General features: G+C 32.9%; 3 protein-coding genes, 1 long non-coding RNA gene and 1 other non-coding gene across 5 annotated transcripts; 2 read left to right on the forward strand and 3 right to left on the reverse strand.

Moving 5' to 3' along the window:
* Positions 1 to 31,249: 31,249 nt before the first annotated feature.
* On the forward strand, positions 31,250 to 31,944 carry LOC107955032 (uncharacterized). Its single transcript, XM_016890740.2, has one exon. The coding sequence runs from the start codon at positions 31,357 to 31,359 to the stop codon at positions 31,681 to 31,683; it is 327 nt and encodes a 108-aa protein (XP_016746229.1). The 5' UTR covers positions 31,250 to 31,356; the 3' UTR covers positions 31,684 to 31,944.
* Positions 31,945 to 38,855: 6,911 nt separating this feature from the next.
* LOC121219528 (uncharacterized) lies at positions 38,856 to 42,624 on the reverse strand. Its single transcript, XR_005916342.1, has 3 exons — positions 42,434 to 42,624; positions 41,828 to 41,906; positions 38,856 to 41,141 (listed from the first exon to the last, which is right to left on the reverse strand). It is a non-coding gene; the product is annotated as an uncharacterized lncRNA (long non-coding RNA).
* A 25,471-nt stretch (positions 42,625 to 68,095) lies between these two features.
* LOC107918989 (microtubule-associated protein TORTIFOLIA1-like) lies at positions 68,096 to 70,466 on the forward strand. Its single transcript, XM_041096877.1, has 6 exons — positions 68,096 to 68,296; positions 68,592 to 68,783; positions 69,281 to 69,386; positions 69,474 to 69,692; positions 69,725 to 69,951; positions 70,054 to 70,466. The coding sequence occupies exons 1-6, from the start codon at positions 68,111 to 68,113 to the stop codon at positions 70,249 to 70,251; spliced, it is 1,128 nt and encodes a 375-aa protein (XP_040952811.1). The 5' UTR covers positions 68,096 to 68,110; the 3' UTR covers positions 70,252 to 70,466.
* Positions 70,467 to 91,337: 20,871 nt separating this feature from the next.
* LOC107955031 (ruBisCO large subunit-binding protein subunit beta, chloroplastic) lies at positions 91,338 to 92,920 on the reverse strand. Its single transcript, XM_016890738.2, has 5 exons — positions 92,354 to 92,920; positions 92,157 to 92,228; positions 91,957 to 92,061; positions 91,652 to 91,775; positions 91,338 to 91,556 (listed from the first exon to the last, which is right to left on the reverse strand). The coding sequence occupies exons 1-5, from the start codon at positions 92,429 to 92,431 to the stop codon at positions 91,543 to 91,545; spliced, it is 393 nt and encodes a 130-aa protein (XP_016746227.1). The 5' UTR covers positions 92,432 to 92,920; the 3' UTR covers positions 91,338 to 91,542.
* A 12,740-nt stretch (positions 92,921 to 105,660) lies between these two features.
* On the reverse strand, positions 105,661 to 108,076 carry LOC107955029 (uncharacterized). The gene is made up of 3 exons (XR_005916343.1): positions 107,727 to 108,076; positions 106,037 to 106,771; positions 105,661 to 105,923 (listed from the first exon to the last, which is right to left on the reverse strand). It is a non-coding gene; the product is annotated as an uncharacterized protein (transcript).
* Positions 108,077 to 144,179: the final 36,103 nt, after the last annotated feature.

Here is a 144,179-nt window from a genome sequence, read left to right on the forward strand (position 1 = left end):
TCTTATGCAACAACTTAGTTAAAGGAGCTGCAATAAGTGAGAACCCTTCAACAAACCTCTGATAATAACCCATTAAACCAAGATTTTCTTAAGACCCCTAGGCTACTTCCACCTGAGCACACCCTCGATTTTCTTAGGATCAACTCAAATCCCCTCAACAGATACCACATGCCCTAGAAAAGTTTCCCTTTTAACCAGAACTTGTATTTTCTTAACTTAGCGTAAAGCTTTTTCTCACAAAGTATCTAAAGAACTACTCTAAGATGTTCATCATGATCATTCTTAGTCTTAGAGTATACCAGAATGACATCAATGGAGACCACGATGAACTGATCCAAATATGACTGAAAAACCTGACTCTTAAGGTCCATGGATGCAGTCAGAGCATTCGTCAAACCAAAGGGCGTAACTAAAAACTCGTAGTGCCTATAACGAGTCCTTAAAGTAGTTTTATGAACATAAATCATCTTAACCTTAAGTTAATGGTACCCAAAGCGGAGATTGATCTTAGAAAACATAAAGGCCCCACGAAATTGATCGAATAAGTCATCGATCCTCAGAACTGAGTACTTATTCTTTACCGTCAACTTATTCAGCTAACGATAATCCATAGACGTCCTCATTATATCATTCTTATTCTTTACAAATAGAATTGGAGCTTGCCAACACACTAGGTCGAATGAACCCTCAATTGAAAAGTTTCTGAAGTTGAGCCTTCAATTCTATAAGCTCCTTCGATGCCATGCAGTAGGGAACGATGGACACTTGAGCTGTACCCCGTGGGATCTTGATACCAAATTCGATGTCCCTATCCAAAGGCAACCTCAGTAATTCCTTGGGAAAGACATCTAAAAATTCCTTTACGATCTGAATATCCCCAATAGATAAATCCATAGAAGTTGAATCCTACACAAAGGCCAGAAATGCCTTACATCATTTTCGAACCAAATTTTCAACTACAAGAGCAGAGATCACATTAGAGAGGTAATCTTGACGCTCACTGATCATAACAACCTCCAAACCATCCTCAAATCTAAAGATCACCCTTTTAGTAGTATAATCCAAGTTGACTCTATGCTCTACAAGCTAGTCCATTCTTAGAATTAGATAAAATTCCTCGAACGAAAATTGCATCAGATTAACCAGAAACACCGCACCTTGTATCTCCAGCTGTACTCTCCTATAAATCCTATAAACCCGAACTGAATGACTTGGTGGACTGATCACAGTAACCTCACCAAAAGTGCTCTCAATAGAAATACTCAAGTTCACAAAAACGAAGCTAGCTATATAGGAGTGTGTTGAACCTATATCTATCAATGCAAAATACAGTACAGAATCAATGAAAAATGTATCAGCGATAACATCTGCGGTGTCTTTGTCCTTACAGTGCCTAGCAGCAAAAACTAATGTAGGCTGTCTAACTTCAGTCTGATTAGAACCTCTGCCCAGTACTCTCTGATACCTACCCATACATTTACCACCATTGGCCAGACCACGGCCTCTAGGTGGTTGTTGTACTACCTTTTAAAGCTGAACCAAACCTAGAGTTGGAGCTTGTGCCTAATCAGAGTGTTGTAGATAATTCCTAATACCGTGCTCCATCAACCTGTAACATAGACAAACTCCTAACCTCTTCCAACATTCATCTGTATGGTGTCTACCATAATCTCCACATGTTTGAACCATAGTAGGAGTAACAGGAGCCTCAACCTTCGGAGGCCTATCAAATCTGACACGTTTCTTAGGCTTCTGAATAGAACTAAAGGGCTTTGAATCCCTCTTAGTCCTACCTCTCTCACGATCCCTATTTTCGCACTCAGTACACTTAACTTCCTTAGAAATATTTCCCTTGTCCACCAAGACGACAAAAATTCGCTCCCTCTATGGAGATATCAGAACCTTGAGGTCATACTTCAACCTTTCCTCAAAATGGATACACTTGTTATAATCAGTCGACACAAGCCTATGAACATATCTGCTCATTCTCAAAAATTTGGCCTTATACTTGGCTATGACCCTATCTCCTTGAGTAAGGCCCATAAACTCGTGTCTATGAGCTTTCACATAACTCACTCCTACAAACTTGCTTTGGAAGGTATTCTTAAAAGACTTCCAAGAAATCTGATCAGGCTTAGTACCCTCCTAAATGTCAACCACTATTAGTAGGTCTCGTCATAAAGCAAAGAACTGTGCCCTTCAATTTTTGCTCGGGAGGTGCAGTAAATATCATTCATAATTCTTTCTGTGGCCTCCAACCAATATTTGACCACATTCAGGGCGACTTCAGTGACACCCCTAAATAATTCAGCAACATTAGACTTGAGTCGTTTAGTTACTAACCCACGACTCCCAGATCTAGAATGGGGCTCAACAACATTCTCCAAAACCCTCAATATGGCTTGGGACAATGCGTCGTCCCTAACCGTTTGAGTCTGTGAGCCAATCTCAATAGTAGGTGTACCTAGCATTTTACTTGTATCTAAATTGGGCATGTTGTCCATCAAGGATGGTTCACCTCGAGCTCTTCTTCAGTCTCCACCGTGCCCACGGGTACCACGGCCACGAGTTTCATGTGCACTCATTGTATGTTTATCTATATTACATAGTTTTATGTATCAGTTCTGATATTTATTAACATATATTTTATGCTCAGAAAGCTATCAAAAGAATTTACAGAGTTTCCTACATTCTAGCTATCGCGGAGTAGTTCTAATGGTTTCAGAATTTTCTAAACTATAAGTTTAACTAAGTTAGAAGTACTTACATGATCGGCATCAGAGACTTGGTTTTTCATAAACTTATTTTTTTTAGATTAAAATAGAAATAGGTTTTGTTCGAAAAATAGTTTTCACAAAATTTTAAACCCAAAATTTCACAGCTCAAGTTTTGCAACCTGACTTTAATACCACAAAATGTAACAACCCAAACTCGACCTAAACGTTATGGCCATATCTGGATATGTTATTGCAAGTACATTCGAAAACCCAAAATTTTTTTGTTTTGAAAAGGCGTCGTTAGTTTTTCTTATGTGAAAATCCGATTTATTCGATAACATATCTTTCTTAACTTATTTGTGAAATGGTTGTTTGTTTACATTTTCTAAAACGTATAAGTTTGCAGCAAAAATTTTTAGTGCGTTAAGTTTTGGAAGACATCATGTTTTGCTGTAAACTCTACTGTTTTGTAGGAAAATTGAGCGTCGTCAATAAAAATAATTAATCAATTTTGAGCGAAAAAAATGATATTAAAGTCCAAAACCAAAATAGTCTCAAGTGTCCAAATAGTCCAAAATTTACAAAACACCTTAATTTCAATTTTAAATAAATCAAATGAACCAAATTATTATAACTGAGCTCCCGTCGCACTGATTTGCCTAGGTCTGAAGGTTACCTAAAAGTGACAGACAAACAGAGAGTGAGTTTTTGAAACTCAGTGTGTAACTAATTAAATCAGTATCACAGATTAAATTTTAGACATAACTCATAACAGAGCAGATACAGAACATATATCACATACCGAAACAGAAACAGAATCAGATGCAAATTTACAATCCAACCTCCATCCCTACACACCATATAGGGTATTAAATACTCAATACAATAAATGTTTACGGCCTTGGGGAAAAATTAATAATTTTAAACCCACAAACTCGTGTGACCCACACGGCTTAAATGGCCAGCCCGTGTGGTCCACACGGCCAAAATGACCTAGACCGTGTGTCTCACATAGTCCAGCACATGGCCCGTCACACGGTCGTGTGTCACACATGGCCTACCACACGGTTGTGTGGCATCGAGAATCCACTCTTTTGGCTTTCTTTGTTCACTATTTTTTGGGTTTTTCATTACACTTCTGATTCAATTTAGATGTAAATGGAACCACAGACTTCCAAAACCTAAAAATGTCATTTAAAATGCTCAATCAATAACGACTATACGAAAACTAAATCAAATGATCCAACAAAAACACCTACAATTGGCTTCCAAGAATCGCTAGAAACTTACGTTACGAAACAACGGACACCTAATGTTTAAGTGGCTGGAGTAGAATCAATAGCCTCACAATCCTCTACTGACAACACGCAAAAGAAAACAATCATAACCGTTAGTAACACTTGACTCCCCATCAAGATTCAATAATACTCCCGAACCCGAACTACTAAAACAAAATCACGATGTTACCTAACGAAATAGCTACGAAAAACCACAACACCGAAAATCAAGCGAACAACAAGAGAACGAGAAGCAAAGTCGTGAATAAAGAATCAATTTAAGAGCAGAATGACAGCCAAAATAAAATAAAGAAAAAAACATAAAAGATTAAGAATCAAAAGAAGAATAGAAAGCAACAAAACAGAACCGGTTGCAAAGCATGGTGGTGAAAATAGGAAATTGGGGAACAAATGTGGGGAAAAAAAGAAAATGGGAGCAAATTTATTTGAAAAATTAAAAATAAAATTAAAATAATAAAAACAAAAGAAGTGAAAACGTGACAGGAGGCTGGAAAGAGATAAAAATAAATTAATAAATTAATTTTTTTAAAAAAAATTCAAATCTTATCCCACTTTCAACTAAACAGATTTTTAGGAGTTTAATAAAATCCAACTCATCCACAAAAACAGGAACGAAACTGGCATGAAAAATATAATTTCAGTTTGCTCCTGCAGGGATTCGAACACAAGACAAAAAAAAACTAACACCTTACTATCGAACTAGCAGGCTCATTCTAACATAAATTGAACAAAAATAATATTTAAGTCACAAAGACCAAGACAAGATTAGGGCTAAAAAATAACAAAAAATCTAAAAGTGAGATTTGAACACAAGACCTAAAACACATACCCAAAGCACGTAACCACAAAAACAAATGCTTAGTTATGATGAATTTTATCAAATCAAAGATTAGATTTTTGGGGCATTACAACCTTTACCCAATTATCACTTTGATACTTAAAGAACTTCTTATATCAGTTTAGTACCTGAAGTTTCAAACAGTGATGTAGTTCATCCAACCATTAACAACATTAAAAAAGATTTACTTTTGAAATAAATTCAAAAAAATCATAAAAAAGGAAAAAAAATTTTAAAAAATAGCAAAAAATCTAAAAAAAATTAGAAAATTTGGCAAGGACTAAGGAATTCATAAAAAGTAATTTGATAAACTTACACTACATACAAACACAATCCAAAAGCAAGTATCCTGAACGATCACCAAAAGAAGAATGGACTACAATAAGTAACAATTAACATCAAAAGAAAAAGAAAGAAATTCAAAGAAGAGAAACAAAAGGAGAAAAAAAGAGAATAGAGAAAAAAAAGAAAAAAAAGAAACGTGAAGGGAATAGGGATTAGACGGTTGAAAGTGGGAGCAAACTTAGGGATTTTTTTTGATAATTCAAAAATAAAATAAAATATTTTGTTAAAATCCTATCGCATTTATTTAGAATTTGAATGTAACTCAACTTCTAACACATTGTAAGAAACAAAAAGAATTCCCACTTTGCATACACAAGGATTCAAACACAAAACTCGCGAAATAAGATTTAAGTCAAATATCAAGGATAGGAATAGAGCCAAAAGTTAACAAAATTTTCAAAAAAAGAATTTGAACCTAGAACCTTACACAACAATTACAACCCTCAGCCATTGAACCAAATTAAATTACTTAACACAACCATTGAACCAAATTAAATTACTTAACATACTTTAACATTCCTAACTTAAGAAAATTGGGGCATTATAAGTAATTTGATACAAACTTTAATTTTAAATGGGCACTAACATATATGTTTATAAGTAAAGGTTTTAGAGATTTATACAAAATAATCTATTAAATTGATGAATTATTGAATTGAGTTTAGGTTCGAAAGTACGAGCATCACCGAGGAGAATACTGACGTACCAAAGTGTATGGAGTTGGCAACAATTAAAAAAGTATCATTGAAATTTCAAGTTTTGTCATTAATTGAAAAAAAATGAGGGTAATAACTTTTCTTAAGACTTTGAATTAAGTGAGATTAAACCATGGCCTGGGAAAAGAAATTGATTATATAGAGTTGAATTATGAAAAGAAAGTTAGTAAACCAATTCATTTATGAAATTGAAAGAAATATTAAGGAATGAATTCAATTGAAATAAGAGTCATCATACATTTAACAATTCACTAAATATTAAAACTTTAAATGATGTTAGATACAATGGACTCAAAAGAAGAAATTAGTTTCAAGATTGAATTATTACATGGGATCATGGAAAATATCTAGATTAAAAGAAAGTGTCACTATTGGCAAAATTCGTGTACAAAAATAGTCTTAGAACAAGTCTACCAATGGTATTGTACAAAGCATGATAGGAAGTAGAAGCTGGAAACCAATGTATTAAATTGAGATGTGAAATGAGAATTGGCCGGTTAACTGATAGCACCAATTATGTCGAAAGAAAAACTTGATGTTCATCCATTGTCGATCATGTTGCAAAGTAATTAACAAGCTTTTTCTTTAAATTTCTTATAAATTTGTCAAGTAGAAAACATGATGAAGCTAACCCATTAGTTAGATTTTATTATTGATAATGTTATTACAAATTACCATTAAAGGAATCATAAGGTAGTTGAGCTAGAAATCATGAAATGCTTGATAATTTAAGCTTAGCTATGTAGAGATCTTAACAAAAAAATAAAGTGGCTTAGCTTGGATATAGTTAGATTAAGCTTAAAGCTTTAAAATCAATTTTGAGTCATTAGAGAATAAATATGAAGTCAAATTTTGATTCAATCGGGTAAATAACGAGATACGCACATTTTAGATATTAAGGCTAAAAACGGATTTAAGTGTGAAAAAGTGCAATTATGCTTGGTTTTTTTACTATTCTTTGTTGAATGTGAACTAATTCTACTTTTGTAAATGAATTATCAAGCGTAGTTGAGACAAGGTTGGAATGTTGAGGGACAAAGGCAAAATGGACAATGGATAATGGTTTTAGCTTGTGCTTTCTTAACTTGACTTTAATTTGCACTTTATTAGATAGTCTAATATAATCAAATAACATTGATGTCACACATGATTCGAGGTACATTTAAACTAGATCATTTGAGTCTATTGGACAACGTTGGAAATTTGTATGTGTATATTTTAGATATTGCGGTGTTACATGTTTGAGGATTTGATATTGATTACTATAAGATGAATCTTACTTAGTTGAACATGAATGGTAAGTTACCAAGTATGTGTACATGAATTAGATGAATTTATAATCGTGTTAGTGATCCTAAGAATTATGCTTAGGTATAATTAATTTGACAATATGTACGGGATATTAAAGTAATAATGTTGTGATTTGATTGAGTATATATGATAAAAATTATAAAGGATATGTGCTATAATTTTATTCAACTTTGAATGTCACTAGACATTATTAATTTTAGTACGATTTATATGTCATAACTAAATGAAATGATTATAGGTAAATATTGTAATATTATATGATTGTGATGTTAATTTTCTTTGTAAATACAATTTAATTGTATTTGATAAAGGAATCATGTAAACTTAAGGTACATATATACTTGACTACATGATTTTGATTGAGATATGTCAGAATGTGTATACATTGGTGACTAGAAAACCATATTATGATAATGTTATGTTTCTTGTTATAATATGTTTCAATGATCATTGGTAATAATTAATGCCTTATTATCATTATCAGATAGAGTCACAGGTATAATTGGCATGCTATAGGGTTCATTTGATAGGTGGGAGATTCAACATTTTATGTGTTACATTGAATCTAGTGCTTAATGCATGTTATATTACAATAGTTCTCTAATTCCTTTAAGGTCAATAATGTATCTCCAGCTCAATTCCCTGAAGGTATGAGCGTATTCGGGTGTGATTAGTGGGAACAGTACATTTATGCCCGATTAGCACTTTGGTGTGTATACTGGTGTGTTGGTGGGTTGATCTATGTTTCCATCCTCAAATTTGACATGATTATATTATAGACATGAATGGTGTTAAAAGAAATGAGACACTAATTCCTTAAGGGTGAATCGATATTATTGATAATTAAAAGTGTATAACAAATGCTTCAAGAGTGTTTTAAGAGTTGCATAACTTGTAATATTATGTGGCTTGTATTATTAAAATGAGGCTTGTTAATATGTGATCTAACGGTTTCAATTTATATTGTTAATTTAGTTTCAGTTTATTTATATATATTGATTTCAAATTATGTTAGTGCCACTAAGTATACAATGCTCAATGTATGGTTATGTTTGTTTTCCGTGCGCAGGTCTCAAACAGGTTTTTAGTAGATCAGAATCATAAAACATCCAAGGGTAGTAGCTTAGCTTAGCTCGAGTCAAGTTTGTGTGCCTTTGTATGTATGTTTATAGGTAATGGCATGTATCTAGTTTGAATCTTGTGACTTAATGCCTATTTTATTATGGTTATGGTATATTTTGGTAGTTTGACTTGTAATGCCTATTTGATAAATTTCAATGCTTGGTAAGTGAAGAAGATTGCATATTTATAAGTATTAGTTTATTTATTTAACTTGGTTAGTTGGTGATGCATTGAACCCTAAAATTATAGGAATGTATGGTCATGATTATTATGTTAAATTGATGCATATGAATTTGTTTATAAGTTTATATAAGTTAGGTATGAGATTGGTTGCAAATTGCATGCATTAAAATGTATGTTTTAAGCATTTCTACGCTAGCGTCTTGAGATGGCATGAACGCATCTTGAGACATCAAGAAAAAAATTGACCAAATTGTACATTTCTAGGTATAGGTCTCGAGGCATACCAAGAAAGTCTTGAGACATCATGATTCAAGTCTCGAGACATAGTGACCTATGTCTTAAGACAACAAAACATCAAAGCTAAAGGTTTGCAACAGAGGACTTGTGTCTCGAGACATGTCCGGAGACATTATGGTCCAAGTCTTGATACATGTATTCTTTTATCTCAATACCTTCGAACATCAAATCAAAAATAAAATTCACCACGTCTCAAGACATGAAAGCCATGTCTCGAAACCCCTATTTGAATTTGGATAAGTGAGTTTGGATTCGAATCCTAACTTCATTTTAAACCTCGTATAATCCTTAATTGTTTTAAATGAGTTCAATTAACATTCATTGAATGTATTTTTGTGATTAACTAAAATGAAATGTCATTTATTTGATTGAAAGTCACATTACTTGTTAAATAAGATTGAGCTAGTCTGAGTTGCTCTGGATTCGACGATTGAGTCGAGTTTGGGGTGTCACAGGTAGTTTCTACATGCATATTTGTGTGATAGAATTTCTTATTGATTGAGTTAATGTCACAAGTCAATTAGATGCCAACTCAAGAAAACTAACAATACTATAATAAACAATTAGAGTGCATTTAATATTTTTAATATGATGTATTTACCTTTTTAAATATTATTTTACTCACAATTTAAACTAAATATTTTTTAATTTTCGTACATATTGCATATGTGTTATTATTATTTTCAAATTTACATTTCATTATTTATTGTATGAATTTTTTTTACTCACAAGTGTTCTAAATACGTGGTTTCTACACATACACATATGACCTAATTTCTAGTGTGTTCTAAATACGTAGTTGTCACATGCATATGCATGTGACAATTTATGGTATTAGTAATATTCTTGGTTGAGTTAATGTCACAAGTTAACTTGACTCTAACTTAAGATAGATGACAACAATATGATAAACAATTGTAAACTTTATTATTTATTGTATAGAATTTTTATGCTCACCATGTGTTCTAAATACGTACTTTCTACATGAGTACGTGTGTGATAAAATTCCCTCTTGATAATATTGTTGATTGAGTTGGTGTCACAAGTCAACTCAATGCCAACTCAAGAAAACTAATAATACTATGATAAAAGAAAATTGGGATGCATTTAATATTTTTAAAATGATAAATTTTTAAATTTCATTTTACTCACAATTTAAACTAATTTTTTTATTTTAATTTTGTACATATTGCATGTATTATTTTTATTTTTAAATTTTAAATTTTACATTTTATTATTCATTATATGTTATTTCCAAAAATATAAATATGTTCTAAATACATAATTTTTAGTGACAAAATTTTTAGTATTGATAACTATCCTAATATGATATGAATCCTAATTTGATTTTAATGTGTAAAAACTGCTTCCAACCCTTGTTAAAAGAAAACTATGAAAACCTAACTTGTCAATGATCGGGCCTAAAATTGGCCTCTAACATAAGGCCTCGATTGGGCTTTGAAATGGCCCAAAATTGCTTTTGTTGGACTATACTGATATCCGATATATCATACTATCCTTGGACCTGTATTTGGACTTTCACAGGCTAAATTTGGACTTGTATTGAATGTGGATCGGCTTCCTAATTGGGCCAAAATAAATAATAATTAAAAACAAATTTATAACAAAACCAAATTTAAATCTAAAAAATACAATTTTATTTTAAAAATCAATTTCTAATTATGTTCTTTCTTTTTTAGGCTGAAGGCCTATTCCCTAAAAGTATGTAGTTAAATTTAGAATTGTTTTAAAAATCAAATCTAAAATTAACTGAGATCCGAGTAAAAATAAACTTTGATTTAAACCAGACTATTTAACCCCAATATCAAAATTTGATTAAAATTCAATTTGGTCCTTCAAATTAAGCATGAAAATATCATTTAAACCCCAAAAATAAGTCAAAATTTAACATAGTCATAGGATTAAGTCAGTTTTAGCGAACCAAAGCTCAATCATTCTTATTTCGGATCAAGTGCCTACACTAAACTTGTTTCTTTCGACTATTCTTAATTGGTGTTGCTTTGGTGTGCTGGTTTCAATGATGTAATGAGTTTTATTGAATTGTGGTTTGTTTGGACTTATGGTTGTTGGTTGTATTATCTAGTTTCCTTTACAATCATTTCTTATAGAGGCTTTGTCAAAAATGCCAAAGGAAGAATTTGTACAACCATGCAAGTGGCATGGTAAATGTGATAAATTACAAGTTACATCATGTGTGACTTTTTTAATTGGTAATTTTTGAATTGTATCAGTTGATAATTTTTAGTAGTTTATCTGTAAGAGAAGTATATGAAATATCTTAAGCTCTTTTGGAAACTAGATTATATAAACTGCTAAAAGATAATCTTTCCTTATTAGGCTAAAGATTCGATATATAGTTCACAGCAACTTCTATTATTGATGCGTTTTGAAGATTAATTGGCACTTTAAGAGAGAGGAGTATTATAGCTTTAGGAGGAAGGTATGTGGTAAGGTAAGATGATCTTGTTCGAAGGTGTACACACATTTTAGATTGCCCTGAGTTCTTGAAGACGGTTGTATTGTTGATTTGATTAGTGGATTTTATCGCTAGGCATGGCCTTGCACAAAGGCCACGTTGGGCAGTCCCTCATTTTAATCTTTTCTCATAAAGAAAAAAAAATTGGTTAAAGTGTTTTAACATTTTCTATCTTTTCAATAGATATTTCTCCATGAAAATTGATATTTTAATGTAGTACAAGATAATCACATTTGAACAAATAAAATTTTGATAACCTACTTAACCCATCTCATCCATTATAAGTCGATAATAGAGCTGGAGAAAGATATTTTTATCCATTCTCAAATCATCCAAAATAGTGGGTTTTAGCAATCATTCAACAATATCCTCAATATTTTTTAATTAAACTAATTTCTAGAATATTGTGGTAAAAAGAAAAGTTTCTAGAATGCAAGCACTCATTTAAAATTGTTTTCCATATTTATCACAATCATTTATTATTAGAATTCCATCTAAGTTTGCTTTAGATGTGTGGTAGCAGTTTGTGCTTCATATTTATCGTATATTAAGAGTTTTCTTATAAATTATTAAATGGGTTTTTTTTTCTTTCCATAAATCTAAGAGCAAAGCTCGTGATTCACGAACTGCCATGAATACAGGTATTAATTAATAAGTTAAAAGAATAAAAGAAAAAAAAATCAAATTGCTTTTAGGTCAATCACTTTCCCATATTATATATTCCCCATGTACTAAAAGGAAAAGTAAAATACGTTACAAGGAATAAAAAGTCACCCGTAGTTTTTTTTTTTTTTAATTCAACTATACGGGAGAAACTGTAGTCAACAACCTGGTGACGCCACGAAAATGACAAAAATATATGATGACAAAATGATGTCATTCAATAAATTGATTTACTTATTTCGTTTTTCTATATAAATATATAAAATATATTACTAATTAAATACGAATTTAATATCTATTTGTGTTATATATATATTTGTTATAAAATAATCAAATAAAAGAACACTAAAAAGTAAACAATAGATCAAATCAACAAAAAGTTTTATAGTATCTTATTTTCACTCATGTAAGAATTCTATTTGTGAGTAATTGACATTCAATGCAATACAATAAATGAAGCTTACTTAAGTTTTTATTAACACATACATTAAACAACTTGCATAATGAATGAGAGGTTTTACCTCATAAATGAGGGAGGTTAGAATATGGACATTCATATTTATATATTTGTAATTCTCCCCCTCGGATGTCCATTAGAGAAAACTATGCCTCGTTAAAACCTTTATTAGGAAAAACTCTGTGGGATAAAAACCCAATGAAGGAAAAAGAGTATACAATCTCCTGTTACAAGTTGCCTTGTTAAAAACCTTTGCCAAAAAAATTCAGTGAGACAAAACATTGGTTAAAGGAAAAGAGTGCAACGTGTTTTGGACTCCCCTAATGGTAATATCACATTACATCTTTCAGTTGACGCATTCCAATCTTGTGTAGTAGTCTTTTAGACGTTGAAGTTGGCAATGCCTTGGTAAAAAGATCTATTAAATTATCACTACAACGAATTTGTTGAACTTCTATGTCACCTTTCTTCTTAAGATCATGGGTGAAGAATAATTTTGGTGAAATATGTTTCATTTTGTTACCTTTGATGTAATCACCCTTCAATTGAGCTATGCAAGTTGCATTATCTTTGTATAAGATAGTTAGCATCTTTTCTTATAAAGATAAATTACATATCTTCTGGATATGCTGGGTTAATAACCTTAGCTAAACACACTTTTGGCTTGCCTCATGCATTGCAATTATTTCAGCATGATTTGAAGAGGTAACAACTAATGTCTGTTTTATTGAATGTCATGATATGACAGTACCTCTACATGTAAATAAATACCCCGTTTGAGATCGACCTTTATGTGGATCCGATAAATATTCAGCATCACATAGCCAACTAATAGAGATTTTGAATCATTTGAATAAAATAACCCCCTATCAATGGTCCCTCTGAGATATCTAAATACATGTTTAATTTCATTCCAATGTCTACGTGTTGGAGAAGAACTAAATCTTTCTAATAAGTTTACAACGAAAGCTATATCAAGTCTTGTGTTGCTTGCAAGATACATTAATGCCCTTATGATACTTAGATATGGTACTTTAGGATCGAGAAACTCTTCATCATTCTCTCAAGGATGAAATTGATCTTTATTCACATCTAACAATCATACAACCATCGGGGTATTCAATGGATGTGCTTTATCAATGTAAAATTTCTTTAAGATCTTTTCCGTATAAGATGACTGATGGACATAAATTCCATATTTTAAATGCTTGATCTGCAGGTCAAGACAAAACTTTGCTTTTCCAAAATCTTTCATCTCAAAATCTTTCTTTAAATAATTTATTGCATTTTGAAGCTTTTTAGAAGTTCCAATAATATTTAGATCATCAACATAAATAACAAATTATCATAAAGTTTGATCTAGACATTTTTATAAAAACACATTGACAAATTGGATCGTTTTTATAACCTTCTTTTAACAAATATTAACTTAGATGATTGTACCACATACATCCAGATTGTTTTAATCCATATAAACTTTTATTTAATCTGATTGAGTAATTTTCCTGAGAAACTCTATATCCTTTAAGGACTTTAAATCCTTTAGGGATTTTCATATAAATTTCACTATCAAGTGTACCATACAAATAGGCTGTAACAACATCCATTAGGCACATGTCAAGTTTTTCACGTACTGCCTGACTAATAAGGTATCTAAATGTGATTGCATCCACCACAGGAGAAATGTCTCTTCATAATCAATGTCGGGCATTTGCGAAAATCCTTGTGTTACAAGTTGTGCTTTATATGTTACAACTTCATTTTTCTCATTTCGTTTTTGCACAAATATCCATTTATATCCTACCGGCTTTACATATTTAGGTGTTTGGACTATAGGTCTAAAAACCTTACGTTTAGAAAGTGAATTTAAATTTGCTTGAATTGCGTCTTTCCATTTTGGCCAATCCTTTCTATTTCTACATTTCTCAATAGATTTAGGCTCAGGATCCTCATTTTCTTTTGTTATTTCAATAGCAACATTATAAGCAAAATTGTTGTTGACAACTATATTTTTTCCAATTCTATCTTTTTCTTGAAATAACATGATTTATTGAGGTCTCGTTGTTATCACCATTTTTAGATACCTGAACCTCTTTTAGGGTTTTTGTATTACTTATATCTTTAGTCTCTTCTTGGGCACTTGCCTCCACAATATAACCATCTTGAATATTTGTTCCTTTCATTTTACAGGGATTTTTATCTTTGGAACCGACTGGTCTTCCACGCTCTAGGCGTAGATTACTTTCTTTTGCACTAATAGTTTTCCCTATTAGGACATCAATTTATATTGGAGCATTTTCAGCTGGTATGTGAGATTTTGTAATTCTCTTTAAGTCAATAAATGAATTTGGCAGTTGATTTGCAATGTTTTGCAAATGTATGATCCTTTGAACTTCTTGTTCACATTGACTTGTATGAGGATCTAATTGAGATAATGATGATCCATTCTATGTAATTTCTTTTACCAATTGTATTTTCTCTCCCCTAATGCTGGGAATGTTGTTTCATCAAAATGAAAATCAATAAATCGTGCAGTAAATAAATCTCCAGTTAATGGCTCAACATACTTAATTATAGAAGGAGATTCATAAGCAACATAAATTCCCAACCTTCTTTGAGAACCCATCTTTATACACTGTAGTGGAGTAATTGGAACATATACTGCACATCCAAAAAATTCTAAGATGGGAAATATTTGGCTCTTACCGAAAAGTCAATTGTAATGGGGAGCATTTATTATAACTTGTTGGTTTGAAGCGCACAAGTGCTTTTGTATACAAAATAGCATATCCCCAAGCTGTAATAGGGAGTTTTATTCTCATAAGCAATGGCCTAGCTATTAGTTGGAGGAGTTTGATAAACGATTCAGCTAAACTATTTTGTGTGTGAACATGAGCTACAAGATGTTTAACTTTTATCCAATTGACATACAATAATCATTAAAAGCTTGGGACATAAACTCACCAACATTATCAAGATGAATAGTTTTCATTGCAGAATCTAGAAATTGTGCTCTTAATCGAATTATTTGAGCAAGTGGTCTCGCAAATGCCAAGTTACGAGTCGATAATAAACACACATGTTATACCAGTCTGATTTTTAGTGGTGACAGAACAATGGTTTGAAGACCACAAATTTCCATCGTGTCGACTCGCAAATATTATTTATAGAATATTTATGGAGTCATTAGTGTTTTATTAAAATTTGGTCAAGAAATTTTAACGTTTTGATAGTTAATTAAAAAAAATGACTAAATTAAAAAAGGTGCAAAACTTGGAATTATAGCATTTAGATGATTTAATAGCCTAATTAATAAATGAGGAAGGATTTAAGTAGTGATCATACCCTAGTCATTATGGTGGGACGACAACTTAGTTGAAATTAATTAAACAATAATATGATCAATGGCAATTTTGTAATTTAAACAAAATTAAATGAAAATTAAAAAAATAAATAAAACAATTTTTACTTTCATTTCTTCTTCAAGTGATCGAAAGCCATAGCTAAGGAGAAGAAGAGTTTTGGTTTGCTTAATTCCTTTGCATGTAAGTATTTTTTGTCCATTTCTTGTAATTTTTTATATTTTTGAGATCGTTGCAACTAGGTTCAATTAGCCCGAACCTTCGTTTTCGAATGAATCTTGAATATTTTTTATGATAACTATGCATTTGAAGCTTTGATTGTGTTGTTTAGTGATTTTGTGAAGTTATTTTTGTTAGATTTTGATTTAAGGATTAAATTGTGAAAATGTCAAAATTCCAGGATTTGATAGTGAATTTGATGTTTATTAGGGATTGTCTAAGGGCCTAGTATATTCGACTGAAATGTTGACTTGTGAAAAATGGTTAATTTGATGATTTTCGGGTTAAGGGACTAAATTGCAAAAGTTGTAAAAGTTAGGGGTAATTGTGTAAATTCAAAAAATAAAAGGGTATAAAATGTAAATTGAATTGGAACATGAAATGTAAGCTAATAATAGAGAAATTTTACATTTCAGATCAAAACTCAGTTGATACTCGTGGAAAAAGAAAAATTACGGAATAATCCTTGAACTTCTACAACTACTACAATTCAGTCCAGGTAAGTTCGTACGGTTTAAAATTCAGCATCTATATATAATTGATTATAGTTGATGTAAGGTTATTTGAGAAATTTTATTGAATTTCAATATTTGGATTGGATTGAAAGCAGGATAGAGTACAATCGAGATATGGTCTGTTATGTGGGATTGGAGTGCAGATTATTGTGGAGTGATATGTATATATGTTTCCCGAGTAGGCTGGGGTTCAGCATTTGTTCGAATTCTCGTGTTATACTCCCTAATCTGGTGTGTTTTGGATGGATTAGCTTTTATGAGCATCTGGTGTGTTTCGGTTGGAATATCGATGTACTAATATCTGTAAGTTGTTCATCAAATTGTGAGTGCAAGTAAGGAAGATGTTTTAATACAAATATATGGTATGTGTTAATAGAATGTTGTGATTGAGGTGCCTAGGTTTGACAAATTGGTTGAATGTTGATGGTGTTATTTAACATACATTGAATGATAGTTTTTTTTGTTGTAAAATTGTATATACTTTTGGTATCAATGAAGATACATTTGGTTAGGCTTATAGAATTATTGATTTAGCATGTTTTTACCTAGTTAATGACATTTTGAATAGGTCTTTTGGCTAGTAAATGGATTACTTAGAGTCCAAGTAAGCCTAAAATGGTAAACTTGTTGTTTAAGGTGTATTTTGGGTTCACATGGCCTAAGATACGGGCGTGTGACTTAGCCGTGTGAGGCACACGACCTGGCGACACAGCCGTGTGTCATCTGATCAATTCTTTAGGGTGCAAGTCAGAGAGTTACATGGCCTAACACATGGCCTGGCACACAGGCCTGTGGGGCAAGTTACACCGCCTGGTACACTGTGACACAGCCGTGTGACCTTACTCAAAGAGTTACACAGGTGAGGACATGAGCTAAGACATGACCATGTGTGTAGCACTCCTAACACATATCCGCCGCCAGAACAGTGTTACAGAGCATTACCGAAACAAATATAGTTAATTCATGTCATTTACTATTCATAATTGATATCAATCATATTGTCCCTTAAATGGACCCTCGAGGCCCAAAATACGCATTAGAAGCAAGTTGGGACTAAACTGAAAACTCAGAGAACTTTTCGTAAAATTTCAAAATTTTTCCTAAGTGCAGGGGACACACGCCCGTGTGGCTAGCCACATGGCCAAGTGACATGCCCGTATCTCAGGCCGTATGGGCATTCGATGTCAGACACACGACCATGTCCCAGCCCGTATCCATACCCATGTAACTCTTTGACGTGGTCACACGGCCAACCACATGCCCGTGTGCTAGGCCATGTGAACAATTAAAATTTCAAAAATTAGGTGCAGTGGACTCATGGACAAACTACACGCCTGTGCGCATGGCTGTGTGTCACACACGGCTGAGACACATGCCCGTGTCTCTGCCCATTTGGACGAAAAATAGGCCATTTTCAAGGCCACTTTTCTCACCCAATTTGCATTCCACCTATAACATCATCCAAGCACATTCAAAAGCCAATTCACAACCCTCAATTCAAACCAAAACTTAACTTCCTTTATATACCGAGAAGTCTGAGGGATAGTGTAATGTGACTCTGACCAAGTTCCAACCTTCACGAGCTTCTAAGTACTATAAAACAGGGGAAAGAAAACTGAGCAAGCATTTAATGCTTGATAAGTTCGCATAAGAGAAATTAACTTACCATGCATATTCATTTAAAATTAACATATATAGTACTTCCAAGTCAACGTAATTAATACCCTATACACACATACATCCTCATCAAACATGTTAGTTACATAATCCATATAAATACCGAAAGATATAGATGAGCTGATCAATATATCATTTCCACATACATGATTTTATCTCTCCAAGTGTTCAATAAACATCTACATATCATATTTTTGTAGTATTTCTTATAGTAATTCATTTTAAATTTATATCATTTCATATCGAAACTTTACCCGTTGAATCATTTTAAAATATCGATGGATACATGGGCAATACACATGAAGTGTAAATTAGAGTAAATCTGTCAATTCATATTCAGGAGTGCTTACAAACGCACATAAACAGGAAGCTCATTCGGGCTAAAATAGGAAGCTCATAAGAGTCATATTCAAGAAGCTCATATGAGCCAATAACGGGTAGCTCCGAAGAGCTATTAATCAGGAAGTTCCTGATAGTCATATATCGGGAAGTTCAAGCAAGCCGTATCTGGAAGCTCACAAAGAGCCAATAAATAGGAAGCTCACGAATAGCCTATAATCGGGAAGTTCATAAGAGCTAAGGTGTGTCCACAACACATGTAGGATCACAACCTATCGAGATCCTCTGAAGAGCTATAATGGGAAGCTCGCAAGAACCATATAACGGGAAGCTCATGAGAGCTATTAATGGGATTCTCTTTTGAGCTATAGTGTGTCTGCAACATATACAAGACCACAACCAATACGAGAGCCCTGTATCCAATCGATTTTCATGTATTTAGATGGGATTTAATATTTATCGAGCATTTTTTTGGATATATAATTATTTTCATAAATAGATCAATTTCACAATTCAACATGCACATATACAACATTCCATTCAAGTATATAATTATACACAATTTAGTTACATGAACTTACCTCGTCACTTATTCGTATTCGAGAATCTTCTAATTCGATAATTTTTTGTTTTCCTCGATTCAATTCCGTACTAGGTCTATCCGGATATATACGGGTAAATTTAACTCAATTTAATATAATTCATATTCAATTCAATCCAATTCACATTTTAGGTAAAAAGTACCACTTTTCTCCTATACTTTTAATTAATTCCAATCTTGTCCATAGGCTTGGACAAATGAAATTCATGCAATTTAATCCGTATTCCAAGCCTAGCTAAATTTGTCATATAACAATAACAGTCTGTGTATTCCATAAAATTTAGAATTTTCCATGAATTCAACATCTTTCCAATTTAATCCCTATATCATGTTTTCTTCGAAATTCTTTAATAAAACACTTTAAAATACCCATCAACACTTCAATTTCACCATCAAATAACTTAGATCATATGAAATCATCAATGGTAACTTCCAAAATTTTCAATAAAATAAAAAACCAAGGTAAAGGTTACTTGGACCTAATTGTAACAAACACAAAAACATAAAATTTTTAAGAAACGAGTGAGGATTTAACTTACATGAAGCAAGAATTGAAAAACCAAATTAAACCCTCTTCAATGTCTATTTTTAGAGCTGAAAATGATGAAGAAATGTCTAGAATTTCTTTAATTTCATTTGTTTATTTTTATTTGGAAATTTTGTCTTTATTTCACACCATTTTTTGTCCTATTTTTAAGCCTATGCCACCCAGCCAATTACTTTAGGCATATTTATGCCTAAAGTCCTTCCTCATTTACCTTTTAAGCTATTTAATCATTATTTCTTTTAATTAACAAATTGTGCACCTTTTTCAATTTAGTCCTTTTTAACATATTAGACATGTAATCGGTAAAATTTCTCAACAAAATTTTCATACAACATTCCTATCATACCATAGACTATAAAATAACATTAAAATAAATTTTCTTCCGACCTCAGATTTGTGGTTCGTAAACCACTGTTCCGATTTCACTAAAAATATGTTGTTATAACTCTCTCCTTTTAAGAATTTTAGTCCTCAAAAATCTTACCAGTGAATAGATTCGGGTATTGCTTTCTCATTTTTTCTTTCAATTCCTAGGTAGCTTCTTCAATCTCGTGTCGTTGCCAAAGAACTTTTACTAAAGCTACCTTTTTATTTCTTAACTCTTTCGTCTCACGTGCCAAAATTTTGATCAGTTCCTCACTGTAAGTCATGTCAAGCTGAATCTCAACTTCTGTCGGAGAAATAACATGTGAAGGATCTGACCGATACCATTGCAACATAGACATGTGGAAAACATTATGAATTCTATCAAGCTTAGGTGGTAATGCTAATCGGTACGCAATAGGTCCGATTCTTTCGGTGATCTCATATGGTTCAATGAACCGTGGGCTCAGTTGTCATTTATGGCCAAACCAAAGAACTTTCTTCCAAGGTGATACTTTCAAGAATACCTTGTTGCCAACTTGAAATTCTATCTCTTTTTGTTTAAGATCAGTATAAGACTTTTGACCATCAGAGGCTACTTTCAGACTATCTCGAATCACTTTCACCTTTTCTTCAGTCTTACGGATTAAATCAACTCTGTGTATCTTTTTCTCATTGAGCTTTGTCCAATACAATAGAGAACCACATTTATAGCCATACAAAGCCTCGTACAGTGTCATTTTAATGCTTGACTGATAGCTATTATTGTATGCAAATTAATTTAAAGGCAGATACTTTTCCCAATTACCTTCAAATTCCAAAATACAACATCGAAGCATATCCTCTAAAATTTTTATCACACGTTCGGATTGTCCATCAGTCTGAGGATGAAATGTGGTACTAAAATGTAATTGTGAACCCAGAGCTTCTTGCAACTTATTCTAGAATCGAGATGTAAACCTAGGATCCCTGTCTGAAATAATGGAAACCGCCACTCCATGTAGTCTAACAATTTCAGAAACATATAACTCTGCTAATCTATCCAGGGAGAAATCCATACGTACTGGGATAAAGTGTGCAGACTTCGTCAATCGATCAATAATTATCCAAATGGTATCTTTCTTTTTCGAATATAAGAGTAATCCTGCTACAAAGTCCATAGTAACTCTTTCCCATTTCCATTTCGGTATCGTCACTGGCTGTAATAATCCAGATGGCACCTGATGTTCAACTTTAACTTGCTAACATACCAAACATCTTGAGAAAAATTCAAAAATATCCTGTTTCATTCCTGGCCAACAGTATATCTTTTTCAAAGCATTATACATTTTATTACTCACCGGATGAACAAACATAGTACCATTATGAGCTTCATTTAAAATCTTCTGTACAATATCTGAATTCTTTGGTAAATATATTCCTCCTCTGAATAGCAAATAACCATCAGACCCAATTTGAAATTCTGAATCAGATTTTAACTCACATTGTATTCGTTTAGCTTGTAATTCATCACCATTTTTCTAAGCTTCGCAAATCTACTGTAGAAATGTCGGTTTGACTTTTAACTCAGCTAAGATTGAACCATCATCAGATAATGACAACCGGGTATTCATTGCTCACAAAGAAAATATTGACTTTCTGCTTAAAGCATCTGCAACCACATTGGCTTTTCCTGGATGATAGTCGATAACCAAATCATAGTGTTTTAATAATTCAAGCCACCTGCGTTGTCTCAAGTTCAAATCTTTTTGCGACATCAAATAAGTTAAACTCTTGTGATCAGTGAATATATAACACTTTTCACCGAATAAGTAATGTCACCAAATTTTTCGGGCAAAAACAATGGGTGCCAATTCTAAATCATGTATCGGATAATTCTTTTCATGTGGTTTTAGCTGTCTAGAAACATAGGCTATCACTTTACCTTCTTACATCAAAACACAGCCTAAACCATTCAACGATGCATCACTATAAATCACAAATTCTTTACTCGATTCAGGCTGAACTAGAATCGGTGCTTTAGTCAACAAAGCTTTCAATCTGTCAAAACTTTGCTGACATTTATCAGTCCATTCAAACTTCACATCTTTCTGTAAGAATCGTGTCATCGAAGAAGCTATTATCAAAAATCCTTTTACAAACCTCTGATAATATCCAGCTAGTCCCAGAAAACTTCTTACTTCAAACACATTTTTCGGTGGTTTCTAGTCAACAATTGCTGAAATTTTACTAGGGTTAACTCTGATACCTTCAGCAGATACTATGTGTCTAAGAAAACCAATTTCCTGAAGCCAAAATTCACATTTACTAAATTTGGCATACAACTGTTTCTCACATAGAGTTTGCAGCACAATTCTCAGATGATTAGCATGTTCATCTTCATCGCGGGAATATACTAGAATATCATCAATAAATACCACCACAAATCTATCTAAATATGGTCTGAAAATTCTGTTCATCAAATCTATAAACACTGCAGGTGCATTTGTTAAACCAAATGGCATCACAAGTAATTCATCATGCCCATACCTGGCCTTTAAGGCTATCTTTGGCATATCTGAGTCTTTCACTCGTAACGGATAGTAACCGAAACGGAGATCTATCTTCTAAAATACAGTGGCACCTTTCAATTGATCGAACAGGTCATCAATACACAGTGGATAATTATTCTTAATAGCGACTTTGTTGAGCTGTCTATAAGCAATACATAATCTCAACGACCCATTTTTCTTCTTAACAAATAAAACCGGTGCACCCCACGGTAAAGAACTAGGTTGAGCAAAACCTCTGTCAGTCAATTCTTGCAACTGTGCTTTCAACTCCTTTAATTCAGTAGGAGCCATTTTGTAAGGTGTTATAGATATTGGTGTTGTCCCCGGAACAAGATCTATAGAAAATTCAACCTCTCTATCCGGTGGTAACCTGGGTAACTCCTCCAGAAACACATTAGGATATTCACAGATAGCTGACACTGATTTAATTTTTGATTCAGACACTTTAGTATCCAACATATAAGCAAGATAAGCATCATACCCTTTTCTGATATATTTCTGTGCTGATATAGCTGAAATCACATTAGACAGCCCATCCAGTTTATCAGATTCGACACGGAGCAATTAACGATTCAGACATTTTAACACAATATATTTCTATTTACAATTTACCATTGCATCATCCTGAGTTAGCCAGTCCATACCCAAAATTACATCAAATTTATCAAATGGCAACAACATCAAATCAGCCGAGAAACAGTAACTTCGTACCATTAACGGACAATTTTTATAAATTTTATCTACCATCACATATCGATCTAGGGGGTTTGAAACTTTAACCACGAATTTAGTGGACTTGACAGGTAAATTTTTAACAAACACTAAATTCGTGCAAATGTATGAATGTGTTGAACCAGGATCAATCAAAGCAGTAATATCAGTATCAAGAAGAGAAAAAGTACTAGTAATGACGTTTGGTGTAGAGGCATCCTCTCTTGCACGAATAGCATATGTCCTTACTGGTGCTCGTGCTTTAGATTTGACTGTTGAATCTATTGTCACACCTCCGCTACCACTGACATTGCTGGGGTGACTGGGTGGTCTACCTTTGGAGGCGGGGTTGTTTGGCTTTGAAGTTTGAACAATTTCCTTTTCAGGCTTTTCCAGCCAGTCTCTAAGATAATGGTCAAGAGAACCACATCTAAAACATACCCCACTTCTCATGCGACACTCCCCAAAATACAATTTATTACAATGTTTGCATCTGAGTTTGAGACTTTTAACACTTCCAGCACTTGCTTCTGGTGGGGATGAAGATCTCAGATTAAAGCGTTGAGTGCCTCGATCTCTCCTAGAATACATTGTAGATGTGACAAAACGATCATGATACTTCTTCAACTTCTTTGAAGCTGATGATTGTGACTTTCCCATAAATCTTTTACTAGAAATCCGGGCTTCCATCTTTGTCTGTCTATTTTCTTTACTTAACTCTTCGGCTTTATGTGTCTGATCAACCAGTACCACAAGTTCCTTTAGTTCCAAAATCCCAACTAATAGCTTGATGTATTCATTTAATCCCTCTTCAAACCGTTTGCACATGGCAAATTCAGTCGGGATACACTCTCTGGCATATTTGCTTAATCTGACAAATTCTCGTTCATACTCAGATACTGTCATGTTCCCCTGTTTAAGCTCTAAAAATTCTTTCCATTTTTTATCCAGGAATCTCTGACTAATATACTTCTTATGAATTCTGTTTGGAAAAATTCCCATGTAACACTCTCCCTCGGTACAACAGAAACCAGTGTATTCCACCATTGATAAGTCAAATCTTTTAGCAGGGATACATCATACTTCAAACATTCGGCAGATGTGCAGATAATTCATCCAAAACTCTGAGGGTATTTTCTAACCAAAAGTCAGCCCTTTCTGGATCATCTTCAGCAGTAGCTCTAAATTTTTGTGCCCAATATTTACGGATTTTATCTACCGGAGGCTTACCAGATCTAATAGGCTTTGTACCTTGTGACATACCAGAAACTGTTTGAGGAACAGGAGGGGGAGGTTGTTGTATAACGTGATTTGTTCTCAAGTATTTAGTGAACCATTCATTCATCATTTGAAAGAAGGCTTCTTTAGCCTCCTCACCTCGACCCTCAGTTACGGGCCTTCTACTACTTGAAGTAGCTCTTTGTACTGAAGCTTGACATTGCTCTCAGCTTCCTTGAAGTCAGCTCGATTGGACGACATTACTATATAAAAACATGTTTAAAATAGTCAAGAGATATCACACTATCACAATTTATATAATTAAATGTATAGCTAAACTCATACTTTCTATGTTAGTTTTGAGAATCGACTAAACCGTAGCTTTAATACCAATAAATGTAACACCCCAAACCCATATCCGTTGCTAGAACAGGGTTACAGAGCATTATCGAAACAAATACAGTTAATCTATGTCATTTACTATTCATAACTGACATCAAACATATTCAATCATATTGTCCCTTAAATGGACCCTCAAGGCCCAAAATACGTGTTAGAAACAAGTCAAGACTAAACAGAAAACTTAGAGGATTTTTTGCGAAATTTCAAAATTTTTCCTAGGTGCAGGGGACATACGCACGTGTGACCAAGCCGTGTGGCTCACACGGCCAAGTGACACACCCGTATCTCAGGCCGTGTGGGCATTCAATGTGAGGCACACGGACTTGTCCCAGCCCATGTCCATACCTATGTAACTCTTTGACTTGGGTCACACGGCCAACCACACACTCGTGTACTAGGCCGTGTGAACAATTAAATTTTTAAAAATTAGGTGCAAGGGATACACGGCCAAACCACATGCCAGTGCGCATGGCTGTGTGTCACACACGGCTTAGACACAAGCCCGTGTCTCTGCCCGTATGGATGAAAAATAAGCCACTTTCGAGGCCACTTTTCTCACCCGATTTGCATTCCACCTATAACATCATCCAAGCACATTCAAAAGCCAATTCACAACCCTTAATTCAAACCAAAACCAAGCCTTATTGCATAACATATAATCTTATATGTTCAAGTGTTTAAACTTACCAAATTCATACTTATGTATATAGGCAAGATTTTATTGATTATGCTAATTCAAACCTATTCATCAATAGATTTATATATTTCCCATAATATAACCATTTCAACACATATCGAGCATGATAAGGCATTATATAATTACATCAAAAATATGAAAAACACTAGCCATTCCAAAGGCAAGTTACAACCCAAAATATTTCATCACTTGGCCTAGAATATCCTATACATGCCATTATACCAAAAGTTAACTTGCTTTATATACCGAAAAGTCCAAGGGATAGTATGATGTGACTCCGACCAAGTTTCAACCTTCACGAGCTTTTGAGTACTATAAAATAGAGGAAAGAAAACCGAGTAAGCATTTAATGCTTAGTAAGTTCGCATAACGGAAATTAACTTACCATGCATATTCATTTAAAATTAACATATATAGTACTTCCAAATCAATGTAATCAATACCCTATACAGACATACATCTGCATCAAACATGTTAGTTACATAATCCATATAAATACCAAGAGATATAGATGAGCTCATCAATATACCATTTCCACATACATGATTTTATCTCTCCAAGTGTTCAATAAACATGTACATATCATATTTTTGTACTTCAAGTATTTCTTATAGTAATTCATCTTGAATTTATATCATTTCATATCGAAACTTTACCCGTTGAATCATTTTAAAATATCGATGGATACATGGGCAGTACACATGAAGTGTACAGTACAGTAAATCCATCAATTCATATTCAGGAGTGCTTATAAAAGCACATAAACGAGAAGCTTATCCGGGCTAAAACAGGAAGCTCATAAGAGCCATATTCAGGAAGCTCATGCGAGCCAATAACGGGTAGCTCCGAAGAGCCATTAATCAATAAGCTCTAGATAGCCATATATTGGAAAGTTGAAACGAAACAAATTGGGAAGCTCACAAAGAGCCAATTAACAGGAAGCTCACGAAGAGCCTATAATCGAGAAGTTTATAAGAGCTAAGGTGTGTCTACAACACATGTAGGATCACATTTATCGGGATGCTCCGAAGAACTATAGCGGGAAGCTCGCAAGAACCATATAACGAGAAACTCATGAGAGCTATTAACGGGATGCTCTTTTGAGCTATGGTGTGTCTGCAACATATACAAGACCACAACCAATACGGGAGCCTTGTATCCAATCAATTTTCATGTATTCAAACGGGATTTAATATTTATCAGCCATTTTTTTGGATGTATAATTAATTTCATAAATATATCAATTTCACAATTCAACATGCATATATACAACATTCAATTCAAGTATATAATTATACACAATTTAGTTACACGAACTTATCTCATCACTTGTTCCTATTCGAGAATCTACTAATCCGATACTTTTTGTTTTCCTCGATCCAATTCTGTACTAGGTCTATCCGGATCTATACGAGTAAATTTAACTCAATTTAATACAATTCATATTCAATTCAATCCAATTCACATTTTAGGTAAAAGTACCATTTTTCCCCTATACTTTTAATTAATTCCAATCTTGTCCTTAGGCTCGGAAAATGAAATTCATGCAATTTAATCATTATTCCAAGCCTAGCCAAATTTCTCATATAAAAATAACAGTCCATGTATTCCATAAAATTCAAAATTTTCCATGAAGTCAACATCTTTCCAATTTAATCCCTAAATCATGTTTTCTTCAAAATTCTTTAATAAAACACTTTAAAATACCCATCAATACCTCAATTTCATCCTCAAAATAACTTAGATCATATGAAATCATCAATGATAACTTCCAAAATTTTCAATGAAATCAAAAACCAAGGTAAAGGTTACTTGGACCTAATTGTAACAAACATAAAAACATAAAATTTTCAAGAAACGGCTGAGAATTTAACTTACATGAAGAAATAGTTGAAAAACTAGCTTAAACCTTCTTCAATGTCTATTTTTAGAGTTGGAAATGATGAAGAAATGTCTAGAATTTCTTTAATTTCATTTGTTTCTTTTTATTTGGCAAAATTTCCAATTTTACCCTTATTTCACACCATTTTGTCCTATTTTTAAGCCTACGCCGCCCAACCAATTACTTTAGGCATAATTATGCCTAAAGTCCTTCCTCATTTACCTTTTGAGCTATTTAATCACTATTTCTTTTAATTAACAAGTTTTGCACCTTTTTTAAATTAGTCATTTTAAACAAATTAGACATGTAATCGGTAAAATTTCTTAACAAAATTTTCATACAACATTTCTATCATACCATAGACTATAAAATAATATTAAAATAAATTTTCTTTAGACCTCGAATTTGTGGTCTCGAAACCACTATTTCGATTTCACTGAAAATGGGATGTTACAATTGTGTCCCTAGTTCGATTGTTACACGGCTTGAGACACGGGCATGTGTCTCAGTCATGTGAGGCAGACGGCCTGGCCACACAACTATGTGACTCCTTTTTTGCAAATTTTGCATATTTTTACTAAACTTTCCACACTGTTTCAAATTGGTCCCAAATTGTTTCTAGGTTATTTTTAGAGCCTGAAGGACTCGATTTAGGGACATTGTGTATGAGTATAAATGGTTTGTGATATGATTATTATATTGATTGATTAAATGTTCCAATATTTTTTTATTGTTTTGTAATACTCCGTGACCCTAATTTGGTGACGGAGACGGGTTAGGGATGTTACACATGTGACCACCTATTAGATGCATCTATCAATACCATAAAATATCTTAATGGTCCAAATGGTGGATGAATGGGCCCCTATATATCACCTTAAATACGTTCCAAAAATTGCAGGAGATTCAATCCCAACTTTAGCTGGTGATGGTCTAATAATCAATTTTCCTTGAGAACAAGTAACACAAGATAAATCCTTGAATTCAAGAATCTTCTGGTTCTTTAATGGGTGTCCAATTGAATTCTCGAATATTCTTCACATCATAATAGATCCTGGATGGCCTAATCAGTCATGCCAAATAGTAAAAGTATGTGGTTCTATAAACTTCAGGTTTATAGTAACATGTGTCTCAATTACATTAATATGTATATAATATAAACCTAATGAAAAAGCAAGTAGCCTTTCGAAAACAAAATCTTTCCACATTCAACATTTGTAATATATAGATATTCAATATTTTTCTCATTCATAGTCTCAATATGATATCTAGTAAGACGAATATCTTTAAAACTTAATAAATTTCTTTGAGACTTAATGAAATATAAAGCATCATCAATGGCAAATTTTGTACCTCTAGGTAATAATAAAATAGCTCTTTCGGAGCCTTCAATAAGTTTTTAACTACCCTGTATTGTTTTACATGGGTATCACTTATTGTCAAATGAGAAAAATATTTTTTATTTTTGAGTAACATATGTGTTGTAGCACTATCTGCAAGACACATGTCTCCATTGATTTTGGGTGCAATGAAATTTTATTGAATATTCATATTCTTCATAAAAACAAAAAAAATATAATATGAGAAACGTTGCAAATATTTATTAAATGTATAAATTATTCTTTATGCAAGAAAATAAATCATACTTAAAACAACATAAAAATGTCAAAATAACATCAACTTTTCTAATGATTTTCAAAGAAATCCGCCACATCTAGGTGAATATCTTCATCATTTGCCTATATTTCATCATTTTGGGATATAAAATTTGTCTCCATATTCTTTCCCTTCTTTTTAATAGATGCTTGATAAAATTTTACTAAATGCTCAAACGTACTGCAGGTACGTGACCAATGCCCCTTCATACCACATCGATAGTATATATTCTCAACAATCTTTGAAGGATTATTTTGCCCACCTCTTTCTTGTCTTTCATTTTTATTCTTTTTTTTGTGGTTAAAAGTATTGTTGTTATGACCACCATGATAACGATTACTAGTACGTCCTCGACCATGTCCCCCACTACGTCCACGACCACGGCTGTGACCGCGACCTCTATATTTTCCATTTTCATAGTTATTCTGTACTGCTACATTCACTTTAGGGAATTGTGCAAAACTAATTGGACGAATTCCATGATTTTTCATCAACAACTCATTATTTTGTTCTGCCACAAAATGACATGAAATCAATTCAGAATATCTTTTAAAACTTTTTTCACAGTATTACTGGTGTAGGAGCACATTAGTAGCATAAAAAATACTTAAAAAAACTTATAATCTAATACATCCAAAATTTTCATCATTATAAAAAGATACTACATGAAAAATACACTTTATATTAATTAATCTTGTAAAACTTAATAAATAATAAAACACAATGTGTCCCGTTAATTTTAATCATAATCATATATCATATAAACATTATGAAAACAAAATTGAGCAATTCATATAAAAAGTAATCACTAAATCCCAAAAACTTGTGCAAAACAATTGAAACAAAATTATGAGATTTTTTTTTAAATCATGCACTTCATTAATAATCCAATATCAATCTAATGTTCAAAATTTTAAAACAAAACATTTATCTAATAATCAAATTTCATTAAAATTTTTTTTGGAGAAAATAAATAAAATAACAAACAATCAATTATCATAATAGATCATATGAAATTTATATATTCTTTATCCACATGCTTAATATTACGCAAATGAAAATCTAATTTTACATATACAATAATTCCACAATCTTTAGAATAATATGATTTTTATAAATATATAAAATTATTTAAGTGATTTGTCCCTCTTGATCTTTTTCCTTTTGTTACGTAACTTCTAAGTGATGAATGCTATAATTTTCTATTAATTTTTGTATGTGTAATCCTTTTAGATAGAGTGATCAATTTATAATGATAAACTCTTAATCTGTTATGTCTCTCAAATACTCAAATAACAAATATAATTTAATTTACATTAAAATAAACAACTTAATCTAAATTAACCACTTGATTTTAGAGTTGATTGGGTGGATGATATATATAGGCTAACATTTTACAAAAATTCCTCGTGAGCCTAAAAAATTTCCCTTGAACATCATCGTTGTCTTCTTGAAACTATATTGGTAAATGTAAATTTTGAGTTTAAATTTCAATATTATTGGTATTTTTTAATAGAAAAACATAAAATGTATCTAAGAGAAATAGGATTCGATCCAAACTGTCAAAGGGTTATGATTCTATTGATCAGATATATCTAGTCCAATAATTGGGACACCTCAACCTCGAATATTGAATGTAGGATCTTCTTCGACTCAACTTTTTGTCTCTAAAGCTTTAAATTTGGCAGCTCTAGTTCTCCGAGTTCGTACGTACTCCAATCAACTGTGAAGGAACCTTGAAGAAAAACAAAAAAGAAAAAAAATCTTCATTGTATTTGCTACAAATTTTCCATCATTTTCAAAAACAAAAGGGAAAATTAAGAAAAAAAAAAAAGCGAAAAAAATTCCTCCATTAAAAAGCTTTGTATATAAGCAGGCAACTTTGTCGGCATGTTGGCCTTAACCATACCCCACAATCATAGAAAAAAAGAAAGGCAAAAAAGAAAACGTAGGTGAAAAAATGGCCTTAAAAAAGGAACCCAATGAGGCTTTGTGATAAACATTAGCACTAACAACACTTCCATCAACTTGTCATTATCAAAAACCCATCTACAAAAGGTGGTTGGCCCCTTCATTCCATTTCAAGCTCTCACGCTCAACACAAATTCTCTTATTAAACAAATCTCTCATTACTTACCTCTTTACCCATTGCCAGAAACACCGAGAAAAAAATGTGGCGTATGCTGGTGGTTTTGCGACGGAATCTTCAAAACATCAAGAAAACTCACCGGGTAGCCGATGAGAACATGGTTAATAACAATAATAACGGAGGCGAGATGCCGATTTTCATTAACAGAAGGAGATCTCATGGATCGTGGAATGGTTTTTCTGTGATTTGCAGCGTTGTTAGAGCTCCTCTTTCCTTAGTTTCTTGCTTGTCTCAACCCCATGTTAATGGAACTGATGGTGTGTGGGTGTCGAGTCATGAGTTTGCTCAAATTTCAGAGATGAATCATTTGATGGTAAGTGACAGCATGCGTTATGCAATCTTGATGTAAAAGAGAACAAGATTTGAAGTACTAAATTATAGAATTGTTTTCTTTCTTTCTTTTTAGATCTCTTGGGATTTTTATTTTTTGTTTTTATTAAACATCAGTCTTTTATATAGTATTTGTATGAATGCTAAATACATATATATATATGAAGAAATACATATTACAATAGCTGTAAATTTCAGGTTTTAATCATAGGGAACAAAATCATGAGTTTGTCTTTGTATTGGGTGTTTGCTTGATATATTTATTTACTCTGGTTTTCAAGATTTCTTAGTCTGTTCCTTCAAACTATAAATCAAATCAATCTAAACTATAATTTTATTATGCTGAAATAGAAAAATCTCCCAAAAACCCTAACCTGATGCTTTTGCCACTGCCGGGTATCAATGCTACATGTACTTAATTAATAATAAAAAAAGAGAAAAAGATAAGTTGGAAGCATTATTTCCCATAAATGAGAACATTGTTTATTTACTTTTAATTTAATTATATATTTTTAATATTCTTTTATTAAAAAAGATAAGGTATGAAACAGGTATCATTTGTTTTTATCAAATCATTTTGCATCTTAAAATATTTAATAATTAATTATGAAATTTAACTTTTTTGGGGTGGAAAAAAATGTAATCTTTTACAAATAAGAGAGTTGGGAGATTAATTTAATTGGGGTGCTTATATTTTTTATTTATAAATTATCGTCACTTGGTAATAAAATAAGAAATCAAATCCATAAAAATTTTTCAATGAGAATAGCATCTCTTTAAATTAATTTTAAAAAGTCTATAACTTAGCTAGGATCACTAGCCTTAGCTCCCCGCTCACGCAGAGGATTTACAATATTTTCAATAATTTATTTGATTAAATAGTAATTAAATTTAAGTTGCAAAATTCATTAGTTAACTATTTACTTAATTATTTTAATGATAATGATATTAGTAATAAATTTTAATATTTTTGTTAAAATTAAATTTAGTTACAATAACAGTTTAGAATTTATTAAGTATATCAAATTTTAATACTTGATATAATTTTTTTATTTAATAATTTTATCATTTATCAATCTTAAATCAATTTATGAGTTAATATCCAAACTAATAATTTTAAATACATTATTTAACAATAAAATAATAATTTTATCTTCATATAAATCTATAACAATAAATAAATAATATTTTAAAAAAATAACCATCAACACAAATATACTAAATTTCAAAATTAAAAAAAAAAGTACAGGGATTGATGTAGACAATTTTCTCTCTTTTCCCCACTCAAACGGAAAATAACCTTGCAAATGTAGGGAGAAAAATACCATGGAAACGTCAATTTTTGGAAGCGAATCTTCTTCAGTGTTCTATGTATGTTGTTTTAATATATAGTTATAGATGTTAATTTTATACATTATTACAAAACATAAATTGATTATAGGATTATATATAAAAGAAAAGCTCTTAAAAATGTAAAAAAAATCAATCAATTTTAATATTTTTAATATCTATTTAAATTTATAATATTTTTTTCTTATTTTTTAATCATTTTGTGGAAAAAATATTAGATTAAACTAGAAGCTACCATGTATCACCATTTAATTGGTCCGTCAATTTATTTTAACAGTCAACATGGTCAATGAGGGAAATTTATTTTAATTAACAATAGAGACTTAATTGGATATGAAATTAATATTGATATAAACTTATTAAAATTATAAAAAATTGGAAAATTATTTAAAATATTTAAAATTAAAAAATATATTAGAATTTTTAAGAAATAATAAAACATTGTAAAAATTATAAAAAAACTATTAAAAATATTAAAATTGATATAAACTTATAAATATTATAAAAAAAGAGTCATAAAAACTTGAACTGGACCAGTTAACTTGAAGTCAATAAGGGAATTGGTCCGGGGAAAGCTATTAGACCGGTTGATCCGAGAACTAGATGGTTGAACTAAATTTTTTTTTATTTTTTTAATATTTTTATCAAACCAAAATTTCATTATCCAACTATTAGCTTAAGTCAGAATGAAATATTCTAACCAAGATTTCTAAAACTGGATCGGTGGTTGAACCGATCAGGCCACCAATTTGTTAGTTCAATTGATCCATCCAGTTCAAGTAAATAAAACATTAAAAATAAAAATAAAAATAAAAAATTCAGTTTAACCATCCCAAGTCAATTGATCTATTGCCTTTCTTTGAACCGATACCCTTGTCGATTTTGATCTAATCAGTCCAACCGACTAATCCAATCCAGTTCAAATTTTTATGATTTTTTAAATAATTTTTTATAACTTTATATAATTTTAATACTTCTAATAATTTTTATGATTTTTATAGAATTTTAATATGTTTTTATAAAATTTTAAATATGTTTGATTAATTTTATAGATTCATTTATAAATTATTAGAATTTATTAATTTTTTTTATATTTTTCTAATATTTTTATTATTTTTATATTTTTACAAGTTATTATCAATTTTTATATTCTTTTAATATTTAACATTTTTATACATTTTTATAAGTTTTCTAATTTTTTATTTTTTATAAAATTTTCTAATTTTTATGATTTTTAATTATTTTTATGGAAAATATTAGATTAAACTAGAAGTTGTCACATGTTACTGTCTAATTGATCTTTCAATTTATTTTAATGGTCAACATACCCTCAATGACGAAAATCGTTAACGAATGGGCTTAATTAATTATTTTAGTTAAGAACAGGGTTTAATTGGGTGTCAATTTAATACAATGACTTAATTGTTTTTTTTTTACATTTTCTAGAGGGCATTTTTGACATATAAGCCTACATTAAAATATACTAGCAATCATATCACATACCTATGCATGTGGAAACCACATATTTAGTACACATGTGAGTTTAAAAATAACATACAATAATTAATGAAATGTATAGTTTGAAACTAATTAATTATAATAACACATGAAATATGTACGATCTTAAAATTAAAAAATTAAATTATGAGTAAAACGAAATTTAAGCACATAAATACATCAGATAAATAATACTAAATGCACTACAATTATTTATCATGATTTTTCTACAATTGTGAGTTAGTGTCGAGTTGACTTGTGACACCAACTCAATTAACAACATTATTAATATTCTAAATCTTATCACAAGCGTACGCATACGGAGACTATGTATTTAGAACACATGTGTGTTTTAAAATGACATACAATAAATAATGAAACGTATGACTTGAAATTAATTAGTCATAATAACACATGAAATATGTACGATATTAAAATAAAAAATAGATTAAATTGTGAGTAAAACGAAATTTAAACACATAAATACATAAGATAAACAATACTAAATGCACTACAATTATTTATCATGATTTTGTCAACAATTGTGAGTTAGTATTGAATTGATTTGTGACACCAACTCAATTAACAACATTATTAATATATACAATTAATGAAGATAATAACTTGTGTATATTAAAATAAAAATGTATAAAATGCATTAAAATAAAGCTTTAGTTGAAAAACAAATTTAAGGTTTTACTAATCCAATTGGTGTGGGTGCAAATCCCATTATATGCATATTTTAATTGGTTTTTGTTAAAATGAAAATGCTAAAATACCCTCAAACAGTACAACTTATTTTAGTTATGGAAAGACATTTCTATAACTTTCTAACATAGTTGGTGACCCGATTGAGGAAGACTCTCAGTAAAATACTTAATAAGTAGTACGTATAAATATACAACTAATGGAGATAATAACTTATGCATATTAAAATAAAAATGTATTAAATATACCAATATGAAGCTTTGATTGAGTGGTAAATTTAAGATTTTACTAATCCAATTAGCACAAGCTTAAATATTATTTTATGCATATTTTAATTGGTTTTTGTTAAAATGAAAAGATTAAAATGTCATCAAATAATATAACTTATTTTACTTATGGAAAGACATTTTCGTAATTTCCTAACCGGATTGGTGACCCAATTGAGGGTGAACAAACTTAGTAAAACATTTAATAAATATTATAGATAAACAATTAATAGAGATAATAACTTGTGCATATTAAAATAAAAATGTATAAAATACACCAAATGAAGCTTTAGTTGAGTGGTAAAATTAAGTGATTATTAATCTAATTGGTTGGGTTTAAATTTTATTATATGAATATTTTAATTGATTTTCATTAAAATGAAAAGACTAAAACACCATCAAATAGTATAACTTATTTTAATAATGAAAGGACATTTTCGTAATTTCTTAATTCAATTGGTGACCCAATTGATGGTGACACCAACTCAATAAAATACTTAATAAATAGTATAGATATAACATAATTTCTTTCTTGGTATTCAAACAAAGTTGAATTAGCGTAATGATTTATTAAGCCCTCCAACTTTACATAAAAAGTTATTTTAGCCCTATATTAAAAATTTTACCTCCCTTTAACTAGCAAGGGAGAGAGATGGAGGATTCTTATTTTATTTAATATTAATATAAAATTTAAATTTATTATTATATTTTTAAAAATATCTTTTTATTTTTATATATATTTTTAATTTTTTTAGAATTAGGATTAAATTGAGAATATTTGTAATTTTGAGGATTAATTTTTTAAAATTATAACTAAATCAATATAATATATAAAAGTTGATGGCTAAATTTGTTATTATATTACTCTTTTTAACTGTCATGTTAGCTTGCCGTTTATAATTTTAACGGAAGTGACCAAAATGATTGAACTATGTATCATAGGTGCTTAAAGTACACATTTTTATTTTGGGTGCCTAAAATTAATTATTATTATTATTATTATTATTAGGTGAATATTTATATAATTTACTCTAATTTTTATGCTCTATTATTTTCGAACTTATTTGTTTTTTGTATTAGCATGCATTGAGACCATGTTTCCTTTATATTTGTAGTCAATTACTTTTAAAATAAAAATTGAAATTGAAAAAAATTTCAGTAAGTCAATTTCAAAATCGACTAGGTAATCAATCTAAGATTTGCTTAAATTAGGATTATATTTGGTGTCTTTTAATTATAGAATGATTTATACATACACATTCTTATTGGTTAAATTGGAGATCAATACAAATTTTCTTTAAATAAATAGTTTTACTAAAATTATTGAAAAAGTGATTAAACTAACTATCATTAAAAAAAAAACAAAGACAATTTTCATAACCACAATAAAAAGAAAATCAATACAAATTTTATTGACAACAATTACAATAACCATTTTCCTGAAATTTGGATTTTAAAAATGAATTATTATTGCTCAAAATTCAAAGATTCTTTTAAGTCAAAGTTTGACAAAATTGTTAGGATTTGAGGATATTTTCAATTGGAAGTTCACTCAATTAACTTAATAAATTAAGCATACGTATCAACATTAGAGAGTGTCAAATGTCACAAAAATAATTTGTACATCAAGGATTGTTGTCTCATTAGCTTATGCACCTTTGTAATATAATATATATTATTATATAGAAAAGTTATAATTAATTTTAAATTATAACCTTCTCTCATATTTTTATTTTTTAAAGAAATTTTATAGAGTCTATGTAGATAGTAAAGAAATTGACATTTATCTATAATATAAGTGTGAGCTATATAGGTGTTCTTTAGAGATTTATAGTATCAGTGTTTAAAATTGAGACAAACACATCTCAGAAAATTGTAATGCGAACATAATATTTATTTTCTTATTTAACCAAAACCTTGTAATATATATGATATATAAATAATATATAAATAACTTTAAACTAAAAGTCACCTCTAATGAATTTCTTTAGATGGGGAAGCTTTAAATAGCTTATACAAATAGTGAAGAAATTGATATTTATTTATAGTATAAGTATGAGCTATGAAAGCGTTTTCAAGCAAAAGTAAGATTTATAATATAACTGTTTGAAATAGAGATTAAAATGTGTAAAAAATTATAATGTGAGCATTGTAACACTCCAAAAATTAGGGGGTTAGAATTTATAAAATCATTATGAATTGAGCTTTACTATTAGTGGTTAAGAACTTAGTAAAACCCCCAGAGAACCAAGATTTAAGCTCCACTCTTTGCATTTTTTCGTCTTTATTTTTTAGCAACTAAAGATGAAAGCTAAGCTGGTATAATAAATAAATGTGGTAGAAAATAAATAAGAAATGATTAGCAGCCCAGTGGTCAAGCATCACTCCATTCTCCTTCGTGTCCTAATTTCTATTCACATAAATTTCCTTTTATTTAACTCTAAAGTTTGCCTAATTTGCCATTTGGTCCTTTCTCTATTTATAATAGAATTTTGATTATCCTTTTCAACCCTATTTAGAATTTCTTTTCTCTCTTCTTTAAATACATATTTTTCTTTTATTTTTTATTTTTATTTTAAATAAATTTTCATATTCTTTTGCTGGAAATCTATTGTTGAAATCTCGAACTCGAATTCAATCCCGTTCAATCTGTTCTTTGTATCAATTTAGCAAAACGACGTCAATTTCCGTTCTAACGAGCCAAGATCGTGTTATGGAAGAAAAATCTAGCAGCAATCGAGCACCAGCTGAGCATTACAAGTGTCTTTATAATTATGTTATTTTTAGTTACTTTAATTGTTGTAAAATCGTTAAGTTTTGGGTCTTTTCATTATATGAATACGGTGCATGTTTGTTTAGAGTGGGTCGATATAAAACAATTCGTTTTGATGGACAGTAACTGTTTAAGTGAAACGGTGCAGTTTGGAGAACACCTGGACTCATAAGTGCCAGGTTATTTTGAAGATGTTATTGTAACACCGCAAACCCGACCTAGACGTTATGGCTGAATCTGGAGGAGCTACATTGACTCGTTTTAAAAACTAATTAAAAATCAAGCTTAGAAACCGTGTGACCTGAAATCTTAATTTGTCTAAGCTCATACGAGTTTTAAGAAATCTCAAATTTGAAAACACCTATTTCATAGCATGACCTCTTAAACATTTATTCATAAAACCGATGAAAGCTTTCAGAAATCACAATCTAACTTTAGTAATCATGTGATTTGAAACTAGTAATTTTTGGCAAAACTCTTACATTGTTATTTAGAAAAACTCATGTGCGGAACTTATTCATTTTACAAAAAAACATTTAGTTTGATTCTTAATTTTGTAGCAGATATTTTCAAAGTTTTTAAGTTTAGAAAACTCAATTCCAATTTGTCAAATTTGTATGATTTTGCAATTTTACGTTTAAAAACACCCAAAAACCGACGAACAGATAAAAAACCCAAAAACAAAACCAAATCTGAAAACTTAACCCAAAAATAAAAAGTCCAAAAATCTTAATTAAAAATAATTCAAACCATCTTATGTGGGAAACCAATCCGAGCTCCCGTACGCCGTCCGGTCCTAAACTTACTAGTTACCTGAGAGGAAAACGTACAAAGAGTGAGGTTTACAAGCTCAGTGTGTAACACACCCCAAGCAACAAATCAGATACACATAAATCAAGAAATATATTTTTAGATACATATTCAAACATATTCTCATATACATAATCAGATTTATTTTCATAATCAGATACAGATGCATATCTAGATTTAGATACAAATGCAGACACACATGCAATCACATATTCTACCCCCATCCGCTACACACCAACTCTGTCCAACCAATCACACCAATTAGGGCTACAAGAGTCTATCCATCCAATCACATCGATCGTGGTGGTATGCCACTCCTAAAGGTGCAACTAAGCTACCAGACAGATATTGCGGTTTAATTGCTAAAATTATGGTAATACTGCTAGAATACACTTCCTCCAGCACATATCAAACCCACCCCGATGCACATGCATAAATAAACTAACACATAGATTCCATAAACAGATGTCACGCATGCTTTTCATACGTAATCATACTTTTAGAATTAACAAAACACAAATTGTACATGTATTTTTCTCATACCTTACTTATTTCACGTATAGACACATATAAACAGATGTCACGCTTCAAGTCTTATTTAAGCAAAGCGAACCCCATGGAAGGTCTAATTATGAATTCCAGAGTCAAACGGGCCTAGATGGAAGTTTTTAAAAAATGGGCCCACATGCTCGTGCGGCTCACACGGCTTGACACACCTAGCCCATGTGGCCCATATGGCCTACCACACGCTTGTGTGACCCACACGGCCAACCACAAGACCGTGTAACCCACATGGTCTGGCACATGGCCGTGTGACCCACATGGTTTGCCACACGACCGTGTGATGTCGACAGAATACTTTTTGGCTTTACGCCATTCGCTATTTTTTGGGTTTTTGTTACACACTTGGTCAATTTTTGAAGCTAACACCATAACGAAGATTCGAGCACTTAAAACGTCATCATTCAAACTGAGTTTAATTAACAATGATTCACTAAAATCCCAATCACAAATTCGGCCACTATAGTTAAATTTTAGGCCTTAACCCAAAACTTACTAGCCATTAATCGAAGGTTTAAACACACACCTAACAGAACAATGATCCTAAAATTCACTAGTACGCCAGAGAATTACGTGTCTCCTGCCTCAAAATTTTCTCCTAAACGGATTCAAAAATAGTTAAACCGAAAATCCATAATAAATCCACTAACTACACTTAACAAGAATTATGAAAAATAACCAAAGAGTACTTACCAACCAAATGCTTAAACCACACGAAGGGAAAACTGACTGGGTCGACGTCAAAAATGAATCAAAACCAAAATAATAGAAACATAGATAAGCAAGAATAAGTAAAGTTTTTGCAACAAATGAATAGAATATTGTGGTGCCCCAAACCTTTGTTAGAACAGATCGACCCGAATTTGGAACGTCACGTTAGCCACTTACGTGACTCTCTTTACCAGTTGACCAACACACCACAAACTAACTATCACACCCATAAAAAAATTCTTAAATTGATTATTTTTTTAACAAACAAACCTAAATCATGCTTCGTTCGTCATAATATAACAAAAAGGACCAAGGGTAAAATTTTAATTTTAAACAACATTAATGATAAACACTTAAATCGTAAAATTAATCCCATGAGTTTCCTGGGCAATTTATTTTAAGCTATTAAAGAAAATTGTAACTAAAAACGACATTTAAAACTCATTTAGTTTCAAAACAAATTTTAAAGACTAAATAAAAATTTTATTGAAAATATCCAGTAAAAACATTTTAAGAAATTGAAGTTGCCATATTAAAATTCAATATACAAAACCAAGTCATGTAAATTTTCAAAGCGTTTCGTTGTAAACATTTGTCCGAACCAATTTTAAAAGTTCTAAAAACCATTTAGATCGTCCATACTATCCATTTACAAACCATTAACAGTTCAAGTCTAAAACCCTTTAGATTAGTCTCAAATTGCCTTCCTTAATGAGTTGGAAACACATCAAACATACTGAAGGTAAATTGTTTTGCTTTGGATCATTTAGTAGCTCATTTCTCCTCGATTCAGCTATATCTCTGCATTATTAAACATAAAAGAGTGTGAGCTTTTTCAGGCTCAGTGAGTGCTCAAAGATTGCCACAAGTAATCACAGTATACAAGGTTAAAAGAAAGCATACAATCACAATTAATCATGGTAAGCAATCAAGCATAATTCATAACATTCGCATTGATATGTTGGCACAATGTGATCATGAAGCATATATACAAAATATATTACATTGGATAACCGAATTCCCAAATACGACCAATATAATGTGTAGAATAAATCTATCATCCACCAAACACAGCCTCTAAGCACAACCAATTTACCCTCCAAATACAACCATATGTACCTTCCAAACACAACCAAATATGCCCTTCAACAACCAAATATACCCTCCAAACACAACCAAATATACCCTCCAAACACATCCACTTAAACATGTATACTTACTACTTTATGCACATTTTCACATACCACACAACTCATGTTCATATCACATTTTCAAGTCTCATATCATATTCAATCATAAACACATAACATTTTTACTGTCACCTCAATATACATCACATAGCATATCACATTTAAACATCATTTGCAAATCATTATTAATTTAGGTAGAAACACTTACTCATGGAACTTAGTATAGATGATTAGGGCACTTAAGATCCCCTTTAATACTTTTATTTGTGCATAATTGTAGCACATAAAACCATTCACCTTGTCAATACCTCTTGCACAACAATGTCAACCAAGCTTTCTTTCCCTATCGCCTTGCTCGTGGAAGCTCTCGACGAGTCTGAAACTTTGAATTCACATTAAATACATTACAAACACATTATAAACAGCCTCAAACACGTTTAAATCATATAAAAAACACAAACCAAAACTCATCTATCATACTTACTGAAAACTAGCTAGATTTGTTGAAAATACGATTTCACCACTCAAATCTAGTTTCTAAACCTTAATTTTGATTCCAAACATCCTTAATATTATCTAATTACATATTTAAACCTTCAATTTAGGCCAATTACATGGATCTCATTTTTCAGAAAAATCAAGCTAAACATTTTCATTAAAAGGGGGAAAACGTCCAAATCCTTTGAATTCATTAAAATTGACTTTAAAAACCTTTTAATAAGATCAAAATAAGTTGAAAATAGCTTTGAAACTGAAACTTACCTTAGTAAAATGAGATCCACCATTTTCAAGCTTAAAATTAACTTAAAATCAAATGATTTATTGATATTTTGATTTAATCGATTAAAACTCAATTTGAAAAGCTAACACACTTAGTTTGATAATGAAAAGTTAGAATGTTACCTCAATTTTTCAAAATCGACGAGCTACGAAGCTAATTCGAGTTTTGAACTTGTGAAGAACTTTAGAGAAATTGAGGTTGAAATCATGAGTATTATTCAAAATTGAAGAGAGATTTTATGTTTGGAGAGCTTAAAAATCAAAGAGAATGTACTAATTTCGGGAGAAAAGTTTTGATTTGGTGTTTGAAAATTTTTTTTGAAGAAGATGAAGAATGGGAGGGAAGGAGACGGTGGGGGTTGTTATAGAAGGAAGATAAACAAAATTTTTAAGGGAAAATTGCATTTCAAAAACTTCCAATTTTCCCTTATTTTTCAATTCAATCTTTAGTTTAATTAAAACAGATTTTTCTTGATTATTTTCAAACCTGTTTTAAAAAAAATCCATTTTAACCAAATTAATTTTCGAACACTTAATTTTAATTTCTTACCTAAAACTATTAATTCTATTTATTTTAATATTTTATTTAATTAATTCATAATTATTTAAATAATCTAACTTTATTATGGTTTTCAATTCCCTAACCCCCGATTTACTAGCCCAATTTTTAGGATGTGGCAAAGATTTTCAAAAATAACCACGGGGAAATCTTACGCAAAAACAGAGGGACTAAAGGGAAAGAAAATGAGGGAGAGGGAGAGTAAGGAGAAGTGGACATACTTTTGGCAAGAGATTTTAGGGAAATCAATTTTTTTTTAAAATAATAAAATAACACAAATAAAATCATATCTTATTAGATTTTGCCTTAGAGTTCAAAACAGAAAATAATTTCCATTAAGCAGACATAGGGATTCGAACACAAGACCAAAGGGTAAGCTGAAGCCTTACCATTGAAGCAATAGGCTAATTTTTGTCATCAATTGATCGAATATATTATTTATGACAGATGATCAAGGATAAGAGTTAAGACAAAAATAACAAAAATTCAAGGGAAATATTCGAACCTAGAACCTCTCACACACAATCACAACACCTATGCACCAGACCAAATTAACTCACTTGACATAATTTCACAATCTTAACTCAAGAATCAGAACGTGACCACTCTAGGTTTCAATAACCCAATTTCTTCTAACTTGATTTTTGGGATGTGACAGTTATTCTGACACCAAGGAAAGAAGGGTGTTTAAGAAATTTCATTGATAGAATTCTCAGTCTCTTTCTTTCTAATTCTCTCAACTCTCTCTTTCCCTCTCTCCCCCTATGTTTCTTCTGGAAATTTTATGTTCTTTTCATTACAAGGTATTAGAGCCACTCTTTTCTCATGGCCAAAGAAGGCATCACCACCAGACTTCAGAAGGAAATGAGACAAATGCAACAAGAGCTATCTCAGTTACAGCTGAAGGTTTCTCAGATTGTCACCAAGATCGACTTGCATTTGAAGGACTTTCATGAAAATATCAAAGGTGAGATTTATTTAGAACTTCATTCACTCTTTGAACAGTATTTTGGTTAGTCACCATTGGCTAATGTTGTGGGAGCTAGGGTAGACAAGGGAAAAGACATTTTGGGAGGCCATCTGTTAGGGGCATCTAACTATATCTCCTATGACGGATCTCGAACATATGAATACATCTCCTCAAGTAGTTCAAACTGAGCCGGCAAATAAACTTTTGAGGTTGGATTGTCCACGTTTCAAATGAGGTAAACTTTATGGGTTGGTGGGCTAAGCTTGAGCAGTTGTTTAAAGCTAAATGTGTGGGAGACCTAGCTAAGGTGAGAATGGTGATGCTTCAATTATATGGGAAGGCTTTGGATTGGCCCCAATTCTTTGTGTAGAGAAAAAATGGTTTGTATCAACTAACTTGGGAGACTTATGCTCAAGGATTACAGGAAAGATTTGGATTTGACACCTTCCTAGATCTTATGTTTGAGTTGGTTGCCTTCAAACAATAAGGCTCTGTGGATCTTTTACATGATCGCTTTGTAAGGTTACTAAATCAGCTATAACTATCAGAGATCTACGCTTTGAGTATTTTTATCAATAACCTAAAACCCGAGGTTGGTCAGTATTTAAGGTTATTTAAACATCAGAACTTGGTAAAAGGGTACTTACTAGCTACACAAGTGGAGGGCATATTGATGGGACCATAAAAAAAGGGTGTTACTGTAGATAGTAGTATAGAACAGTTTAAACCATTGTTGCCTAGTACCAAGGTGCATCAGTATTCAAGTGGGGCAGTAGAAGCTAGAGGAAAATCTACTCATCCTGTGAGTCAAAGAGCCCCTATCAAATCTCTATCCCAGGCTGAACTGAATGAGAGGAGGAAAAAGAGACTTTGTTTTTAGTGTGCTTCCAAATACACATGATAGTACTAGAAAGAACATATGTTTTCTCCCTACTTATTGGTTAATTTTTCCCCATTTAGTTATCTTTAGCTCATATTTTAGCACTTTCAGTTTAATAAATTGCATTTTATAACTCAATGGATCTTAACCTATTTATCCTTAATTTTGTCATGTTTCGGTACTGATGTCGTTGTATGAGTATTTCCATATTGCACCCAGAATTGTCGCCATACCTGACAGCTGTCCGGATAATAACAAAAGGGTGTGAGCTGTTCAGTTTGGTACAACCAACTTGTACGTATAGAGGCAACATGATTCTGATGAAAGGACACTTGTGTTGTTTGGATAAATATTAATATTGACTTGAAAAGGAGAAAAAAAGGGATTATCTTCTTCAACCTATCTTTTGAAACTTTTCGACTATGGCGACTTAAGCCTCATTCGGATGAATCGACATGAAAATGATACAGATTAGCTCTTGACGAGGAGCCCTGAGTGAAACAGAAGAATGAGTTAAGAGATCAAGTCGAGATTTTCTAGGAATAGTACTCTCCACTTGTTCCTTTTATATTTCTTTCCTAAACAATGGTGATTACTTTCTATTTCATGTTTGTACGGAAGTATACATGATTTCTGGGTTAAATGTTATTTTATTCAATCTTGCTTCTACTGTTTAATCTTTGGGTTTGAATATTTTTAGCATGGAAGTGTTATTGCGGTCACTGACACTGGAAAGTGCAGCGATAGTTCAAGCTAACAAGCATGACAACGGAAGTTGCTTAAGCATGACAACGGAAGTTGCTTGAGGATTAAAGGAATTTAATTCACTTGTTCTTAATAGTGTTTCATTTCCATCAACGGAAGGTGTGGTTAATGTGCATGTTTAAGTCTTAGATTAAATATAAAAGTTAAGCTTGGTAAGATATTCATTGCAATTTAATGCATTGACAATCACCTATCCTTTTATACCTTGTGAGCACTTAGTATTTTGTTGAATATTCACGTTGGGGATCCTAGCTTATCATTATCATATTTTATCTTATTGTTTTCAAGTTATTGCTTCGACAACTACTCTCACAATTTATCTCGTTTCTATATATTTATTGATTAACATTGATAGACAAAAGAGAACCATCCTCGTGGGATCGATATTCGACAGACTCATATCTGTCTACTATACTTGCATTGATAGTGTACATTTACACATTATTGCTGTGACGTTAAACAGTCGATCAACACACCAGGCTACAAATATGCCAAGTCACAATTATTCCAACTAGTAATCAAGGCTCCACAAGATAGTGAGGGTGATGCCAAGAGTCCAATTGCTTAAGAGTTCTAGGATTGCAAGGAGTAGTTGGAACCAAGTAATAAAGACACAGAACCTACTTTACCGATTTTGTCCTTACATGCTTTCCAAGGGTCTCAAGGGCACAACACGATGAGATTCTCAGCTCATATTGGCTGAGTTCAAGTGATTGTTTTGGTGGAATTTGGAAGTACACACAACTTCCTAGACTTTAAGGTGGCTAGGAGGTTGAATATTCTAGTAGAACAATCTACTCCACTGGCTGCTATGGCAGCTAATGGGGTTAGACTATCTACACAAGGAATTTTTTGAGATGTCCAAAGGGAAGCATAGGGCTCTAGTTTCATCACTGATGTTTTGATAATTCTAGTGAATGCGACCTTGTGTTAGGTATCTAATGGCTCTTATCCCTAGTTTCTATCATTGGGAATTTTGCTTTACTAAGGATGTAGTTTAATTATGGTGCCAGACTCATGTTCTTCGAGAAATTGTTCCTAGAAGCTTACAAGTGATATCGAGGGGGTCAATTATCCAAGTGCTTTAGTTTGGCAGGTTTGAGTCCCTAGCCTATGCTGCTTTCTTCCTGCCAGCAAACATCCTTAACCTTGCCTCATTCACAACTAACGCCAGACTTGCAAACACTCATTACTAAGTTTGGTAGTGTGTTCTAATTACCCTTAGGCCTACCTCCTGTTAGACTACACGATCATTGAATTCCCTTAGTTGATGAGAGCCAAGTGGTGAATGTTAGGCCCTACAAGTATCCAGCAATCCAGAAAGCTAAGATAGAAAAACTTGTCCAAGAAATGCTACAGAATGGAGTGATTAGGGATAGTAATAGTCCATTTGTTTCACCTATTGTGATGGTGGAAAAGAAGGATGGAAATTGGCAGTTGTGAATTGTTTACAGACAGCTCAACCAACTGACCATCAATGACAAGTTCCCTATACTTGTTATTGAGGAGCTACTTGATGAGTTGGGTCAGGCTTCCTTCTTCTCAAAGTTAGATCTAAGATCAAGCTATCACCAAATCAGAATGTGTGAGGAAGACATATGCATGACTGCCTCTAGAACATATGAGGGGCACTACGAGTTCATAGTGATGCCATTTGGCTTAACCAATGCACCCTCAAGTTTTTAGTCATTAATGACTTTTGTTTTTAAGAACTATTGAGAAGATTTTTTCTACTATTTTTTTGATGATATACTACTGTACTCAAGGGATTAGTCAAAGCATCTTAGGCATCTAAAAGAGGTTTTGCAACTTTTAAGGGTGAACCAGTTGTATGCAAAGAAAAGAAACTACATTTTTCGCACCACACGAATTGTATATTTGGGACATGTTATTGCTACAGACACAATTAGCATGGATTAATCAAAAGTAGAAGGGGTTTTAAATTGGCCTACTCTTACATCTATTAAGGAGTTAAGAGGATTTTTAGGTTTGTCAGGCTACTACAATAGATTTATCAAGGGTTATGGTGTATTGGCTAGACCCCTTACTGCACTCTTGAAGAAAGAGGTGATCTGGCAGTGGGATGATTAGCTACAAGGAGCCTTCCAACAACTAAAGGAGGTTACCTGCCAAGCACTAGTGTTGACATTACCTAATTTTCAAGAAGATTTTTTGTGTTAAAATCGACTCATGCGGTCTTTCAACAAAAGGGGAGACCAATGACCTTCTTCAGTAAGGCTTTAGGGGCTAAAGATCATACCTTGTCAATATATGACAAAAAGATGCTAGCAGTGTTGTTGGCTATAAAAACGGGCATCCTTACCTAGTTGGCAGACATTTCTTCATGAAGACAGATCAACAAAGCTTGAAATTTTTGTCTAAAGAACAAGCCGTCACCCGATATCAACAGAAATGAGTGGCTAAAATGCTTGGCTATGATTACTCCATTTCCTATAGGAGGGGAACTCAAAATACAGTTGTTGATGCCTTGTTGAGAAAACCTAATGAGCAAGAAGGTCAGTTGTTCCAATGTTCTGGTAAAATGATACTGATTTGGTCTGAAATGTGGGATAAAATTTTGGGTGTTACTTCAATTGATCCTAGGCTACTATAGTTGCGTAAGGAACTAGAGCAACAACCTCATCTACATTCTAAATACTCCTGGGATGGTAAGGCTCTAAGAAGAAAAGGAAAAGTGGTAGTAATGCATAATCTCAAGCTAAGGAAGTCCATCTTTGAACTCTTTCACGGGGAAGCTATAAGGGGTTATTCTGGAGTACACACTCTTCCTTTATTGGAAGGGACTCTCTAAGGCTGTCAGAGGTGGGTGAGAGAATGTGTTACATGTTAGACATGCAAGAGCGATAATGCAACATACTCGAGGTTGTTACAACCCTTGCCTAACCTGGTCGATCTTGGGCAATTGTTAGCATGGACTTTGTGGAAGGCTTACCCTTGTCTAAAGGCAAGAGCGCCATTCTAGTGGTAGTAGATAAACTGACCAAATATAGTCACTTCTTGACCCTGGCACATCCCTACATTGCTGCAACAGTGGTCCAAACCTATTTGGAACACGTATATAAGTTACATGGAGCACCTGCCACAAATGTGTCTGATCGTGATAAATTGTTCATTAGTCAATTTTGGCAGGAACTATTCAAATGTTTGGGCACCAAGCTACACCTATCAACTGCCTACCACCCCTAAACAGGAATTTTAAATAAATGCTTGGAAGGGTATATAAGGTGCATGACAAGGGAAAAAACTTTTGAACAGGTAAACTGGATTCCTCTTTCAGAATGGTGGTACAACACAATTTATCATTCACCCATTTCCACCATCCCTTATGAAGCTTTGTACGGCTAGGAACCACCCATTCACCTGCCTTATTTAGTTGGTTTCTCAAACAGAACTCTCTAAGACAGGGAAATAATGAAGAAGTTGCTCCAATTTCATCTAAATATGGCTCAGGAGGGAATGAAACAAATGACAGATAAGAAGAATTCAGACAGGGAATTTGAGATTGGGGACTTAGTATATTTGAGGTTCCAACCCTACAAGAAGCATTCCATGAGAAAGTTGAGGAATAAAAAAATATCTCTAAGGTACTTTGGAGCTTATCCTGTAGCAACTAAAATGGGGAAGGTTGCCAAAAAATTGAAGCTACCAAAGGGTGCTAGGATCCACTCCACTTTCTATGTTTCTCAATTGAAGAAACATGTTGGAATAGAGATTAGCTCACCTGCATTACCCTTGTAGGTCCAGATGGGGCCCTTACTAAAGTGTTAGTTCAATAAGGTATAAGTTTCCAGATGATGCAACTTGGGAGAATTGTAATGAACTGCATCAGAAATATCCTTCTTTTGATCCTTGAGGGCAAGGATAAGCTCTACGAGAGGAGTATTTGTTATCGAAGAAAAGTTTAGCAGTAGTCGAGCACCAGCTGAGCATCAAAAGTGTTTTTATAATTATGTTATTTTTAATTATTTTAATTTTTGTAAAAACGTTTCATTTTGGGTCTTTTCATTTTAAGAATACGGTGCATTTTTGTTTAGAATGGGTCGGTATAAAATGATCCATTTTGATGGTCAGTAATTGTGTAAGTGAAATAGTGCGGTTTGGAGGATACTTGAAAGAATGAGTGCTAGGTTGTTTTGAAGCTGTTATTCTGACACCTTTAAGGCACCAATCAAGGAAAGGAGGATGGTTAAGCATTTTGATTGACAAAATTCTTAGTCTCTTTCTCTTTAATTCTTTCAACTCTCTTTCTCTCATTCTCTCTCTCTCTCTCTATTTCTTTTGCAAATTTTTTGTTCTTTTCGTTACAAATCGACCCATTGTAGGTGACCAAATCAGATTTGGATGTAAGGACCGTCATACAAGACCCCCAAAACTTAGGTGTGTGTTTTTTATGAGAAAATTGAGGCAAAATTGAACCCAGCCCAGACCACACGGCCTGACACACGAGCATGTAGGTTTCCGTATGGACCACACAACCTAGACCCTTCCACATGGCCATGTGACTGACACGGTCTGAGCCATTCCACACAACCATGTGCCTCTATTTATTAAATTTTACAATTTTGACCAAAAATTTTATGTTTTGCTCAGTTTAGTCCCTGCACACTATTTTTAGGGAATTAAATTATGCAATTAGATCCTTGATTATATATGACATGCTAGAATCCATGAATAATAAAATTAATATGGTATTTATTTGTATCTATGAATATTTGCATGAACTATAAATCATATATGTGTTACTCTATATATTTGTTTAACCGTATGAATAATATGCCTTAAATTATTTTCGAATTGAATGTTTGAGTATTCTTGAATTTGTTATTGATTTTCCATGTGTTAGAACATTAAATGTTACAATATATGAATGCATTAAATTGATTGTATTGCATTGCATGAGATGTGACATTATGATTGGAAGAAGTATACGGAAGTATAATTGCATTTAATTATGCACTTTGCATCCACAAAAAAACAGATTCCAACTCCGTCCATTTTACCATGAAATTACAACCCTCTGGCAGCTTTTATCTGTGAGTATGTTGTGCTTCCACAGATATTGGTAGGTTTTATCTACATTATTTTGATGTGTACCCACAGGTAGAGTAGATTCTAACTGCGTCAGTTTGCTGGGTGTCCATAGCCATTGGCAGTAGAAACTGTAAATTAACAATGGTTTATCTACGTCCTAAAGTGATTGAAGAAGAGAGTTCTATGGAACTCCCATTATGGAGTGTAGCGATGAGGTAGGATATGTTCTGTATGAAACCAAAATTGAATGACATCTTTGATATTATGAGCATACATGTCAAAAGTTATGTTACGAGATTTATGTGTATATGAATCATATATATTTATATAAATAAATGTGTGAATATCCTATGGGAAAATCTAAGAAATTGATTATTATGATATCTGAAATTGTGAGTTCTAATGCTTAACTGATTGTTGCATAGAAAAATTGTACTATCGAATTGAATTGTTATCTATGATAAATATGTGCACTAACATTTATTATACCTTAATATCTGTCTATATTGGTTTTATTGTAAATGAACTCACACTGAGCTTTCATAGCTAAACCCCTTTAGTTTCCTTCTTTTCAAATAACCCATAAGTAGGAGGGCTCAACTCGAAAAATTGATTTCTATATAAAAGCATTTTAGACTGACTATTTTATAATTCAAATTATTTGAAACTATATTTTTATTGTGACATGGGTCTAAGGTTACGGTTTTTACTTAGGTATGCATGACATTTAAATCATTTAGGCTATTAGAATATGAACTTTTATTTATTTATGCATGAAACATGGTCTTTATTAAAATCACGTTAATAACACTTTTTCGCTGCTAAATTGTAAATGTGTTTTGTTAAGAAAGTAATTCAGATTTTCAACTAAATTTTCAATAGTAAACACCGGTATAATGAAGATGTTAAACTAATCTTTTTTTAACTCTTGAGTTTTTCTAAAAATAGACTAAGCTTTCTTCTAAGAATATTTGTTTTAATTAAATGTTTTAAAACTTTGATAATTCTGCTAGACCATTTCAGTGGTTGATGTAATCTCCCGAATTCGGGACCAACATCTAGGCCTGTTTAGGGAGGTTACAAGCTTGATGTTTATTTCCATACTTAGCCAAAACCGTGTTTTATATATATATGATTTATATACATATTTGACCATTAAATATAATTTGTAACATGAAAAGTAATGATTATTACTTGGTAATTTGACAATAGAGTCTTTTTAATTTCATAAAAAGAGTTAATTGTAACACCTCGATACCCAACCCAATTGTCGGGTTCGAGCTACAAGGTACCACATTTGTTGCCGGAGCAACTACGATCAAATTTACATTCAATCACAAACCTGTTAAACATTCAAATATAACTAAAACATGTGTATAAAATGATACATAATCATTTTAAGGTATTATTCAAGCTTATGAAAGCTCTTTTAGTAACACGAGATCGAAATTGGATTGAATTGTAAAGAATGCAAGGTTTTTAGTTGACGTCGCGACTTTGGGATTTCCTTGTCTCGACATGACTCTCTGGAATGGCTCACCGTGATCTCGTAGCAACGACGTCACCACTAGAATCCTACTGTATTCCTTGTCGTGACGTTGAGAGTACGTCGTTGTGACGAGACTCACTGTTTTCACAAGAACCAACTTGGTAAAAGTTTAGGAGACTAGAAATCATATATAAACACATTCCATACAACCATATCAAGCACATACCAAAACAGTCAAGCCAAATTATGCATAATTGGTACTTTCAAATACCATTAAACTACCAATTTCTAACATTAACTAATAACTTATACCACTCATATATCCAAAAACTAACCAAAATTCATTAAAGATCATAACAAAAAATATTAAGGTTTAATACTAACCAGATGAACACACTCAAACACAAATTCAAAGAATTAGCATAAGATTATATCATATACAACTTAACCATTTGAGACAATTAGCCAAAAGTCCCTAGGTACATGCCAAAAGACCAAAATGAACCATTTTATACAAACTAGTTGGGTCGAAAACAATAGTCTGGATGTTGACTTCAAGTCTCAAGGCTTCGAGAAATGCCTGAACCTGCGCATGGAGAAAACAAATTGTACGCTGAGCAATAGAGATTTAAATAAACATTAATAAGACATAAATAATAAGCATCATAATAAACCAATTCGTGTTTACAAGGTGACAAGAAATTTCCAACCATCACTTGCATATGGAAAATACTTATTATATCAAGCTCAAAACAACCTTACCAATATTTCATTTTATTTATAACTACCTTAAACTCATTCAAGCATTAGCAATCATTTAATTCATACTAATTTCATACCATTCCATTATCAAGCATTCATTTATACAACATACAATATGCCATTAGAATCATATCATTTGTGTACCAAGACATTCATCTCTTATGCTTTGGTCTTTATATCATTCGAATCGGCTCTAAAGTCTGATGACTCATTTGTATTCACAGCGGCCTCAAGGGCTTGTTTACAACTAAATCACATTTTGATAATGTATCATCCTTATTTCAGTCCACTACCATATCCAGATTATTTATTATCTTATGGTTCATAATCCCCATTGACCTGACTCGAACTTGAACGGATACTTGGATCGTCCAACCAAAACACCACACTGGCACTGAAGTGCATCATCAGATAAATTGAAGTAGAGTTAATTGGCACGTAAGTGCATACTGGCGCTCGAAGTGCGTATTGGCACACATAGTGCATTCTGGCACACGAAGTGAATCTTGGCACGTAAGTACATAGTCCCGTACACAATCCAATCCTATGGCATGCCAACTATATTCGACTCAGCCCAACTAGTTAATAGGGTATAGTATTCAATTACATTTATAATTTAGTACACATAATTTTCAATCATATCCACCATCGTTATTCAATTCGTTATCAACCATCGTAATTCAATTCGTTATCAAGTCATATATAATTCATATAATTCAATACATATTTTCACTCAATTCCATAATACATATAATATTTCAAACAATTCATTTTGTTTTACATTTTATTCACTTTAGTCCTTTAATTCAATAATTCAAACTCAAACCAATAGTTCAATTTATCTTCACATACTTATCTAGACAGTCTTATATATAGATAACATGAAAATGCATAGTTTAAAACAACCTAAAATCATAAATGTACAAACCAAGATTTTTGTACGTTACTCGTCGACGATTTTCGCTTTTCTTTTCCCTCTTGATGATTCAATGTTGTTGTTAGCTACGAATAATCATAAAACACATCACATTATCAAATTCCAACCGAACCAGAATTAAATACAAGTTTTTACAAATTTTGCAAATTAGGGCCTCAGATTAAAATTTGATTTCTCCAAAACTCATTAGAGACCCTTTATTTTCTATCCCTACCAACAATTCATAATAAATTTTCATTTTATTCAATTTGGTCCCTATGGTACGAAACTAATGATTAAGCTTTACAATTTAGTCCTTTTTCATAAACTAAGCTTAATTTATAACATTTTCACACTAATTTCATTTAATTCTCAACAATGTGAACTTTCAAAAATTTAAAAGTTTTACAAATTAGTACATGGGTTGGCTAATTCAAGATCCCACGACCTCAAATCTATAAAAATTAAATAAAAATGGCTAAGGACTTACTTGAAATTAAGGGCCAAAAGTTAAAAACCAAGCTTCCCACCCTTCAATGAAGAAGAAGAAGAAGAAGAAGAAGAAGAAGAAGAAGAAGAAGAAGAAGAAGAAGAAGAAGAAGAAGAAGAAGAAGAAGTTTCCATCTTTTTCCATATTAGCTTAATCATGCTTAATTAAGCTTTAATCCTTAATTAACTTAAACTAATGACATCTAACATCAAATCTCGCTATCATCTATTTAAAATAGGTTTAATTTCCATTTTAGTCCTTTGGATAATTGCTATTTAAGTCCCCAAGCCTTAATCTAATTAAAAATCTATAGCGATTAAACTTTTGCAAGTTATTCCTTGAGCCATTAATACTCACAATTTCGGTTAAATCACTTAACCAAATTTCAATTCATCATTACTTTAGCTTTTTAAATATCCTTATTAAATATTTACAGATTCGGTTTATGAAAACGAGATCCCAAAACTGTCTTTTCTAGCATCACTAGAAATCGGGTCGTTACATTAACAAACCTTTATATGTCTTATTTGTATTTTTAGGCGTAAGGGTGTAAAAAGCCCTTGAGCTTTAAAAACAAATTAGGTCCCTCTTTTTCCACTTAATTGGGTACTTAAACTAAAAAAATGCATTAAAAAAAAGGCTCTTTAACTTGTACTTTAATGGTCAATGACTCCTAGCTTTTAATTTTCTTTTCTTTTTTTCAGTTAACTATGTCATGTGTCAGCCAAGGTTGTGACACGCAGTATAAAAATGATAAAAATAAATAAAAAATTAAAATATTGAAAATACAAAATTTTTATAAAAATATAGAAAATATTTAAAATTTACTAAAAATTTAGAAAAAAATATAAAAATTGTTACACAACATAAAAATTATAGAAGAATTTTATAAAAAATATAATTTTCCTTAAAAATGCTCTTTACTACATTTTATAATATTTAAAGTTATTATCCCCGCCACGTGTCACGTTATGATTACGGCACGTGGTGAAAAAATCAAAAATTAAAATCAATAAAAATGATAAAAATATAAAATAATTAAAATAATTATAAAAATATGTAAAAGTTATTGAAAAAAATATATAATTATTGAAAATTTATAAAAATATAAAAAAATATGTATTTATGTTTGAATAACTACTATCAATCCTGCCCGTCATTGAATAACAACTTAAAAAATGGTCATGGTGGGGGACTATTCACGGGCCATTTACATGACGTCGTTGTTCTTTTTAATGTTTGAGATGATTAAATTATATATTTTATATGTCTTACACTATTTTTAATTTTTTTAATTTTTTTAAAAAATTTCTACAGTTTTTTATAATATTTTTATAAATTTTCTAATTTTTATATTTATCATAAGTTCATAATGTATTTTTTAATAATTTTCTATAATTTCATTTTCTAATATATTTTATATTTTTTTTCTAAATTTTCAATAAAATTTAAATACTTTTCTATATTTTATAATTTTATAATTTTTATTGATTTAATTTTTTTATCATTTTTTTCACCACGCGTCACAACCACGGCATGACAAGTGACGGGGATAATAACTTTAAAATTGTTAAAATGTAGTAAAGTACATTTATAAGGAAAATATTTTATGATTTTTTATAAATATTTTCTATATATTTTTAATAAAATATGTTTTTTATTTGTTTCAATATTGATTAAATATATTTTAATTTTATAAATTCTTTTTAAATTTTAATATAAATTCAAACCATACATAATTAACAATATGATTTTTTAAAAATTAAAATTATTTTTAAATATATATCTAAAATGTAGCTGAATTTGACATGGTTTAAGTAAAAGAAAAATTTAATGTTTGCTTAAAAAATAAAAAGAATGTTTGTTATAAAATAAGGAGAGATAAAGAGAATAAAGAACAAAGAAAATATGAAAGTAATAGAGAATGTACTTTATTGATCAAAAGGGATGATTACAATGCTTCATCAAAGTCTCTATTTATAGGCATAAAAAGTATAAAAAAAAAGTAGAGATCTAATTCTAATAACTATTAGAATTTAAAGTACATCAAAACTTTATCTTGATCATGATGAACATCCACTTAATAAGGTATTCGTAACATTCCCCCTTGGATGTCCATTAATAAATAATGTGTCTCATTAAAACCTTATTAGGAAAAACCTTGTGGGATAAAAACCTAATGAAGGAAAAATAGTACACAATCTTCTATTACAAGCTGTATCATTAAAAACCTTTACCAGGAAAACCCAATGGGACAAAACCTTGGTTAAAGGAAAAGAATGCAACTTGTTTTTAGACTCCCCCTGATGGCAACATTATATTACATCTTTGAATTGAAGCATTCCAATCTTGTGTAGTAGTCTTTCAAATGTTGAAGTTGGCAATGCTTTAGTAAAAAAATCTATTAAATTCTCACTAGAACGAATTTGTTGAACATTTATATCAACTTTTTTCACAAGATCATGGGTGAAGAATAATTTTGGTGAAATATGTTTCGTTTTGTCACATTTGAGCTGTACATGTTGCATTATCTTCGTATAAGATAGTTGACATCTTTTCCAAAAAGGAAAATTACATATCTTCTAGATATGTTGGGTCAATAACCTTAGCTAAACACATTCTTGACTTGCCTCATGCATTGCAATTAATTCTGCATGATTTGAAGAAGTAACAACTAATGTTTGCTTTGTTAAACGTCATGATATGATAGTACCCACACATGCAAATAAATATCCTGTTTAAGATCAACATTTATGTGGATCTAATAAGTATCCAACATCAGTATAGTCAAATAATAGGGATTTTGAATCATTTGAATAAAATAACCCTATATCAATAGTCCCTTTGAGATATCTAAATACATGTTTAATTCCATTCTAATATTTACGTGTTGGAGAAGAACTAAATCTTGCAAACAATTTTACAGTGAAAGCTATATCAAGTCTTGTGTTGTTTGCAAGCTACATCAATGCCCCTATGGCACTTAAATATGGTACTTCAAGACCGAAAAACTCTTCACCATCCTCGCAAGGACGAAATTGATCTTTATTCATATCTAATGATTGTACAACCATCGGAGTACTTAATGGGTGTGCTTTATCCATGTAAAATTTCTTTAATATCTTTTCCATATAAGTTGATTAATGAACATGAATTTTATCTTTTAAATGCTCGATTTGTAAGCCAAGATAAAAATTTGTTTTTCCAAGATCTTTCATATCAAATTCTTTCTTTAAACAATTTACTGTATTTTGAAGCTCTTCAGGAGTTCCAATAATATTTAGATCATCAAAATAAACAGCAATTATCACAAAATTCAAACCTTTTTTTAAACACACATGGACAAATTGGATCATTTTTGTAACTTTTTTTAACAAATATTCACTAAGACGATTGTACCACATACGTCCAGATTATTTTAATTCATATAAGCTTTTCTTTAATCTAATCGAGCAATTTTATTAAGAAACATCTTTTTGGGATTTTAAATCCTTCAGGGATTTTCATATAAATTTCACTATCAAGTGTACCATATAAATAGGATGTAACAACATCCATTAGATGCATGTCAAGTTTTTCACGTACTACCAGACTAATAAGAAATCTAAATGTGATTGCATCCACCACAAGAGAATATGTCTCTTCATAATCAATGTTGGTCCTTTGCAAAAATCATTGTGCTACAAGTCAAACTTTATATCTTACGATTTCAACAATTTCATTTTGTTTTCGCACAAATACCCATTTATATCCTACCGGCTTTACACCTTTAGGTGTTTGGGCTACAGGTCCAAAAACTTTTTAGAATGTGAATTCAATTATGCTTGAATTGCATCTTTCGATTTTGGCCAAACTTTTCTATTTTTACATTCCTCAATAGATTTAGGCTCAAGATCCTCATTTTCTTTTATTATTTTAATAGCAATATTATAAGCAAAATTGTTATCGACAACTACATTTTTTTTGGTTCCATCTTTTTCTTGTATTGACATAACTTATTGAGATCTCTTTATTTTCATCATTTTCATTTTCACTTTTAGGTACCTAAATCTCTTCTTGAGTTTTATAATTAATTATGTCATAGGTCTCTTCAGGAACCCCTGCCTCAATTATATGACCATCTTGAATGTCTTCTCTTTTACTTTTACGAGGATTTTTATCTTTGGAACCGACTGGTCTTCTAATCTTCAGGCATGGATTACTTTATTTGCACTAACAGTTTGCCCTATTAGGACATCAATTCATATTAGAGCATTTTCAGCTACTATGTGAGATTTAATGAATTTGGTAGTTGATTTGTAAAATGAATCATCTATTGAACTTCTGGTTCACATTGCTTTGTACGAGTATCGTAGATATTGATAATTCATTTCAAGTATTTTATTAATCCAGCTTTTTATCCTCTCCCCCTAATGTTGGGAAAACTGACAACTCATGTCATAATTAAATCTCGAATTAATAGCTCAAAAGGAGACTCATATAAATATACATTCCCAATCTCTTATTATGACCCATCTTCGTTTATTGTAGTGGAGCAGTAGGAACATATACCACACATAAAAAAAATTGTAATATGGGAAATATTTGGCTCTTGACAAAAAATCAATTGTAATGGGGAGTATTTATAATTTATTGGCTTGATGCGTACAACATGTAAATCAATACAATCTAATGTTGAAATAGAAAGTTTTGTTCTCATAAGTAATGATTTAACTATTAGTTGGAGGCATTTGATAAACAATTCAGCTAAATTGTCACACCCCAAACCCAGCCTAGACGTTATGAATGAATTTGGCGATGTCACATGGAAAGGGATTTGAAGACAAGATTGTCGAGTTTAAAAACCATTACAATAAGTTAGCTTTTATTTAATTCGAAAAAAACTAGTTGATTTGCTTTAAAACTTGTCTCTTAGCGGAAGATTTTGTAACTAATTAATTTAGAGAAAATCGTTTCTATTTATGAAAAACCTTAGTTTTTTAAAAAACATTGTGTTTTGTAAACTGTGTTTTGTGGACTTGCAGTTTTAAAAAAATCCATAAAAAATAGTATAAAGTCCCAAATTTAAAGCCAACTAGTCTATAGTCCAGAAGATACATCAAAAACCCCAATTAAGTAATAAATTCTAGGCATTAACGAAAAACTGTCTAAACTTTACGTGTGGCCACTGTTAAGTATGGGGATTACCTGTACAGATTAAACAGAGAAAGGGTGAGTTTTCGCAAACTCAGTGTATAATCCCCACAGAACAGATGCGTACAGATAATCAAGAGAATTCAGTTAGATACAGTCTGGGGCCTGTCCATCACAGAATCAGTTTGGGCCTTAGCCCATTCAGATACAGTCTCAGAAATACATTACGGCCTTGGCCGTTATCAGATACAGACTGTAGATACAGTAAATCAGAATCCTACCCACCAGCCTCTACACACCATCTCCGTCGAACCCTACACACCATGTGGGAATTAAATCAACCCACCCATCCCTACACACCATGCTGTACTGAAATGCGGCACATAATCAGAAGGTTGCAGCTGAGCTGCCAGATAACAGGCCTAATAGCCTTTCAGACACTTCCTCCAAATATCATCAACTCACCCCGATGCCATGCAACATACAAAATATGTCATGCCATTATGCAATTAATAGTACATACATTCAGATATCATAAGTCATGCTCGGTATAGAAATCAGACAGACAGATCACACATACAGAGATCTAAGTAAAGCTTACCGACCCTACAATAGGTCCATGGTCGACTTGAGCGACCCGTGCAACCTTACAGAACTTTTCAAAAAAACGGGCTCCCATGCCCATGTGGCCCACTCGGCCCAAATTGGCCTCGGCCACGTGATCCATTTTTAATGTAACCCGTGCTAGTTAATTATTCATATATGTTTTCACTATTTACTTATATGTTTCTTCAAAGTTGTCTACTTGAGTCACTGTTACTAAATTATTTATATCTTGAGCTACAGAATTCCGAATTAAGATCCGCTTGATGTCTTTGAAACTAGACTAAAATACCTTTCTACCACAAAATTTATAGAATTTTTGGTTCATCCAATAGGTACAGTAACATCTTAAAACTTACTCTTGTTCTGTTGTCTGACAGCTTCGTCCCTTCTTTTCTAAAAATTAATTATCTTTTAGTACAAAATTTGAATGATGTTTCCATTTGTTTTTATTGAGAATATACTCATTAATAATTTAAACATGTAAATTTTAACCCCTAATTATTTTTCTCCAATTTTTGATGATTTTCCAAATTCAGAACAGGGGAACCCGAATTCAATCTGACCTTGTCTCACGAAGTTTATTATACCTCACGATTTACGATTCCATTACTTACACCATTTCTTCTATGAGAAACTAGACTCAATAAGCTTTAATTTCATGTTTTGTGCATCCACTAATTCGATTTCCACAATTATGGCGATTTTTCAAAGTTAGCCTACTGCTGCTGTCTAAACAACAAGCAATTTCGGCTTTACGCCGAATCCCTTTTTTTTGTGTTTCTGGTACACACCTAGTTTTGTTTGATGCTAAAACAGTCCCTAAGCACTCCAAAGCCTATAATCAAGATAATCAACATCAATTTAAGGGATTTACAAGCGAATTGACAACTAAGAACAACATAAACACAACTTACCATCAACGATAACCCTCCGTTTAACTATTGTTAAGACGAGAACACTGAATTCACCAGTCCGAGCCTCTCCCTACGCCCAAATCGCAGAGAAAAAATAGTACCACTTTTGTCGCTAAGAGATTCATGACAGAAACGAAGAGAAACACTTATCGAAACTAAGCAAGCACTAACCACGTGCGAAAACGAAGGAAAATAAATGGATTAGGGAAAATCAAGAAGAAGAAAAAGAAGAGAAAGATGGAAAAACTCAAAGAATTTCGGCAAGGGGAGAGGGAGAAGAATAGACGGCAAAATTTATTTGGAAAAGAGATTCAAAATTTTATTATGGGAAAAAATAAAATAAAATCCCGATAACCCCCAAAATCCTTTAATCTTCTCCCCTAATTCCCACTACACATCCACTACTCAGAATCCCCTTATTACACAACTCTATCTCGAAATCTGAGCCAAAAAAATACCCTCACCTGCATAGGGATTCAAACACAAGACCTCCACCATAATAACACACCATTTAACCACCAGACTAGTAGACCCATTCTGATGTAATTTACCCAACAATCAAATAAAAGCCTACTAAACAAGAGTAAAGCCTAATTCATTCACAAGACCAAAATTTGCCCAAGCGAAAGCTCAAACTTGGGACCTCCCAAACATTCCCAGAACATATAACCACTAAAGCTGGCAGATATTTATGTCATATTTTCACAATAACGAAATTAGAAATTTTGGGGCATTACAACTCTACCCCCTAAAAGAAAATTTTCGTCCTCGAAATTTTACCTAATCAGAACAGATAAGGATATTGCTGACGCATCACATCCTCAGGCTCCCACGTGGCCTCCTCAGCGCTATGATTACACCACAAAACTTCACTAAGGGAATAGACTTTTTTTGAAGGACATTCACATCACGCTCCAGAATCTAAACCGGCTCCTCCTCGAAGGTCAAGTCTGGTCTAACCTCAATCTCCTCAATAGAAACAACATGCGTGGGATCAGAGCGGTAGCGCCTCAACATCGAGACGTGAAAAACATCATGAATGCGGTCCAACTCCGGAGGTAACTCCAACTGATAAGCGACAGGTCCCGCACATTTCAGAATGCGGTAAGGTCCAATAAACTGATGGCTCAGCTTGCCCTTGCGACCGAACCTCAGATCCATTTTCCATGGCGAGACCTTGAGAAAAACTAGGTCCTCCACAGAATATTTGATCTCACGCCTCTTGAAATATGCGTATGATTTCTGCCTATCAGAAGCCACTTTTAAACGATCCCGAATCAATCTAACCTTATCCTCTATCTTAGAGACCAACTCAAGACCCAGAACACGTCGCTCGCCCAACTAAGTCCAACATAAAGGAGTACGACACTTACAACCATATAGTGCCTCGTAAGGTGCCATATGGATGCTAGACTGGTAACTATTATTGTAGGAAAACTCTGTTAATGGAAAGTACTTCTCCCAACTGCCTCAGAAATCAATAACACAGCTCCTCAACATGTCCTCCAATATCTAAATCACCCTTTCCGACTGACCATCTGTCTGAGGATAGAAAGCAGTTTTAAAGTCTAATCTTGAACATAGAGCCTCATGAAGCTTCTTCCAGAATTGAGACGTGAAACGAGGATCCCGATCAAAAATGATCGAGACAGGTACCTCATGCAATCTCAATATTCTTGATATGTAGAGCTTAGCTAATTTCTGAAGAGAAAAGTCTGTCCTTACCGGGATGAAATGAGCAGACTTGGTCAATCGATCCATGATGACCTAGACAGAATCCTTCTTAGTGGGTGTTAGAGGCAACCCACTAACGAAGTCCATCGTTACTCGCTCCCATTTCCATAACGATATATTAACCAGCTGCAGCAAAGCTGAAGGTAACTGATACTTAGACTTAACCTGCTAACAAGTCAAACAATGAGCAATAAGGTTGGTAACCTCACGCTTTAACCCTGGCCACCAGTACAATTCCCGAAGATCTCGATACATCTTGTTCTCGCTGAGATTCATAGTATAGGTACTACTATGCGCCTCTCTCAGAATCGACTGCCTTAAATCCTCATCATTCGGTACACAAATCTGATCGTGGAAACAAAGTACCCCATCACTGTTTATCCCAAAATCAGTAGTACCACCATTCTCAACCTGACGAAAAACACAACCTGAGATTCTTATCCCCCAACTGTTTACCTAGAATTTGTTCAATCCATATCAGTTTGACCTGAAGTTCTTCCAACAGACTTCCATCGTCAAATAGGCTAAGTCGAGCAAACATTGTTCTTAGATCGGTCATAGCCCTACAGCTCAACGCATCGGCCACCACATTGGCCTTGCCGAGATGGTACTAAATGGTACAATCATAATCCTTAAGCAGCTCAACCCATCTACGCTGCCTAAGATTTAACTCCTTCTGAGTGAGGAGATACTTGAGGCACTTATGATCAGTGTAGATAATACACTTCTCACCGTACAGATAATGCCTCCATATTTTCAATGCAAAGACTACGACGGCCAATTCCAAATCGTGTGTCGAATAGTTTGCCTCGTGCGTCTTAAGCTGACGAAACACATATGCAACCACCTTACCATCCTATATCAACACACATTCCAAACCGACATGTGATGCATCACTATAAACCGTGAACTCATTTCTAGGTTCAGGCTGTACCAAAACAGGAGCCTTATTTAGTACAGTCTTAAGCTTTTCAAAGCTCTCTTGCTGCACATTAGTCCAGTCAAATGGTACACCTTTACGTAACAACTTAGTCAAGGGTGCTGCGATCAGTGAAAATCCTTCCACAAACCGTCGGTAATAACCTGCCAGCCCCAAAAAACTACAGATCTTAGACACATTCTTAGGCTGCTTCCAATCCAATACAACCTTAATTTTTTGAGGATCGACTCGAATCCCCTTAGCAGACACTACATGACCCAGAAATGTTACTTCACGTAACCAGAACTCGCACTTGCTGAACTTAGCATAGAGTTGTTTTTCCTTTAAAATTTGAAGAACAATTCTAAGGTGCTCGTCAAGCTCATCCTCAGTCCTCGAATAAACCAATATGCCATTGATGAACACCACTACAAACCGATCCAGGTAGGGCTGAAACATTCGGTTCATCAGATCCATGAAAGCTGCCGGTGCATTAGTCAGTTCAAATGGCATCACTAAGAACTCGTAGTGACCATAACGAGTCCTAAATGTAGTCTTATGCACATCAGCCTCCTTAACCGTCAACTGATGATACCCAGAACGCAAGTTAATTTTAGAGAACACAGTCATCCCTCGAAATTGGTAAAAAAATCATCAATTCTTAGAAGTGGATACTTGTTCTTAATAGTCAACTTATTTAGTTGTCGGTAGTCGATACACATCCTCATATATCCATCCTTTTTCTTAACAAATAGTACCGGTGTTCCTCATGGGGACACACTAGGGCGGATGAACCCATGATCTAATAACTTCTGAATTTGAGCCTTAAGCTCCATAAGCTCCTTCGGTGCCATTCGATAGGGAGCGATAGACACCGGAGTTGTACCAAAGATAAGCTCATTCCCAAACTCCACTTCCTGATTCGGAGGTAAACCTGGTAGCTCTTCAGGAAAGATGTCTGGAAAATCCCTCACAGTTCTAATGCCCTTAATAGTAGTCCCCAGAAGCGGAAACACTTACGTAGGCCAAATACGCCTCACATCCCTTGCGAACCAGTTTTTCAGCTACTAGTACAGAGATCACGTTAGCCAAGTAATTTCGACGTTCCCCAATCAAAACTACTTCATTACCCCATTCAATTCTCAATACAATCCTCTTAGTCACACAATCCAAACTGAAACGATCCTTGACCAACCAGTCCATCCCCAATATCATATCAAACTCCCCAACCAGAAGCTCCATCCTCGAAGCTGACACAACACTCATATTCAGTCGCCACCATGCATAGCGTATAATGGCTCAATCTCAAAAACTCGGTCTCATACTCGGCCACTGAAAGGTCCTTTTGCGTGAGATTCAAAAACTCATGTCTTCTAATGTCAATGTAGCTTGCCCCCACATATTTACCTTGAAAAGCAGACTTATAGAAATCCCAAGAAAAAAATTAAAAATAAAAAAATTATGCATAATATAACTTAATTAAAAAAACTTCAAAAAAGTAGAAAAAAATACCATATTAATAGAAAACATATCTAAACAATAATTATGTCTTTTACGTAAAAAAAATTAACCTAAAAAGGAAAAAATCAAATACCATTAGAATATGAAATTTATGTCAAATAAAAATTAATAGTAGTCATACCTTAATTGAAAAGGAAAATATGGTCAAAATATAAAAGTTTCTTACCAAATCTATACTTTACCCATGCTTGTACAATAAATCAAACATTGAGAATAAGAACCATAATCTATTCTGAAATTGAATCTTTCAACATCCGGAAGATGAAGTTGTAAGGGTGAAAGTTTAATGTGAAAAAGAATTTGATCTGTGGGATAACTTCGAAAGATTTTGAAAAAATAGAGAATCATCGTGCTGATAACGTGTTATAAAATAAAGAGAGATGAAAAGAATAAAGAACAAAGAAAATATGAAAGCAATAGAGAATTTACTTTATTGATCAAAAGGAATGATTATAATGTTTGATCAGAGTCTCTATTTATAGGCATAAAAAGTATAAAGATGTAAAGATCTAATTCTAATAACTATTAGAATTTAAAGTACATCAAAACTTTATCTTGATCATGATGGACATCCACTTAATAAATATTCATAACAATGTTAACATTTATCATATATTAAAAGCAATATCTAAAATGTAGCTGAACAAAATTTTTTAAGGGTAAACTACACAGATTGTGACTTAATTATAAAAATAATTCATTAGACACCTAAAATAAAAAATTTATAATTTAAGTATTCATATTACATAGTTCGATTATTTTGGTTACTCTCATTAAAACCACAAGTGGAAAACTAACATGACATAATTTTAAACTTTTACCTATTATATCGATTTAGTCATAATTTTAAAAAAATTAACTCTTAAAATTTACAAATATTCTTAATTTGATCTAATTCTAAAAAAAATTAAAGAAATATATAAAAAGACATAAATATTTTTTTTTAAAATATAGTAATAATTTAAATTTTATATTAAATAAAAATACTTATATTAGTACTAAATAAAATAAAATAAAACCCTCCACCACCTTGTCCCTCCCCCCTTATGGCCATAGTTCCCGGTTCCTCGCCTCTGACGATGTGAACAGAGTCATTACCTTCCAAACCACATCTAATGTAAGTAGAAATCTGCGACCCTGAACTACTATAAATGGTTCTAGTCTTCTTTTTTATCATATATTGAGTCAGTGAAGCATTTTATTTATCATTTCATGGTATTTTAATGATTTTTACTCTTGTTTATTAAGGGCCAAAGGGATTATAGACTTGAAATATGCTATTGAGGTATACGTGAGTAACCATGTTTGTCCTTAACTTAAATCTCTTACATCTTGAGGCTTTTCTGATTTTGTCTTTTCTCTACATATTTTTTTTGCTCTTTTGGAGAAAAAAGATGACTTCTTGCAAACCTTTTCAACTGATAATAATTTTATTAGGTATTATGCCATGAAAATCTTGCACGCATATAAATATGTATTGCTATTTTATCTTAGGTATTATGCCATGAATACCAGGTAAAATATTAAAATAGTCACTTTTGCTTACCTCAGGTTATATTTTAGTCACTTATGTTTGAAATGTTAGGTTTTAGTTACTTGCATTAATGTGTTCTAACGTTTTAGTCATTGAGCCGTTAATTGCCGCTAACGGTGTAACGGTAAGCTGACATGGCATGTTAAATCAGCATTTCAAACAAAAATTTTAGGTTAAATTATACAATTTATCCCCATAGTTTTTCATTTTGAACAATTTAATTTTTTCTTTTATGTTCTTGTAACACCCCTCACCTATCTTTGTCACCGAATTAGGGTTACGAGAAGCTATAACCATTAACCGAACAAACATAGATAATTTTAATTAAAAAATTTACTTTTAAATCAATCGATAATAAAAACATTCAATCAACATGTCATTCAAACTAAAACAAGACTTAAATCGAGCCTACACAACATTAAAAATTATTTAGAAACAACCAATGATCAAATTGAATCAAAATATGAAAATGGGGTAAAAACTAAAAATAGGGGTCACATAGTCGTGTAACAAGGCTCAGCCCGTGTGGAGTAGAGACATGGTCGTGTGGCCAAACCATGTAATAATCTATGCCCGTGTAAATTAAGGTCACATAGTCATGTTGCCAGGCTGTGTAACTCTTTGAGATCGTGTGGACCTAAAATCACTAAAATTAAACAGAGCACACGATCGTGTCATACAACTGTGTGGGGCACACGGTCGTGTGATAGATTGTGTCACAAGTCCTGTGTACTCAAAAACACCTTCAAACACAAACTATTTCACACACCCTTTCTTAAGTTCCAAGCCATTCATTAACCAATATTCAAACCTATTCAAAATGTGTCAAAACATGCCAAAATATACCAATTCACAATCAACCTAAGAGCTTGTTTGGTTTGGTGTATTGGCTAAGCCAATACACCCCTAATCGGTGGGGCCCACCTAATACCAATCTAAGACGCCGTTTGGTTGAGCGTATTGCTAATACGCGTCTATCCCCTTACTTCCCTAATCGGTGAAAAACACCGATTTCTACTCCCCCCTTATTCTCAGATTAGATGACCCTACCCTAAACCTTCCCTCTTTTACCCCTAATCGATCCCCTCTGTTTCTCTTCCGTTTCCCACCTTCACCCGAATTGCTTCCTTGTTTCATTGCTTTTTCCCAGTATTATTTTCTTCCCTTTTCTGCCGATTTGCTCCCCCGATTATTTTCTTTTCTATTTCGGCCGATTTGCTCACAGTTTCTGCCGATTTGCGTCATCGGTTAGTCTATGTTTCCCGATAGATTAATATCCTTTGCTATTGTAGATGAAAACCAATACTTTCGAGGTAAATATGATCTATTGTTTTTATCTAATCGGTTCCCCTTTTGCTTTTTTCAGGTTCTTCATTGTGCCCCGATTTGCTAATAGGTTAGTTTTAGCCAATTTTATTCTGTTTGTATTGCATGTTGAATTGAAATGTGTTTTCTGTTGTTGGTTAGGCTTAAGAAATGCATGCCGTTCGAAGTTGTTCTCTCTTCTCTGCTAATCTTCGATTTCTGTTGTTTGTTCTGTTGTAATTTAAATAGCAATGGGGGAGCAGAACAAAGGGGTACAATCTCGTGCATCGACGTGTATGGCTAAGATGGTGGAATGTGCATCTGATCCTCCTTTGCCTGCTTTTCAGAAACTGTGTCCAAGGATCTGCAAGCTGTTGAATAACCAGAATTTTATGGCCAAGGCTTCCCTTTTGCCAGTAGTGGCAAGTTTGTCACAGGTTTGTGTATTGCAGTTGTTTTGTGTTTGATTCATAAAGATATTGATGATTTATGTTGTTGGTTTTGTGGATGTCAAGTATCATCGTAAATGAATATCTTGTAGTTTCTTTATTGTTTACTTTGTGCTTGTTTTTTTTGGCTGGTATTGTAGATCTTGTTTTATTTGATCATGTGAATTAGGTAGCTAGGTGGGGAATAGATATGGAAAATTCCACAAATAGGAACAATTTGTTTTTTTGGTCAAAAAATAGGAAAAGAAAATTGAAGTTCTGTAAATTTATGATGAACATGTAGGTGGGAGCAATTGCACCTCAGAGCTTGGAAGCATTGCAGCTAAGCATCCACGAATGCCTTGGGAGCACAGATTGGGCGACGAGAAAGGCAGCTGCAGATTCTTTAAGTGCATTGGCACTGCATTCAAGCAACTTGATTGCAGATAGAGCATCTTCGACAATAACCATACTTGAGGGTTGTCGCTTTGATAGGGTAGCTTTTTGGAGTCATTTTTCTTGCATGCATGCATACATACTTATATATATGTATATTACTTTTACATCAATGCCTTGTGTATGATTTCATTGTGAAATTTTGATACATATTTTGGACATGACTGGTGCCAGACCATGTACTTTCTTTTCTTCATTACATGTGTTGATCTGGTCACTTTGCTTCGGGAAAACATGTATATCCTCCACATAGATTTCCTTTTTTTTGTAGGAACTTGATATAATTAGAAATCCTAGGGTTAATTGTGTGACAGAATTTAGACTAATAGAAAATGTGGGTTTGGACTGTATGCATCCATGCTTTCTAAATTGGTTTTCAAGGGACTTTCAGCTAGCACATTATGATTAAGCAAGGTTAGGATTGAAGTCCTTTCACTATCATCTCTTCTAATGGTGCAGATATGACAGATTTACATTACTCAACACTGCCTCATGGAAATTTTATTCTATTGTAACGTTTAATCATTGGTCAACCAGATGAAACCTGTGAGAGATAGCATGACAGAAGCATTGCAATTATGGAAGAAGATTGCAGGAAAAGGGGAAGATGGAGCTGCAGATGACCTGAAAGCCTTGTCTCATGGTAAGTGTGTCAGTTAAGTGTTACGGGTTGTCCTTCTGATGTGTAGGTCATTCATCTTATTGGATTAAACTTGTTTCAATGCTGTAGATGGTGACAATGCTCAGTCAGCTGAATCATCAGAAAAGAATGGCTCCAAAGATCCAAGTGCGGGTGATAAAAAAACACAGACTTCAGATTCTGTTTCTGAAGGCAAAGGTGGAAGCATTATTGACAAAGCAGTTGTAATTTTAAAGAAGAAATCACCTGCATTAACAGACAGAGAGTTGAATCCTGAATTCTTTCAGAAACTCGAAACAAGGGGACTCTGCCCTGCAATGCAATGCAATGCAATGTTTGGACTTCTTGGAGCAATGCAATGCATGCCCTTCAAGTAGGTGATATGGACTCTGCCTATGCAGAAGTTCTCTCTACAGGGGATGATCTCTTGCTTATAAAGCTGATGGATAGATCAGGCCCTATGGTTGATCAACTGTCAAATGAGATAGCAAATGAAGCCTTGCACGCTATTGTGCAATTTCTTATGGAGCAAGATTTGTTTGATATTTGTCTATCCTGGATTCAACAGGTATGGGTTCTTCATCTTTGAGCCATTTACTTCAAGCTGCTCTATTTAGACATTTTCTTTTATAAGTTTACTATTAAAAAAAAAATTCCTGTAATTATTCAGCTGGTCAAAGTGGTGATAGAAAACGGACATGATGCATTGGGTATAACGATGGAGTTGAAGAAAGAGCTTCTGTTGAATTTACATGAAGCAGCTTCCACGATGGATCCACCAGAGAATTGGGAAGGCGCAGTACCTGATCAACTTCTATTACAATTGGCATCTGCCTGGAAAATTGAGCTGCAACAGTTTGATAAGTAAATCTGCTGGTTTTGGTTTTGGAATCCTGTGTTGTTCTTGCAAACTTCATGATTATGTTACTCTGGTTCGGCGCATATATTTTACATGATGTAAATTTGAAGTGAAAGAAAACTAGCATCAATGGTTGAGGCCACTTATACATTTTTGTATATCATGTAAAATAGTGGCCTCTGATATAAATGTAAATGTACGTCTATTATACCATCTATGCAAAACTAGCATCAACAGTATCATATATTATGATTTGAGTAAATTAATATAAGAACATTAATTATTAAGAATTTTTTTAAATTATATAGTTTAATTAAAATATATTTAATAATAATTATGTTAATTTATATTTTACAGTATCATATATTATGATTTGAGTAAATCAATATAAGAATATTAATTATTAAGAATTTTTTTAAATTATATAGTTTAATTAAAATATATTTAATAATAATTATGTTAATTTATATTTTACAGTATCATATATTATGATTTGAGTAAATTAATATAAGAATATTAATTATTAAGAATTTTTTTAAATTATATAGTTTAATTAAAATATATTTAATAATAATTATGTTAATTTATATTTTACAGTATCATATATTATGATTTGAGTAAATTAATATAAGAATATTAATTATTAAGAATTTTTTTAAATTATATAGTTTAATTAAAATATATTTAATAATAATTATGTTAATTTATATTTTACAGTATCATATATTATGATTTGAGTAAATTAATATAAGAATATTAATTATTAAGAATTTTTTTAAATTATATAGTTAATTAAAATATATTTAATAATAATTATGTTAATTTATATTTTACAGTATCATATATTATGATTTGAGTAAATTAATATAAGAATATTAATTATTAAGAATTTTTTTAAATTATATAGTTTAATTAAAATATATTTAATAATAATTATGTTAATTTATATTTTACAGTATCATATATTATGATTTCAGTAAATTAATATAAGAATATTAATTATTAAGAATTTTATTAAATTATATATTGTAATTAAAATATATTTAATAATAATTATGTTTAAATATGATTAAATTATTTATTATTGATAATAAAAATCTTATTATAATTTAAATAACAATAACAATAATCATTTACCAAAACAAATTTATGCTAAGGGTATTCTAGTCATTTTAGTTTTTTCTATTATGCTATTACACCTCTATTCCATTCAACCAAACACAAGATTACTATTACGCCTCTATTCCATTACATTCAACCAAACAGTGGATTAGCTATTACACCTCTAATCCAATACACCTCTAATCCCAATACACCTCTAATCCAATACGCCTCTAATCCAATACAGCGAACCAAACGTGCCCTAAGTGTCTAACCAATATGCCCTCATTGGCACCACAATCCGAACCTAAACAATAATCATTTAAACCAAAACATTTTCATCTATTTAAATTCATTCAATCATCAACCAAGTTCTGTATACCATATACTAAGATTCATTCATTCATGTCAACTATCAAATGTAAGCATACTTCATTCTAAGTTCATCAAATTACAAGGTACCATTTCCATAATACCAAATACCAAAATCATGTTCACAAACCAAATACCACAAACCATTATCTTCCAAAAATAGAATCAGAAGGATGTTCCACAATCACATTCATCACAAGTTTAACATAAAACATGAAATTGAACATTGTAACCAACTTAACCACATTATAAATCCAACTAAAACTTTAAGTTTATCAACTTCAAACCCTATATACATGCCACAAAATCGAGATAACAAATCAAGACTACCGAAACAAAAGCTTGATAGTGTGAGCTCTGAAGTTGATCTGTCCGACCAGTTCCGCAAGATGTTAATTACAGAAAAAAAGAATAAACAGAGTAAGCTTAAATAGTTTAGTAAGTTCATAGCTAAAATTCAATTCAACTTACATCACTTAAAAAATGTGCAAAATAATTTTTCTTAGATTAATTAAACCTGACAATCATTTACGAGAATACGTATGATCAGTACAAAATTAGTTCATTAAATAATACATGCTCATTAACGATTTTACCAAAACCTTTATATATACATATACATTTTATTTTATAGATGCCAAATAAAACATTCTAGCATGATTTTACTTTAATACAGACCTTTTAATTGATAAACACTAGAAATAACAAATCATTTTAAGATAAATCACAATTTTCATAACCCGATGAACTATAGCAACATGACTTGGATACTTGGGTTCCCCAAAACACACTAGAGAGCATTTAAATGTTAACAGAGGCATCGAAGTGCAAAAAGAAGCACCAAAGTGCAATCTCATACAAGCGTGCGTTCTAACCCTATTGGTATGCCAATCATATTCTAATCGTTTACTATGTTCAAACGAGCATTTTAATAAAGTTTATTATAATTATAATTCAGAGGCACTTCAAGAATCACACTCATACACATGCTATCAATCAACTAAGTTCATTTCAATGTCATATAACCGTAGTATCACAAATATTCATCAACCACCAAATATCTATTTTCTCACCTGTACTTAATTGGAAGCATTTTAAAATTTACAACTTAATATCAGAATTCAACATTAAATACAATAAAAACCAAAGAAATTAGAACAAGTTATATTTATATATATATTTATACTATGAACTTGCCTAAGATATGCTATCGGTTGACTCATAGGGAATAATCTGTGATTTTCCCTTTTCCCTCATTATCCTCCGTACGATTCAATTCTTGATCTATATAATGATTAAATTCAATTTATCAAATTCACTTACATTATCAAACTCATTTCTATGCATGTGACCTTTAAATTTCATTTTACAATTTTTCCTTAACTTTTACACTTTATTCAATTTAGTCCTTAAAATTGAAACTATTTAAATTTTCACATTTAACCTATAATACTCTCAACCAAATTTAACAATATCCCAAATAAGCCTTTAAAACATGAAAATTTCGTTAAATACATGCTAAATTTTTACATAATTTCAAATTAGTCCCTACGTTCAAAACTAATAAAAATTCCTTTACAAAATAATTTTAATCCACAACCAAAATTATAAATTCATCATTTAATCTCAAGAACACCTAGAATTCATCAATGAAAAGTTGAAAAAAAGAACTTTAACAGTTTTAGGTAATAGTTCCTAGGTTAGCTAGATTAAACTATAACGATATAAAAAACATCAAAATGGATCAAAATTACATACCATGCAAATCAAGAAAAATGAAAAAAAGCTTGATATCCTTCAATGGTGTTTCGGTTCTAAAGATGAAGAAAGATGAAAAACGATGGTGGCTTTCTTAATTTTTTTATGTTTTATTACTTTTAAATTTTAATTAATAACAATACACTTAATTTAGATAAAAACAAAGCATTAACCGTCCAATATATATAAATTAAGGTCTAATTATAATATTCGTCCTCCATATTTTACTAATTAATTCATCTAATCAATAAAATTCAACAGCGATTAAGTTTTACATCTTTTACAATTTAGTCCCTTTTCCTAAATTAACTAGTCAAACAATAAAATTTCTGAACCGACCCTTCACATACCAATATAATAACATCAAAAATATTTAATAAAAATATTTACGAGCTCAGTTTATAGAAATGAGGTCTCAATACCTCATTTTCTGAAACCACTAGACTTTCAGGACATACCACTTGTACTTAGCTTTTTGTTCAATTAGAAAAAAATTATCAAATTAAAATTCAATATAAACTATATTTGACTTGTATAAAATAAAGAATAATTATGGAATCATTGGCTGATCGATGGTCCCGAAACCACTGTTTCTAACTCCACTGAAAAGGGGCTGTTACAATTCTTTTAACTTTCTTTTTTTCTTTCTTTTCCATTATTTTTTGCTTCTCCCTTTGTTTTTCTCCATTCTCCATCTCTTTTAACATAATTTTTCTATTTTTTCCATTTGTTAAAACTTTTTTATATTTATGAAAAAAGAAAAGGCGAAAGTTGAAACCAAAATAAAACTTATTTTGCATGTTCTCACCCCACAATTACAAACCCTCAGCATCCATCATCGCTTTAACGAATCGATTTAGATCTCTCAATGACCTAGTCCACAAGTTCGCCTCATTCGAAGACCTCGCTAGTTGTGAATTATGCCAGTCCACCCTCAATAATTCCTAGAGCCCGTTCCTTTAACCTCCTAACCAACCCCACGACCACCTTATCTATCTTACCTACAACATTCTCGCCATCCCAAAACTATGTTGTTTCACGGATTCTTCAAATGACTAAAGCAACCACCATACGAAACTTACCCTCAACTTTACCCAAACCAGTTTGGTTCTATACTCCCTTTCTCTCTTCGGATCATCTATGCTCTACTTCTAATCAAGCTTTCTTGGGAATATCCAAGAAAGTTTAGATCAATTTTATTCATAAGAAAATAAAAGGAAAGGAAAGGAATAATCTACATGATTCTGTAAAAGTTTGGAAACGAAAAAATTTTGTTTTGAATATAAAGAATTCAATTTATGTTTAGATTTGATTAATGATATGCTTTTTTATATTGATTAGTTAGATCAAATTTTAGTTTCAAATTAGGTTATATTCAAATCTAGATTTGATTAAGAATGATTGATATTCACTTTCGAGTGAAATTCAATTTAGGAATCATGTCAAAGAAACAAGAACTTGATTTATTTGATGGATAAAGATTATGGTTCTTTTGTAAAGAATATGAGAAAAGAGAAAAATAAAGGGGAAAAAGAAAAGGAAAATAAAGAAAAAAATTAAATTGTTCAAAAAAAATATAAGTATAGAGACTAGTTTTAACAATGGAAACATAGAAAAACTACATTAAAAAAATGAAGAAGGGAGGAAAACAGAGGGAAAAGGAGAAGAGAATGGAAAATAAAGAAAAAACAAAGAACATAAAAGAAAAAAATTAAATTGCTCAAAAGGAAAAAAAATATAATGACCAATTTTATAATTTAACCTAAAATTTTCATTTGAAATGATGATTTAACGTGCCACATCAGCTTACCATTACACTGATAACGACAATTAACACTTAGTGAGTAAAATGTTATAACACAATAACGTAAGTGACTCAAACATAAGTGACTAAAATGTAACCTGAAAGAAACAAAATTGACTATTTTAGTAGTTTATCCTTTTAATTATGTTGTTTCAAACGAAGAGAAATTGCAAACCAAAGCCTCAAATAGCCATACAACTTATTTTAATGGTGAGGAATCGAAACCTATGGCTAGGGGTGGGGGAGGGGAGTGTTGGAAAAAATTTGGTTTGAAAACGGTTTTCTTGCACAACAGAAAAATAAAAATTTGAAAACCGAGTCGGTTTCTAATATTTATAGCAATAAACTTTTCTTGACAAGTACCTGTGGTTTGAGTGAAACAAATCCTTAATGTTCTCGACCTTCAATCGAACAACATTCTCCGTTATCCCCGTACCACAAATCACTTTGAGTGTAGGTTCAAACAATTACGAATTAAACACAAAACCAAAAATAATTTTCTTACTTTCAGTAGTAAAGTAAATCTCTCTTATAGAAACCAGTAGAATTGTTATTCCCGAAAAATATAATTTATAAATAGAAATAAATTCTGACTATTTTCGAGAAGAATAACAATATCTCAGAGTTATTCGTAACTTCTAAATTTATCCCTATTAATGTTATCTATTCATAGGGAGAAGGAACCCTAGTTGAAATAGTAAAAAATACAAATAATATTTATTTAATAGAAAAAGAATCTCCTAGTTGAATTAGAAGAAAGGGGCGACTAACCCTAGTTAATAATACTAGGGTTGCCACCCCTCATACTTCTTATGAGGGATTTTGGGTCTCTCCTATATCGGATCTAATTATATGTGCTTCTTGAACTTTTAACCCAACACCTTATAGTTTAATTCAACCCAATACATGTTTTTCTATTTGTCAAAATAAATATGATTTATTAATTTAAATAAAATAATTTTTTAGTTAATAATTTTTTCAATCCAATTCTAATTTCATTAAAATCATGAAAACTTTATCGTAAAAGAATCTATGAGAAAATATATTTAATTTCAACATTAAACAGATTCACAATGACCAATTAATTAAATTTTATTTTCGAACTTCAATTATTTAATTAAATAATAATTTGAAAAGCTTAAATTAATTCTTAAGTTACTTTTATACTTAGGGAGAAATCACATTCCTTTTTTAATATAATCCATTTATTTAATTTTATCATTTATATTCATTTGATTTAACATACAATTCAGTTCTAGTTTCAACGAGTTCCCAGAGGGATCGATTGGATGTTTGTAATTAAGGCTCAAATGATTTATAATTAAGTTTCATCTTTTTACCTATTAATTATAAACTCATTTACTCGTGAAGTCATTCCACTATAGTATCGTGACTGAGCTCTCCCCAATTACATACCATTATGAAAGTTACTTAACCAGTGTTCGTCCAATGACCTTATGATAAGTGTGTTACCCTCATAGGATATTCTTAATCTCTTTGGGATAAATCCGTCCTCCCAATATGATCTTATTTTATCTCATGGTAACCATTACATGTTCCTTCATGAAAAGTCAATTACTATCAAATAGTAATTATATCATTCATCACAAAGACAAACGACTTATGGCCACGTTTACTTTTCATCTATCATGTAATGCCAATAAGAAGATATCATTTACCCATGTCTTGGGATATGAATTCCACTATTGTGAATGATGCTACATACTGTATGTAATGCCCCAAAATCTCTTATATATTTTTCTGTATGTTTGTGACACAAATATCTGTCAACTTTAGTGGTTATGTGTTCTGGGAGTGTTTGGGAGGTCCCAAGTTCAAGCCTTTGCTTGGGTACATTTTTGTTTTTAATTGAATAAACCCCTATCTCTAGTTAGTAGGCTTAAAAATAAATATTGGAAAAATATGTCAGAATGGTCCTACTGGTCTGGTGGTTACGTGGTGTGTTGGGGTCTTGAGTTTGAATCTCTATACGTGTTAGGGGTTTTTTTGTACATGTGTCGTGAAGGAGTTTGAAATGTGGTAAAATTCTGAGTATTTGAGGAGTGTGAGGATGTTGTGGCCGATTTTTAGGAGGATGTTGAGGGAATTTCGTTTGTTAAGGGATTTGGGGATTGAGGGGAGTGTTTTGCGGAGATTTAGATAGAGGAGTTTGGATAGAACCGAAACTAGTAGTGGCAATTTCATCTACCCTCTCTCATTCCCTAATTTTCTCACAGTTTTGTCGTTTCTGCTTTTGGTTTTTCTCTTTGTTTTCATCTTTTTTTTCTTTTTTTCTTCCCAAACCGAATGATAACTATTTCTTTTCCCGAATCTCAGTTGCTCCTAATCTTTTGACGTTTTGAATTTATTCTCTTTGTTACCAAATTGCTGCCAAAATTTTTATCGAAAGTTCTTTCCCCTCTCACCTATTTTCTTTTCCTATTTGCTTCTTTGTGTTCATTCGTTCCGTGAGTAAGCGTACATTTTTGTGGTACGGTAAGTTATGTTTCTACTTATTGATTAACTTTTGTTTGGTTAAATGGTTTAATGAGATTTTCTATTGGTTGATTAGGAGATGACCAAAGGGCTGGAGGTCTCTGATTGACGTCTTAAGTAGGCAAAACCTCCCTCTTTACTTGATCGAAGCTAATGTTGTAGTAAGTTTAATGCCTGGTCAACTTGTGTGTATTCGATTGAGTAAATTTTTAAGTGAATAATTGGTGATTGTTCGGTCAAGTGTAGGTTTCAAAGACTTGGGGCAGTTTTCTTAGCAAATAGAAACCAGGTGTGTAAACACAACTGCAGAATTGAAAATTGACAAGATCCGGAATAGGTGAAGGGTGATGCCACACGAGCATGCGGTCGCCCGTGTGGTGAGCTGTGTGACTGAACACGGGTGTGTGATCAACGAGGTTGGCGATGTGCGATTCATGGGCCAAGTCGAATTGGGCTGTAAGGGCCCACAGGGTGAACCACACGGGTGTGTGAGAATATTGGGCGAGGCCGTATGGATAAAATCCATTTTGGGCCGTATGGGCCACACGAGCGTGTGGGCTCACATGGACCTGTGGGCCCATTTTCACTGTTTGACTGCTAAGGTTGCACAGGTCGCCCGAGTCGACTGTGGACTTACTGTAGGGTTGGTAAGTTTTCCTAGAGCCCTAATTAACTTAAATGACTGTATGATTGATATGAATAAGCATGATGATGATCCACTGATTTGATATTGTGTGCCCTGATTACATGCATGATATTATGTTATAGTTTATCATATTTGTATACTACATTGCATTAGGTTGGGAGTTTATTTTGATCGAAGGAAGTGTACTGAAAGCCCTCGAGCCTAATTTTCTGGCAGCTCAGCTACTAACTATTGCCTAGTGCCGCATTCAGTACTCTTTGGAGTGTAGGGATGGGTGGGTTGATTATATCCTTACATGGAGTATAGGGTTGGACAGAGATGGAGTGTAGAGGCTGGCTGGGTAGGACCTGTATACTGTATAATCTGTTACTATACTGGTTGTTATTAGTGTAATGGGCCAAGGCCCAAACACATGATTGCTTCTATGCTGAGATGGGCTAAAGCCCAAACTGATATTGTCACTGATATTGAAAAGGGCATAGGCCTAGGCTGTGATTGCTTTCTGTCTGTTTGTTTTATATGGGATTACACACTGAGTTTTCGTAAACTCACCCTTCTGATTTGATTGTACAGGTAATCCCCAAACATAGGCGGATCAGTGCGACGGAGGACTCAATGGTAGCCACACGACCTATTTAATTCGACTTAATACGTACTTATAATTTTAAATTTATTTTGGGGGTATTTTACTGTAATAATGGCCTCTTTGGATTTATATTTTTAATTTGAGATTTTTATTGTTTTGATTTATAACTGCTAGTAGTAGGGATAATCGAGTTTTCAAAAAGAACCAAATGTTTTTAAAAAATTCACTCAAATACGCAACTGTTTTAAAAAGCTTCCGCAATAAGTGACGTTTTGAGAATTAATTATGTTTGAAAATGAACGACACGTCCTGGAATTAACATAAGATACTGTCAATAGGTTATATAGGTAGGAGGTTTTTTACGACAACTCACTTTTTCAGTATTTACAATTCTTTCCATCAGTTTACAATTTCAGTATTTATTAAGAGATATCTTATGAGAGGTAGTATCAAAAGTGTAAAGTTTGTTTTCGCCCAACGCAGTGTCTATCAGTGTCTATCGGTTTTACTACAGTATTAGTATACACTAACTTGAGTGTTTTCCGTACAATCTACCTATAGTAGTCTTAGTTTGTACTATCTATACTAGTTTCAATATCAAATTAGTTTTAGTTTAAAACACATAAAGGCTTCAGAGAACTTACAAGATCGGCGCCGGAGACTCGGTGTACCACACATTTAGAAAAAATGTTTCAAATAATTCAAAAATCAGTTCTTTAAAAACCAAGTTTTAAAACCCAAATCCACAGTCGAGTTTTGTAACCTCGCTCTGATACCACTAAATGTAACACCCCAAATTTGATCTAGACGTTATGGCTAAATCTGGCAATGTCACATGGAAAGGAATTTGAAGACAAGATTGTTGAGTTTAAAAACCGTTACAGTAAGTTAGATTTTATTTAATTCGAAAAAAAACTAGTTTAATTGCTATAAAACTTGTCTCTTAGCGGAAGCTTTTGTAACCAATTAATTTAGGGAAAATTATTTCTATTTACGAAAAACTTAAGTTTTTTAGGAAAAAAATCGTGTTTGGTGGAGTTGCAGCTTTAAAAAAAATCCATAAAAAATAGTATAAAGTCCCAAATTTAAAGCCAACCAGTCCACAGTCTAAAATTTCCGTGTGGCCACCGTCGAGTCCTCCGTTACACTGACCCGTCAAGTTGGGGGATTACCTGTACAGATTAAACAGAGAAATTGTGAGTTTTCGCAAACCCAATGTGTAATCCCTACAGAAAATATGCATACAGATAATCAACAGAATTCAGTTAGATATAGTCTGGGGCCTGTGTCCATCACAAAATCAGTTTGGGCCTTAGCCCATTCAGATACAGTCTCAGAAATACATTAGGGCTTGGCCCATATCAGATACAGAATGCAAGTACAGTAAATCAGAATCCTACCCACCAGCCTCTACTCACCATCTCCGTCTAACCCTACACACCATGTGGGGATTAAATCAACCAATCTATCCCTATACACCATGCTGTACCAAAATGCGGTACATAATCAGAAGGTTGCAGCTGAGCTGCCAGATAACAGGCTTAATAGCCTTTCAGACACTTCCTCCAAATATCATCAACTCACCCTGATGCAATACAACATACAAAATATGTCATTTCATTATGCAATTAATAGTACATACATTCATATATCAAAGTCATGCTCGATATACAAATTAGACAGACAAATCACACATATAAGGGTCTAAATAAAGCTTACTAAACGTACAATAGGTCCACAGTCGACTTGGGCGACACGTACAACCTTACAAAACTTTTTAGAAAAACGGGCTCACACGTCCATGTGGCCCACTCGGTCCAAATTGGCCTTGGCCACGTGATCCATTTTTAATGTAACCCGTGCTAGTTAATTATTCATATATGTTTTCACTATTTACTTATATATTCCTTCAAAGTTGTCTACTTGAGTCACTGTTACTAAATTATTTATATCTTAAGCTACAGAATTCCGAATTAACATCCGCTTGATGTGTTTGAAACTAGACTCAAATACCTTTCTACCACAAAATTTATAGAATTTTTGGTTCATCCAATAAGCACAGTAAAATCTTAAAACTTACCCCTATTCTATTGTCTGACAGCTTCGTCTCTTCTTTTCTAAAAATTAATTATCTTTTAGTACAAAATTTGGATGATGTTTCCATTCGTTTTTATTAAGAATATACTCATTAATAATTTAAACATGTAAATTTTAACCCTAATTATTTTTCTCCAATTTTTGATGATTTTCCAAATTCAGAACAAGGGAACCCGAATTCAATCTAACCTTGTCTCACAAAGTTTATTATACCTTAAGATTTACAATTCCATTACTTACACCGTTTCTTCTATGAGAAACTACACTTAATAAGATTTAATTCCATGTCGTTTTTCATCCTCTAATTCGATTTCCACAATTTATGGCGATTTTTCAAAGTTAGCCTACTGTTGCTGTCCAAACAACAAGCAATTTCGGCTGTTCGTCGAATCCCTTTTTTTGTATTTCGGTACACACCTGGTTTTGTTTGATGCTAAAACAGTCCCTGAGCACTCCAAAGCCTATAATCAAGATAATCAACATCAATTTAAGGGATTTACAAGCGAATTGACAACCAAGAACAATAGAAACCAGCTTACCATCAACGATAACCCTCCGTTTAACTATTGTTAAGACGAGAACACTGAATTCAATAGTTCGAGCCTCCCCCTATGCCTAGATCAAAGAGAAAAAAATTACTACTTCAGTCATTAAGAGATTCATGACAGTAGCGAAGAGAAACACTTATCGAAACTAAGCGAGCACTAACCGCGTGCGAAAACGAAGGAAAATAAATGGATTAGGGAAAAATCAAGAAGAATAAAAAGAAGAGCAATATGGAAAAACTCAGAGAATTTCAACAAGAGGAGAGGGAGGAGAATAGACGATAGAATTTATTTTTTGGAAAAGAGAGTCAAAATTCGATTATGGGAAAAAAATCCTGGTAACCCCCAAAATCCCTCAATCTTCTCCCCTAATTCCCACTACACATCCACTACTCAGAATCCCCCTATTACATAACTCTATCCCGAAATCTGAGCAAAAAAATAATACCTTTGCTTGCATAGGGATCGAACACAAGACCTCTACCATAGTAACACACCACTTAACCACCAGACTAGCAGACTCATTCTGATGCAATTTACCTAACAATCAAATAAAAGCCTACTAAACAAGAGTAAGGCCTAATTCATTCAAAATACCAAAATTTGCCTAAGCGAAGGCTTGAACTTGGGACCTCCCAAACACTCCCAGAACACATAACCACTAAGGCTGACAGATATTTGTGTCATATTTTTACAATAACAAAATTAGAAATTTTGGGGTGTTACATTAGCCTTTTTTTAGTACCAGTAACAGTTTGGGCCTTAGCCCATCTCAATACCGTATCAAATATGCAGTAGGGCCTTAGCCCATTACAGTATCTGTAGCAGTCATGCAGTATTCAGTAACAAAGTCCTACCCAACCAGGCTCTACACATCATCTCCGTCCAACCCTACACTCCATGTGGGGATCAAATCAACCCACCCATCCCTACACTCTAGGTAGTACCGAATGTGACACAAAATAGTAATTTGAAGCTAAGCTACCAGTATGTTAGGCTTAAGAGCCTTTCAGTACACTTCCTCCAAATATAATTAACCCAATCCCATGCAATGCAACATACAAGTCATGACATGCTATCTCAGGACATCAGTACATATAACCAATTCAGTATACAAGCATACTATCATCATGCTCAACACATATATAAATCAAACAGTCAGTTCATACAATTAGGGGTCTAAGTGATGCTTACGGACCCTACAGTAGGTTCAAAGTCGACTTGGGCGACCAGTGCAACCTTAGCAATCAATTCAGTATACAAGCATACTATCATCATGCTCAACACATATATAAATCAAACAGTCAGCTCATACAATTAGGGGTCTAAGTGATGCTTACGGACCCTACAGTAGGTTCAAAGTCGACTTGGGCGACCCGTGCAACCTTAGCAATCAATTCAGTGAAAATGGGCTCACACACTCATATGGTCTGCCCGTGTGGGCCCACAAGCTCGTGTGGCCCACTCGGCCCAAATTGGCCTTGGGCGCGTGGTCCATTTTTAATGTAACCTGTGCTAGCTAAATATTCATACATGTTTTCACTATTTACTTATATTTTCCTTCAAAGTTGTCTACTTGAGTCACTTTTACTAAATTATTTATATCTTGAGCTACAGAATTCCAAATTAAATTCTGCTTCATGTTTTTGAAACTAGATTCAAATAGCTTTCTACTATAAAATTTTTAGAATTTTTAGTTCAGCCAATAAGTATAGTAAAATCTTCAATCTTACCCCTGTTCTGCTGTCTGACAACTTAGACCTTTCTTTGTTAAAAATTAATTATCTCTTAGTAAAAAATTTGGATGATGTTACCATTTGTTTATATTGAAAATAGACTCATTAATAATTTAAAAATGTAAATTTTAACCCCTAATTATTTTTCTCCAATTTTTGATGATTTTCCAAAGTCAGAACAGAGGAACCCAAATGCATTCTGACCTTGTGTCACAAAACTTATTATATCTCACGATTTACAATCCCATTACTTACAACGTTTCTTCTATAAGAAACTAGACTAAACAAGGTTTAATTCCATATGTTTTTCATCCTCTAATTCGATTTCCACAATTTATGGTGATTTTTCAAATTTAGCCTATTGCTACTGTCCAAACAACAAGCAATTTTGGCTTTTCGCCGAATTCCATTTTCTGCGTTTCGGGTACACACCTGGTTTTTTTATGCTAAAACAGTCCTCGAGCACTCCAAATCCTATAATTGAACAAATAACACTAATTTAATCTCACATAACGTGATCGCAAATCGAACTCATATCGAGGTTTTAACCCATAAGTGACTAAACCTTACCTTCAACCGATGAACAGTAATTCCCACACAAACTAAGACTCCGATTGGTGATTACGAGCCCTTGAATCCTCCCCTAATTGGTATAAACAAAACACTTCAAAAGAAAGTTAACAAACGGAGACAAATCACTTATCTATAACTTACCGAATGGTTGCAGATAAATGTGGAGCGACATGAGGCAGAGTGGGAAAAGAAAAATCAAGAAGATGAAGGGTGAAAGAGAGCAAAAATTTGGCAGCAATGATGAGAAAAACGACAAGAGGGTAGAGGGATTTTGGGGAAAGTAAAAAAAGAAAAAAAAAGATAAACAAGATATTTGATAACTACCCCAATCCCTTATTTCTCTCCATCAAACTCCCCACTAAATCCACTACTTAGATTTTTTGTCCATCTCAAACTCTCCTGGACGCATGAGCAAATATATTGCCCACACCAAAATTCGAACACAGGACCCCCTTCACAACAACACTCCACTTATCCACCAGACCAGCAAGCACATTCTGTTAATTATTTGCCAACTTTTACTTATTCATAAAAATACCAAAATTTCCCAAGTCCTAGCTTAAACTTGGGACCTCCCAAACACACCCAAAACACATAACTACTAAAGCATACAGATATTCTGTTAATAGTCAACTATTAAAGTTTACGGTTAAAGGGCTTTTTTGATGTATTTTGGAAATTGAGTACAAAAAAAGGAGCATGGGCTTAATTGCTTTTGTTAAAAAAATTTTAGGGTCTTTTTGATGCATTTTGACAGTTCAAGTACCCAATTGAGTACAAAAAAAAGGAGCATGGGCTTAATTGCTTGTTTTGAAAAAGTTTGAGAGCCTTTTTGATGCATTTTAAAAGTTTAAGTACCCAATTAAGTGTAAAAAAAAAGAGTTTAATTGCTTTTTCTAAAAAAGTTTGAGGGCTTTTTACACCCTTAAGCCTTATCTAACCATTACCCATTTATGAGTTACTGGAAAGATGATGATTAAACCCACTTAACCTTTATATTATAATTATAATATATAATAGTCTTAAGTTAGGAAATTAAGCATGATTAGTTAAGTTAATTAGATTATTAATCTTAGCATAAATAACAATGAACGGGGACAGAGATGAAGTCTTCATCTTTTCTTTGGTACCGTCCAAGTGAGGAAGAAAACTAAAGAAATGCTTTGTTTTGTTTTTTAAATTTGGTTCAAAATCTCTAAGGTAAATATGCTTTTCTTTTGAATTTTTTATGTTTTCATGATCATCTAAGCTTAATTCATCACACCCATGCTTTACATTCTTCAATTATTGAGTGTAATGTCATATTACCATTTGAGGGGTTTAGTGAGTTTAAGCATGATTCTAATAAAATTATGAATAAGGAACTTAGGTCAAGTTAAGACTAAGTTAGAAAGTAGTCAAAAGTATTGGATTTAACTAGAAATTAAGCTAAGCTATATAGTAGAATTATGACATTAGGGACTAAATTGAATAATTGAAAGCTGTTAAGAAATTATGCTATAGATTAAAAATATAAGGTCTCTAATGAAAGAATATGAAATTAGATTTTGATTTGATGTTAAATATAAAAAAATATGAACATTTCGGATATAAGGACTAAAATGAATAAAATGAAAATTATGTTAAATTGTTGTGTTTTTCATGTGATTGAGTGAAAATTGATATTATACCTATAATTGGATTATCGTATGTAGCTAAAAGCGACGCTGGACTGTCTCATGATAAAGGAAAAGTGAATGTTATAGACGAATAGCTACCCCGGTTTGTGCTTTCGTGATTGAGTTCAATTTATATGTACTTGGTTGTTACAATTAACTTGTTTAAGGTAATGATCTCACTTGTCTCATGAATAGGTAATTATGAAATAGTTATTAACTTGTGAAAATGAGATAGTATGCACATGATAATATGCAAATGTGTGAAATTGACTGAGTATATGTGAACTAGTTATGTATTAAACTATGTCTTGTGAATCATGTCTATATGTTTGAAATCATTGAATACCCTATCAACGGTCTCAGGAAGAGTCAGGTATAATTGGCATGATATAGGATTAGTGTATACTAATGAGGCGTAAAATGCATATTATACTTCAAACGTACCAATAAGGTGCTAGGCACATTTATATACTTCAGTTTATATTGATGATGTACGAAGCACATGTTACACTTTGGACGTATCAATGAAGTACTGGATGTTCGCTATATTGGTGTGATGGTTGAATGATCTATGTATCCATCTTGAGTCCGTGTCCGGTTAATAGGGGTAATGAAACATGTATCTTGTTCATTGACATTTGATATAGAATGTAAAGGTGAAATGTGTATCATTCATACTAATGTTAAAGAAAAAAATATGTTATGTGAAAGATCATGTGATTTGTTTATTACAAGCCATAAGGGTTGATTCGATTGTAAAACAAATCAGTGGATTCAAGAAAGTAATGATAAAATGAAATGAATCTTGTGATATGCTATGACTTATATGTAATTGAGATATGATGATAAAAGGGATTAAATATTCATGTGTGAAATGTTAAATGACATATAGTAAGAAGATATGCCCTTTAGACATGAAATGGAAACTTGACTTAGTTGATAATTGGACATATTGATTGCATTTGATATCTTGCTTCTATTTGATTATTGTTTTAAATCAAATTAGCACCACTAAGTCCTATCTACTTAGAATACGATTTTGTTTATTTTTGTATGTAAGTATTGTTAGATCCCGGGGATTCGAGGAGTGTGCCAACATTCGAAATTCAACTCTCGACTCAACAAACTTTATATATATTTTGTTTTGTTTATAGCAAGCGGCATGTACCTAAGATCTTGAATTGGTCTTTAGGCACATTTTGGATGTTTTGGTCCATATGGTAGAAAATGATTATATTTTGTATATCACCATTTATGTTGGTCAAAAGTATATGTATTAATTTAGTAATTTAATGGTTTGGTTGCCCATTTGGCCATATCATGCTTATGACTGAGTTATTTCTTGCATGTCAACTAAATGAATAAATATATGTATACTTGTAATCATGTATCAGTAGATGTTTGATATGCCAAGAATGTTAATTTGACATTTTTGGTTATACTTATAATATGTTGAGTTGAGCTTTTAGGTCATCTTGACCATTTGGTATTTGATGCTTGGCAGGTTTGAGGAAAAATGATGCAACATTAAGCCCCCTGTCTTCAAGGTCATGACCTTAATCTCGTGGCATTCCCCTGTTGAACTCGCAATGTCAAGTTCCTGTCTTCATAATCACTACTCACCCCAAATGAAGTCACAACATCACACAATTGCCTTCATGTTTAGGAGTGGGGTGTTGCAGTGAATATGGATGGTTAATTAAATTTAAATATTGCACCACTAAATGATTTATTGTAACATTATTTTTAATTTTAAATATCTATTTCAATTTTAATAGTGCATTTAGTTTGTAAAAATAATGATAAACTTAAAAAGACCTTTTCAAACGATTTTAAAATTTACAATGGCTTATTATGTAAAATTGGAAGTTAAATTATTGAATATTAGCAAATTGAAAAGGGAAAGAGTGAAAAAATAGACTTAAGGTATAAAAAGCTCTTAAACTTTAAAAAAATAAAACAAAAAATATATTGAAAATATTAAACGATCTTTATTTAAAAGTTTTTGTTTTCCATTTACAGGCATGTTCTTAAAATGGTCCTAGGCAAAATAATAAAATAGAGTTTTAGGTTTCTTAAAAGTTAGAGAAAAAAAATTTAGATCCCTTAAAAGTTGGCAAATTTTTTTTTTACCTTTAAAAGTTTTAAAAAAAAATTTCAGGCCACTAAAACTGGAAAATAATATTTTGGACCACTTTCAGCCTTGGACTTGAGCCGCCACACCTCCAGATGGCCGAGTCGGGACGGTCCATTTACAATCTATTTTGTGTATTTTAAACATATCAAATTATCAACCTTTTAAAAATTTGCTTTCAGAACTTCGCTGTTTCATCGGGTTTTAATACTCACGAACCAACAAAATCCAAAAATCTCAAATTAGTCAAATTAAAACTCAGTGTATATATATATATATACATCTTATGCATGTATACATTTTGATTATCAGAAAAAATGGTAAGTTTTTCATTGAGTTTTAACACCTTTATAGCCAAAGAAGTCAAAACTTTTAGGATTGAAAAAGAAAATTAAAAAAAAAAAGAAAAATTCATTGGTTTCAGTTTTCAAAGCCATCAAATGGAAACCTTTTTCCATTCTTTCCATCAATTTGAAAAAAGATGACAGGTAGAACTTGAAAGCATGAGTTCTTTTTTGAAATTTTTTCTAAGAAATCTGATGAAAAAGTTGGGAAGGAAGCTTAGAAAATTGTGGATATTTACCTTGTATATTAAATCAAGTCACCTGTTTTGGGTTATTCACACATTTAATATATTTTTTCTTTTCTTTTTCAATTTAGTATTTCTTTTGAGCTAAAATTGCTAATATTAAGAATTTGTTTATTATTAATATCCATTTTAGTCCATCAATATTGTTTAGTATTTATTTTCATATATTAATTTATTTTTAATTACGAATATGTTTTATTTAATAAAATTGTTTTGGTCATATTATAATTACTAATATTTAATAAAATATTTGCTATAACCAGTTTTAAAAATTTCTATAGTGGTAGAAAAATATAGTTTATATACAAATTTATTACGGCTTAATATTTGATGCGTGTTGTTGCATGAGTCTCATGCAGCATCAATTAATAATGAGATGTTACGTAATCACTGAAATAAAATAAAAATATTGAAGGACTTAAAAGTAAATATTTTTAAATTTATTTAAATATACTTCAATATTAATTATAATTATTTTATTTCTCGTTTGGAGTATTAGGTTTTGAATTTTGTGTTTAGGTTCTAAGTCGCAGATTCAATGTTTTTATATTTATTTATGTTTAATAGTTTTAATTAATATTTATCTTTTATAATAAAATTATTTATATTTATTTTTAAACTTTTCAATTTTTTTTTGTTTTATAATAAAATTAATAGAATAAATATAATAAGGGATTAATCCAAGAGGATAGGGGAGGGTTGGCCTCTTGATTCAAAGGAGTTAACTGCAATATTAATTTTTTAAACATTTTATGGTTCAATTTAAAGGTTTTTAATGTAAAATTCATGTTTCGGTCCCTTCAAAAAAAATTTATTTTATTTCGACCCTTAACAAACAATTCTGGCTTCCCTTTGTATATAATGAAAAATATTTAACCTTGTTTTGGCATTAGCAAAAAAGTTAAAGCTGGGATGCTCAATCCAGCATATATCGAATCAATTCTACAGCCTCTACTTTCCCAGACACTAATTAACTCTTACCACGTCATTGATTCCTGAAGAAATATTTGAACTTAAAAGTTGAATTTAAATGGAATTAAATTAATTACTTTGATGTTTTCAATTAGTGATGCTCGGGTATACTAATTAATTAATCTTATTTATGTATATTCGTAAAAAAGAGTGTGCAAAATTTGTATTCAAATTTTAAATATGATGTCGATGGGACTGATTTAAAAATAGGAAAATTAGGAACACAAATAATCTTTTTTAAAAATTGTTTTTTTTTTCCTTTTTGGTACTTTCATTAGGACCATTAATTTTTAATTAGCTTTAGTTTTGGAGCACTGAAATGTTATTCTTAAGGGATATGCAAAGATTTATAACTTGAAAGATTCGAAATGAAAGATATGATGTAAAATCGATGTGATATTTTATGGAATTGGAGGGACTTAAATCTTTAACTTATGATCATCCATGATTATATCTGAATAATGAATATATAGCACAAATCAATGAATCACGTTTTTCCTTTAAAGAATAAAAATATTAATTAATAGTGTGTTAATCATGAGAAGGGTGTAATTGATATGCATAAGTGTGCAAATGAGGAAAGAGTATTCTCAAGAAAAAAAGAAAACTCTAACAACAAAAGATGTGGTTGTCGGTTGGGTATATATGTATAAAAAGTCAACTGCTCCTACACCATGTTTTGACACATATAGATGAATGAATGATGAAAGATGATAATAGGATTGTAGTGAGTGGTGTTGAGTGCTGTCCTTAATTAGCTACGACTAATTATATTAGAAATATTGGTTGGTTTCAGATTATTCCTTCAATTCTCAATGGATCGCATCCAGTTTTGTTGGCAAACAAATCATAGCTTCATTCATTTATAGATAGATTGATTTTGCTGATATCTTTTCTTAAAGCATGGACTGTATTCGTTTCAAAGTCACCTCAACTACTACTTTAAACCCTTGGAGGGAACGATACTTTAACTAGTTTAAACGTAGACCACATGAAAGAGTTGTATATATATATGGGTTAGTAATTTTTAGTTTCTCAACTTAGTAATTAGGTTCACTTTGGTATATATATTTATCTATTTTGGTATTTGAACTTAGTAACTAAGTCTATTTTGATCCATGAACTTGAATTCCATTAAAATTTGATGATACAATATTTTGAGATTTATTTATATCATCACTTGAAAATTAACAACTTTCCCATTTAAAGTTAGGAAATGTTTTTCATTGGGTGCACTTGGTTTGTTTTTGTTTGAACCCACACTCAAAAGCAGTTCGGGGTTTGAGGATAACAAAAAGGCTGCTTAGTAGAAAGTCGAGAAATGACTTAGACAGCCTCGTACAAAGCATAAGCATAATTTTGTTTAAAGGTTTATTGTTATAAATATCACAAAACTCAATTTTTTTAAAATTTTTTTAACTTCCACAGTGTTTAAAAGCATTGTTTTCTAAACAGATTTTTTTAACAGCTTTAGGGCAAAGCACTTATGCGCTCTCTACTGTGATCTAGATGATTCATGTGTATCTAAGTTATTTTACTAGAGTTTACACACTACAGTAAAACAGATTTTTAGCGGCGTTTTTTTGGGCCTATTAAAGCACCGCAAAAAACACTGCTAGATAATGTCGCTAAAGAACATGACCTTTAGCGGCGTTTTCCCACAAACACTGCTAAATAACATGTTCATTAGCGGTACTTTTGCCAAAAACGCTATTAAAGGTCATGTTTTTAGCAACATTTTTAGTAAAAACACCACTATAAGTCATGTAAGACACAATGTCCTATCCACCAGCTGCTCTTTTGCTTTTTATCTTTCTTTCATATTTCACATTTGATGTTCCTCATAATTTGTTGTTCCAGTGAGTTTACCTTTATTTTTAGTTCGTATAGTAATATCAAATGTAGCGCTCCCCATGAAATTAGTTTTATTTATAAGAATTTTAAATAATGTGTTGAAATTCAATTTATTACGACAGTTTAAATAAAATTCAGTTGAAAAATTTTCTACCAATCAAAAACAGCAAACAATAAACACCAACTTTCTTCCTTTCACTGAAAAATGATGTTCAAAATTGTTACACTGAACTGCAAAATGCAAATCTTATATATCACTGGGATCTTAAGGATTTTTCAATAATTAATCAACAGCGAAAATAAGCATTCTACTCTAAACAGGTTCATTGTTGCTACGATGGAGATTTGATACCTATTCGGTTTCCCTTCAACATCTGCTTTAGTAGCCGTATCCTGACATAATAAATGAACCCAACATATTAGCATGCAAAATATAAAGAACAAGAAAGTGTTCCATTACTAATCATATTAGATTTAGAAGTGCAAACCTGAATTATCCACGGGGTTCCCAGCAGGCACGGACTTAGGTTCCTTTATTTCCACAACCACACAATCGGACATCAAGAATGTCTTGGCCACTGATGTTGCATGCTCCAAGCAACATCTGACCACCTATATCAAGAAAAATATAATCATTAATCTTAGAGGGTAACTCAAAGCTCTTTTAACTATATCTGCTCCAACCTATAGTAAATCAAGATATTTAGGGTTTACGAACTTTATCTATAGCCAAATGTTTCAACAAAAAACATTCTGAAGTTTAAGATTTTTTTAAGTTATCAAAACGATTTACCTTTTCTTCATTATTATCAAGTGAATACTTGATAGCATCCACCTTAGAAGCAAGTCTTAGAAAAGTACATCCACCACCGACAACAATACCTTCCTCAACTGCTGCCTGATAAATAGCCCAAAACATGCAGTTTTATATGGTATTGAAGGACAATAATTACAAAACAATCATCAAGACAAGCTTCAAAATTTATATATTACCTTAGTTGCATTAAGAGCATCTTCTACTCTCACTTTCTTTTCTTTAAGCTCTATTTCGGTTTGAGTTCCAACCTTTAAATTTTCAAAAGAACATCACATCAAAAATTGGATAGAAATAATATAAAATTTCTTAAAACAAATTCCATATGGATAAACTACATAGAATGTCCCTTCAACTAACTAGTGGTTACTTGTACCACTGACACACCACCAGATAATTTAGCAATCCTTTCGTTAAGTTTTTCCTTCTCATAATCCTGTTCTGCAACCTGCATTAAAGTAATAATAATTTAGACATTGTAAGCCTGCAAGAAAGCCTAGTAACCACAATTAGCGCAAACTTGAAAGACAACCTCAATGAGATTTTTAATCTGTACAACTTGTTTATTCAATGTTCAATGTCTTCAGCAATTATCAAAATTGGGTATCCGCTCCTAATGGCATCTTCCAGGATGTTGATAAGATCTCTTGTATTAGTAATTTTTGTTAGTTCAACACTCCGGTAAGGAAAATCTCAAACTCACGATCGAAACTCGAACAGAAAAAGAAGAAATAGGACAGGCTCCAAGGCGTGTATCAAGCCACTATCTTTAAGGTTATATTCGCCCTCACCTACCTTCGGTGTGCAAATGAGTTCCAAGCAAATTAACCTCGAGGATACAATGAAGCCAATAACTATTTACATTTTGCACTGACTAGAATAGTCCACTATGCACTGAGCAATGTATAACAAAAAACTCAATTTCTACAAAGGATTTCTACAGTAATACTTTATAGAATAATCTAATAATATTAGAAAATGAAGGAAGGAAAGAAAGAATATTAGAATTTGTTGATATGATTTCCTAATGAAACCCCATTCCTATTTATAGGAATTTTCATGTCTCTTCATAGAGACATCTTTCAATAAGTGTCTTTATGAATAAATAAATAATAATTATTTATTTAATTTTGTAACTATTCAAATAATATTTTTTGAATAGTTATAATTCTTTTTTAAAAAATCAAATGATATAACGTTTGACCAATGACCAAAAGATTTATCTTTTGATTAATTACACTCATTCATTTATAGTTATTGGGATACTATAAATATTTGAAAATATTCAAACAATCTTCCCCCATTTTCAACATATTTAGATTTTGATATTATTTGAAATCAATTTGCATAAATAAAGGTGTCTTACGATTGAACGTTCACTTAGTGAAAACATGTTAAAGTTAATTGAAATTGCATGGTAGACTAAGCTTTGAACCAACTATTCCATTTGATTAACTGAACACATCTCACACAATGATTTCAACATTGGTCAATGCATAGTATATAGGGACACTATCATGGCCATGTGTCTATGTCATCTTTTCATGAGTGTTGTCAGAGCCAAGCCTTTGAGCTCCTAGAAGCGGCCACACTTCCACTCACATAGCTGGATCCCATCAAAAGTGTTCCCGTAATTATAACACTCTAACATATTTATGTTATGGGTCCATTAATAGTACATTACTCATCTTTCCCTTATCATTACAAGTACCTAGCACTTTAATCTTAGGATGGATTTATTTATAGTGCTAACAGTCACATACTAATGATGTACTTTGTCTCATTGAACTCAAGACTTGACGTTATACCAAGCGTTGAGTTGAGTTTCCATCATGGGTGACTCTAATTAATAGGCTTGAGTTCCATCCCTTTTGAGGTCCTTTTTACTGCATCTCTAGTAAGACTTTTTGTCAAAAGATCTGCCAAATTTTCACTTGACCTCACATAATTAATAGTGATCACTTCATCAGAGATTAATTGTCAGACATAACTATGTCTTAATCCAATGTGTCTAGACTTTCCATTATATACTTGGCTATATACCTTTGCTAGAGTAGCCTCACTATCACAACGGATAGAAATAGGTGAAATTGGCTTAGGCCATAAAGGTACATCATAAAGCAAATTTCTTAACCATTCTACTTCTTTAGATGCAGCGGCTAATGCAATAAATTCTACTGCCATGGTGGAATCAGTAATACATGTTTGTTTCTTGAAACCCCAAGAAATGACTCCTCCACCAAGAATGAAGATCCATCCACTAGTAGATGCATGATCTTCCAAACTTGTAATCCAACTAGCATCTAAATACCCTTCTAAATCTGGAGGATATCCATTATAACATAATCCATAGTTAATAGTTTTCTTTAAGTACCTAAGTACTCTATTCAAAGCTTGTCAATGCAAACTACTTGGATTACTTGTGTACCTACTCAATTTTCTAATAGCATATGCAATATCTGGTCTTGTACAAGTCATTATGTACATAAGACAACCAATTAGACTTGCATATTTCAATTGATCAATTTTCCTACTAGCATTAGATACTAATTTTAATTGAGGATCCATGGGTGTAGATGCTGGTGTACAGTTGAAAAGATAAACTTTTTAAGCACATTTTCAATGTAATATGATAGTGATAAAGCTATAGTGCTTTCATCTTAGGTTATTTTAATCCCAAGAATAACATCTGCTACACCCATATCCTTCATAGCAAAGTTGTTTGACAAGAATTTCTTTGTGTTTTCTATTTGTTCCAAATCCGTGCCAAAAATGAGCATATCATCTACATATAAGCAAATTATGACACCTTTTCCGTTTTCAAATTTGCTACATATGCACTTATCAGATTCATTTATTTTATAGCCATTAGCTAAAACAACCTTGTCAAACTTTTGGTGCCATTGTTTTGGTGCTTGTTTAAGCCCATATAAAGATTTAACAAGCTTACATACCTTATTCTCTTGTCCTGGAACAACAAATCCTTCCGGTTGCTCCATGTACACTTCCTCTTCCAATTCACCATTTAAAAATGCAGTTTTAACATCCATTTGGTGAACAACCAAATTATATATAGAGGTAAGTGATATTAAGAGTCTAATTATAGCAATTCTTGCTACTGGAGCATAGGTATCAAAGTAATCAATACATTGTCTTTGTGTAAAACCTTTTGCTATCAACCTCCTTTAAATTTATCAATGGTTCCATCGACCTTCATTTTCTTTTTGAAGATCCATTTATAACCTATTGGTTTGGAACTTGGTGGAAGATCAACTAAGATCCAAGTTTGATTTCCCATTATTGAATCCATCTCATCATTTATTGCTTCTTTCTAAAAAGCAGAGTCTTGAGATTTCAGTGCCTCTTTAAATGTAATAGGATCAAATTCAGTATTATAACAATAAGGTACCTTATTGCATATACTTTCACCTTTTCCTTCTACAAGAAACATAATGAAATCTGGTCCAAAATCTTTGACCTTTTTAATCCTCTTACTTCTTCTTAATTCTTGACAAGATTCATCATTATTATCAATTTGTTTCAATGGAATCTCATTCTCATTTGAAGAATGAATCAATTGTTGTGGTTGTAATTGTCTTGATATAGAATTAAATCTATTTTCATCAAAAATAGCATCTCTTGATTCAATAACAGTATTACTTGAAATTGAATCATTTGGTTCAATTACCATGAACCTATATGCCTTGCTATTATGTGCATAACCTATAAATATGCATTCAATTCCTCTTTCACCTAACTTTTTACGTTTAGGTGTTGGAACTTTTACAATAGCTCTACAACCCAAACCTTCAAATAATTAAGGTTTGGTTTCCTTTTTTCCATTGTTCAAAGGGGGTTATTTTAGTTTCCTTATTAGAAACTCTATTCAATATATGACAAGCTATTAGAACAGCTTCTCCCCAAAAACCTTATCCAAGACCTGAATATGGTAACATTGAATTTACCATTTCAGTCAAGACTCTATTTTTTCTTTTAGCTACACCATTTTATTGTGGTGTGTAAGGGGCTAAAACTTGATGGACAATTCCAGTGAATTCAAAATAACTTGGATTATAGTATTCTCCACCTCTATCTGATCTTAAGCACTTGATAAATGATTCACACTAAAGTTCAACTTCAAATTTATGAACTTTAAATTTATCAAGCGCTTCATCTTTTGAATGCAATAAATATACATAACAATATCTAGAACAATCATCAATAAAAGTAACAAAATATTTCTTTCCACCTAATGTAGGAGTATTATGCAAGTCACATAAATCACTATATATCAAATCAATCAATTTTGTTTTCCTTTTAACCTTAGGGAAAGGGCTTCTTGTAATTTTAGTCAACATACATGTATTGCATTTTTCAATATTATTGTTAAAAACAGGAATTAAATCTAATTTATACATGTCATTCAATTTTCTATAATTCAAATGACCTAATCTATAATGCCACAAACAAAAAGATTCAACCATATAAGCAGAAATAATATTTTTATTCTTATTAATAATATTGAGTTTGAACATGCTCTCATACATATACCCTTTCCCCACAAAAATTCCTCCCTTAGACAAAATAAACTTATTTGCCTCAAAAACAAGTTTGAAACCAAACTTATTCAACAGACTTCCAGGCACTAAATTCTTCCTAATTTCTGGTACATAATATACATCATTTAAGGTTAAAACCTTTCCAGAAGTGAATTGTAGTTCAACAGACCCTTTGTCTTTAATTGTTGCAGTGGAAGAATTTCTCGTGTACAAAACATTGTCATTTTCACATTGGGTGAACTTTGTGAACATGCTTTTATCTTTGCACACATGTTTGGTTGCTCCGATATCAATCCACCATGTATTATCATCTTGTGCTATATTAATTTCAGATATCATTGCAACAAAATTTTCGTTATTATCAGCCTTAGAAGATGATTTCTTCTTTAAAAATCGACATTCATTCTTGAAATGTCACAATGATAGCATGAGCCCTTTTGTTTCTTTTTGAACTTAGGTGCTCTATCAGTTCTGTTTGAACTTTCTCTTGAATGGTTTAGTAGTCTGTACTTCCTCCGTAACATGTACTCTGACCTTTTTAGAATTTAGATTCTGATCATTTTTCGATACTCTTCTTCAATACGAAGATGATTTGCCAAAGCCTCAAGAGATATTTCCTCTTTCTTATGTTTTAGACTTCTTTTGAAGTATTTCCAATATGGAGGAAGTTTGTCTATTATGGAGGATACCACAATCATTTCATCCATTTTCATATCATATTGCTTAAATTGATTCAGCTTCTTTTCAATATCACAAAATTGTTCCATAATAGAACGACCATCAATCATTTGATAATTTTTGAAACGACTGACAAGAAATTTCTTACTTGTAACATATTTGGTCATGTATCTTGCCACCAATTTGTCCCATAATTCTTTAGCGATGACCTCGTTTTGGTAAATGTCGAACAAACCATTAGATAAACCATTCAATATGTGGCCCATGCATATGTAGTCAGCATTGTCCCATTTTTGTCTTTTTCAGGTTGCAGCAACAGATTTGTTTTCATTCTCTTCAGGTCTTAAAGTATCCAAAACATAACCAATCTTCAAAGTTGATAATAAGAAGTGTATCTTTTTCTGCCATTGTCGAAAATTGCCACCATCAAACCGATCAAGTTTAACAAAGTTGGAAGCCAACTCTCTTAGTGTTCCACTTTCATGTGTTGTGGTAGTCATCATTTAATATAACCTTAAAATTGTTAGTTCAACACTCCGGTAAGGAAAATCTTGAACACACGATCGAAACTCAAACAGAAAAAGAAGAAATAGGACAGGCTCCAAGGCGTGTATCAAGCCACTATCTTTAATGTTATATTCGCCCCCACCTACCTTCAATATGCAAATGAGTTCCAAACAAATTAACCTCGAGGATACAATGACGCCAATGACTATTTACATTTTGCACTGACTAGAATAGTCCACTATGCACTGAGCAATGTATAACAAAAAACTCAATTTCTACAGTAATACTTTATAGAATAATCTAATAATATTAGAAAATAAAGGAAGGAAAGAAAGAATATTAGAATTTATTGATATGATTTCCAAATGAAACCTCATTCCTATTTATAGGAATTTTCATGTCTCTTCATAGAGACATCTTTCAATAGGTGTCTTTATGAATAAATAAATAATAATTATTCATTTAATTTTATAACTATTCAAATAATATTTTTTGAATAGTTATAATTCTTTTTTAAAACATCAAATGATATAACTTTTGATCAATGACCAAAAGATTGATCTTTTGATTAATTACACCCATTCATTTATAATTATTGGGATACTATAAATATTTGAAAATATTCCAACAATTTTTTTATCAACAAGTAGCAACTGTAATCTGAATGCAATAGCAATTGTCAACATGTAATACGGGAAAGTTCAATGTTTATTTGAAAAAATGTCAATCTCATGATTATAAAATGTACCTTGCAGTTCTCATATTCTATTGCTATTTTCTCACTATCAGTGACAAAGTAAGGTGAGTTATTGTTAAGCAGTGGACTGCAATGCAACAAGTAACCAAGAACAATAGTAACAACAGATCAGTTAGCATGACAGCATCGAGACAGAACCAGAAGCAGTCTACTTCCTTTGTTTGATTTTGTTCTTTTTGTAATGTGATCAAGTTAGCATGTAACTTGATATCTAAAGTTGGTAAATTTCAGATTTGAAACTGATGGATGTAATAGCTGACTTTTTCAGCTTTGCTTTTGTATTACATAAGTTATCAATTAGACAAATTAGTGGGAGCAGTTACAAGTTTAGGTAACTGACTAATTAGTTTGTAACTTCAATATATTTTCAAATTTGTGAATGAAATGGATAACTTCTTCTTTTAGTTAAAATTTTGATCATCATTTTTCTTTTCTTTTTGCTTGTTGTTTGTTTTTGCTCATGTTTGCTGCGATTTTGTTCCAACATTTGCTCATGTTTGCTGCCATTTTGTCCCAACAAATGGTAATCAGAGCCTCTTGTCTTAGAAAACCTCTGTTGTTGTTTAAGCCTTTCTGTTTAAAACAAACTTGGAAAAGAAAGAAATCGAGTTTGTCAAACTTGTTTTAGCAACATGAGCTTTACACCTCCTCCACCACCAGTGTTTGCTAGAGAAAACTACCACATTTGGGTAGTTAAAATGAAAACTTACCTGCAAGCACATGATTTGTGGAGTGTAGTTGAAAGTGGTGTTGAACCACCTCCACTGAGGGCAAATCCAACTATTGCACGAATGAGGCAGCATAGTGAGGAGCGAGCCAAAAAGCACAAAGCCATGACCTACTTACAGACTGGGGTGTCTGATGTGATCTTCACTCGAATTATGGCCTGTGATTCACCCAAGCAAGCATGGGATAGGCTGAAAGAGGAGTTCATGGGATCAGACAAGACAAGGCAGCAACAAGTAATCAACCTTAGAAGAGAATTTGAAAAGTTGAAAATAAAGGAGTCAGAGACTATCAAGCAATATTCTGATAGGATCATGGCTACTATTAACAATATCAGACTCCTTGGAGAAGATTTTAGTGACAGCAGGGTTGTTGAGAAAGTTATTATCGCTCTCCCTGAGAGGTTTGAGTCAAAAATCTCCTTATTGGAGGACTCGAGGGACCTCACAACCATTTCTTTGTCTGATTTGGTAAACTCACTTTGTGCACTTGAGCAAAGAAGGGCTAGTAGGCAGGAAGAGCATTCTGAAGGAGCCTTTCAAGCAAAAGTCAGAGAAGGCTTTAGCTCAAGTCAGAAAGCAAAGAAGCCTTGGTTTGAAAGAAGGGAGAAATCAAGAAAAGATGCAGGGAGAAGGAGGTTTCCACCATGCATTCACTATAAGAAAACTAACCATTTGGAAAAGTACTGCTAGAATAGACCAGATATTCAGTGCAAGAGTTGCAAACAGTATGACCATCATGAGAAAATTTGCAAAGACAAAGAGAAGGCTCATGCTTAGCAGCAAGTACAAGCTAAAACTACTGAGGATCTTCAAGCTCAAAATGAGCATGTTTTTACTGCCTCATGCTTTGCAACCACAAGCCATGTCAAATCCAGTTGGCTTGTAGACAGTGGCTGCTCACATCATACGGCAGCTGATGGAAGCTTGTTCAAAGACCTTGACAGAAGTTTTACCTCAAAGGTCAGGATAGGTAATGGGAATCTGATTGAAGCCAAAGGCAGAGGTGATGTGGTGATCAACACTGATTCAGGTAACAAAGTTATCTCAGATGTGCTTTATGTACCTGATATAGATCAGAACCTACTTAGTGTAGGTTAGTTGGTTGAAAAAGGGTACTCACTAGTTTTCAAGAATGGTTCTTGCGTTATTAATGATGTTCATGGTATAGAAATTGTCTCGGTACCAATGGCAGATAAGTGTTTTCATGCTTAATGTAAGCCAGCTTGAGAGAAAAGCTTATACAAGCTTAACTGACAATACTGGCTTATGGCATAGAAGATTAGGCCATGTAAATTACAGGTCACTCGATTTGCTGCACAAGTTGAATTTGGCAGAGGACATGACCAAGGTTGATTCAAAAGAGTCCGTTTGTGAAGTGTGCCAGCTTGGTAAGCAGGCTAGACTACCTTTTCCAGTAAACCAAGCATGGAGGGATTGAGAAAAGCTTGAATTAATGCACTCTGATGTCTGTGGACTAATGAAGACCCCTTCATTAATTGGTAGTAAGTATTTTATACTATTTATAGATGATCTGACCAGATTTTGTTGGGTTTATTTCATGAAGCACAAGTCTGAGGCATTTTAAGCTTTTGCAAAATTCAAAGCTTTGGCAGAAAATCAAATAGGCTGCAGGATTAAAGCTTTGAGGACAGATAATGGAACTGAACATTTGTCTAAAAGATTTTAGAAACTATGTGAACAAGCTGGGATCCATCATCAATTGACCACTATGTATACTCCTCAGCAAAATGGGGTGTGTGAGAGGAAGAACAGAACAGTGATGGACATGGCTAGGTGTTGCTATTTCAAAGCAAACTTCCAAGCACATTTTGGGCTGAAGGTGTCAACACCTCTGTGTACCTGCTTAATAGGCTGCCAACACATGCTGTGAAGGGTAAAACTCCTTTTGAAGTATGGTATGGTCTTAAACCAAATGTTTCCCATTTAAAGGTGTTTGGATGTGTGTGTTATGTCCTTGTACTTACTGAAAGAATAATTAAGCTTGAGAAAAGATCAGTTCCAGGGATATTTGTTGGCTACAGTGGGACCAAAAAGGACTACAGAATATTTGATCCCTCAACCAAGAAAATTCTGGTGAGTAGGGATGTCAAATTTAATGAAGATAAATTTTGGAGCTTGGATGGTTCAGACACAAGTCAGTTTGAAGAAGATCAGATTGACAACAGTTTGGAATTAACAGAAAATGAGTCCAGCAATGCAAATGTAGATGATTCTCCTGTAAGAGGGACCAGGTCCATTGCTGACATCTATCAAAGATGTAATGTGGCCATAGTTGAGCCTTCTAGCTTTGAAGAAGCTGTAAGAAATAAGCATTGGAAGCAAGCCATGGAAGCTGAGATTGATATGATCCACAAAAATGACACTTGGAATCTAGTGGATAGACCTGATCACAAGAAGACCATAGGCGTCAAGTGGGTTTTTAGAGCCAAATTCAATGCTGATAGCTTTTTAAACAAACACAAGGCAAAGCTTGTGGTGAAAGGGTATATCCAGCAGTTTGGCATAGATTTTGTGGAGACATTTGCTCCAGTAGCAAGGCTAGACACCATTAAGCTTCTGTTTGCCTTGGCTGCACAGAAGCAATGGAGAATCCATCAGCTTGATGTCAAGTCAACCTTCTTAAATGGACTTCTTAAAGAAGAGATATATGTTGAACAACCTAATGGTTTCAAGGTCCAAGGAAAATAGGACAAAGTCTATAGGCTGAAGAAAACACTTTATGGGCTGAAACAGGCACCTCGAGCCTAGTATGACAGGATTGATTCTTACCTGTCTAGGCTCGATTTGGAGAAAAGTTTAAGTGAGCCAACACTTTATGTGAAAAAGTGTCAAGATGAAACTTTGCTGATTGTTTCAATCTATGTAGATGATCTGTTAGTGACCGGAAGCAAGGTTGATTTGATTCAAGAGTTCAAAGTAAGAATGCAAGAAGTATTTGATATGAATGATTTAGGAGTCATGACATACTTCCTTGGTATGGAAGTAAGCCAGTCTGATCAAGGCATTTTTATTAGCCAGCATGCCTTTTCCTTAAAAATTCTCAACAAGTTTTATATGACAAACTGTAAATCAGTGAGCACACCATTGGCTCAAGGGGAGAAACTGACTAGCTTTGGAAGTCAAGAATAAGTTGATGAAAGGGAGTATAGAAGCTTAATTGTTGCTTGCTCTACTTAACAGCAACCAGACCTGACCTCATGCATGCAGTTAGTTTATTGTCAAGATTCATGCACTGCTGCAATAGAACTCATTTCAAGGCAGCTAAGAGGATACCCAGGTATGTCAAAGGAACTTTGAAGTTTGGGGTTATGTTCAAGAAAGAAAGTGAGCTTAAGTTGATTGGTTACTCAGATAGTGACTGAGTTGGATCTGTTGATGATATGAGAAGTACCTCGGGCTATTTCTTTACACTTGGCTCGGGAGTTTTCTACTAGAGCTCGAAGAAGTAGCAAACAGTTGCTCAGTCAACAGCAGAGGCTGAATATAGAGCAGCTGTAGCAACAGTAAGCCAAGCCATTTGGCTTAGAAACTTGCTATGTGATTTAAATGAAGAACAACTTGAACCTACTGAAATCATGGTGAACAACCAGTCAGCAGTTGCCATAGCCAAGAATCTAGTTTTTCATGGCAAAACCAAACATTTTAAACTTAAGTTTCATTTTGTTTGAGAGGCTGTACAATCCAAAGAAGTTGGTCTCATTCATTGCAGCTCACAAGATCAGTTGGCTGACATTTTGACAAAACCTCTTGGTGCAACAAGGTTCAAAATCTTGAGAGATTCAATTGGTGTTTGTTGCCTACAGTCCAAGGAGGAGTGTTAAGTAGTGGACTGCAATGCAACAAGTAACCAAGAGCAGTAGCAGCAGCAGATCAGCTAGCATGCCAGCATCGAGACAAAACCAGAAACAGTCTACTTCCTTTGTTTGATTTTGTTCTTTTGTAATGTGATCAAGTTAGCATGTAACTTGATATCTAAAGTTGGTAAATTTCAGATTTGAAACTGATGGATGTAATAGCTGACTTTTTTAGCTTTGCTTTTGTATTACTTAAGTTATCAATTAGACAAATTAATGGGAGCAGTTACAAGTTTAGGTAACTGACTAATTAGTTTGTAACTTCAATATATTTTCAAATTTTTGAATGAAATGGATAACTTCTTCTTTCAGTTAAAATTTTTATCATCAGTTTTCTTTTCTTTTTGCTTGTTGTTTGTGTTTGCTCATGTTTGCTGTCATTTTGTTCCAACATTTGCTCATGTTTGCTGCCATTTTGTCCCAACAGATATAACCACGGTCAAATTGCATCCCTTCAACAACATATAGACTATTCTCAGCACTTTTTCCCTCCTCAAGGGTAACTACACCCTTTCGACCAACTTTACTTATGGCCTCAGCAATCATATTTCTTACTTCATTGTTGATCCCAGCACTAACAGCAGCAACATCAGCAAGTTCACTGTCTTCAACCAAAACCCCAAGGCACACTAATTATATTCTCTTCAAATAGTAAAATACAGAAAACATGAAAGCAGGTGAGCATTAAGATTACCTCTTTTGAAATAGCCTTAAGCTCATGAATATATGAATATAGAGAGAGAGAGCCCTAAATTTAATGAGCAATCCTAGAGCATATCTAGTCTTAAACTAGGTTACCTTAAACTTGGTGAGTGTTGGATAAGGATATGTACCAATACAAGTATATATTTTTTATCAAAGTTTTTTCATATATTTGGAGGATCTTACCCTATATTCATATCTAAATATGTGTCAAATATGGTTGTCGAATATGGATTCTTTAGACATGATTTTGTACCTTCACAAACATTGCATATCGAGTACCGAGCGTCTACAACTCTAGTACAGTTAACAAAGTCAGCATTATAATTAATATTGAGATATTAGTTAAAGTTTTTTTTTCATTTTATCACTACAACTTACAGCCTACTACTTGCCTTACTTGACTCTGCAGTGCTTCTTGTAATTGGTCCCAGACCAAACACATTTAGCTATGCTGAGTTGAAAGCTGCAACAGAAGACTTCAGTCCTTCAAACAAGTTAGGAAAAGGGGGTTATGGAGCTGTCTACAAGGTATGCTATGTTTTACATTTTTAGGATGCAATAATCATATTGATTGAAACACTTTTGAGAGGATGACATATATTTCAACACTGCTAAGTTAGATTACCTTGTAGGGTACATTATCAGATGGGTGGGTGGTAGCTGTGAAGCAACTTTCAGTAGCATCTCACCAAGGAAAGAGTCAATTTATTGCTGAAGTAGCCACCATATCAGCAGTGCAACATCGCAATCTTGTCAAACTAAGTAGATGCTGCATTGAAGGGGAAAGGCATCTTCTTGTTTACGAGTATCTTGAAAATAAAAGCCTTGATAAGGCACTCTTTGGTATGATCACACTGTAATATATGATTAACAAGTGCAAGATTCTTTTCCCTTTTCAGTCTTTTTGCAGGAAATATATGATGATGAGCATTTGAATTTACTCCATTGTTGATTACTCATTACTGAACCAGTTGATTAAGTTTTTTGACACTATATATGCAGGACGTAGTGACTTGCATATCGATTGGCCGACATATCTGTTTAGCAACTGCAAGAGGGTTAGCTTACCTTCATGAGGAATCTAGGCCAAGGATTGTACATAGAGATGTTAAGGCAAGTAATATTCTCCTTGATGCAGAATTGTGCCCCAAAATATCTGATTTTGGATTGGCAAAGCTATATGATGACAAAAAAACGCACATCAGCTCTCGGGTTGCTGGAACCTTGTAAGTCTCTTTAGACTTCTGTTCAGGAGTTCTTAATGCCCTCAAAATTTTCAAAATTTTACTCCCCAGGGCAAAGCTAAAATTCTTGAAAAGCCCTTGCACTTTTCAAAATTTTCTAGATAACCATACTCAATAACAACATATTATTTTTGTCTAATTGAGCCCTCAAAGTACAATTTTTATCTAATAAAGCTCTTAAATTATTATTTTTGTTAGTTAAACCCCTATGAATAACAGCTTTTTAATTTTTAGTTTTCATGCAAAAAAGGCTTGCTTAAACAAAAGTAACAGTTAAAGGGTGTAATTGGGTATATAGAAGGATAAGAGTTCTTTTAGTACTTTAGCCATGTGTTTTATCAGCATTTTTTTAAAAGCACAGTATGTTAATTTAACTTGGCAGACAAGGATAACCATAGTTTGGGGGCAAGCATTCGGCCAAATCTGATAAACAAAAGGCTGAAAACATAACAATTATGTAAAGACAGAATTTAGTCCCATTAACAAACCACTATTATACATTACACATTTCAATAAAAGCTACTCCAGAAAAGAAATTATAATAAAATGAATTGAAGGGCAAACCTGATTATACTCAGGCAGGTCCCCAACTTCCAAAGCAAATCGAGCATGAGCTTCATAAACCTGATTAGCAGTGAAATTATGCTTGAAAATCAGCACAATATCCAGGAATTATCAGTTTTAAAAAAGAAACCCTCATCAACATAAACACGTCTTATTCTCCCAAAGACGGGGATATGCATCAGATATACCTTTACTGTTAGATGGTTACGAGTTCTTTGGACAATTAAGTCTTGGCGAATAGACTTCAACTGATCACACGTATAAAGGTAGTTCTTTTGGGAATTTTGAACCATAAGAAGAGCTTTTTCCAGAATTTCTTCTGGTCTTACCTGTAGATCGATGGGGAAGCTCAAATATGCAAATATGGCATCATTCTTTCTAAATAATTCAAAAGATGGAATGCAAAGATTACGACAACAAAACTATAAATATTGATGATTACAGTGGAGGGATCTGGAGCAGAAGTAAGACGCAAGTATCGTTTCTCTATTTCCTGGCATGTTCCTCTCACAGTTAGTGCATCCCAGTCAATGTGTTCAACAGCCATGTTGCCACCATCTTCAAAACTCTTGCTACGCACCAATTAATCTCCATAACTTTAAAGCTAAATCCTACCAAAGAAAAACCTTTTCCATAGCCTCCCTTATAAAGAAACATAATAGCATACACGTAGGAAGTCAAAATGTTGTCAAAAATCAGTCCATAAAGCTAGGCACATGAATCATTGTTCTCAATCTTCCTTTCTAGTGGACCCAGTACCCTCTTTTAAATGCAGACAATCAACAAGACAAGGTCAGCTCAGTGGCTAAAGGCTATCCTAAGTTTCGAGCTAGCCTCCTTGCTCTGTCAATTTGTAAAGATGAAATTTCTGTAGTGAAACACTTATATTCTTCATTTAAACAACTTTTAGTTACAAGCATATTAAGAATTCATTAACCCAAACTCTTAATGAATGCTTGATGAACATGGCATGAATAGAACTTTTAAAAAAGCAGAGAGAAGAAAGAAAACAATTCATTATGCACATAATCCTGAATAGCAGCTGCCAAAATTTTACTTAAAAGAATATCCTCACCTCCTTCATGATTTCCTAGCAAGCTGCCGATTGCTTTTCATCCTTACATAGAGCCAATGCCCTTTGAACATAACTCTTTAACGATTTTGGGAACACACCAGCCTGAAAGCAATAAAGCAGCCATCAATTGTTGTTCAAAAATCTGAAATATGTAAACCATGATAAGTCTTTTCTTTTTTCATAGGGAGGTAGGGGGCAGTTGAGGGCGCTTGTAACTAAACTATACAATCTAAATCTAAGAGAATAAAGGACTTAAGAACAATTTCCAAGAGTGATTTATGTCTAAATCATCATCTGCCACATTGCAAAGATGCATTGTAATTCAGCTCTGCATAATCAAGCAAGTTTAGCCATATTTGGTATTAGGAGCCAAATATAAAAAAGGAAGATTGCCTCTATAATGAATAACAGGACTACCACAAAATAGGATTGAGAATAAACCACAAAATAGGATTAACAATAAACCACAAATTAGAAGTAAATCGGATCCGTTTTACCAAATACAATCTTTAAGATTGTAGTTCGGATTCTTAAAAATACACTTAAAAGTGATAAAACTGTAAAAACTTATAAATTTCTCTAGAGAATAAACCACAATTTAGAAGTAAAACGGATCCGTTTTACCAAATACAATCTTTAAGATTGTAGTTATGATTCTTAAAAAAACACTTAAAAGTGATAAAACTGTAAAAACTTATAAATTTCTCAAGAGAATAAATTATTCTTTGTATTACAATTCAATTATACATCATGGCTGTTGTTTCCCTAAACAACAGGACTACCACAAAATAGGATTAACATAGACCATCATACTAACATAGTTCTTTTTACTTCTAATTTGTTTCAAAAGCTCTTTCCCAAACTCGCTTACCGTAAGGTTAACTTCCATCAATAATATTACAAGCATGAAATGAGTATTTCCTCGTTTGGTGAATTTTATCCTATATTGCTCTCCTAGCAAAACAATGAAGTTCTTCAAAGATACAAACTAAATGATCCTTACAACTGCAATTTAAAAGGTAAAAGACAAAGAGTAAGCAGCAAAGTCGAAACTAACCTCTTGTGCCATTCTTCTTTGAAGTTATAAATGGCTTGAAGCCGTTTGGGCAAATTCTCCCACGGGCATTCTTCCCTACCCGCTTTCAAAAACAACTGTTCCTCCACCGTCATTGGAATGTGCTATAAATCATTGGCAAAACAATATCGATCCATAAATTGAACCTGGAAAAGAGACAGTAAGGAGTTTTGATCACAATGGCGATGGCAGATCGAGCTACGATTTTGAATTTTTTTTATAAATCGCGGGTCAAATAGAACCCTAAAAATCTTTTGACCGGGTGAAGCCATCGTGAAAACATAATAAAAGAAATGGAGAGTAGTGGAGGGGAACAAAGTTGTAATTGCGAGAGGGTTAGAGGGGAACAAAGTTGTAATCAAAACGGCACCTAATATTTGCGGCATTTAGGGGAAAAACGTCGTTATTGCTTTACCTTTAGCGGCGTTTATGAAAAAATGTTGCTATTGCTTTACCTTTTGCGGTGTTTATGAGAAAAACGTCGCTATTGCTTTATCTTTTGCGGCATTTATGAGAAAAACGTTGCTATTACTTTACCTTTTGCGGCGTTTATGCAAAAACGTTGCTAATGCTTACCTTTTGCAGCGTTTTTGATCCAAATGCCACTAAAAACGCCGCTAAAAATCTATTTTACAGTAGCAACAAAGGGAAAAATGAATTAATTATTATAAAATTTTCTTATGAATATAAATCTTTATATGTAAACTAATGTAGTATGTTTTAGGGACTAAAAGCTTTCTAAGTAAAAGGAATTTGAGTAAACGTGTATGCTAATACATAATATGCCATGTCATAGCTGACGCTATGATATTATGTCACATAAATGGATATACTATGTAAGTAGATAAGCTTAATGGTTTTGTTTGGAACTATGGATGAATCCTTGAGATTAAAACTTCTGACTTTGTATGACTTAAGAAGGAACTTAAAATGAAATATATAGCTTGCATAAGGGTTAAATGACAATAAGGTGAACATGTTAAAAAACTATGGCTAAAGGGAGTAAACATTGGATTAATTAGCAAATGAACTAGAATATGAATTTCTTAATATGATTGGCTAATAAACCATTAATGGGAAGTTTAGCCCTTATTATTTAGTAATAAAAAAAGGATTTGATTGAAGCACTAAATAGTGACATGAGTGAATTTTATGGCATCAATTCCAATGGGTTGATGCAAATAAGAATTAAGACAAATAGGTTTATCCTTGAGTACTTATTGAGCTCATCGATCTCACGTGTTAGTTGTTTAAAATGCATAGATTAAAGACTTGTCGAGAAGCTTGGACTTTGAATTAGGAGCATCATATCATCATTTGAGGTTTTAAGGTTGTATTGCATTGATGTTAATTTTTATTTTTATAAGAAACTTGGCATGTATATCAAGAATTAAATTAGATATGTAAAAATCTAAATTTGAGTTTTATTTTCGAACCCCCTTTGTGTTATCAATTAAATTTTGATTTCACCATTTAGTTTAAACATTTATATGTTTTGTATTTGAAGCTTAAAATGGAACGCAAATTCTTTTTATAATGTCTTGGAACTTATGGAAATTATATGGATGTGTTTTTGGGAATGTTTTTAAGTGTTTTTGAGCGAGTTTTTAACTTTAGGACCCAAGGTTCGGTACTCAAACTATAAGTATTGGAACATGCATGTTAGTAACTAAAAAGCTATACATATGATCTATGTATCAGAACCTTAGCGCAGGTATCGGTACATAGATTCTATGTACATCAACATAGCCCCTAAACTAGGGCTTCTACACTATTGCTTGAATTTTGAGCTCATCAAATCTCATTTTTTTATCCCAGTTACTTCTAATCACCAACAAATGATTTTGATTGGTTTTAAGATGTTTCTAAAGGAATCAAATTGCTTCAAACTTAATTTTATGATTATAAAAATGGTTTAAGGTTTGAAACTTTAAAAACCTCTGATATTTTTGCTCCGTGTGTACTCCAGTGACATCTCTCAGCTGTACCGTATGCCGAGATAGGTGAGGGGTGTTACATTAGTTGCCGAGAGGGTGATTGTAGATTTCAAGCTGAAGAGGATTTTGTTGGGATCTAGTGCCCATAGTGTAGTATTTTTGTTTATATGTACTTGTATTTTTTGAACAAATTGTTTAATAAAATATCCATTAGTCACAATAAAATCCTTTGTGGTATTACGTGGTCAAATCGTAATACAGAAAGAAAACTTATATTAGTAGATAATCTAAACATGTCCTTAATCTAATTGGGATTGAGCAAACCAATTGAAAGACTAGTATGTCATCTATCAAGTCCAATTGGGGAGATACCTTGTCTTGGGTATCGAAGCGGATGACTCCTAAATATAGAGACATACATGTGACTAGACTGATAGTACATCAGACTTGATCCAAGTAGAATAGATCCTAGATCTGTCCATGGATTTATTCACTTGTGACATTCATAGTGTGACATACCTTAATCTTGAGTGGATGATGCTCTATGTATGCGTGACTCGTATAATTTGATGTAAATGAAAGCCTGAGTTTAAATAGATAAGGAACCAAAAGCTGGTACGTTGGGTATGCGACTTCTGCAATATGTAGCATCATTCCATAATAGTGGAATTCATAGCCCTACTAATGGGTAAATGATATCCTTTAATCGACATTTCATGATAGATGAAAAGTAAAACATGACCATAGGTCATTTGTGTTTGTGATAAATGATTTAATTACTATTTGATAGTAATTGAGTTTTCATGAAAGAAGACGTAATGGTTACCATGAGATAAAATATGATCATATTAAGAATATCCTGTGAGGGTAACACATTTATAACAAGGTCATTGGATAAACACTTATTGAGTAGCTACCGTAATGTTATATAATAGAGGAGAGCTCAATCACGAAAGTTTAGTTGAATGACTTTGTGATTAAATAATGTTGTAATTAATAGGCGTAAAGTCGGAACTTAATTAAAAATTATTTGAGTCTTAATTATATATGCGTAATTAGCCTCGCCACTAGCTTGAAATAACTAGAAACGAATTGCATGTAAGAACCAACAAATATGAATGAATGAAAATGATCAAGTAAGAGAAATAAATTGAACGTATCATTATTTGCGTGAATGTATTTTCTCACTAAGTACAAAAATGACTTAATAATTAATTTAATGTTTTTGAATTATTATTTAATTCTTTATAATTAAATAATTGAAGTTCAAAGATGAAATTGAATTAATCACTCATTATGAATTTGTTGAATAAGGAAATTAAATATATTTCTTCATAAATTCTATTATGATAAAGTTGTCATGACTTTAACGAAATTAGAATTGGATTGAGAAAATTATTTAACTGAGAAATTAATTTAGTTAATTTAATTAATTAAATTAAATAATATTTATTGGATAAAATAAAACAAATATTGGGTTGAATAAATTATAAATGTTGGATCAAAAGTCTAGAAAACACATATAATTGAACCCAATACATGAGAGGCACAAACTAGGCCCTATGAACATGTAAGGGGTGAGAACCCTAGGATTATACAAGCCAAGCCTAAAGCATTTTAAGATTTGGGGATGTCTGACCCACGTATTGAACAAAAATGTGAGAAAGTTGGATTCATGGACAAAATTATGCATGTTTGTAGGATATCTAAATGAACGAAGGGTGGTAAGTTGTGTAACACGAAAGAGCAAACAATTATAGTGTCAATTCATGCCACCTTCCTTGAGGAGAGTTAAATGAATGAATTTAACCTTGAAGTAAATAGGTACTCGAGGAACTTTTGGGAAATACACAAAGCCCTCCAGAATTGATTTCGGATCCAACTCCTAATAGTAGACCTACAAACGATCAATAGCATAGGGAGCTTCATCCTAGTGAGAGGGTCTTTCATTGGCCCAAGCTTTTCCAATCTGGTAATAGTGTTCTTAGCATTGAGTCTACTAAAGAGGAATATGATGACCCACTCACATTTGACAAAGCGATGTAGAGTGTTGATTCTAAGCTTTGGGAAATAGCTATAAAGCTAGAGATGAATTCTATGAAGTGCAACTCAATTTGAGAACTTGCAGACTTGCTGGAAGGGATAAAACCCATAGGGTATAATTAGATCTATATGAAGAAAAGAAACATGAAAGGAAAAGTTGAAACTTATAAGGCTTGTAGACAAAGGGTATCAATTATGAGGAAACCTTCTCTCCGATTGCCATGCTCAAGTAGATCCGCATACTATTATCCATTGCAACGGCTCTCGATTACGAGATCTAGCAAATGGATGTCAAGACAGTGTTCTTGAATGACTATAGTTAAGAGAGCATTTATATGATTCAACCCACCAGATATATAACTAAAGGAAATGAGCATAAAGTTTGCAAACTTCTTAGATCCATATATGGAATTAAGCAAGCATCCCACTCATGGAACCAAAGATTTGATCAAGTGATCAAAACTTTTGGATTTGATAAAAATGTTGATAAACCATGTGCTTATAAACATATTAATGATGGAAAGGTGGTTTTACTCATTCTATATGTTCATGACATTCTACTAATTGGAAATGATGTAGGGAGATTATTATTAGTTAAACTATGGTTAACCCAATAGTTTAGCATGGAAGACTTGGAAGAAACTAACTATGTTCAGGTATTGGAATATTAAGGGATTAAAATAACAAAGTGATACCTCTGTCACAAGCTTCATACATAGACAAAATATTGAAATGTTTTGCAATGACTAATTCAAAGAAAGGAACTCAACCCTACGTATTAGACTTTCATCTTTCTTTTGAGGATTGTCCTAAGACATCGAAAGAAATAGAATACATGAGAAAGATTACTTATGCTTTGGTAGTAGGAAGTCTTATGTATGATATGTTAAGCACACGTCCAAATATTTGTTTTGTGGTGAGGTTGGTGAGTAGATATCAGGCAAACCCTGATCCAAGACACTGGCGAGCAATTAAGCATATAATCAAGTATTTATGAAGAATAAAGGATGCTTGTGTATTTTGGAAGAGATATTAATCCTATTAGTTACATAGATTCTGACTTCCAAACATGTTAGGATTTGAGGAAATCGACATTAGGTTGTGTCTTTATCTTAGACAGTAGGTCCATAGTGTAGAGAAGTGTCAAGCAAGGTTGCACTGCTGACTCAACTATAGAGGTTGAATATATGGTTGCTTCTAAGGCAACAAAAAAAGTAATATGACTTTGGAAGTTCCTTATAGATCTCGAAGTCGTTCTTGGAATGAAAAAAACTATCACACTATATTGTGATAATAGTGTGGCAATAGTTAACACTAAGGAAACCATAAGCCATAAAAGGAAAAAAAACACATTGATAGAAAGTATCACATCATAAGAGAGGTAGTGGTAGGCAGAATAGTCGATGCAATCAAAGTCGCATTAGAGGACAATCTTGTAAATTCGTTTACTAAGACTTTAGTGGCTAGGAGTTTTGAGAAACATGTAGAGGATATGGTAATGCAAAATACAACTCTATCTACTTCACTAGGGCAAGTGCGAGACTGTTGGGATCTAGTTCCCTTGGTGTAGTATTTTCGTCTCTATGTACTTGTATTTTGGGAACAAATCGGTTTAATAAAATATCCATCAGTTATATTAATATCCTTTGCATAATGTGCTCAATGGTTTTTGCATGAAAAGAAAAATGAAAACAAATATTGGTTCAATGATGATCTAACATTTAACTAATAATAACTTGTATTATGTGGTTGGATTATAATACAAAAAGACAACTTGTATTAGTAGATGATCTAAACATGTCCTTAGTCTAATCAAAATTGATCAAACCGATTGAAAGACTAATATGTCATCTATCAAGTCTAATTAGGGAGATCATTTGTCTTGTGTATCGGAGCAATGACTCCCAAAAGATAGAGACATAGATGTGACTAACTGGACTGACAGTACATCAGACATGACTCAAATAAATCTTAGATCCGTTTATGGATTTATTCACTTGTGATATTCATAGTGTGGCATACAACAATCTTGAATGGATGATAGACTATGAATTCATGAATCATATACTATGATGTAAATGAAAGCCTGAGTTCAAATAAAATAACTAAAAGTTAGTATGTTGAGTATACGACTTCTACAGTATGTAGCATCATTCCACAACAGTGGAATTCATAGCCCAACTAAAGGGTAAATTATATGCATTCATCGGCATTACATGATAAATGAAAAGTAAAACATGGTCATGAGTCATTTGTGTTTGTGATAAATGAGTTAATTACTATTTGGTAGTAATTGACTTCTCTTGAAGGAAGATGTAATGGTTAGCATGAAATAAAATGGAATCATATTGGGATAACAAATTTATCCCAAAGAGATTAAGGATATCCTATGAGGGTAACACATTTATGATAAGGACATTGGATGAGCACTTATTGAGTACCTTTCATAATGGTATATAATAAGGGAGAGCTCAGTCACGATACTTTAGTTGAATGACTTTGTGATTCAATAATGTTGTAATTAATAGGCATAAAGTTGGAACTTAATTAAAAATTATTTGAGCCCTAATCAGATGTGCCCAATCAGTCCCTCTACCAACTCGAAATAACTAGAAATGAATTGCATGTAAGAACCAACAAATATGAAATGAATGAAAATGATGAAGTAAGAGAAATAGATCGCATCATCACTATTTACGTTAATGTATTTTCTCACTAAGTACAAAAATTACTTAGGAATTAATTCAATGTTTTCGAATTTTATTTAATTATTTATAATGAAATAATTGAAGTTCAAAGATGAAATTAAATTAATTAGTCATTATGGATTTGTTGAATAAGAAAATTAAATATATTTCATCATAGATGTTATTACGATAAAGTTGCTATGACTTTAACATAATTAGAATTGGGTTGAGAGAAAAAGTCCAAGAAACACATATAATTGGACCTAATACATGAGAGACCTAAACTAGGCCCTATGTAACATGTGAGGGGCGGCAACCCTAGTAATATACAAGGGGATGCCACTGATTTGCCACAATTTAACGTGTTTATTTTTCATTCCTTTGCACATATTTTAGCATGTTTTTAAGTATAATCGAGTCATTTTGATATTAATTTGTGTTTTTGGGTGTGTAAGTAATAAAATTGTGATTTTTAGTAAAGTACATGCTATTTTATATTATTTTATATCTAAATAAGATTGTGTGGTTATATAGGACTAATTGGGAGCTAAAAATGCACTTCAGGGATGAAACTACAGCTGAGGTCGCGACCACATGTCAATGATGTCACGACATTGAAGACAAATGCAAGGGGGGACCAAAATAGATAGCTCATCACGGCGAATCCTACGAGAGTTAACTCACGTTTTAAGGAAATTTCAAGGTCATTTTCTAATGTTAGGCCCTAAGTACTATAGTAACAAGAGAGGCATTTTAGTCTTTGAGTTCTTTTCTTTATAAACAATATTTTATTTCAGAGTCAAGGAGTTGTAGATGGATAGTTAGTAGAGATTGGATTAGAGTTTTCTGTTATGAAATTTTCTTAGATTAGGTTTCATTTTCATTTTTATTTTTATTTTTATCTTTTTTTAATTTCATGTGTGGAAATCTTATTTTGACAATTAATTTGTGATTGGAGACTACTCAAGAGTCGTGCAATTACCTGGATTTATCATTGAGAATTTCTCCACTTTTTCCTTATTTTATATTTCGTTCATCATATATTTGATAGAATATTTGTATGATAATGAGAATTTGAATTATGTGCTTTTATGAATATATTGTACATATTAATTAATTAATTAATTATATAATTGAGTGTTAATTTCTATTCGATTGGGTATTTTATTTAATTTTACCAAATTATTAAGAATATTAGAATTGACACCTCTAGTAAAATATCTAGACAAAGGAGACTGATAGGAGAATTTGTTATGTATTGTTTTGGTAAATGTGTGTTGAGCGATTAGACCGAAAGGAAAGTCGCATTCCTAAGTGAGATCAAAAGGATAGCTTAGGTGGTAATTCTTAAGTAGGAAGAGACCGAAAGGGTATTCCTAAGTAAGAGTAAATAACTCAATCGGGATAAGGTATTAGCTTAAATATTAGTCAATTAATTAATTGATTTTGGATTAATGAAATTTCATTGTTTAAATAAGAAATAGGAAATTCCTTAATTCCTAGTATATATTTAATTTAGGATGAGTTTTCTCTCAATTCGATTTTTGCTTGCACTATTAATTTTTTACTTGATTAGATTAATATTTGCTTTCAAATAATTGATTTAATAACAACATTTACCGATTTTTAACAATCCCTTGTGTTCGATCCTTAGAATACTCTTGTATTTCGTTGTAAAGTTCTATATTACAATTTGACACTATACGCTTACAGTTAAAAATTGTTTTTAAAATTGTTTGTTTTTGTGTACATGTGCTTGGAGTCAAGTTGTTGGTAGAATTACCAGTGATTGTAACGGTGTAAATGTGTTATTAAGTTAGTTGTCTTAGCAAAGAAATATTAGTCGAAAGATAAACGAGTTAGATAATGCTTTAATTTCCTTGTATAGTTATTTTAATTTTAGTTTTCTATTTTTATTATTTTGTACAACGATGGATATAGGCTGCAAGGTGATCAATATGGATAGGATGAAAGGTTGATTTGGGCGAATGAAAGTTCGATGAACCAGTGGATTTATGTTAGCGAGTTTGGAGGGCAGAAGTATTCATACGAACATTCTTATGATTCGTATGGATATGCAACCGAGATGAATAGCTGCAATCAAGGATGGTCCACTCATTATCTGAATTATGATCCACTTCCTCAATGTTACTATCTAGATTGGGGTAAGGATCATAACGAATATGAGGAGGACCCATCACTTGTTGCTCGTGTTAGTGCATTGGAGGATAGTGTATCTTTGTGCAAGTCTACCTTGTCTTCCATGTCCAACACGATGGAGCAGTTGTTGGAAGTTGTTCGACGATGATTCGAAGTGCACACTCCATCGGAAGAGGTAGAGCATGATGTTCCTAACTCTAACGATGAGGGCCATTCTACTAGTGTTGATCATGATGAGTTGAATAAGGACGTTCAACAATAGTTTGGAATTAGAAATTCATCTAACACAAATTGATGAGTCAAATTAGACCCCTTTTTTCACTTAACAAGTTTTTTTTCAAAATTTTTTAGTGTTTTTTTAGTAGTTTTATGCAATTTTATTTTTTACAAATAGATTTGTGAATTCGCCTCTTTTTCCTCATTTTTCGATCCAAAATGCCCAATTGTACCATTGGGGACCCTAACGGTTGATTGAGTGTTGTGAGGAGCCATCAAAGGCCTAAACATGAGCGAAAACATCGCATAGAAGGGGGTATCACAACATCAAAGCATGGAAGTCACAACACGTCCGACAGGCCCAAATTGAAGAAGAAAAGGGACCATCTACAGTGATATCGCGATACCCAAACTTGGGTATCGCGACATCCACTTGGCGCACCCCATTTTTGAGATTGTCAACGATATCGCAATATCCTACCTTGGGTGTCACGATATAACTGTCATGTGGGGACAAAAAATGACATTAAGAGGTAGAGTTTGTCCACCCGAAGCACCAATCAAATGCTAGTGTTCAAGGGCACTTTAGGCAACACTTTTGGGTTAGAAATTAGCTATTAAAAGCCACTCTTGGATAAGGAAAAGAAGAGACTTTTGGTTTTAGGTTAAAAAAGCTCATTGGTTTTAGGGTTTCTTCATGTTTAAGCTTAGGAGTAGGGTAATTTTCTTCTATATATTTTTAAGGTTTAGTTTATATTTCTTTCTAGTTTTACTTAGTTTCGTAGTTGTCAATTAAGTTAGTTTTTACTGTAGCTTATTTTGATTTACATGTTAAAGACTTTAAACTTAGTTGTAATCACTCTTTAATCTTTGAGTTAATGCTATTTGATTTTTCTTTCTTTTCATCTATTAAAGCTCTCATCTTTAGTGTTCTTGTTTCTTTATCTTTGTGTTAGTTGCTTTTCATTTAAGTTGATTAAGTTAAAAAAAATCAAAGCTTTCTTTTTTTTTTGTTCAAGTTTATGTTAATAGCTTCTATAGTTGTTTCTTTAACTTTAATATGGTAATATGTAACTAAAATTTAGGTGCTTGGTTGATGGAGATCTAAAAACTTAGGAAGTGACACCCCTAAAGGAATATCTAGACAAGTGAGACCCGAAGGTAATCTTGTTGTGCAACCTTTCATTAGTCACAGATTAACTGGTGAGATAGGAAGATAAACCAAAATTAATTCGTCCAAGTCGATAAAGTTGAGATCGGAAGATAAAATAGAGTCACTTAGTAATTTTAGCGATTGAAGTTCCTTGTTCAAGATCGGTGAACCACATGAAAATTAACCAACCACTATTAGTTATTTATTGGATAATTTCGTAGTTTTATACTCTTTGCAATTTAGTCCTTTGGATAGTTAATTTAGAAATTAGTATTAAAAATCTTTGTTTAAGCTTTGCCGTACTATAACAATTAGTCAGTAGCTAGTTAAACTCCTTTCTTGCATGTATTTTTTAACAGAAATCATTAAATCACTGACTCCTTTGGGTTCGATCTTTTAAATACTCTGATGTTCCATTGTAACACTACAAATATTACAACTGACCAGTAAGCTTGTAGTAAAACTGTGCTTTAAAAAGTGTCTACTAAAATCATTGTTTTATGCGCACATACACGATGTTAGTTAGGCACCATAATGAAGACTTAATGTGGCAGAAAGTCTCTTTAGCCCATTTGACGCCAAAGGAGGAGTAGGAGTGGGAGTGGGAGTGGGAGTGGGAGTAGGAGTAGGAGTAGGAGTGAGAGTAGATATGGAGTTAGATACTGAAATAGAGTTTAAACTGATATTGAGTGAAGGTGTCTTTGAGGTTGACGCTGCGATGTGGAAAATGTAATGTTTAGGGAGTCCAAGTTAGTCAGTGGCTGACCTACCACAAATCGTAGTGGAAATTTAAGTACTTTTTGGCACCTAACGAGCTTGATTTCTAGGCATTTTATCTACTTTAATTGCATATTCAGTTTTATTATCTTAGAATTAAATTATTGCAAAATAAGCATTTTTACGCACTTTTTAGTGTTCTGATGACCAATAAGGCCAACTCGGGTCTCGAGAACGACTAACAGGCTATTTGAGTGTGTAAGGTGTTAATTCACACTGAAGAATATAAGGGATGACAGCCATGTTGCAACACAGGGAGGCCCATGTCGCGACATAGAACTTCAAAGTTGCCAAGGTTGAAAATCACTCCACGTCATGACAAGAGATTTTTCCACATCACGGTGATGGGACAAAAATATGGAAAGATGTGACTATTTCTTGGATGGAAAATTAGGGTTTGTTTTCTTAATTAAACCCATATCATTTAATAGTATATAATTTAAAATGTATCTAGGGTAGTGTAGGCACCAAGCCACAAAAATTCAACCTATATAAGTTGCCTTAGAGTCACTAGAAAATGAGGCTAGACCTAGACAAACAGTTTTATTTACTTATTTTTCATTCAAATTTATTTTTATGTTCCTGTAGTTGGAATATTTTATATTTCGATGTGAATACAATGCTAGGTAGTCACGTCCTCTCGGGTTTATCTCCAAAAAATTTTGTGCCACCCAAAATATAAGGTTCCTACACATAAAAAAATATTTATCAAACTAAAAAAGAAATAATAATAATCATTCTTTTTTATTTTTTTATTTTTTAAAAAGAAATTAAGTGGGTAAAGGAAAAACTCCCTCATAAGTCACCAAAAAGGTTGTCATCGAATTTGTCCGTGCTACCACCATTCTCTTCTTGGACAACCTTTGTCTCATTCCCTTTTGATGTGGACTGACCTGCTTGTGTAGGCTAGGTGGTGTCCAGTGGGTCACGGATGGAGATCACTCCTTTGGGTCTAAAATCGTACACCACCACTATATGGTGGAATCGAGTGATTAGCAACTATGGAGAGGTCCAAAATAGGGGCCACTGGAAGGTGCTTACGCCTGATAGCTCAACAAAATAGGCCATCCACCTTGATTGGGCCTCGATATACGTAAGCATGTGCATGAGTATTTCTTTATTTGTCAGGTCTGTGAATCGCCTATGATCGTTGTACCCTTGGTGGTACAGATTGAGGCTCGTCCATTAGTTTCAGGAGCCTGTGGATTTTGGAATACTCTCAATGTACTGCCACCTGCTAGTTCTTCCTTTCCACCCAATTTGCGTGTTGATTACAGAACCACTCAAAAATAATGTTGTTTAAAACACCCTTTGGTGGGCAAGTCGATTCTTTGGGATCGATCGCAAACCACCCTCTTACACATCTCTATGATCAAATATGGGTATGGAAGTCCTTGTGTGTACCCTCCTGCATATTGTCGTATGTTGTAGAGGATTGGGTCCCCTCTAAACCCAAGTACCTCTTCCTTTAGTTAAAAAATGTATGCTTTAATTGTAATCCACCTCACACGTAAAAGTCCGGGGTATAGTGAGGTGTCCTATGGATTGCCTCGGTTGTGGCATAAGAGGCATCTATGAAAATGTCTGTTACGAATAGTTTATTGTCTTGTGCCTCCAATAAATTCAGGTAGAATTCCTGCACTATCGATAAAACAGTCGATTTTAGAGGTTGTCTGTAAAATTGAGACCACCTTAAGCGGTCGACCTTGGGTTGTGAAATAATTGCATGGAAAAATTGAATCTACGCTCGAGAATTAATGGTTTGTACACAAAATTACCGGCTTGGGTTGAGACATCATTGGGGACAAAGTCGCCTCGGCTCAACGGGAGCATTGTATTCCTTGATTTCCTAGGATGCTGGTCGTTTACGATGGGTCATACTAACCAATTATGTAATTCCAACAATCAATCAGACAAACCGAATTGGTTCCAAAAATTTTGATTCTCTAATGTAATGTTATAAATTGAACTCAAATATATATAAAGACTAGAAAAGGATATGATATCACCAAGTTTTTGTTAAAGCCGATACTTTTGCGTCACCGTGTGACGTGGGAAACAATGTAGTTGCGACATGGAGACCTGAAGTCGTGACTATGTGATACTATGTCATGATAAGAGTAATAGAGACAAAACTAAGGTCTCCAAGTCAATAAGTCAAGTTGCGACGTGGTAATAATTGAGGTCGCGATGTGGGGCTGCGAACTTGTGGCTACGAGAATGATGTCACGACGAGAGCAACAAAGACAAAACTAAGAGATCCAAGTTAGTAAGTTACGTGGCGACGAGGTAAGTCATGACGTTGCGACATGCTACCTTGAGGTCCTGATGACACTAATTGAGATCACAACGAGCTCTAATGTAGCATCCTTACGACTTCAATTCTAGACTCGACATTACAATGAGTAGGACTTCGACATCACGAGGCTACAAATTTAAAACATTATCGTCTTGATGTGCGCATTTAAACAACCTCTAAAGTCTTCGAACTTCTTCCACTTGCCGTTTTTCCTCTCCAAACCATCAACTTTTATTTTTCTTTATTTTAATCTTGAAATATTCATTTTTACTCTACTATTTTCTAGTTATCTTGTTAAATCTGTAGTTTTTCTTCCTCTAGTTTCTTATAGTTATCTAACTGCAACAATATTCTTCTCCTGTAGGCACCCATTGCTGATTAGAGGACATTCTCACGCAACCATTAATTGAAATAGAATCACGGTAATATTAACCTATCTCTAATATCTAATTGTTAAATAATCATTTACACTTTTACTAGCATATAAAGAACTTGAGTAGGTAGTTGCCTTGAACATATATTGTGTAAATTGGTTGTTTATTATTGTTGGATATTTGGTACTTATGACTTCTCGAAATCGGATGGTGGCTTGAAAGCTAGTCAAGTGTGATGCTTCGACTCTAATGAAGAGACGATTCGTCTTTCAAAAAGCTTCTAAGCATTTCAACAAATTGGACAAGCCACTAATAGAGAAGCATATGGATTCGATTTTTCCACACAACTGTTTTACAACTCGATCATCTCAGTGGTAAAAAAATTAAGGTGGACAACATTTTGTGGACAATTCGCTCAACCCACTGTTATCTCAATTATTCAGGAATTCTATGTGAATTTTTCTAAAGCAAAGGAACAAAAAGTCTCTATGAGGGATGTTCTCATGGACATTTCTCCTACTGCAATTGAGACTTTTCATAAAACACCTCACTATGAATCCAGTTTTTATGATACTTTGAATGAAGATGAGATGGATTATAATGAGATTATTGAATTCTTAATTGATGGTCCAAGTAGTTGGGTTCAAAAGTTAGTTACTAGAGAACCCATCTGTTTTAAACAATCAATAATGTTCCTGATTGCCAAAATATGGATGTACTTTATCTACACTAAATTATTCCTTACTCAACACGTCACAAAAGTTACTCGTGATCGTGCTTTTCTTTTGTATGCCATTTTGCAACAGGAAAGCATAAATGTGGGTGACCAGATTTAGTACAACATGAGGCGATGCACAATGGTCATACAAGTGAAAATTCATATCCACACTTGATTACGGAAATGTGCAGACGAGCAAGTGTGGAGATAGAACTAGATGAGTTGACTTGCCCTCCAAAAGGCATCAACAATGATGCTATCTACAAACAGTTTTGCAATAAACATTCAAGTTAAGTTAAGAAGTAAAATTTGAATGTGGTTGCATATAAGGTGTACACTCGGGATCATGGACTCTCAGAATCCATGGAGGAGCCGAGACCTGTGTCACCAAGGTTGCTACAGAAGAAAGTATCTCTGGCAGCTCCATTGAGGGGGGAACCCAACATATAAGTGTACATTGAGAATCTGACGCAATGCATGGTAACTCTTGGGTTGGTAGTGACTCACTACACTAAGAGATATGGTTTACAGATGGCTCTGAGGCCTTGTTAGTAAGTGTATGAGAACAAAATAGAGAGTAAAGTAGAATGAAAAAACTAAATATTCTAGTATTATTTTCTTGATTGGATCAGTACAAGAATATGACTTATATACATGAGTGAGAGACTAACTGCTGCTAACCAATTCTATTAACAATATACCAGATTGTATAACTGACTACTAACAACCTAACGTAACCTTATACATTAACATTCACCCAGCTTCTCGATAGGTAAGGCCCGAAGCAAATTACGAAACTGAGTAAAGAAAGAAACAGACAGGGGCCTTGTGAAAATCAGCAACCTGGTCATAGGCTGGTACCTCACCAATAACGAGCAAGCCTTCAGCTACCATTTCACGGAAAAAAAATTGATCAAGTTTAACATGTTCGAATTTGGAGTGTAAGACCAGATTAGCAGCAACTACTACCGCACTAGAATTGTGACACCAAATAGAAGGTGAATCGACAAAATGAATTTGTAACTCCGTTAGCAGCGAGACTAACCATGTAATATCACTGGTAGATGCAGCCAGACTTAATACTCAGCCTCTGCTATCATTCAGGAAACAACTTGTTGCTTTTTCGAACACCACAAAACGGGCGTATCACCAAAATATACACAATATCCTATTGTAGATCGGCTATCATCGAAATCCAATTCCCAGTTGGCATCAGCATAACAAATGAGAGATAGTCTATCGGATGGACGAAAAATCAACCCATGATCAATAGTCCCACGTAAATACCGTAAGATTCCCTTTAAGGCCACCAAATGAACTAAAATGGGTGCATGCAAGAACTGACACACACGATTTACGGTATAAGCAATATCAGGTCGAGTCAGGACCACATATTGGAGTGCATCGACAAGGCTTCGATATTCTGTAGGACCAGCAATACGATCGCCCTCATCTTTATATAATACTGACAAACTGATCATTGGTGTATGGACACTTTTTGCATTAGTCAAAGAACTTCTGTCAAGTAGATCCCTGAAGTACTTGCGCTGGTATAAATGAAAACTTCTAGTGGAGGAACGATTGACTTCAATACCTAAAAAGTAGTGAGGCCACCCATATTCTTAAAGGAAAATTCATTATCTAACTGCTGAATAAAGTTATTTATACTGTCAGCCACACTCCCAGTAATAATAATATCATCCACATAAATCAGAACATAGATGGAACACTCGGTCGTTACTCGACCAAATAGAGACGCATCAGATTTGGATACGAGAAACTCAATAGAAACAAGAAACCTCTTCAATTTATCAAACCAGGCACGGGAAGCTTGACACAACTCGTATAATGCCTTCGTTAGACGACACACCAAGTGCTTACCAATTGGACCAGACTGAATATAGCTTGGAGATTGTAGCATGAACACTTCGTTGGTGAGATCACCATTTAAAAAGGCAGTGTTAACAGCGACCCGACGAAGTTGCCAACCACGAGAGATAGCAACCGAGGGTATGGTTCGAATAGTAAAAGGTTTGCCCGCTGGATTGAAGGTTTCCTTAAAATCAGACCCAGAAACCTGCGAACACCCCTTTGCTACCAACCAAGCCTTACGTTGAGCAATAATCCCATCAGGATTTTTATTTACTCTGAAGAGCTACTTACACCCTATTACCTTCCATTCATGAGGGAGAGAAACCAATTCCCAAGTGGAGTTAGCCGTGAGAGCATCAAATTTCGCTTGGACTATTGGTCTCCATTCTGGATCAGCAAGAGCTTCATCAATCGTTCGTGGCTCATAGTCAACAACTTCAATAGATAGAGCCTTGGGTTTAAAAATCCCAGCCTTAGACTTAGTAATAATGGGATGAGTATTCCCCAGCAGAGCAGACATTGAAGCTGAAGGAATTATGTTTGGAGCAGACGGACTACCCTCATTTGTCGAGGTTGAGGGCCAGAATTTGTCATGAGCTGACCCCAACTTAGTCGATGAACCACCTATTGTAGACTGTATGGAACTACAATGAGGAGGAGAAGAGGAAATACCAGTGGGACGCTCGACTGTTGCAATAGGGCGAGAGGCAGTAGACTGAACAATAGAAACATATGTCGAGACACACGGACTAGGTTTACCTCTGTCCAAGGTAGATGAAGAAAACAAGAATCGCCGTTCATCGAAAACAACATGACGAGAAAAAATTACTTTCGCATCTGGCGTTAGATAATGATAACCTTTATGTTGAGAACTATACCCCAAGAATGTACATGGTTCAGAATGAAAATCCAACTTATGACGCGCAAACGGTCGCAGATACTGTAAACAACAGCAACCAAACACTCTTAAATGATCATATGTAGGCTCATGACCATAAAGAACCTAGTATGGAGACTGACCTTTCAGGATTGGAGTAGGTAGACAATTTATGAGATGAACAGCACTACAAAAGGCATAACCCTAATAATCCATGGGCAGACTTGCATGGGCTAAGAGAGTAAGATTGGTCTCAACAATGTGTCTATGTTTTCGCTCAGCAACTCCGTTCTGCTCAGATAGATCTGAGTAGGATAGGCGATGTAGTATTCCAAGATTAGCCAATACGAATGTGAATGCACGATACTCACCACCCTAATCACTTTAAAAGCTCTTAATATCTTTCCCAAACTGAGTTTAGACCATCTTTTGAAACTGCAGAAAACACTCAACTCTGGGACTTACGTTGAATAAGATACACCCACGTAAAATGACTACACATGTCAATGAATGAAACATAATACAAATTAGTACCACATACAACCGACGCCGGTTCCCATAAGCCAGAGACAACCAAATCAAAAAATTCCTTATATTCAGTAGAAGAGTTTGCAAAAGCCAGTTTATGAGATTTCCTCTTTTGACATGCAATACAAACATTATCAAGACACATTTTATTGGAGATAACTTGGCACTTATCAAGAAAAAATTTAACAATCGAGGCAGTCAGATGACCAAGTCTTTAGTGCCATAATGCAAAAACATCATCACCATCATTACAAGTCTGTAGTCTAGTGTTGTAGACAGAAAGAGCAGTGATAGAAGGATTAGAAGTAATCGGTGAAAAATAATAGAGCCCATCACGAATGTGTCCCCGCAGCAAAACTTCCCTAGTCGGGATGTCCTTAACAACACAATAAGATGGATGAAATTCAAAAAACATGTTATTGTCATTAGCAAATTGAGAAACAGATAATAGATCCTTCCATTTATTTGGAACGTACAGAACATTAGACAGATGGAGCATCTTACTCTTCGTAGGTAAAATAGAGTTTCCAGCACACGATATTTTTGTTGGGTCCCATCACCCATGAGAAGAGAATATGTACCTAAGTATGGAGTGGGTTCATGCAAAGCAGTGGCCTCCCAACAAACATGATGCGTAGCCCCTGAATCAAGGCATCAAGAAGAAGTCCCTATAGGTATAGTAATATAAGAATCGTCATTATCAAAGTTAGACCCATATTGAGTCGTATTGGCATTAGAACCAGAGGTAGTCAAAAAATTAGAGGCATGAAATTCAGGAATCTGAGGTAACCCAACACACAACGAGGCATTAACATCATGAACACGGGCCCTCAGTTTAGTTCACCACGACACACCAACCCTATTATTCTGAACTGAATTATTTCTATTTGTCTCAAGCCCAACAAAGTTGGCATTTGTCCCAATATTCTAGCCCACATTAAGGGCTAAAGTAACCGGCCTAGCATATGGCCCAAAACCATGGCATAAAGCAACCGGCCTATTAACACCAAAAATCAGCCCACTTTAAAGACCCAAACCGTGCGGCAAGAGATGGGCACCATGGTGGCCATTGTGCGGGCCCGATTCATCACCATTTGGCTCAACCATTTGGCCTACCCCATAGCAATGACTAGCAACAAAAGGTTTAGTAACCCTAGTAGATGGCAGATTAGGCGATGAAAAATTATTTGGCAACCCTCCCTACGAAGCGCCGTGAGGAAACACTATTGGGGCCGTCACCGAGGTTCTGACGTACTGCTCAGGTCCTTCGAATGAAATCAGACCACCACGAGCCATCGGACACCAACCAGGCTCACCGAGACTGCCCTCGCGCGACCCCTGACCCGCACAACTAGAGAATATCGGAGCCATTATTGGAGCTAGAGCAGAATGGCCACCATAGTCGCCATCTAACCGATAATAACATCTTTGCACCATATGTCCATATCTACCATAGATTTGGCACTAAAGTCGAGGCTAGAAACTACGCCCACGGGTAGTAGAAGAAAAACGACCACTACGCGTGGAGTTCGTCGCCGGTGTCATTGGAGCGATCTCTACCAGATACATATGAAAAAGTGTTTTAGTCACCACACGAGCTTGCCAATTCTCAAACTCCAGAAGCACATCAATAAGCTTCTGAAGAGGAAGAGGTTCAGTTGAGGATGAGCCCAATGTGAGAACGGCATCATAGTCTGATTAAAGACAGGTAAGGATGATCTTTACCTTCCCTGCCTTCGGAACCACAGATCTAAACGCCTCGAGCAACGCGCAAATATTTTGTATTTTAGCAACATATTCTTTTACCGACATCATTCCTTTCTTGATTGAATGGAGGTCGTGCTTTATGCGTCATAACTTTGCTCTAGTGGCAGCAGCGAAGAGATGATTCGTAGTGCTCCACACCTCACACGTTAATTTCGCAGCTGTAAAGGAAGACAATAAAGAAGAGCTAATCGTTGATAGTAACCAAGATGCAAGAAGCTTATATTGCTAAACAAACAGAATGGTGTCGGGATTCAGAGTCAAAACTCCATCCAGAGAAGAGACAAAATGAGGTGGCACAGGTAAGGTCCCTTCAAGAAATCCTAGCAACTCATAACCTTCAATTATTAATCAGATGTGTTGTTGCCATTGCACAAAATTTCCTTCATCTAAATTTACTGTATCATGACGAAGAAACGTCTAAACCAAATGAGATCTAAAAAAAGAGGGATTGTCACGATTAGCAGCGGTGGAATCACCAGAATTAGCCATGAATTAGCAGCGGGAATAACCACCAGGAGCTTCAGGCAACTGATACCATGTTAGTAAGTGTATGAGAACATAATAGAGAGTAAAATAGAATTAAAAAGACTAAATATTCTAGTATTATTTTCTTGATTGGATCAATACAGGAATAGGACTTATATACATGAGTGAGAGTCTAATTGCTGCTAACCAATTCTATTAACAGTATACTAAATTGTATAACTGACTACTAACAACCTAACATAACCTTATACATTAACAGGCCTCAACCACGTCCATCATGGCATGCTCTTATTGGTGTTGATCCTATAATTCCACAAGAATAGTCCACTTTAGCATCGAGTGGTGGTGCACGTACAACGCCAAAATAGAAAGGGACCACCATTCGTGACCCATCCGACACTCCACAAACCGCAAAACAAGTACATTCCTCATCGAGCAAAGGGAATGAGAAAATGATCATCTCAAATGAAGAGAACGATGATAACACGAATTTGTTCAATGATGATTATTTTAATGACATTTGATGAATTTTTCTTTATTTTATTATTTTTGAACTTGAATAATGTTTGTTTTTTTTTACTTTTACATTATTTTTGTTATGTTATTTTGTTGTACTCTTTTATTTTTCTTTAGGTACTTTTCTGCTCGTTTGGAACACACGTTGACCTCGTGGCCAGTGTGATAGCAAGTATTTGGCCTTTTCAAGGGTGCTTCTTGTTTTCGCCTATACTTTATTTCTTTTACATTGATGAGAACATATACTCTAAAGTGTGGGGAGGGGAGTACCTAGTTTTATAGTTTTCTTGTTTTCTTTGTTTTGCTTATGTATCTTTTATATTATGTATATACTTTAAAAAAGTTTGTCTTTGAATTGCATAGTGCTTGGATTATGATGGCATTGAGATTATTGGTTGTGAATAATAAATTATGTATTGTTCACTTTTAAGCATGTAAATTCTAATTGATGTTAGATAATTTGGTTCTTTTTAAGGTAACTTAGTTAGTTCACTTTGTTAAATTGCATAATAAACTAGAGGTAATTACTTTTGTAAATATGTTTGATTTTGTTCCTTATGATAGATAAGTTATATAGATGTTTGTATACAAATAGTGATTGAATTAATTATCATTCATTTGTATAATTATAAGCATGAAATAAATGGTGTTTTGTGAAATGTTTAGGGATGATCTAAGACATTGTTTGAATAGATCGTTTTTAAATGAACCATTATGCTATGTATCCCTAGTTTCCCATGTTTCAGCCTCTTTTACTCTTTCTTGATGAACCTCTAATTATTGAAACCTTGAGCTTGAATTGAGTTGAAACTCAAACCTTTCTCTATCATTATTCTTTAATTGCATTAAGGAATGGACGCTAGGCCATGGATATTGAAGGTTAGGTAGAGACATATTGGCGGTTCCAAAATGAACTTGTATGAAAATAGAAGAGATGGTGCAATATGGTGCGTATAAAACTCTTGCTAAAATGTGCTTAATGAAAAATCTTTGAGGGAATAAAAGCATGGTGAGAGTTAAAAGCAAAGTGAGTGGATAAAAACATGGATAGTGCCAAAAGCATTGTAAGAGAAAATAGTGAAATTTTTAGAATGCGCTCCAACGAAAAACCATTTTTCGAGTTTAAAAGAAAAATTTTCACTTCTATAATGCACTAATACTTGCTGAGCTTTGTATGCTCACCAATATTGAACCATATCTTCCACGTCTTTGGAGAGATAAGGAAAGAGAAATAAGAAGGTGAGCTTAATGGATAAAATTGTGGGTGAATAGGGAAAAACTTCATGTGCCTTATTATTTCTAGTGCTTGAACCATTTTGAGCTACATTTTCTTCGAATTTAAACCATCCTAAGCCTCAGAACATTACAAGCTTAGAAGACTTATGTGACCTAAGCATTTCCTTTATATGATCTTCTTAACTTGCTTATAATTAGCTTATTGAATGTTCTTTATTCTCATTTTTGTGTCTACTATGTATCTATATGATTTATGTTGATGGATAACATAATTGAATATTTGTTCATTTGAGTTGTCTTTAGGTTTGTTAGTTCTTTAACTTAGTGAACTAAATAGATTTGCTTTAAAAGTATTTAAATTATCAAAATATCAATCTTAAGTTGTGTGTGAGATAAGTTTGATACAAATTCAATATTCAATTTCCATGTTTCTTAGTGCTTAACATAGTCCAAGGTTCGTCTTTTGCATGTTTGGTGTGTTTAAACTCAGTTTTGCTTGAGGACAAGTAAAAATGTAAGTGTGGGGGGATATGATCTGTCACAATTTAATGTGTGTATTTGTTATTCCATTGCACATATTTCAACATGTTTTTATGTAAAATCGAGTCATTCTAGTGTTAATTTGTGTTTTGGGGTTTGTAAGTAATAAAAGTGTGATTTTTAGTAAATTTTATGTTATTTTATGTTACTTTATAACTAAATAATATTGTGTGGTTATATAGGACTAATTGGGAGCTAAAGATGCACTTCAGGGATCAAACTGCAACCGAGGTCACGACCACAAATCAATGAAGCCACGACATCGAAGACAGACTCAATGAGGGACCAAAATAAATAGCTCATCGCGACGTGGAGATGACTGATGTCGCGACAATTCCTGTGATAGTTTACTTGCATTTTAATGGCATTTCAAGGTCATTTATTAATGTTAAGCCCTAAGTATGGTAGTAACATGATGGGAACTTTAGTCTTTGAGTTCTTTTCTTTATAAACAACATTTTATTTTAGAGTTAAAGAGTTAAAGATGGATAGTCAATAGAGATTAGAGTAGAGTTTTCTCTTAGGAAATTTTCTTGGATTAAGTTTTCAATTTTATTTTTTTAATCTTTATTTTTATTTAATATGTTGAATTTTTATTTCGGCAATTAAACTTTGTAGTTGAAGATTACTCAAGAGTCGTACAATTACCCGAATTTATCAATGAAAATTTCTCCACTTTTTTCTTTTCTTTTTTAATATTTCATTCATCATATATTTAATAGAATGTATGTACGACAATGAGAATTTTAATTATGTGCTTTTATGAATATATTGTATATATTAATTGATTAATCAATTATTTAATTGAGTGTTAATTTCTATTCAATTAGATATTTTATTTAATTTTATCAAACAACTAAGAATAATAGATTTGATGCCTCTAGTAAAATATCTAGACAAATGTGTCGAGCAGTGAGATCGAGAGGAAAATTGTATTAATCCTAAGTGAGACTAAATAATAGCTTAGGTGATAAATATTAAGTAGGAAGAGACCGAGAAAGTATTCCTAAGTAAGAATAGTAAAAAAACTCAATCGGGATATTAATCGTATTAGCTTAACATTAGTTAATTAATTCATTGATTTTGGATTAATGAAATTGTATTGTTTAAATAAGAAATAGGAAATTCTTTAATTCCCAGTAGATATTAAATTTAGGATTTGTTTTCTCTCAATTCAATTTTTGCTTACATTGCTAATTTGTTATTCAATTAGATTAATATTTGCTTTCAAATTATTGATTTAATAACAACATTTATCGATTTTTAACAATCTCTTGAGTTCAATCATCAAAATACTCCTATATTTCATTGTAAATTTCTATATTACAATTTGACATTGTATGCTTATAGTTAAAAACCGCTTCTAAAATTATCTTATAAATTGTTTGTTTTCTGCGCACACATGCGGTTAACCCCCCTCTACTCTAATTAGAGTATGATTGTGTTTTCTATTAAAATAATGTTATTTATTAGGATTTATTGAAGCAGAACTCTTGTACTTTTCTTTACAAATAGAGACCATCGGTTTAGATATTTACACACATTTCATATGTCATTATTCTACAGAAAAAAATGGTGATAATTTATTTACAAAAAATGAATTCTATTTTTGAGTAATATTAGAAAATGTTCAATTTATAGAGAGAATTTACTTTATTACTGCAAGTAAATAAATCATTTTCATTTAATGACTGGTTCATGTTGCTCGAGCCAATACTTAAGATAATTTGTGGTTTGATGATAGTGAAAAAGGTTGTTCAGTTGAAAACTAGGATTTATTTTAGACCACCTCACACAAAACATAGGTGTATTTTGCTTTAGATTTATTATCATAAATAACACAATAGGGTTGAGAGGCATAGCTAGCAATAGCTTCCTAATGAGAGTGAGATTTAGAGCTACAATTTCGAGCTATACGACCAAAACGATCACAAAGTTGACATTGAATGGTTGGAAAAACTTACTGCATGGGAAAAGATGGTCTACATTAATTATTTGGAAAACGTCATGTAGTATTAGAAGGCCACCATTGGTTGTTTTGAGGACGTTATTATACCATGGGAGTGCGCCACTAGTTGGAGGGTGATTGTGATGTATTTGGAAGACTACAACGAATGTTTTGATGAGGATTTTCTAATGTAGTTTTTGTAGCCACAGCTCCTGTAATAGAGTATGTGTGGCTTTTATCTTCATGTTGGAGAAACGATTCATGGTCAAGAAGCTTTTGAAATAACACCTCATATTCAACCGGAGTGTCGCATGTGCGAATAGAACCTGAGACTTTCTTGAAATCAGAATTGAGACCACTGAGAATATTAACCGTTAACTCTTCGTATGAAATGGGAGCACCCACAATGGCAAGTTCATTTTAATCCTTTTTATCTCAAGTAAATATTGAAAAACTCCTTTTAATCCTTTTATAACACGATCAGTTAGTTGATCTTTGAGACTGTAAATCCGTGTGTGGCTTTTGTTGGCGTGAAGAGTATGCAAAAGTATCCATGTTTGTTTTGAAGAATCGGCAGAGACAACAGTGGAAGCAACAGTGTTTTCTACATAAACGAAGAATTGCTTGCTAAAGAAGGCGATCTTGGTGAAACCATTTTACGTAAGTAAGGTTCTCTTGATTAACATCATTTGTTAAAATTGTCGTTGGAGGAGGGGGTGTAGCACCTGTTAGATGACCCATTAGACCATGGCCATCAAGTAACATGGTCATTTGCTCTTTCCAGATTGGAAAGTTGGCACTATCGTTGAGTTTAATGGGTAGTTGAGAAGCAGGATTGAACTGAATAATACTATTGTTAGTCACGGCAGTAACATCGATATTTCTTTAAGTTTGAGCCATGAAGGATTGGGGGAAGAAAAAAATTGGATCGTTTACTCTATTAGAGAAAAAACGGAACACTTGATATTATAAAGAAGTTTTGAATATGATGAATAAATGGCTATGACTTTATTAATTGATGAACTTCAGTTTTTAGTAAAAATCTCAACTACTCAAATCCAGAAAATCTCAACTAATTAAATCGAAAAAATCTCAACAAAATAATCCTAAAAGATAAAGATCGAGTCAATAGAGAATCAGATCACTCTAATACCCATCACGCCTGCAAAAAACATGAGAGAACCACCACCTGCAAAAAACGCAGCCTTCTTGATTTGCTTTTTAGAACTCGTAAGTATTGAACGGATAAGCATACGTGGCTGGCAGTTGTTTTCTTTTCTTAAAATAAATCCCAACAATTTATTTATGCTGCAAGTTGTGTTGGGAGTATTCTTTTTATTCTATTATTTTTATTTTTACAAATGTTGTTTACAAACGCTGCTAAAGCTGCAATTGTTCACTGTTGATGCTGCAAATTTAGTTCAATGTTGTTTATTGTGTACATGGCAAGTGTTTTCCATCCGTTTCCATATCCATTGCCCAACACTTTATAATTTAATTTAACTCAACTTTTTTTTTCTATTTTCTAAAATAAGTATTATTTATATTATTATTTTCAAATTAAATTAAGGATTAAACCTTATGGATAGCTTTTTAATTTTTTTTTCCGCCTACACTTCCAAAAGACCCAACCCACATTAGTCATATTACATTAATGCATTTCTTTACAAATGGGCTAATTGCCATTTGACCCCAAACTTTTCTACTCAACCCAATTCTCTTAAAGTCTTTTCCTAATTCAATTAGAATTCCTATTTATTATTTTGGCAAATAAAAACCCTACCTCTACTCTCATCTTCACACAATCTCAAGAAAACACTTTGCTACAATCTTATTCTCAAAACCTTGCTACTAGAAATTTCTTTGAATTCTTGTATCTTTACAATCAAGCCCTAATCCATTGTATTCATCAAAATCCTTGGATCTTGTGCCACTAACTCATCAAAATTCCTATCAAAATCAATAAGTATTTCGTTCCCTGCCAATTAGGACTTTTCAATTTTAGGTAACAATGTCCTATAACAGATTAATCAACCCATTATTGAATCTTTACTGCTTTTTTTGAACCTCCTCAAATCTTGAAAACCCATCAATAATCGTCACGTTTGGTCAATTCAAATACCCCTGTAAGTGTTTGGATCGAGCTTGAACGTGGGGTGGTCCCTTGAGCTCCCGAGAAAGTAATGTGGGTGACTTTACGAAAAATTGGGTCAAAATTTGAAACTGCCCAAGTACACACAGTCGTGTTCCCTATTTTTCCCCTTGCATTTGCGCTTCGCACACGGTCGTATGGCTCCTACACCCTCCCCCCTTCACGCGTACATGAGCTAGAGCCCTGCACATGGTCAAACACACAACCATGTGGATCCATCATACATGGCTTGAAGGCTCGCATACGGCCTGGACATATGGCCGTCACTACAGCAAAACAGGCTTTTAGCGGCATTTTTTTAGGCATATAAGCGCCGCTAAAAGTATTTGCGGCCTTTTACAAGCGCCGCAAAAAATGCCTCTATAGACCATGTCGCTAATTTTGGTGGCGTTTTTTTCACATAAACGCTGGTAAAGAACATGATCTTTAGCGGCACTTTTATCACAAACGCCGATAAAGATCATTACCTTTAGCGGTGCTTTTATCACAATCGCCGCTAAAGAAAATAACCTTTAGCGGCGCTTTTATCACAAGCGTCGCTAAATAACATGACCTTTAGCGGCGCTTTTATCACAAATGCTGCTAAAAGTACCATTTTTTAGCAACATTTTACAAGAAACGCCACTAACTTTGGCAGATTTGTAACATCCAAGTTTCATCCATATGCAACCCTTCCTGTAGCATGGAATCCAACCAAAAACAACAAATTTAAATGATACTTCAAAGTCAACGAAAGATATATGATAAATTGATAAATGAAGTATAATTAAAATTATTCTTACAATAATGTTAAAAGTTAAAATGTTAAAAATATTTATACAATAGTCTAAGATGGCGGATTCTGCGACTGCTGAAACATCTTCATCATATTTTGAAGCTGTAGCTGGAGTGCGTCGTACTTTTTGCTCTGCTCTGCTTCCCTCGTCGTTGCCTCCGCTTTAAGTTGTAGCTGGAGTTCTTCATATTTTCTTTCAGCTTTCGCTTTAAGTTGAGCAATTCGCTCATCTGTGCTTGCTTGCATCTGTGCCATCTGGTCTCCTAACCTCTGAACTTCAGCTTGAGCCTGACTCTCTCAAAGGCATGTATTGTTGTAAGCTGGATCCAAAATATTGGGTTGGGTTAACAAAAGATCTTTGAAATCGAACCCGACCATAACTTTCAGGACCCAAAACTTCAGTAATAATCCGGTTATCAATGTCGTCAAGATGAACAGGACTATCACTTGAGGCAATCGCTTCATACTCTGCCTTTTTATCCTTTAGTTTCTCCTAATATATATTATAAAAACAAATGCAACATAACTTAACATTATTTGCATTATAAACAAAGAATTAAACCATTATAATTAAACACTATAAATATTTAAAATTATTCAAATGTTATTAAGTAAACATACCATAATTTCTACAGTTTTAGAAGTCATAGGAGATCCATCTTTCTTCCTATGTGTAATGTCAAAAAGCTGAAGGCGTCTAACTTTTTGACCAGATAATAGTTCCTACAATATAGTAGTGAAAATATTATTTAATAGAACGTAATAAATATTTGACACTATTAATAAATTTAAAATACCTTGGCCTCAGCTACACAAGCAAAACTTTTCGACCCAACTATGTGAGTGAATTTCTGTTTTTGCCTGCTAGTTGTTCTAACTCGTTCACGATCCTACATTATGAAATTATTATTATGTATATAGTAAATACTATAAACCGAAATAATTATAAGAGTTTGGAAGTACGTAATACCTCTCCTTTCTTTGAATTCCAAAATCTAACCGCATCTTCCCATTGGTACCTCAGCATTCCCGGTAGAACATTTCACAATTTCTGTTCAAGGGTTGTTTTTGTCTTAAAATATTCTTTCTTTAAAGTACTTTTATGGTCTCTCCATCTTTTTCCCAATGCCTTCTTGACATAATTATCCGAGACCTCTAAAGCAAACCTCTCGTACAAAAAACACAAGTTTAGAAAGTAAATATAAATGAAACTTAAACCAAATTATTATAAATTACATTCACGTTTTGTTACCTTAATATTATTGAGAGGTTGATTTTTGTTACTATCAGGCATTTGATGTCATGACTCGTAGTTGATAGGCAACAAATTGCCATTTCATACTATAATGCCCAAATATCCTGCTAAAAGTCGAGCTTCTGATCCAACAGGCTGACCAAAATTATTTCTCGATACTTTGACACGCTCGACAGGATTTAACTCGTATAAATATTTAAGTAGAGTACGTCCTTGACCTCTACGCATCCCATCACTTTCAGCTGAAAAATGGTATATTATAATATAAGAATTTGAAAAAAAATAATAATAATAAAAGTCAACACGCATGTAAATTAAATTTAACATTACTTTGAATTTCTGCATGTTCGTCAGGTGTATTCTGAACATTCAAAGATCTAATAGCAGTCTGTTGTTCACTATTAGTTTCTTCCGAATTCGGAGTATTTTGAACAATACTTAGATCTCGCAATCTTCTTCTAGGCGTTTTATCTGCAATACACATAAAATAGTTAAATTTTTAGTAACTAATTACAAAAATAATAGTACATATAAAATAGTTGAAATATTTAATAAGACCAAGATTTATGTATTATGATATTACATATAATTAAAAAATCATAAAATCTTACTACATCATAATTCGTAAATATCTTCATCAACATCCTGGCGAACCCATTAAGATTGTGTACTAGTACTAGGGATATTTTCATTTAAGTTTTGTTTTAGAAAAGGCAAAGTTTCTGATCTTTTGCCAATGTCATCTCTACTTCCATTGCCTATGTCAAACAAGTCTCTAGGGATGTTACGGAATACAACGTACCAACCCTCATCAGTTGGATCTTTTGATTAAAAAACTTGTTTCACTTGAGAAGAAAATACATACGGCTCATCTATCAATTGTTGTCCAGTGTGAATCAATCGAGAGAAGTTCACCATTGTAAAACCAAATTGATCTTGTTTGATTCCGCGAGTAGTATTAACATCAGCCCAATCACATCAGAATAAGACAACTTTCCATTTTCCATAGGAATCCAACTCAATAATGTCATTAAGAAGTCCGTAATACTCCATATTTCCCTTAATAGGATTACTATCCCTAGCACTAGCATAACTTGTAATTGAAGAATTAACAACTATTCCACAATTTTGAGTTCTCCTTAATATTTCGCGATATTTCGTATGAAATCTGAATCCATTGATGAAGAAGACACTATATCTTTTTACTACTCTATTCGGATCTTGAGAAAGCCATTTAACTTCGTCATTGGTGTTCTTCCCACTCCAAACCTATTGAATCGAAAGTAAATTGAGTAATTATAAATGTTATGAGAAAACATTATTATTTTTCAATGAAAGCTTCAATTGCACACCGTTTGGCTTAACCATTCATGAAAACATTCTGTGAATAACTTATTAATCTCTCGATGTTATAATCTTCTGGAGCGTGAATGATATCTCAAGATTTGTTTGTACTCACTATGTTAAAAAGAGGTTTACTTTGTTAGAAGATAAAAAAAATTATAATTGATGAATATTTATCAAATTCTAGAACTTACTTGCGTAATGGTTCCATTGAATCGTGGTGAAAAAGAACATATCGATGTGCTTGTACCCACGATCTATCATCTAATTCTGCAATTTCAACTTTGTCGATTGGTTCTCCATAACTTTGAAATAAATAAGTTTCGGCCAAGTTATGATCAGTAACCCCAGCATTTCTACTTGGTCTGTTCAGTCTTGTGTCAACATCTTCCAAATATCTAGAACAGCAAGTCATACACTCCTCTACCAAGTAGCCTTCAGCAATTGATCCTTCTGGATAACGCTTATTACGACAATAAGACTTCAATTTGGGTAGGAACCTAAACACGATATACAACATTATCAAAAGTTATAACTAAAGGTATAGAGGTAAATGAATGAATAATTTACAAATAAATTAACACCTTTCTATAGGATACATCCATCGATAGAAAACGAGTCCACCAAGTATAGCTTCATGAGGGAGATGGATTAGCAAGTGCACTATAATAGTGAAGAATGAAGGTGGGAAGATCTTCTCCAAATTGCATAAAGTCAAAGCGGCTCAATCTTGTACTTTCTCAAGTTCTTGAACATCCAAAACCTTGCCACAAATGGCTTTCGTTATATTGGATAGTTCAATTATACAAGACGTCACCTTTTTTGACATACAACACCATAAAGCAACTGGCAATAAATCTTACATCAAGATGTGATAATCATGTGATTTTAAGGAATATAATCTTCGATCTTTAAGACTCACACATCGAGATATATTTGATGCATATGCATCTGGAACCTTTATATCCTTCAACACCATGCAGAACACTTCCTTTTCCTTCTTTGACATTGAAAAAATAGAAGGCGGCAACCGATATTTCCCATTCGAAAGTACTTGGGGATAAAGATCACACCGAATTCCCATGTAAACTAAATCAAGTCGACTCTGAACATTGTCTTTCGATTTTCCATCGACATTCAAAATTGTCCCAATGATGTTCTCACAAACATTTTTCTCAATATGCATGACATCAAGATTGTGTCGTAAACTGTGATGCTCCCAAAAAGGTAACTCAAAAAAAATACTTCTTTTTTTTCACAAGCCCGTCTCATTAGGATCATCCTCTTCATCAAATTAATCACCATATTCATCCCTCGATCTTCTATTTGTTTGCATGTTGGGTGGTTGATTCATCTTCCCATAATTGAAATTCATATCTTTCAACATGAATAAGATTTCAGATCCAATGGTCTGCGAAGGAGCTTCTCTAAACTCTTCAGTACCGTCAAATAGAGTACTCTGAAATCTAAATTTATGATTTCTCAATAACCACCGACGATGCCCCATATAAGAGAACTTCTTCCCATTATATAACCATTTCAAACATGTTTACGCAGCACAACAAGGACAAGCATAACGTCCCTTGGTACTCCAACCAGATAAATTGGCATAAGCCGAGAAGTCATTAATAGTCCACATCAAAACTGCACATAAATTAAAGTTCTCCTTTCTCAATACATCATATGTCTCAACACCAGCCTATAATTGTTTTAACTCTTCAATAAATGGCTGCAAATAAATGTCAATATCATTTTCGGGACCTTTCTCTTCAGGGATAATCATAGATAAGATAAAGGAAGATTGCTTCATACAAATCCATGGAGGCAAATTGTAAGGAACAAGCACTATAGGCCAAGTACTGTACGAAGTGCTCATGATTTTATAAGGATTAAATCCATCAGATGCTAGCCCAAGCCTCACACTCCAAGGATCGCTTGCAAAGCTTGGAAATTTACTGTCAAATGATTTCCAAGCTAAAGAATCCGCAGGATGCCTTAATAATCCATCATCGGTTCGTCCATCATGGTGCCACGTTATAGACTCGCCTGTCTTCGATGACATAAAAAGCCTTTGAAGCATTGGTATTAGCGAAAAATATCGCAAAATCTTAATTGGCTTCTTCCTTGGCTGTGCATGATTTTCATCCTCATTCCCATCTTCTGTATTTCTATTCATCCAACGAGATTGACTGCATATATGACAACACTGTTGGTTTTTCCCATCGCCCCAATACAACATGTAGTCATTTGGGCAACTATGAATTTTGTTGTACCCAAGGCCTAAATATTTTATCAGTTTCTTTATATCTTTGCATGAATAAGGGATTTTTGCAAACAGAAACATATCTCTCAAAAACTCTAACAGCATTGTCAAAGAGTTTCCAGTCCACCCTCCTAAACGCTTTAACTGAAAAAGACGAATACAGAAGGACATTTTTGAAAATTTTGATCCCTCATAAAGTTTTTCATTCATTTCATTAAGTAACGTGTAGAACTTCACTGCTTCTCCATTCGGCTCTTCATCTGGTACACTTCTTCCCGTTTTGGTAAAAGCATTGCCACCAAGATTACAATCATCTGATGCAACAAAGCCGGGTGGAAACGATTGCAAACCATAACTAAGCATGTTAAATGCATCCTGCAACATACCTTCCATGTCATCTTCTCTAACAGACTGATTGTAAGCACTATGAGGATAAGTCGAATTAATCGTTAAAGATGTTCTACTAGATGTGCACTCTCCATAGAAAATCCATTTTTTATACCCCTTAATAAACCCATCAACAATTAGATGTTCGTAGACAACTTCACGAAAATGCCAATTGATGTTGTCACACTTCTTACATGGGCAAAGAATCATATTCTCTTGGCTTGCATTTTGAAATGCAAAATTTAGAAAAAATTTTACTCCATTTCGATAGTTGTTGCTTACCCTTGACAAATTCATCCAAGACCGGTCCATTTCTTAATTCTTGAAGTCTAAAGTTGACAATAATTTACACAGGTAAGTTTTTTATTTGTAAGTATAACTAAGTTATGTAAGTTATGATATGATATATATTTATGTATTATGTAAGTTATGTAAGTTATGTGAGTTATGTAAATTATGTAAGTTTTGATATGATATATATTTATGTAATTTATGTAAGTTGTGTAAGTTATGTAAGTTATATTTATGTATTACGTAAGTTATGTAAGTTATGTAAATTATGTAAGTTATGTATTATGTAAGTATAAATAAGTTATGTAAGTTCTTATATGATATATATTTATGTATTATGTAAGTTATGTGAGTTATGTGAGTTATGTAAGTTATGTAAATTATGTAAGTTATGTAAGTTTTGATATGATATATATTTATGTAAATTATGTAAGTTATGTATGTTATGTGGAAATTAGTATTTCAAGATTTGTAGTTAGATTTTTAAAATAATGTAAATTGAGTGATATAATATTTAAAAATATAGGTTATATATCCATACTAGAGGTGCTCATGGGTCGAGCGGCCCTGCTCGGCCCGACCCAACGACCCGTCCAAAATATGGGAGGGTTTGGGTAAAAATATAGGCCTGAAATATGGGCTTGGGCAAAAAAATGAGGCCAGTTTAGAAAACGGGCCGAGCCTCGGGCATCACTTTTTTGGCCCGAGCCCGGCCCGACCCGAATATAATAAATATATATATTTATTTATTTAATTTTAATATATTTTTAAAATACATTTTTTTTTAATTTTTATTTTTAAAATAATTTTTTAGTGTTTTATTAAAAAATGGGTCGGGCCGGGCCAGGCTCAGGCTTAGGAATTCTTTCCTGAGCCGGGCCTGGACAAAATCTCAGGCCTATATTTTGGGCCGGGCCAGGCCCAGGCCTAGGATGCGGGCTGAACCTAGGATGCGGGATGAAATTTTTTTCTGGGCCCAGCCCGACCCGACCCATATGAGCACCTCTAATCCATACTAATATAGGTTATATATTAAAAATATAGGTTTTAAGTCATTTAAAAATATAATAATTATAATTATTTTTAAAATTTAAAAATTTATTAGTAATGAATTTGAAATGTAGGTTATATATCCATACTAATATAGGTTCTATATTAAAAATATAAGTTTTAAGTTATTTAAAAATATAATAATTATAATTATTTTTAAAATTTAAAAACTTATTAGTAATGAATTTGAAAGGTAGGTTATATATCCATACTATAATATAGGTTATATATTAAAAAATATAGGTTTTAATATTTAAAATATAATATTTATAATTATTTTTAAAATTTAAAAATTTATTAGTAATGAATTTGAAATGTAGGTTATATATCCATACTAATATAGGTTATATATTAAAAATATAAGTTTTAAGTTATTTAAAATATAATAATTATAATTATTTTTAAACTTTAAAAACTTATTAGAAATAAATTTGAAATATAGGTTACTTATCCATATTAATATAGGTTACATATTAATTCTTCAAAGCATGAGTAAAAAAGGAAGAAAGCATTGAACTTGAATTGGTAAGTGTTACACTACTTTTGATTAAATAAAAACAAAAAGGAAAAACTGCATTACTTAACACCAATAATATTGGTAAAAGAATTATATAAAATATAATAAAAAGTGAATGAATCTTTAGTTAAAATGATAAAATTAAATATTTAAAAATTTTAGTATTTTGAATTTAAATCTCATTATACATAGGATTTTATTGATTTTACATGAAAATATCAAAAGATAAAAACACTCTTGTAAATAATATAATTTACTTTGTAATAAAAATTCCTTTTTAGTTATTTTCTAATTGAGAGGCTATATAATTTACTTTGTAATAAGACTGTCTTTTTAGTGCATGTCTTAATAAACTACCTATGTTTTTTTCCTTCTTTTTCTAGAACATTTTTATATATTTTTTTCTTCCACCAACATAATACAAGCAAACAGTTCATATCTGCAGAAATTTGTTAGATATGATATAAGTGCAGAAAGATGTTTCATCCTGCAATTTAAATGGAAGAAAACAGTTCATAAGTGCAGAAATTTGTTTGTTGGTGATATGATATATTTATTAAAAGCCAAACAAAATGTAAAAACAGCATTACTTGTTTAAACAAAACAGAGTCCTATAATACATGAATGTCAGCCATAGCAAATTACTTCAGAATTTGCCTCTGCCTGACTAAATTGCTAAAACTGCATGAGAAAGCAGCCGTAGCAAATCAATTTTAAATTCGAAAATTACTTGTAGCACAAACAAGTTGAAAATATATTTCAATACAAAATAGATTTTAAATTCGAAAGCATAGATTTTATTGTCAAAAATCTAACAATAAATGGTTAAAAACGTGATTCAGACTAAATTGCTAAAACTAGAATTAAGAGAGAAGAAAACAATACCTTTAGGAAGATGAAGAGAAATTAAATCACTTCGAAACAGATTCCACGAGTAAAAGGGTGAAATGCGAATGTTTTTAGGGATCAGAAACCCTAAAACCAAATATGATTTGACTGGATTTGAGGGTCAATAACAAAATATAAACAAAAAATTCACACAAACAAGAAAAACCTAAACCCTAAACACGCAAAAAAAAAGGAAATGAACCTGATTCAAGCTTGACCAAAAAACAGAATGTCGTTTTCTCTGTCTTCATCTAAATGTTGAGAAGAAACCAAAACAAGTATTCTTCTTAAGTAAAAAAAACGAAATGAAGAATCGAAGAAACAAAAATAAAACCAATGCTAGTTGGGGAGGTGTCGTCTTTGTGAATAAGTGGAATTAGGGATTTGGAAGGGGAATTAGGGGCTGGGTGCAGGAATGGGGAAGAAAACTAATATGTGGAACAAAACGACATCGTTTAAGTGAAGTTGGTATTGCAATATTTGCGGCATTTCCAGGAAAAACGCCACTACAAAATTAATTACCTAAAATGAAATGGCGTCGTTTTGTAAAAATTTAGTACAATGTTGCGGCGTTTTTAGAACAAACACCGCTTTTGCATACCTTTTCCGGCGTTTCGGAGAAAAATGCCACTAAAAAATCAAATTCTTGTAACCAAACGGTGCCATTTTGTATAATGTTTAATACATTGTTGTGGCGTTTTTAGTCCAAACACCGCTATTGCTTACTTTTTGCGGTGTTTTTGAGAAAAACGCCGCTAACGATTGACTTTTTAAATATATATTTGTTTGAAATAATATTATTTAAACTTTTTCAAATATTTAATATTTTTATAAAATTAAAATTTGATACATTAATATGACATTATTTTTAATTGTTAAATTTTTAAAATTTTTAATATGACATTATTTAATTGTTCAATTTTAAAATTGAATATAATGAGGTAAGATAACTTCTTAGGTTAGGGTACTATTGGCTAGCTTATTATCGAGAAGGGGAGAAGGACAGCATAGAGTTTATGCATAAGTATAAGTAGTGTCAGACTCATGGGGATTTCATCCATGCCCCTTCAACGTCTTTCTTTCACACTCGGTTTCGACTGTCCAATTCTTCCTCTACTATTAAAAAATAATTTAATTTGGGTATCTTAAAATTTTAATAATTCTATTAATTATTTTAAAATTAGTTTTTTTAAGTACAAAGATTAAATTCTAATGAATTAAAGTAAACAGCTTAACTTTCTTTTCATAAAATAGAAGTATGAAATTCATAATTAGACCAAAAAAACTCTAAACCCCTAAACCTTAAATCCTAAAATCCTAAACCATAAACCCTAAACACTCAAAACCCCTTAAATCCAAAACCCCTAAACTAGAAACTT

Source organism: Gossypium hirsutum, chromosome D07, assembly GCF_007990345.1.
Source record: "Gossypium hirsutum isolate 1008001.06 chromosome D07, Gossypium_hirsutum_v2.1, whole genome shotgun sequence".
In the NCBI taxonomy this organism is placed as follows: Eukaryota; Viridiplantae; Streptophyta; class Magnoliopsida; order Malvales; family Malvaceae; genus Gossypium; species Gossypium hirsutum.

Coding starts and splice junctions, on each gene's coding strand:
- LOC107955032 (XM_016890740.2), top strand. CDS start 31,357: ATGTGGCGTATGCTGGTGGTTTTGCGACGGAATCTTCAAAACATCAAG.
- LOC107918989 (XM_041096877.1), top strand. CDS start 68,111: ATGGGGGAGCAGAACAAAGGGGTACAATCTCGTGCATCGACGTGTATG. Junction 68,784..69,280: donor AGGGTTGTCGCTTTGATAGG/GTAGCTTTTTGG, acceptor TTGGTCAACCAG/ATGAAACCTGTGAGAGATAG. Junction 69,952..70,053: donor GTCTATCCTGGATTCAACAG/GTATGGGTTCTT, acceptor GTAATTATTCAG/CTGGTCAAAGTGGTGATAGA.
- LOC107955031 (XM_016890738.2), bottom strand. CDS start 92,431: ATGCAGGTTGCAGAACAGGATTATGAGAAGGAAAAACTTAACGAAAGG. Junction 92,229..92,353: donor TATCTGGTGGTGTGTCAGTG/GTACAAGTAACC, acceptor GAAAATTTAAAG/GTTGGAACTCAAACCGAAAT. Junction 92,062..92,156: donor ATGCTCTTAATGCAACTAAG/GTAATATATAAA, acceptor GCTATTTATCAG/GCAGCAGTTGAGGAAGGTAT.